Here is a 144179-nt window from a genome sequence, read left to right on the forward strand (position 1 = left end):
ATCGGTTTGGACTGGTTTGCCTGGGGGACTGGTAGTAAAAATGCTACTGGTTCGGATGAACTGGTATTTCCGACAATCAGCTGTGATGAGCGATTTATATTAGCTAGAAAGCAGGATCTGCACAGCGGATTCCCCCCATTCGCTGTTCACTTAGTTTTGCAGGCACGCTCGGTAGCAGGCTCCACTCACCCACCATCATTTTTGATGCTCTGCGCATGCACGGAGGTGGCGTACACACGTTCACATTGCTACTAAACTAGTAGCAAAGGTAAGTTGATTTCACCCCTGGATCACATGATCATGGGGCATTGCAATGGTCATAAATGAGTCAGTTACTGTCTGAATTTTGACCACATGACCACGGGGATGCTGCAGTGGTCTTAAGCCTGAAAAATGGTCATAAGTCACTTAAGTGGCATTGGAACTTTGAACGGTTACTAAATGAACTACTGTAGGTTGTAATTCAGCCCCTTTCCCTCTTACTACATTTCCTTGGTTTTTCTTTCATTTTGGCTGGTCCAAGGCAGCTGACTCGATAAAATCATGGAATCCAGGCAGAAACCCTCAACAAAACGCCAAACAAAGCTTTCTGTCGCTCGAACAGCGTGTGCCCTACTGAATCTGAAACCGGGAAGCCCTTCTTCCTCCACCAGCTTTTAAAACTTCTACAGTCATTTCTAATATCCCATCCTTCCAAAAGTGGCGCTCTAAGCTCTTTTTAAATAAAAGGCGGAATGGGGGTCGGTGGATGGGTGCGGAAAGCGTAAACTTTCCTCGCGTTCGATTTCGACTGAGGGTATGGCGAAGTAAGGTGAGAACTTCCCCTCAAAGTGGGAGTAGGAGGGGTTGGGGGGCGGGGATGGGAGAGTTGTAAAATTTAGGAAAACCGCAGCAGTTTCCCCAGCAACGGCTGTAAGTGGGATTCTGAATCCAGCCGTGAGGGAAGAGACGCTTAACAATTTACAAGGGTCTCCCCCCCCCTCCTTATACAACCGGCTCTTGAGATGCGCTGATCCTTATTACGGGGAAGACTCTTAGTTCCAAAAGAAAAGAAGAGAGAAGAGAGAAACGAGGAAAGAGAAGAGGAGAAAAGAAGAGCAAAACGACGTAGAAAGAGGGATAGATTAGTTATACGTTTTGATTATGGCGGGGAGGGGTGGAGCGAGAGAGAGAAAAAAGACTTTTTCTTTCTTTCGCTCTCCTCGCCTTGTTTACGCTTTCGCGAGGCGCGAAATACGCGCCGGGTCCTCGCCCGCTTAGAGCAGCGAGGCGGCTCCCGGAGAGCTTTCTTGTTTGCACACCGACCGCCGAAGCCCGCCGCCTCCGGAGTCTTTGGAAAGGCAGAGAGAAGCAGGAGCTGGCCTCGCTGTCCAGGATCGGTGCGCAGTTTTGAGCTGCAGCCAGGACAGACCGGTGAGTGTCTGCTATGGAAGTGATGCCTCCCTGCGGAGGAAGAGGAGTCTTACTTCCACGCTACGGCTTCCCCTCTACGGCGCAGCAGAAGACTTCTTTCCTTGCTGGTTCTCCCAAGTATTCTTGGGAGCGATTCGCCGACTTGCACGTTCCTTTTGGGTTATTTATTTTGAATTCCGGGAGGTGCTGCTTGAGTTCCGAAACCCGAGTGGGCGGATAACTCATTCCCTCCTTCTCCCTTCCGCCTCCCCACTCCCCCCTCTTTTCATTATTGCTAAATGACTTTAAATTATGCTATTATGCAGAGACTGAAGACGTGCGGTTAGCGGGGGGGGGGGGGGGAGAAAAGAAGAGAAAGATCTGGCAGGCTCACTTGTTTCAAACCCTCGTCTCGGGGACTGGGTGAGTTTGGCTTTGAGTCATCCAGGGGAAGAATGAAACGCTTTTTGTTATCAACGAATGAACGAGGCATCTCCGGGCTGGGGAAGGCTTGGATAAGTGAACGCGTTTATTCCGTTAACCGAATGTTTACTTTATCTTTTTTTTAAGGAACAATTATTTTGCGTTCTGGATAATAGAGGGTCAGATTTTGCCCTCTCTTCTCCGATTTCTTTCATTTCTGCCTTCTTTCGTGAAATTTCCCCTCCTGCCAAACAGCTCTACCAGGGCCCGAAGGACTAAACTGATGCTTGAGCCGGTCTGGTCTCTCGTATATTTTTGTTTGTTGGTAACAACTGTGGAGTGTATTTATAGGCAGTGCTGTAATTTTGTGGTGCAGAAAGTTTCAATTTTGTTCAGCCAGCCATTTACCACAGACCCAGGCACCCTGTAGTGTTCCGATGAGAATAGATACAGGTTACTGAGGGGGAAAAGTCAAGTGCTGGGAGGCCCCTGCAGAGTTGGGTCCACAACATTTTGGCACCCATTTTTTGTTTAAAAAAAACATTGTACGGCTGGATTCATGCTGTGGGGCCACAGAGGCAGCTGTGCAACCAGCAAACGTGTGCTTTTTAACCTGTCACGTAACTGCATGGGGAAGTTGGACAAATTGGAGGGATGAATTCTGGCAAGTCGCTGCAAGTGGTATGTGAGTTGGCTGCTAGTAGTGGCTTGGACTCTCCAATAACTTCTGCAGGGGGAATGCCAGCAGTTGTCAGATATGCTGGCATGATCCTTCTGTAGTGCCCTGGATGGATTTGTAGAAACTGGCAGATAAAGCTTTTCCAGCATGTAGGCAAGCATTAGTGCACCCTGGAGTAGTGCTCAGCTCTACTGATCTCTTTGGGGGAGATCTAGACTCAATGCACTCTTGATCATGGAGCTCTGGGCCAGCCCCTTTTCCTGTGATTTCTTTGAGGATAAAAATGATGTTCTCATGAAACTACTCAGAAGAAAGGGGAACCATAAAGCTGAAATGTGTGGTTAAAAACTAACCAGTTGTCTGCTAAAAGATTAGCAAAGCCTATTGGTTCATCTATTGCCTTCATATTGCTTCTATAATTCTGGATAGTTAGAACAGTAACTATTAAGTGGAAGGCTGCTAGGTTTCCCCATTGCTATATGCAGGAGTAGACACATGTTTGCATATCTAAGTGTATTAGAAAACAACATCTGATCCCTTGTAACAGCCCTTCGGTGACTATTCCCATCTGTTATATTCTCCTTATTAACCAGTGTCATAGATTAGGCAGGGCAAGCTTAAATATGCTCCTTTAGAACATGGGTGTCAAACTCACCTTATCATGTTGCTTTCACATGATGTTTCATAATGTTTTTCCCATTTGTGGAGCTGGGGTGGGTATGGCCTGTGTGTGACACATCTGGCCCATGGCCCACCAGTTTGATTGCCTCTGCTTTAGAAGTTGCACTAAACCCCCCTCCCTGTTCTCTTTTAGGAAAGGTATCAGGGCCATTCTCTTTAAAAAGACTTCTTTGGGTTGAAGGAGGATTGATCTGTATCACAAGCCTGCTCTAGTTGTGAGTATGAGCTGCTGCTCATTTTTATTTACTTGTTCTGTGTCACCAAATCAACAGATGCCAATTCATGAAAATTTACAAAACAGGCATAACAATTAAAATATCCACATTAAGGGCCAATAAATGAAACCACCAGTAGCTAGAGTTAAAATAATGGAAGTATAAAAGTGAATGTTGGTAATGATAAATAAAACAAAACATGCAAAAGATGATAAAATGCCCATTACTTGAATTAATGCAAGTAATTAAAGTCTTGAGGGCAGGGTTGTCTACGTAGACCAAACTCATTGGAAAGGCAACTTTAGATTCTCTTTTTTGGGAGAAGGGATGTATCAAAAATAGTATTTTTTTGATGTACCTGTTGTGCTTTATTTTATTAAAGATAGTGTGTTGTGGACAAAAAAAATCTTCAGCTAGATACTCTGCTCTATATCAGGAATACCCTTCTCCTTCAGTCACTAGTTGCTGCCTTGCACATTTTTTGAATAAAACTTGATGAAACAGTGAAACATTATAGAATTAACTGTCTCAACCACCTGTGTTGTAAGTTTAAGAGTTTGAGTTTATTCTCCATGCTTTTCAGCACTTAGAATCATGTAACTGAGGAGTGTAAAATATCATGATTTTACTACTTTATGGGCTGCCAACTAATTTAATAAATTATTATATAGACCTCAACTCCTTTTCTTTAATTAAATCAAGTGAGAGTGTGGATGCTCTGAATCAATTCTTGGTTAAGATTGGATGAAGGGTAATAAAATTAGATTTAATCAAAACTAAATAGAGATACTCATCAGAAGACTAATTAGGCAATGGTCAGCTATTCTGGAAGAGATTGCAGTAATGCAAGAATATTGGATTGGTAGTTTAAGGATCCGTTGATAGTCTTTGGATCTAACATGCTTTGCCATACACAGGCAGAGGTAGCCTTAATGGAGTGTCTTATATCACATCAGATTGATACAGGAACTGCTTCTGTAGAAATAGCTTATGGCAGTTAACTTCCAGGATGAATTATTAGAATTTCCTGCACAGAACATGCCTCTAAAATTGCATTAAACTATTATTAGTCTAAAATATTACCACTTTGGCAAATTATATCCAGGTCCAGTTCAAAGTTTTAATCGTTAATCTTTCAAGTACAAAGTGACTGGCACCCTGATCCCCATATTTAACACCCGTGATCTTGTTGTAATTGTCTATATATTGTATTTCAGTGTATCACTATACATGAAAGAAGTAAGCACTTTTTTCAGTGCTTATAGAAAAGACGGGAAGAAACAAAGGAGAAGAAAAACTAAATGGATATGAGGTAAAAGGAAGAAGTAGCTAGATAGGGAAGAATAGAAAAACAAGCAATGCTCCATTAAAGCATTAACAAGAGTTTACTACAGTGGTAAATGGGTCTTCCTATGCTCTTCTAAAGGCTAGTCTTTAGGCTAACCTTAGAAGATAGTCATAGCTTTCATTAGGGATGGTTGCATCATTTTGCAGCTCCATCAATTTAGACCACCTGCCCTATACCTAACAAATGCAAGACATCCCTTCCTCCAGTTTATAGTAGTGACATAATGGGGAAATCTTTTTTGTTAGAAAAAAGGGTTTGGGTTAGGAAAGATCTGTGGTTTGTCCCAGGGGTGAAATTCAACAGATTCTGACAGGTGGAGAACCGATAGTGGAAATTTTGAATAGTTTGGAGAATTGGCAAATACCACCTCTGGCTGGACCCAGAGTGGAGTGGGAATGGGGATTTTGCAGTATCCTTCCCTTGGAGTGGAGTGGGATGGAGAGTTTGCAGTATCCTTCCCTTGGAGTGGGATGGGAATGGAGATTTTGCAATATCCTTCCCTTGGAGTTGGGTGGAGATGGAGATTTTGCAGTATCCTTCCCTTGGAGTGGGGTGGGAATGGAGATTTTGCAATATCCTTCCCCTGGAGTGGGTTGGGAATGGAGATTTTGCAGTATCCTTCCCCTGGAGTGGGCTGGGAATGGAGATTTTGCAATATCCTTCCCTTGGAGTTGGGTGGGGATGGAGATTTTGCAGTATCCTTCCCTTGGAGTGGGGTGGGAATGGAGATTTTGCAATATCCTTCCCCCAGGAGTGGGGAAGGAATGGGGATTTTGCAATATCCTTCCCCTGCCATGCCCACCAAATCACGCCCACAGAACCGGCAGTAAAAAAATTGTCCACATGGTATGGTCAAGTACAGATGCTGTTGATGTTGGGACTGGTAATGATATTCTCCAGTATAGATGAAAGTAAGGAAAGATTCAGGAAAGGAGGAAGGAAGGTAAAGAATTGGGGAAAGGCAGATGCAGAAAAGAAAAGAATCCTTTTTGCTCCTTTCTCTCTCAGCTGCAACAACCTTGCTTGGATGTTTGGCATTAGGGGAGCCTACCAATAGGAATAGTGATGTTGTTTAAGTTGTTCCATAAGGTCACAATTCTCCTAAGACAAGAAAAACAGATTGCCTATTGGGGAGGTTCTGATCTCTTTGGCTGGCAAAATAAAAATGACGACACAAATATAGGCTCCCTCTCTACAACATAAAGTGTTCCCATAGAGGATGGGTTGTTCTGTTTTCTTAGTTGTTAACATTAATTTTCTACTGGATCACCTCAACCTGCAATTGGCTTCAGCAGGAGGTTGGCTTTGAAATGATCCCTTGATGTGAGAAAATGTTTTCAACCAACAGTAAGCAATGCCAAACCTGCTGAGGCCTATGTGGATGAGCATCTTGTCTGTGATTGGAAGCTAAGCAAGTTGAGACTAGGTTAATATTTGAATGTGAGACCAGCAAGGGAATTGTAGATTTAAAGTTTAAAGGCTAGAAGAGAGAGGAGCCAACATCACGACGATACGGACGTGTGGTCTCGATGCTCCGAGACCGCTGCTGATACTTTTGCTGCTGGATGGTCCAATCGGACCTAAACCGTCCCGTAGAGATGGTGAACAGGAAGAATATGTCTTGCTGATCTCAGGGACACCGCAAAGTCCCTGATCGATCCAAGAGAAGTTCTTCTAGCCGGCGACAAAAAGTCCAGGCCCAGGCTGATGAAGTTGGGACGGCTCCAGAACGGAAGGGAAGCGGAAAGAGAAAGTATGTCCATCTGGTGAGGAAACTTTACTGTTTTGGAAAAGACTGCCCAATTTTTTTTTAAAAAAAGTTAAATTAAATCTGAAAGCAGAAGAAAACAAGCGGCGAAATTAACCTATATTGGATTGCTTTGGATAGTGTGTTTCTTTTTCTTTGTAATTCTACTTTGTGGATTGAAGTGCTCGCAACTTTTTTTTTTAAGAGAACAGATCAGTTTTTCTTCTTCTATTTTTTTATTTTTATTTTTTAATCTATGGATTAAAGTCTTCTTTATTTCAACAAGGACTTTTATTTCTTGCTATTAATTCCATTTAAGAACTCTGTCTCTTTTAAGTTTGAAATAACATTAGAGAGTGGGAAGCAATACTGCCACTTGGAGCCTGGAGGCTTCAGTTTTTGAAACAATGCACTTTCCCTTTTCCTTTTCTCGAGGCTCAGCTACTTGTTTATAGAAAGTGATAAGAAGCAAGGGCATGAATTGTTTTTACAGGTGCACTTTGAGAGTCTTACTGGCAGTGGGAGAGAAAAAGAAACAGAACCTTCTTTTTTTGAAGATCATAAATGAATTTGTGTTTAAGCTAATTTAATATAAGAAGCCTTGAAAGCCAGAGTGGCAGTATCTACCAGTTTGGCAAAATGGGACAATATTCAAAAGAAACAATAACTTTGCAAAACATCTTGGCCGGAACTCAGAATTTATTAGAAATAACAGAGAGACTTGAGAAGAAGATGGAAAAAAATAAGAGTTTATAACAGCAAAAAATGATGGAGTCAGACTCCCAAAAATTGAAGGGGAAAATGATTATAAAGGCAAGACAACTGATTCCTTTACCAGTGGAGTGAACGTGGTTGAAAGTGGGAAAAGGGGAGTATGGAAATGGGAATTAGATCGACAGGAACTCTACCCCGGATTTCAAGGCATGGAAGAGGAAAAAAGAGGAAAAACAATGGATTTAAGGAGAGAAAACTTCTCAGAAGCACGATTGACAACCAAAGATAAGCTGATTAAAATAGCAGATGGAGGGCATCGAGATTACTTAAGTGTTGCTACAAGCAACAAGCTGCGGAAAGAAGTCCACAACAATTTTATTAAGGAAATAAATAGAAGATCAATTCCACAAATGACAAAAGAAATAAGACTGTATTATTACTGGAAGGATTCAGGCTGATATATGAAAATGGATAATAAAAAATTAGTTAATTTTACTAATTAGTGATTAGTAATTTAGTAATCTCTAGAGTGAAATGTTAAATAAATTGATAAGGATAATAAGGTACATACATGTGTTGGTTTGATGAGAGGAAATTTGATATAACTAGCAAATGAATTTCTGTTAATAAATAATAACAATAACAATGAAATGACAAGGGATATAGTGAACAATATATTAGAATATATGTGTGTGTGTGTGTGTGCGTGTGTGTGTGTGTACTGGCTTAATAAAAGGAATTTTTACTTAGAACATGCTATAAAGGGGTAATGTTATTAGATGATATTAGAAATAATTAATGAAATGCTACTATGTGGTTGTATTTTTAATTTTGGACTATTTCATGCAAAAGGATGTTAAAACAACCACAGTCAAATGAGAAGCATGGTATTTTGATAGTAAGATATATAAAGATTTTTGATTTAAAATACATAATGTGATTTGAATTATAAGTAATGACTGTGGAAGAGATGCATGAAAGTTATTTGTAACCAATCGACACCAATGTACTGGCTCAATAAAAGGAATTGGGATACAAATAGTAAACAGTGACTTGGAAAAGAGGATTATAAATTTTGTTATAAATCATAATTAATTCTTAATTAGAACATGTTATAAATGTGTAATGTTATTGGATGATATTAGAACTAATTAATGAAATATCATTATGTGGTTGTGTTTTTAATTTTGGATTATTTCATGCAAAAGGACGTTAAAACAATTATAGTCAAATGAGAATTGTGGGATGTTGATAGTAAGATATATAAAATTTTTTATTTAAAATATACAATGTGATATGAACTATAAGTAATGACTGTGGAAGAGATGCATTTCATCATATATACACATTTCTACAATATGTAATGAAAGATGATTTTTTTTCTGTGTTGTGTTTGTCTGTTTAACCAAAAAAAAAAAATCTTTTCAAAAAAAAGTTTAAAGGCTAGACTAGGAAGTTGAAAACCATCCCATGTGGATAAATCTAGATATATCTGAGCTAAAATTTCTGAAACACAAGCTACCTCCCCTCCAATGTTGAAAGCCTTCATCATGTGTAGTCAAAGGTGTTCAAATTCTTGGATCAAGAATTGGATCAAATTCTTTCAGTCTTTCAATATAATATGAATGCCAGTATCTTTCACAACTTCCGATTCCTTCATAAGAACCTGGAGAGGATTAGTTTTGCTTCTTGCATATATTTGCAAGCAGTTCTTCCTTTTTGGTGGGGAGAATGTATCAATGTATCAACTATAGTACCTTCAATCAGTGGTGGGTTGCAGGCGGTATGGTGCTCTGGAGGACCCACCTGCTCGCCCGAGCTCCTTACTGGTCTTTTAAGTCTCCAGCATTTCTGTGCATGCGCATGGCACGTACAGTCCCTGTGCGACTCTCCACTGAGCAGCTGGAGCATCGCAGAGGCTCACAGAGGTGCTAAGACACATGCGCGTGCTGCATGCATCCATGTGGATGCTGCCGGGCCCATTCCAACCGTACTGGTTGAAACGGGATCTGGAACCCACCACTGCTTCAATTAATAACTTCTCCCTGTATTGGTGCTGTACTTCTAAATCAAACTGTATTATGGATAGATAATGCTTCCAACAAATAGAACAAAAAGAGAACTTAAGGAATCAACAACAAACAGGATGCTAGACCGAAACTCTTCTGAATTAACCCAAACTCTATTGATTTTTTCCCACTACATAGAGAATATTACTCTCTCAAAAGCATCCTCTTTCAGCCACTGTTACTTCTGAACATTCTGCATGCTTGATATGTGGAATGAGTTTTTCACACTCAAAAACTCTTATTTGCCCTAGAGCAGGGGTGTCAAATTTGATTTCATTGAAGGCTGCATCGGGGTTGTGTTTGCCTTGGGAAGCTCTGGGGGCTGTGGCCAAGATGGCGCAGTGGTTAAAGCCAAGGTGGCGCAGTGGTTAAATGCAGCACTGCAGGCTACTGCTAGATCAGCAGGTCAGCGGTTCAAATCTCACCGGCTCAGGGTTGACTCAGCCTTCCATCCTTCCGAGGTGGGTAAAATGAGGACCCAGATTGTTGGGGGCAATATGCTGACTCTCTGTAAACCGCTTAGAGAGGCCTGAAAGGCCTATGAAGCGGTATATAAGTCTACTGCTATTGCTATATTGCTAAAGATGGGCATGGCCAGCTCGATGTCACTCCTGTGGGGGACACCTGTGGTGGCCTGAGGGATCTGGCAATGAAAACAGGATCTTGAGCTCTGTTTTCAGCTGCCACGTCCTCCTGCAACCCTCTCCCAGTGAAAATGGGGCTCAGGAGACTACTTTTCACTGGCAGAGGGTTGTAAGAGATTGTGGCAACCGAAAATGGAGCTCAGGAGCCTGTTTTCATTGGCAGAAGCACCATGAGCTAATCCTTTGCTGTTTCCAGGGCAGCCCCTCTAAGTACCCCGCACATTGGATCCGGTCTCCGGGCCTGGAGTTTGACAACCCTGCCCTAGAGCCCCAGAGGGTTTGAGACTGAATTTAAATATCAAAAAACTCTTTAATGCAGCAGGTGTGCTAAGTATTTTCCATGATAAGTAACCTGGCCTTTTTTCTTTTAAAACAAACTAATCTAGAGATATTACTCTTAAGTGCTTACTAGTTTTGGGTTATTTGTTGAAAGCGGGATAAAGACAAAAATACATTGAGAGTACTGATAAAAGCATGATCTGTTCCTGGTTTTTCTAAGACTGATTTGTTGAAGCTGTTGAAAATGTTTCCCTGTGACTGCTATGCCTACTTGCATTGAAATTAATCAAGAGATATATGGCAATTATACCAAAGTTCTGCAGTAATTGTTTTTATCTTAATAACTTCCAGGGATTTGATATAACCCTTCTTCTAATGTATCACTCCTGAATTAATTTTATGAACTTCTTTGCCTAAGTTAATATCATTTTGAAATCTAACTTACTAATTAAACAATATTAGAAACATGCCATAATAGTAGGAAAATATAATAGTAAATTATGACAGGACTTTTGGTGAATTGCAGTCATCTCCCTGTATTCTACTGCATTTTTTCCCTTTAGGTTTTTTTCACATGAGATGATGTGATGAAAATTGAGCTGTATAAATACCAACTGTGCAACTTCTAATTTTCTGGACTTTTCAACAATGGATTGAATAATATACTGCATATAATATTTTTGCAGTATCATTTCCATAATGTCACATGTGTGGTGCCATAATTATGCAAAGGAAAAATTGATACTAATAACAGTTGGCATAATTTGCATTATTCTCATGTTTTTCCCCTGCAACTACTTTTTAAAAAAAACCACGGTTTGGTCTACTTACCCACTTTTTCTGCCAACTAAATCCTGTTAAACAAATAGTAAGAGTAAGAGATTTCAATGTTCATTGTGTCAGCTTCATAACTTATTCATGTTCTATACCTCTAACAGAGATTTTATGTAGAGAAGTTAGCTATAGTGATGTATATGTACATTTGATTTATATTTGGTCAAATGGTTCTTGGAAGGCTTACAAAAAAATAATGGTTATGGTTTCAGTAGACTGATTGTCTTTAGTGAAATGCTGTTAATAGCAAAAGGGCAAGTTAGATTATGCTCTTTCCCCTTCCCTCCTTCCCCTTAATATCTGGCACAGTAGATATTAATCTTGAATATCCATCGTTTTTAAAAAAATATGAAGACTGATTCCTTATGTGCAAATTTTACTTGACTTTAACTCTACAATACCACAAAACACAGTGGTTGCCTATTGTAATTACAAATTTTGGAAATTGTAGCCCCTGAAAAAGTCCCAGGGAACAATCTATGTTAGGCTTCACAGCTTCAAAACAAATGAAGATACTAAAGTAACTTGCAACTGTATTAAAATAGCCTTTCTTGATTAAATTAGAAACTTCAGCTAACTGAAGATCTCCTGGTTTGTTGTGCCAGATGCAAAAGGATAATGTTTATGGGACTTGTAATCATCCAAATGAAGTCTTATGGAATCATAACAATACTGCTATAATTCATATTACATTTTGTGCATATAGTATATTTTATATATGTGTGCTAGTTTCTTGTATTTCACACAGAAAAAAGAGAAGGCAGATATGAATTTGAGTTAGTAGATTTTCATTTAAATAAAAAATGTAACTTTAAATCATATTAGAAGTTAGCTGGATATATATTTCACATGCATATTGATGAAATATGAGCAGTCAGGAAAATGACTTTGGGATTGTAATGAAAACATCAATCTGGAATCTGATCTGTGAAAAAAGCAAAATTCCTACTGGAGGTTTTTTTAAAAAAATTAACCAGTTTATTTTATAATAACTATAAAAAGCTGTATGGTAATCATCCTGGACTTGAAAAAAATACTGAAAAACTGCAAATGACCAGAATAATGAATGCAATTAATCCATGGATTGGTGGTGTTGGTATTGGCACTAAAAGTTATCTTGCCCTTTTCATGGAATGCATGGTGAAATAAGAAACTTTGCTTGGAGTGGAATACTCAGAGAGTAACTTTGTATTTATCAATCAGTTTGGAGACAGTTAATTGATGTAAGTTGTTTCCTACATGTTTTCTGCTATTCACTTCTCAGGTCAGTTTCAGAATGGTTTTTAAGGGACTGATGGAAAGAAAGATGGCAATAGGGAAAGCTACTCTCTCTCTGTCTCCCGTCCATATTTCTGATTCTGAACAGAAGCATCTTTTCAAGAACCATAATAAAACAAATCTAGACAGTTATAGCACGTTAATTTACAAGTAGGAATTATACTTTTCATAATGGTTTAATTAATTTGTTTGTTATCCCTCACAAACTTTTATCTTAAGAAATCTGACTGGGAAAGGTGCAGATTTCCAGTCTTAAAACAGATCCCACCTCCAGCTTTTTGATAAAGCTTTTTGCTCCTTTCTTAAAAATTTGCTATTACTACAATGAATAATTCTGGAATCATTATCATGTATTATATTATCATATTATTATGAATGTGGTTTGTAATAAAGAGCCCAGATTTTTTTCCAGTAGGACAGTAGGGGTAAGCAGACAAGAGGGTCAGGTCAGTTGGGCTGCTGAGGAAAGCTATATAAAGCTATATGTCTTATTTATGTAAGTACAAAAAGGTATCACAAACAGAGCAGTTAGGTATTGACTTCATCAGTGGAAGAAATAGAATTTCTAGCATTACATTTCTTGTGGGAATTGACAGTGTGAAAATTTAAAATAAAGTATATGAACCTTAAAATGGGTTACGTGGTAAGCAGTTAAGTGAAAATAGATGGCATAAGTGCATGATTTAAATAGATTAAAACCAAATTATCTTAGAAAGGCTGAAAAGCTGTTTGGGAAACAAACCTGTTGAGATAAACAGATACGTTCCTCTAGTTTCATTTTGTATAGACCTTTTTTCTTTCTTTCTTTGACTCATTCTAAGCAACTGAAAGTAAACCTTTAATACCAATGAAATAGGGTGAAAATTTTGTCCTTCTGTCATATTATGAGCAAAAGAGGATTTACGTGGGGGATATCCAGACTTGGGTTCAGTCCTGCTTGTGGAGAAAATTGAACCTGATTTTTAAAGTAAAAAATAAATTATAAGAATGGGCTAATTGGAACAAAAAAAAATCTATAAACCACAAGGAAAACAAATTATGGTTCCAACTATGTAAGTGGAGCTAAACTGGGAACTGAACTTTATCTTAATATTTGTTTTTACAGGGGTGTCAAACTGGTGGCCCGCAGTCTGGATGCATCACATGCAGGCCATGCCCCCCCCCCCAGCTCTGTGAAGGAAAAAAAAGTCACAATCATCACGTGAAGGCAATGTGACCTGGTGAGTTTTACACCTATGTTTTAGAATAATGATTTGAATGATAGCAATTTGACCCCTGCCTCAAAAAATATGATAAAAGCCAGTCAAAATACTAGAGATTATACTTACAAGGATTTTACCTGCCAGCATCCCATAAGTCTTCCACAAACTTTCAGAAAGTTTTAAACTAAACTTCCATAGTTCCTGATATAAATATCAGACCATATTTCCTGTTGCTGATAGGATCTTCATAAATGATTTAGATGAGGGAATAGAAGGAGAACTCATTAAATTTGAGGACACCAAGGTGGTAGGAATAGCCAACAACCCAGAAGGATCTCAACAGACTTAACACTGGGCCCTATCTAACAAAATGAAATTCAATGGACAGAAAAGTAAGGTTTTACACTTAGGCAATAAAACCAAATTTAAAGATAGATAATAATTGAAATTTAGCTGAGGTAAAACCTGCTAGAGTACAGGTTTTACCTCTGGTTGCCGTCGCATGATGTATCACAATGTTTTTCCCCTTCAGAGACCTGACATGGGCATGGCCTGCACACAATGCTTCTGTCCTGCAGGCCTCCAATTTGACACCCTTGTGTAGAGGAATCATGAAGTCCTAGTGGACGGTCACTTAAATATTCTGGAAAGAGTGCAGAGGAGACAAACAAAGATGATTAGGGGGCTAGAAAGTAAACCATGAATAATGGTTGCAGGAATTGGGTACATCTATGTTTAATGAAAAGAAGGACTAGAGGTGACATGATAGTAATATTTCAATATATGAGGGCCTGCCAAAAAGAAGAGAGGGTCAATCACTTTTCCAAAGCAAAAAAGGCAATACAAGAAGCAATCAATGGAAACTAATCAAGAAGAGAAGCAACTCAGATCTAAGGAGAAACTTCCTGACAGAACAATTAAACCAGTGGAACGGCTTGCCTTCAGAAGGTGTGAGTGGTTCATCACTGGAGGTTTTAAAGAAGAGATTGGACCGCCATTTATTTGAAATGGTATAGGGTCTCCTGCTTGAGAAGGGGGTTGGATTAGATGACCTCAAAAGCCTTCCACTCTATGAACTTGCTAATAGAATGCCCTGATTAGCAGCAATAAAGACCAGGTTTCTTTAGTTATCTTTGAGTACACCTTTTATACACTTGAACAGCTGAAACTCCTTGCTGTACAAAGATGTGATGGAAAAAACGTTACCTGTTGCCTGGTTGCCTCACTTATGGGAGGAAAGAAACCCATTTGCATTCAAACTATGATTGTTGAGTTTGGCTTTTGCCCTTTCCAATACAACATCCTTTTCTGTTGATATAATTTATTTCTTGAATATCATAAACCTATCCAGGGTTACAGAATGCTAAGTTTATGGGTGCCTTGTACCATTCTCCTGTTTGGATGTCCAGCCAATTGAAATGTTATTCTCTTTGTGGCTGCTAGCAGGCATCCTGCTTCTGGTGGGTTACTGAAGTGGGAGGAGCTTCCTCCTTCTGCCTCTTCCCTCTTGCAGCTGAGTGTCTTGCCACAATTGGCTCAGATTCCTTAAAGGGCAGAGGTTTGCTTTTCAGTATACCATGAAATAAGGGAGCAGCATTCCTATTACTGTAAAGGTGAGTGTTGAGAATATCTTGATTTGGGGCATTTTTGTGTGACTGACTCTTTAAAAAAATTAATCTTTTTTTTTAAAAAAAGTTTCTAACTTAATATGCAGCTGAAAGAAGTTTTTAACATTCAACTTGTCTTAAAAAATTAGGTCATTTTAGCAGCAGTAAATATTTTCAAAATAAAGTTACAGGTTTGAATTTTCCCTTTGAAGTGGAGGTTGCAATCTTGTATCTACTTTTCCAGAATGAGACACATTGAACTCAGTGGGATGTCTACATAAAGCAGTACATAGAATTTGTTTTGCAGGATAGGAGATACCATAATTACAATGTGGATTAATAACTAAGCTATTAAGAGGTAATATATCTTGCTTTATAGTTTTGAATATGATAATTATTTAGGCAATTATTGTAAGTATAGGCTCCAGGGCAGCCTTTCCCACATGGATGCCTTCTAGATGCATTGAAATTAGGGTTTATTACTGAAGTTAATAAATCAAAAATCATATTTAGATTATATTGGACTCCCCAAATAATATATTTGAAAGAGTAGACATCAGATTTTTTAAATATTGACAGTATAAAAAAACTGAAGACTCATTCATCACATTATATAGTCATGTGATCATTTAATAACTTTTTGGGATTGTGTATTAATGTAGATTTGTAGATTTATGGCAAAATCTTTTAAATGTTACAAATGTGAATGTAATGTTGAATTTTATATCAAAACTTTGGAATTTGGCTTTTTTATAAGGAATTGTAATTGTAGCAGTTATTGTATTAAATTGTATTAAATTGGAAAAGTGATATTACTCCAGAATGTTTGTTGGAAATGTGTGATTTATCTGTTTTGGAAAAGGCAATATTTTCTAATCAAAGGATGCAGCAATATGTGTCATTATGGTGGAGATTTTGTGGCCTCTCACAATAAGCTTATTTTGCTTATGGTATTTAATTCATTGGTAAACCACTGACTTTTATACTGATAAATATAAAACGTAAGATTTTTTTGTATCTTCAGTTTGTATTTTTAATTTTATTTTCTTGTAAAATTAAAGATTGCAGGTTAAGAAAAGTAAAGATACTAAACATTAAAAATATATATGCAGCTTTTGGCTACTCCAGATAAAGTAATTGATGTGGGAATACTGAGTGACAACTTTAGCAGCTGCTTTTTTAAATTAGTTGCAGTTATCCAAGTTACATTTAAAGGCATGGGCAATGAGAGATGATGGTAGCTCAGCACACATAGAAACAGCAAATTGGAGGAAACAATTTTGGGAAGCATTTTCTGTTGGGTATAACAATGCTTAATGTTGTGTTTTGAGTGGTTGTATTAGAACCCTACAATTTACCACTGCATCCTGTTTACTTAAGAATATAATATTTAAAATGCTAAAGGTTTTAAGAAAATGTTAAAAAAAGAGAAACATGCTAAGAAGAAAGACAATTCAAGACATGGTTTGAAGAAAAGTCTGCTTGGAAAATTAGGAAAAAAATAGAGTGATAGAGCTGTATTAGTGATTGTTCCTCTAATGTATGTCATATTACAAATTGTTATTTAGCAAGGTTCATTTGTACTATGCAATAAGACAGGGTTTAGCTGTAGTTATTAATCTAAAATTGCATGGGTGCTCTCAATGCTAAATAGTGAGTGAACCCTGATGTATAAGCAGTGGTTAAGCCAAATCAATTTTGTGTGCTCTGTAAACCTCGCCCTGTTTACATATCTTGGGATAAAATAGTTAGATTGGTAGAAATTACACTTACTGGTACATTTGGTGGCTGGCTAGAGAAATATTATTACTAAGCAAATAGACAGTTGCTTAAAGAATGCAATAGTGGATTGTAGAGCACTTGAAAAATATCATGGGATAGATTATAACAAACATCTATATTTCTGCACTTCCGAAATCAGCCTGTACTTAAAAAGCTTAATCATCCTTTATAAATATGGAATGTATAAATCAACTGAAATTTAAGTTAATCTTTATTTTTTTAATATACTTACTATAGCTGAAGAATATGACTAAATATATCTTTACATGGCCTATTAAAACCTGCACTTCTGCTGCACAGGACAACTTTGGATATTATTATTTAGGCAGTCTGTGTAATCTATTTCATTAAGTCTCCTTAAATTCCAGAACATCTTGTGACTGGTAGTGGGATCGAGATGAACAACAACAAAAAATATTATTTGATGACTTTTGGTACTACAAATGGTAATAGGGATTAAAGATTAAAATATTACTCCAGAATAGATACTTTTCATTACTAATTTGTCTATGAGACAGTGGTGGGTTTCAAAAATTTTTGGAACCTCTTTTGTAGGTGTGGCCTGCTTTCCGGGTCCACTGGTGGAAACTCTTCTAACCGGTTCGGTAGATTTGACAAACTGGTTCTACCGAATAGGTGCGAACTGGTAGGAACCCACCTCTGCTATGAGATATTTAGTTTTTTTCTAGTCCAAAGAGGCTGGTAATGGTGGCTTGGATGAGTGCAAACAAACTTTATGTAGTGATTGATGAGTGATTGAATTTTTAAGCCACTCTTGGTTATCGAGTCAAGTGGCCTCAAAATTGGATTAAATAAAGTCTGCTGGCCTGGTGAAGATACCTGCTGATTCCAGAAATAATAATTCTTCTTCTTCTTCTTCTTCTTCTTCTTCTTCTTCTTCTTCTTCTTCTTCTTCTTCTTCTTCTTCTTCTTCTTCTTCTTCTTCCTCTCTCCTCTCTCCTTCTCCTTCTCCTTCTCCTTCTCCTTCTCCTTCTTCTTCCCTTGCCATTTATGCACTGCCCATATCCAGTGAAGACAGAATGCAATGCTGAACCAGGATCCAATTTTAAAGGAAGTTTGGCATTTGGTAGTTCAGGTGATCTGTACATCATTAATTATATAATATACTATTGCATTTTTGTTGTGGAAGTTGGAGAGAATCTTGTTTGTAGAATATTCTGTGTCACAAGGCAAAGGTTAATGCAAATGGTTTAGATGCATCAAAATCTCTACTCTATAATTTCATAAAATCAGTTCCAAAATGGTTTAACATATCTGTCTTTATATAAATGTACTCCTCAGGTGGTGTCATATATTATGAATCCTTTAATAAAAAACAAGGCAACCTTTTATGGACTTCACAGTTGAGTAGGGTCAGGTCTGGTTGATATTTGGTAAAAGTAAAAGCTGCAAATTAGATTGATGGAAAATTAAAAGATGAAGACAAGACAAGACATTTCTATAGCATTGTAAAGAAAGTATTAAATGATTTGACATGGACCAGTTTTCTCATTTCAAAAGCACATCATTCTATGTATTTCTCAAGTAGGGGTCATCTACAAAATAAGCTAGTTCATTTTTTAATTCTATGTAAACTTTACTACAGTCATTATGAGTCTTTTCCAGAATTCTGTGTGTACGTGTAATGCTCAAACAGATCTCTTTGCTCTTTTGCTTTCCTTTTTTGTAACTAGAGAATTTGACCAGAAATATCCTTGCGCAGGACAAGAAAATAAAAACAAAGCTTGGCAATATGCACATTATTCTTGGAACAGATGGAAATGACTTCATGTACATAGTGATGTATAGAAGTTTAATGGTATGTGGGAATGACCATGAGGGATAAGGAGAAAATATGTTGCCTGGGAAACAATCAGACCAGAGGAAAGAGACTCCTGTTCTTAATGGAGACAGAAATTTAGGAAGGGCTTGCATTAAAGAGCCGAGATGGCGCAGTGGTTAGGTGCAGTACTGCAGGCCACTTCAGCTGATTGTTATCTGCAGTTCAGCGGTTCTAATCTCACCGGCTCAAGGTTGACTCAGCCTTCCATCCTTCCGAGGTGGGTGAAATGAGGACCCAGACTGTGGGGGCGATATGCTGACTCTGTAAACTGCTTAGAGAGGGCTGAAAGCCCTATGAAGTGGTATATAAGTCTAACTGCTATTGCTATTGCTAATTGATCAGTCTGTTAAAAGGGATGGCAGGATTCTTTCAGATTGCAACTTTCTGTTAATGTAGCCTTATAATCAAGTAGACTTAGCTCACTTGGTCATATTTCTTATCAGGCTTACCTAGAAGGGCTGATGAGCAATGACTGACAATAAATATTTAAATCTTCTCATATTTGCTCCATGAACTCACATGAAAAAGTACATATTTGTTTTAACTTATGTGTTTGGCAACATATAACAGGAGATTAGAAATTATCATCTGTACCTATAAACAATTTTTGTAATCATATAAACAATAAAAGATGGACTAGATTTCAAAAGGAAGCAAGCAGCAGAGGTTGTAGCTTCTTGACTGCTAAATGGATAGGAATCTTAAAATTTTACAACCTACAGTGTTGATTACACACACACACACACACACACATTTAAATGACATCTAATATCTTTCAAACCTTTTTGAATATTATTCAGCAGAAGGACAATCCACAGGTAGAAGAAAAGTGAAATAATGTCCTAGTTGGTTAAAAATCAAGAGCAGGTGTCCAGAAGATTAAAAGAAAAGTGCTTAAAAATGAGAAGAGGATTTACTCAGCCTCTCATAAGTAAATTAAATTGGCATAATAGGGATTAATTCCTTAGCTTTTTAGCCCTGAATGAATGAAATCTTGATAAAAATAATAAGGTCCTGGCATAACATTAAAATATTCAGGATGACATTTTTCTAGAATTATTTGTAGGCCAATACTTCTCAAGCCTTTATTTGCAAAGTTGTTCTATCACGTGGGTGTCAAACTTGCCACGTCACATTGCTATTACGTGACGTTTCATGTCATTTTCCCCATTTGCGGAGCTGGGGTAGGCATGGCCTGCGTGTGACGCATCTGGCCCAAGGGCTGCCAGTTTGACACCCCTAGCATTTTTAGTCAGTACCAAAGGAATTTCCAGGCATACTGACAAAAGCAATGTTGCAATGTATGCCCACTACTTTCCTAAATACGTTGTTACTTGCATGCATGCATGCATGCCTGAAAAGGGTGTAGCGTGCAGTGTGATGTTGCAACTCTTGTATCTTTCTGAGGAAACCTTGAGGTCCTATGGACACCAGTGGTCATCCATATTACAAAACCATCCTTCTACTAAAGGATTTCATCTATGGTATTTTTAAAGGATAAAAACACTTCATGGATGGAAGTGCTTCATTGCCTTTTTTAGGATTTTTTAAAAACTTCCCACCCTTATTTACAGCCCTGAGTTTTCCTAGATGTGTCTCATCCAGTGGTGGGATTCTTTTTTTTTTTTACTACCAGTTATGTGGGCCTGGCTTGGTGAGCGTGGTATGGCTTGGTGGGCGAGGCTTGGTGGGTGTGGAAGGGGAAGGTTACTTCAAAATCCCCATTCCCTTCCGATCAGCTGGAACTCAAGAGGAGGAGAATAGATGGGGCGGGGCCAGTCAGAGGTGGTATTTACTGGTTTTCCAAACTACTCAAAAATTCCGCTACTGGTTTTCTAGAACTGGTCAGAATCTGCTTAATACCACCTCTGGTCTCATCCAAGGACTGACCAGCCCTGACTGCATTGTTTGCGGGGGGGGGGGGGGGAATTCCAGAAAAGATCAATTTAGTGTTGTAAACTTCTGAAATGGCAAATACTTAGCTTTATTAAAGATGCTAAAAGTTTATATATTAGAGCAACATTTGAAACATGACTCTGCTTTTCACTAAGAATGGCCAAAACCTTTAAATTAGAAATGAGACGTATGACTTTACTCCCCCTATTCATCATACCAAAATATACTGCAATATTGCAAACATGTTCCACTGGTATATTTTGAGATGATACTGGAAAACAAATTTGCTAATATTTCTTTGGTTGCTATGAACCCTTTATCTCTATATCTCTGTTGATAGGTTGTAACTTCTCTCTCTCAGCTGGGATCCCAGCTAGTGATCAGCTCTCACAGGGCAGTTTCTCTGTGTCTTTATCCAGATTACATCTGAGATTAACTAGCACAGTGACACTGTTCTAAATTTGAAATGTAGGTAATAAAGTCTTGGTAATTTGATAAGAGAAGGAGAATTTCTTATCAGGATTAGATAGGAAACTATGTGTCAGGAAAAAAAGAGATTACTTTCCTTTCTCAGCATCTGGTCTAGCCTTGGGAAATTCCTTTTCTCTGCAGCAAATGTTGTAAAGCTCTGTGAAATTTGATTTAGTTCTGCCTCTAATCTTCAATTTAGTTTTCATTTTATAATTCTACCCCTTTGGGTTTCCTTACCTTGGAGATAACTGCACCGTTAGGCAGCATATTCTACATACATATGATTAGCTGTAATAAAATATATGTTTTATTTTATCTTTGTAAATTACTTTTACGGTCAGTCTGATTTAACATTGTTTACTGAATAAACTAGTTATTGTTTTATTGTTGTAATGACATGTAAACAAGATGTTCTTTAAGGAGAAGAAAGTGTAATTTCTAGACTTGGACAAATTATTCCAAAGCTTGCAATGAAACCAGCTGTTTGGCTTAAGTAAAAATGTCATTTTCAGTTACTTGTTTATACCTGTTCCAAATGTAAGGTTATGGGCTATCTGAAAAATAGCAGTGAAAAGTATGTTATTTGACAATTTGTTTTCTGATTTACTGATGATCAGATGTAAACTATATGTTTTGCTTCTGAAGCTTTTTTATATAATATAGTGCTAAGATTGACTTATTCATTAGGCACAATAGGCCTAAGGCTCATGAAAATGTTTACTCACTTTTTAAATAGGGAAGAAAGAAATGAAATAGAAGTTATTTTTATGCCTTTTAATAAATAATTTATTCCCATGCCTTTTAATTAAAAAACCACCAACGAAACACAAACGCTTAGAACATGAAACCAATTATCTTCTTTGTAACCTATAGGTACAAGGTGGATACTAAAATTTAGTAACTTCAATGATTTTGGGCAAACAGAATAATCACTTGTGGGTTAATTATTATTATAAAATGCATATATTATTTACTGTTCCCCATTTCTCTGTAAAATATAAAAGAAGTAGAGTACTATGCAAAATATTTTTAATACTATTGTTTTCACTTAAGGAAGATCTACAACAGCAAAAGTGCCTAAGACTTACAAAGATCATAATTGATAATAATAATACAAAAGTCTTGATTAGTGCTATGTGTATATTACTGAAAAAAATAAGCCTTCCTGTAACAGGAACTATATTAATGAAAAACATCAAAAACACTATCAGTCTGTCCACCCCAAATCAAAGCCTTCCATCCAGGAAACCATGTGATCTATAATTCTAACATTCTAGATGAGAAATAAGAATTTCATCATCTATCCAGTTCTTCTGAACTTAGTTCAACCTTCTAGTTGTATTTCCCTTGCATTCAGGATAACAAAGGTTTGTGAGTGATTTGGAATTTTCTTGTTTTGAACATCAATACTTTTGCACAATGATTTGTACTAGAGATGGGGAAACCTATGACCTGAAGGCTGAACTTGGTTTTCCAGACTTCCTATGAAAACCTTACTTGGGCAGTTGCTGTTTCAAGAAGCTGAAATAAATAGTGCTTCTCTGGGTCTTCATTCACATTTCTCTAGGAAAACAAACAGGCAATCAAAGCCTGAGAGGGAGTGAATACGAATGTGACGTAAGTTTAGGTAAGAAGCCTATAAGATGGGTGATGATTTTGCCCATCTCTAAACCCATCTTCATCTTTTTCTCTTCTTCTTTGTCTTTGTTTTATACCATTCTACTCTATTATATAGGTATTCCTCGACTTACAACAGTTCATTTAGTGACCATTCAAAGTTATAGTGGCACTGAAAAAGTGATATAGGACCACTGTTCACACTTACCACTGTTGTAGCATCCCCATGGTCACGTAATAAAATTTAATTGCTTGGTAACTTATTCTTATTTATGATGGTTGCAGTATCATGATGCGATCATATCATCACTTTTTGCCACCTTCCAGCAAGCAGTCAATGGGAAAGCCAGGTTCAGTTAACAACCATGTTACTAATTTAACTACTGTAGTGATTTATTTAACAAGTGTGGCAAGAAAGTATGTAAAACGAGACAAAATTCACTTAACAACTATCTGGCTTATCAACAGAAATTTTGGGCATAACTTGAAGTTGAAGATTATCTGTAAGCAAAAATTGTGGGAATTGTTACAACTGATACATATAAGTTTGGAAAGAATGTACTAAAGGATCTTTATATTTTGTTTTTACATATAGTAAAAGATAATTTTATGACATATAAATAAGCTTAACTTTTTTCTTTCTGCGGTGCTTAGTTATAGGGAAAAGAAAACCCTAGCATCAGGGGAGATTTTTCCCCGAGCTGGTGTGCTGAGGGAGAATTTGATTGCAATTGACCAGTCAACTTCTATATTGCTGTTTAATTAAAGGAGGCTGGGGTGGCATTTAATATTTTTTTATACAATGGTGAGATTCATAGTTGAGCAAACTTGTGTTACTCGTATAGATGTAACCAAAATTGTGTGTTTTTGTATTTTTTTCTATTTGATAGAGAGTGAATATAGGGATTTATTTTTAAAATAAAAATCTGTAAGTTAAGTTATCATTGCTAATGGATCATGAATTAATTTCCATAAATTGTGGGAAACCATGTGTGAAAGGGATCTGGTGAGATCATAAAATAGATTTGAGAGTTGAATGCCTATCCCTGAATTAACCCAAGACTTTGATGCCTCGCCTTTAGAATAGATATTGTTGAGTTCATTTCAAATTTCAGTTGTAATTTAACAAGTCTATAGGAACACTTGCACCTTTTTCTTTGTTAATTATTTACTTTTATAGTACTAAACATGCTATACAGTTATGTGTTTACGTGCTCAGGATGAAGTTGGCTATCTAAGGGAAGGACATTTTCTACCCAATGAAAGTAGAATTTATTGAAGAGAATTTAAGCAGATTAGAGCCAACACTTTATTGGATTAGCCTCTTTGTTTTAAGAATATTTGCTGTTTTTCTAGAGAAGAAAAATCTATGACATATTTTTAAAAAGGAATTTATCTATGGTAGTATAAACCTTAAGTTATTTGAGGGACCATCTCTGGCTGGTCACAACCACTCGACCCCACTAGAGTACTGAGGCATGGAATGTTGCAGGTCCCGTCCCTTAAGAAAATACATATGGCGGGACCCAGAAGAAGGGCCTTCTCCATAGTGGCTCCCTCCTCCTGGAACATCATCCCTCTAGAAATTATACTGGTCCCCACTCCAGCACTCTTTCAGAAGGCTCTGAAGATGTGGTTTTGCCAGCAGGTGTGGGGAAGCCAGACTGGGATGGAACTCATTAAATGGTTGATTTCAATATGTGTTGTTAAGGGGTGGGGTGGGTTTTTATTTTATTATTATTTTGTTATTTTTCCTTTTTTTATTTTTATTTTTCTACATTTTTAAAATTATCTGTAAGCCACCTAGAGTCACTGTGAGTGAATAGGCAACCATATAAAATATCCCAATAAAATAAAATAGAAATTTAACCTATTTTAATATCACTAATATTTTAGTGAGGGCTGAGGATTATGCTCAATTCTTGGCGGACAAAGTAGCTCGGTTGCGATCGGACTTGGACTCCACCGCAGTAGATCCAGCTGAGACACAGGAGGATCATTTGCCACATCAGTTCTGGGTTGAGTTCCAGGAAGTTGCCTCTGGGGATGTGGACAAGGCCATCCGAGCTGTAAGTGCCTCCACTTGTATTCTGGACCCGTGTCCCTCCTGGCTGGTGGCTAACAGCAGGGAGGTGACACATGGCTGGATCCAGGCGGTTGTCACCGCCTCTCTTCGGGAGGGGCACTTCCCCGCCGTACTCAAAACGGCGGTGGTGAGACCCCTCCTAAAGAAACCATCGTTAGATCCAGCCATCTTAAACAACTTTCGTCCTGTCTCCAACCTTCCCTTTATCGGGAAGGTTGTTGAGAAAGTGGTGGCCTTTCAGCTTCGACGGGCCTTGGAGGAAGCTAGCTATCTTGACCCCTTCCAGTCCGGCTTCAGACCTGGTTACAGCACAGAAACCGCTTTGGTCGCATTGACCGATGATCTCTGGAGGGCCAGAGATGGAGGCTATGCGTCCATCCTGGTTCTCCTTGACCTCTCAGCGGCTTTCGATACCATCGACCATGGTATCCTTCTGCGACGACTGCGGGAGGTGGGAGTGGGAGGCACTGTTTTGCGGTGGTTCTCCTCTTACCTCTCGGACAGGTCGCAGTCGGTGTTAGTGGGGGGGCAGAGATCGTCCCTGAGGCCCCTAACATGTGGAGTACCTCAGGGTTCGGTCCTATCCCCCCTACTATTTAACATATACATGAAACCGCTGGGCGAGATCATTCGGAGGCACGGGATAAAATACCATCAATATGCGGACGATACACAATTGTATCTGTCCGCCCCGTGCCAACTCAATGAAGCGGTGGACGTGATGAACCGGGGTCTGGAGGCCGTTAAGGACTGGATGAGTGCTAACAAACTGGTGCTCAACCCGGATAAGACCGAGTGGCTGTTGTGTTTCCCCCCCAATAATTTGGCTAATACACCAACGCTTAGGCTGGGGGGTCAAATTTTATACCCCTCAGATAGGGTCCGCAACTTAGGAGTCCTCCTGGATCCACAGCTGACTTTTGACCACCAGCTGTCAGCTGTGACCAGGGGGGCATTTGCCCAGGTTCGCCTGGTCCGCCAGTTGCGGCCCTACCTAGATCGGGGGGCCCTCACAACAGTCACTCGAGCCCTTGTGATCTCTAGACTGGAATACTGCAATGGGCTCTACATGGGGTTGCCCCTGAAGTGCATCCGGCGACTACAGCTAGTCCAAAATGCAGCCGCGCGAGTGATAGTGGGCGCACCTCGGTTCGCCCACGTTACACCTGTCCTCCGCGAGCTGCACTGGGTGCCTGTGGGTCTCCGGGTGCGCTTCAGGATAATGATGACCATCTTTAAAGCACTCCATGGTAGTGGATCTAGGTACTTGAGAGACCGCCTTCTGCCGATTACCTCCCTAAATCGACCAATCAGATCGCACAGACTGGGCCTCCTCCGAATTCCATCTGCCAGTCAATGTCGACTGGCGACCACACGGAGGAGAGCCTTTTCTGTTGCTGCCCCGACCCTATGGAACGAGCTCCCCATGGAGATCCGCACCCTCACCACGACCCAGACCTTCCGCGCAGCCCTCAAGATCTGGCTCTCCCAGCAGGCCTGGGGATAGGCTTCCAATTACCCGCCCGAGTGTTTGATTGCTGAATGAAAGCTGTGTTTTATTATTTTTCTTTTGTTCACAAAGTGTTTGTTTTGACCTTGCACTTCCCCTCCCCTGTGGTTGTAAGCCGCCCTGAGTCCCCTCAGGGAAAAGGGCGGCATATAAATCCCAATAAACCTAAACCTAAACCTAATTTACAGTCTTTTGTAAAGACTGAAGAAAGCTGGGAAGTTCAGAAATCATTGAACAAACTGTGCATTGGTACAACAAACCCAAAAACACTCTGAACAAACGGGACTTTCTGTTAGCTTTTTCCGTTTATGATTGTGGTGACATGCAGACAACAACATATATTTACACCTGCTCTTTATGTCCTGATCAGTGTACACTTGAGGACCTCAGAGCAACACAACAGAGTGCAATTAATGTTGCTAGTTTCTGGGCAAGATCTGTTTAATTTGCACATACTTTAATCTTGCATTTTATATATTAAGTTTTATATCATGTACTATGTCTCATATTAATCTTGATGCTTCTGAAATGAATAAACAAACATTGACAGTCTTGGGTTAGACTCAAGCTTAGTCATATTTAGAAGAAGGAATGGATTTTGGGTTGATCATGATCCACTAAAGTCTCTCTCATTTGCACTTACTCTCATCCTGATTCTGGAATATAAATTGCATGTTTGTCAAGATGAAAATTCTATAGAAATGTAAAACCTTCCAGTTGTACTCATTATTATTATGCTTGATTATCATGACTTTGAAGTAATATACAGTATTATCCATATATTGCAAGGTGAGGTTAGTTGAAACTGTGGTCGAAACAAGCTTCTTATAAGCTTAAGATGTGAATCAGAAATTTCAGCTCATGATTGTTAATATACTATGCTGTTTTATAAGAAAAGCACAGGCAATTTTCTAAGTCCCTGCCTACCACTGATGATTAAAGAAAATGTATAGATCTAAAATTCCCATTGTCTAGCTTTGACCTGAGAACTACATTTAAAGTCAAAACAAAACCAGTTTGGGCAACCCAAATCCCCTTTGGCATCGTGACAGTCCTAGCAAGTGGGAGTGGCATTGTCTAAACTGTAAAGGAAATTTCCACTGGTAATGATCCAAAAGCTTGGTATAGTATTACCAACCTCAGCCTTACTCATTGCTATGTAATGATTTCACAAGAAATTGATTGCAACATTGCTTTACAGTAAAGCTCCGAGTCTTTGACTATTTTCAGCAATTCTCCATTAGATCTAGAGGAGTTTTAACAAAAGGCCTCGGCCTACTTTTTTCAGTGGTCCTTTAAATAGCAATAGCAATAGTAGTTAGACTTATATACCGCTTCTTAGGGCTTTCAGCCCTCTCTAAGCGGTTTACAGAGTCAGCATATTGCCCCCAACAACAATCCGGGTCCTCATTTTACCCATGTCAGAAGGATGGAAGGCTGAGTCAACCCTGAGCCAGTGAGATTTGAACTGCAGAACTGCAGTCAGCTGAAGTAGCCTGCAGTGCTGCATTTAACCACTGCGCCACCTCGGCTCTGGGTAATGGGGGATCCTTCCTAACAGGCCTGGTGTTGTTGTTAGTGCATAAGTGGGACAGTGTTCCTGCTGTACTTGGGTTAGGCATATTGCAATGTTAAAAATCCTTAAGAGGTACCTACATTCAGTGTGGGTAAAACCTTCTGAACAAAATAATGGCATGACTTGTTCCTTAGATAGATAGATTATATAGATGATAGATGATAGATAGATAGATAGATAGATAGATAGATAGATAGATAGATAGATAGATAGATAGATAGATAGATGGTAGATAGAAAAAGATGATAGGAAGCTGGGTAGATATAGAGAAAGATAGAGATAGAGAAAGGGGGGAGTGGATAGATAGATAGCACATTCCTCTTCCTTACTGTTTTCTTTTTTATGTGTCCTGATTTCTATACATTTATTACAAACATGAGTTTTTAAGCCAATCTTCTTTTTGTTTTTTCCCCCAAAAGATTCTAAATACTGGCATGTTAACATTAGAAAACCAGAATGTCTCTTAAGGATGAACTTAAAATGAAAGAGGGTTTTTTTTATTACAATGAGTTAACCACCTCAGAATAGAGGTGCTACGACCAGTCTGTCATATACAGTAGTATAGTTTATAAAGCATGTTTAAGCCTCAATTTTTCTTTGTTGTTTCCACTTTTTGACAGGTTGAATTCTGATTCCTGAGGAAACAGAAGTATCTTCCCTGCCAGTTAACCTCAATATCCTCATGCAAATCCATTTCCTCATCCCCTTCCGTCTAAACGGATGACATCGACTCCATCATAGCTCGAGTTTTTGATTTCCAATTTCAGAAGATGGGCTCGTTCCGAAAGCCCCGGCCACGTTTCATGAGCTCCCCAGTGCTGAGTGATTTGCCACGATTCTTGGCAGCTCGGCAATCTCTACAGTTCAGATCAAACTCTGCCTGGAACAGGTGAGAAGCATCCTGTGAATATATATTTGATGCCTTGAGACTTGGATTTAGAGGGTAAAAAGTTGCTTCAGAGTGTGCAAGGTCTCTCGCATGGTAATTCCATAAAGCAGTGAGGTGTCTCTCAGGGATGATGTGGTTGTACATTATAGCCACAGCATATCTTGAGAAAAGATGCATTTAGTATAAGGAATTGTCCACAGGGAGGATGCGTGCACTCAATAAAACATTTTTCCTCTTGTACCCAAAATATTTCGGAGCTCTTTTATACCTTATAATGTTCTTCTTCGGGCATTACTGGATTTCTCTATGTGTTTGAATTCAAAAACTATCTGTGCAATTCTTTGGATTTCTCACTAATTGTATGTATATTCTGGGAGGAGATCATTTTTCCTCTTTGGTGTGCAAAGGAAAAGATTTTGGATCAAATCTGGTTTAAACTTCTCCAGAATGCCTCAAGAGGATGAGTGAATAAACTTGAGTTATCTGTCTGGTTTTGTGAGATAACATGTTGTGAGAACTTGACAATACCCTGGCAGGGATTTTTTCACACCAGAGAGATTTCTGTGTAGGTGTGTCTGGGTGATTTTAAAGTGTGGTTACAAAAAATGTCTTGGCGTATGTATTGAAAATGATTTTATGGCTACAGTTAATTCTACTTTTATTGCTTGGTTAACTTGTCAAGTTATTATTTAAAGTTATTTTAAGTTATTATTTAAAATTATGCTAAGAAGAAAAAGTTCCAAACATAATTTGTTGATTCAGATGAATGGTTACCAGTGTAGTGGTTTAGAGAGAAAAAAAGTGAGCTCCCTCAAGGGCATTTCTCATAGTATCAAACTGTGACTCTATGCTGTACTAGTAGCCCACTTATGGCCACAATTGGTCCCAGAATCTTAATCATTAAATAAAATGGTAATTAAGCAAGATGTCATTTCATTCAATGACTGCAGTCCCAGCTCTTCCAGTTGTGAGTGTTAAGCACCTTTGCAGGCTGTTAAGTAGAATGCTGGGGAAAAGGTCTGGGCCTCCCATTACACAGGGAAACCCAGACCCTCTCGCTACCCCACCATGCCCAGGTCTATTTACTTTTGCATTCTGCAGTTGCTGGTCCCCATTCTTGAGGTGGTTCAGAAGGCTCCTTCTCCAAAACCCCTAGTTTGGAGAAGGGGCCTTCCAAATGATTGTGAAAACAAAGGCATTTGCTGACTTTTTTTTTTTTTTTTTTTGCCAGATACGAGATTTGTTCCTTCAATGCATGCATGGATTTTCCATTGCTGAATAGAGGGAAGGGGAAATTCCTTGGTGCACTGGGGGAATGAACCTAAAATGCTCCACCACCACCACCCCTGCATGCCCTTCCCTGCTGGCTTTCCCATTGACTTTCTGGGGAAGCCAACAGAGAAAATTGCAAATGGCAATCACATGACGACAAGGCAATTGACATATGTTTGCAAATGCAAATGTTTTACCAAAAGCCTGAAATGCAATCATGTGACTGCAGGCAAAGGGGACAGCACGACCATTTTCTAAGCCATCATAAATGCAGTTATTAAACTACCGTAAATTGAGGACTACCTCTGTGAATTATCACGAGATCAGTAACTAGAAGCACAGCCCTATTTAAATGCCTGCAGTTAATGGTGCAGAGAGCATTTACAAATTGTTGCAGACAGCAATGATTGATTCTACTTTCGTCTCCCTCTCAAGTCCACATGGTGCTAGCTGAGAACTGTGATTGGCTTGAAAGTGGATAGTTTGTACAAATATATTTATATATAGCTGTATTATGAAGGAACTAGTAAAAATGTCCTTATTTTCTTGAATTCTGTTATCTTGGCAAACATTTTTTCATGTTTTATGGGGGGAGGGGGAGGCTGGGTTAATTCAGAGACTGTTCCACACTAATTTGGCCATGCAGTCCTACAGAGATAAGTTTTTGCATCTTGTGAAACATGCACAACACTTTGGTTCTTCTTCCTTTCTTTTATAAGAAAGTATTCTTTTGTGGTTTGCAATGAAGCAAACTCTGTTTAATCACTGGCCTTTGTGTATGCCTGAAAAAGTCAGAATACTCAATGGCCAAAATTTCCAGAGTTGCTTTTTGTTTCCAAAAAAGATGATGCAATAGTCATGCCAGTGCTCTAAATAAGAGCTGCATAAGGGCAGAAGGAAACAGCGGTGCACTTAATTTTGGCTAGCACCTGCCTGTATTAGTCTCTAGATATCTGTATAATTATATTTCTCTCCACAGCCGTGGGCAAAGGAGCCTAATGATTCCATGGGGAGTGGAATGCAGAAGTCATTTAGGGGCAATTAATCTCCTTCTCTACTCTCCGATATATTTACACGGTTTTTGACTGCAGTTTCATTGCTTTGTGTAAATCAGGCAATGACATTCATTATTTATGACTCCCCTAACCTTCTCCTTCTGTTTGGCAGCGTTCAAACAGCAGTGATCAATGTCTTCAAAGGGGGAGGCTTGCAAAACAATGAACTCTACATCCTCAACGAAAATGTCAGGTATGTGGATTTAACTGAACTTGATTCAACAGCCATCCCAGGTCAGGGCAAAAGTAATGCCAAGAGCTTTGTGCTGTGGCAGTAACTGGGATTCCCAATATGCTTCTTTTAATGGCACAGGAAAGGAGACTGAACTATGGACTTTTTATGATGCTACAGCAGTGCAGAAATTCACAACAGAAAAAAAGGTCATATATCAATGATTTTACATGGGAAGCAGGAGAATGGAATTAGGTCCTTCTTCCTCTTATTACCAGGGGATTTCTTGCAGTAGCAGTGGCAGTAATGGATGGTTGAGATCAGAATTTGGCCCGGTTCCTCTTCCAGAAAATTATTTACATCTCAGGGCTCTCGGCATCATCGCCTCACAGGGTGAGGAGGGAATGCTAGGGGAGAGCTGTGCAGTGGCTGGCACTGCTCCTGCTTCTTGGGGACCCCTGTGTAACCCCAGGGCCAATCTGGCTGCATTGGATGCTGATCCTGGGTGTGCTTTCCACAAGGAGAGCGGTCCTTGCCTGGGTTGGGGGGGGGGGGCTGTCAAGCTTGCTATCCTCCATCCCTGGCCTCTACTTTACCATTTTCCCGAAAATAAGAGCTCCTCAGATAATAAGCTCAATTGGGCTTTTGATTGCATGCACCTTCCCCCCAAAATAAACCCTCCCCCAAAATATTGCAACATAGCAGCAGCCATGAGGTGACCACGCTCACCGCCTCCTGCGCCTCAAAATAATAAGATCTCCCTGAAAATAAGGCCAAGCACTTATTTTGGAGGTCAAAAGAAAATAAGACCCTGACTTATTTTGGAGGAAACTGTACATGCCACAATTATAATTAAGAAATGGCTATCACAAAGGGTGTCTTTTCAGCTATCACCTGTAAGAATGGCTTATTGGTGGCTGGTTGAGTTGTTGTTAATGTGGTAGTTACACATGCTTCATATTTTTAGCGGACAGAGCAATGATGCTATGTGATGGAGCCATTTGCATGTAAGCAGGGCTGAGATTGTTTTCTTTTGAATTTTTGCAAAGAGTTTGAGGAGTTTTCCCTATCACTATTATTCTGCAATAATATATGTGGGGTCAGATATGAGTAAAATTTGCACTTTGTGGTGCAAAGATTTAATTGAGGGTGAGAAAAGTTCTGTTTGATTTTCTCTGAGTTGGTTGAGTTGACTGAGGTGCTGCATGAATGCTGCTGCTTTATAAGGTGATGCTTTAAAGGAGTGGCATCATAGAAAAGAACTATGGGTTTCCTCCTCAGACAGGTTTTTGTCTCTATGCCCCTGCTTTTTCTTTAAAAAAAACCTATGAGGTATTACTGATGCAACGTGCTCTACATGGGGCAGCCCTTGAAGAGCATTCGGCGACTTCAGCTTGTCCAGAATGCAGCCGCGCGAGCGATTGTGGGTGCACCTCGGTTCACCCACGTAACACCTATCCTCCGCGAGCTGCACTGGCTGCCTATTGGTCTCCGGATACGCTTCAAGGTGCTAGTCATCACTTATAAAGCCCTTCATGGTATTGGACCTGGGTACTTGAGAGACCGCCTGCTGCCAATTACCTCCACCAGACCGATTAGATCCCACAGATTAGGCCTCCTCCGAATTCCATCCGCCGGCCAGTGTCAACTGGCGACTACCCGGAGGAGAGCCTTCTCTGTGGCTGCTCCGACCCTCTGGAACGAACTCCCCGTGGAGATTCGCACCCTCACCACCCTCCAGGCCTTCCGCAAAGCCCTTAAAACCTGGCTGTTCCGACAGGCCTGGGGCTAAAGAATCGTGCCCCTATCTCGAATGGTATGATTGTTGCGCTTTTAAATTATGTATTGTTTTATGTTGTCAAATTGTTTGTATCCCCCCTTCCCTTGTTTTGAGCTGTGAGCCGCCCTGAGTCCCCCTCGGGGGAAAAGGGCGGCATACAAATGAAATAAACAGTTAAACAGTTAAACATCTGCTTTGATGTTTGGTGTTTTTGGAAGTGGGATGCAGTAGGTCTGCTCTTCGAAATCTGAATGGAATCATATTTAGGTACTGAATTTGTGTATATGAAAGAGAGGAGGTGAAAAAGAATACGTGTCAGAGAGATCACTAGGTGTAGAATATTGCAGATTTCAATGTTCAGTTGGGAATATCTTTGCAAGTCACAAAAGTTTGTATAATGATGAAAACAGGCACTGATCATGCAATGAATTTATTGGAATGGTTTGGTCAGATATATGAGCACAAAAAACATTCATGTCTTGATGGAGCCTATTTGGTGTAGTGGTTAAGGCACCAGATTAGAAAGCAGGAGACCATGAGTTCTTCATGCCTTAACACAAAGCCAGTTGGATGATCTTGAGCCTTAGCACAAAGCCAGCTGGGTGACCTTGAGCCACTCATTTTCTCTCAGCCCTAATGGCAAACCCCTTTTGAAAACCTTGCCAAGAATACCACAGGGACTTGTCCAAGTAGTCATCAAGAGTCAACAATGACTTTAAGGCACCAAAAAACAAAAAACAAAGGCATGGCAATAGGTAAGAATTTTCTCTAGGAAATGGAAACAAACATTAATTTGATTATAGCTTCAGATTTGATAAACACATAGAATGGTCTCCCCCGCAACCCCCACACACTTCATGGCCTTTCTTCCTTCCACTTCGTGAACTTGTTTAAACATTGACAATGCCAAGAAAGCTAAAATGTTTCGACAAAAGTTTATCAGTATCCTCCATGCTTCTGATTGATACTGTATGTACCCAGTGAGTTAATTAAAAACAGCTCTAACATTTTTTCCAGTAGCAGAGATTTATGTGACTGATTTAAAAACATCTGTTTAAAGCATGCAGTTTTGGCCATAAGATCTTGCATTGAAAACAAAAATGAAGCCTTCATAAAGGTTTTTGTTTGCTTTTTGTATCATCTCGGTAAGATACAATTCTTCATGCTCTGACAAATGGTTTTATAAGTTTCTGAAATCATACCCCCCCCCCCTTCATGCTTAAGAATAAAAATCTTACTGCTTTAATGCATACTTTAAATAAGAGACTTGGAAAGGAAAGTTGTTGCTAACAGCAGTACATTCATTTTGTTCTTTGTGAAGGCAGCATTTGTTTCTCCAGCTATGCAACTGCCTTCCATGTATATAAGCAAATGCATATAACTAGCTTGCTTGTGTATAACAAGAAGGGACAGAAATTTCAATTGGATCAATCAGCTGTCAACAAAACCACCAATTACACCTCTTCTATCATAATTTCTAGAAGGATAAATGGATTGGCACATCACAGCAAATTTGTGTATTTCATTTGAAAGACAAATGAATTTTGTTATGTGGATTAAAGTTCACTTGATGCATGAACTAAATTGGGCTCCAGATCACAAAATCCTTCGACTAATAAAGCTTACTTTGCAAGGATGCCTGATTAGGTTTGTTCAGCGGATTGGTTAATTGCTGGAGTGAGAAAATGAATAGCAAACGTATTGGGTGAATGCCTGGAAGGTTTTGATCATACAGGATTAGGGAAGGAATTGGTGGTTTTAGTTTACATAAGCTCAGAAAGCAAATTTGTTAGTCCAGTGAATGGGATAATTTAAAAAGGAGGAAAGAAATAACATTGGTGAAGAATGGCTGCCCATAATTTGAGAAGCACTATGGGGTTGAAATTGAGGACAGGAATTCAGAATTCTTACAAATCTCATGTATTGAATTAATGTTGGTACTATAAATTACTGGGTGCAGCAAGGAGAAAAGTGATGCCTCAGAGTCTCAGCTTCATGACAAACTGTAACAGGGAGGTTTTGCCATAATAGCAACATCCTACTGCAAAATGATTTTTAAATTATTATTTAGAAGTCACAGACAGGGTTTAGTTGAAAGTTCCATGGGGTTCATCCTGTCCTTTATTTTCAGGTATTCAAAACCAGCTATACCTCAATTCTGCTTGAAAAGATTCAGATTTAAAAAGCAATATTATAGTGATTTACTTGAGGATAAAGTGTTGAAATTGGAATTGTATAATGTTTGTCATTGATCAGAAAATGACAGGGGTTTTCTGTACTGGAAAGTTGCTGAAAATGTTTCTCTTCTAGCATGGTGACTGGACCTAGTCTTAACAGATTTTTGTAAGGTTTGAAATTCTTTCTTCATGATTATTAGGCATTAAATGCATGTGGGATAGGACATCAAAGCATTACGAGTTAACCTGAATGGAAAGAGTAGAAATCTTGGTTTTGCTTTCCAGCCCACTCAAAAATAATATCTAGGAATGTAGGAGATAGCCAAATCAGATCTTGCCTTCTTTAGAAATTGAACTTGTTCTTCCTTAACAGGAATTAAGTATGAAGACTCAGGTCTTTTGATCAAGTTCTTACTATCAAGTTTGTCTCATACAAATAAGTATTTCTAATCCAGATAGTTAACATGCTACAACAAATGCATTGTCAGAATGTGATTCTAAATGATTCATGCAAGTGTGGGATAAATGACATTAAAAACGTACGAAGCCGGCTTTGAATGTAATTTCATACCAGCTAACAGTTTGGTGTTCCACAATTTAGGATTCTTTGAATGAAAGAAATAAAATTAAACAATACATAAAAGTCAAAGTATCTTCTTAGTCACCTCTGCATTGTAGAGTTCAGTAAATGTCTTTTTTTATTACTATTTTCTGGAAGTGTTTTCATGATAAGTGATCCATTTCTTTCCAGGCAGTTGTTGAAGAGTGAGCTTGGATCCTTCATCACAGACTATTTTCAGGTAACATTTAGTCCTTAAGTGGATAGATGAAACAATGAAATTGGACTATCTTTTGGTTAAGTCTTTATGCTGGATTTCCTTTTTCTTCTCCTTTTTAAGTAGCTGCAAGTTCTTGGATTTTGAATACAAAAGCTAGAAAGTGTTTTGGACAACATAGCATGATAGCAAAGGCTAAATCAAAACTGGACAACCTTATTCGCAGAACTATAAATTGATAAAAGTTAGTACTTATTTTCTTAAAACGGTAGGAGTGTACTACATAAAAATGCCCCATTTAAGGTTAATACTATGAGGATGATTCTTTTTCTTTAAAAACTCTTGAACAATTGGAAAGTAGGTTTCAGAAAAAGGTTCACAACTAGGGATTTTTCTCTGCTTCTGTCCTCAAAACCCCCTCTTTGCCCCCAGTAGACAGGATTATGTGTTGCTTAAATTACAATGCTTACAACTCATGTTTCTCTTCTCCACATTCCTTTCATCATTCTCATTGCAAAACTTATAAGTGGAAATGTACTTATGAACATTTGGGATAAATAATATACCAAGATCTTTTTAGACAATGGCTATTAATCCAAGATTACCAGGTTCCCCTAGACCCCCAACCTTTTGGGCACCAGGGACCGGTTCCATGGAGAGAGGCTTCCCTGCAGACCAGAGGGGACATGGTTTCGTGTAGTGCCTTCATCCCGCATACGAGTCTTCACTTTATTGCATGGTTCAGTTGCTGGTATACTGTGCACTGGTGCCGGTGTATGGATCCAAGTTAAGGATCTCTGTCCTAGAGGACTCTGGAGCACCCTTAAACATTATAAAATCAAAAAGAATAAAGAGATTTGATAATAAGGCATCTTGTAGAAGTTTCCACAATCACAGTCTTTGAAGATATTCCACTTTTCAATAAATGTTCAACTCACGGTTTCATATTTCCTAATCAGAAATTCTTTATGTGGTCTCTTGTACCACAGGGTTAATGGATTTCTCCATATTGATTTAAGATGACATCAGTGGTCACTGAGAAGAGACTATCCTTAAGAATAGCTTCCTTTGTTGAGTTTTCCTCCCTAGGAATTCATGCTATGATACTTAGCCCTTCCCCACCTTTTTGGAAAAAGCTACCTAAGCAATGACATAAGATGTACAGTGCAAATACCCATTCTTAGCACTTAAATGTGGAATGCATATTAGATAAGCTGTCAACCCACATAGTTCCAGCATGCAGTAAAATATGTTGTGGTTGTGGTTTTGAAACACATGAACAGAAATCTCATTTAATAAGCCTTTCAGGGAATGTAGCATTGCTTTTTGAAATCTGAATAGTATGCAGAGCAACAATAATTCAAACACTGGAGGTGAGGAAATGCATGAGTCAGAGTGAAATTGTTATTTACCTTTTAACTGATAAACAGCCCTCAAAGCTCTTAAATTTAACCAGTTTGGTCCTGTTATCTACAAGAATGCAAAAAAAAAGTATGTACCCAAATTCATGGCTATTGTTACTGTAGAAAGCAGCCTCATTAGTGAAAATGAAACCTATGAAACCAAATTATGAATAGGATGTTTTTTCATCCACCTCTATATTGGGGACCTTTTAGATTTCCCAGAAGTAGCCACAAGGATTTCTAAAAAGGCAGACCAACTTATAATGTATTCTTTATCCTCAATTCAGTGTATACTATTATAATGCATTTCTTGTAACAGCAATAACCTATGCAATATTGGCTCAAAGATTAAATTTAAATTTATATAGTTTCTGCAATGTGTATGTATATATGTATGTACACACACACACACACACACACACACAAATTGGCACAAAGTTTTCACGCACAGATATACTGAATTTTCATAAATTTTATCCTTTCTTGTTCCAGGAACAGAAAAAAAAAACCTATAAAATTCATAAACTTACCAAGCTTCCTGCATGCTAAGCATGAAATAAAAATAACTGGAAATTGTAATTCCAGGTAATATCTTATAGTGTGCTATTTTGTAACACAAATTTAAACCAGTCCTATTCAGGCCAGGTGAATGTCATGATAGCAAATTAATAACTGAATGTTTTAATAGATTGATTAGTGAGAGCCAACTTTAACTGGCAAGATTGTAGGTTACAAACACTTGTTAGTAATTGATTCTAGTGCATGTAATGGCATTTAAGGGATAAGAAAAAAACAAATTATTTCTCCCAATTATTTGTTGTTGTAATTTAGGTTCTGCTTATTTCTAGATTTTTTTTAAAAGTCATTTAAAACAATAATAGAATAAAGACTGAACAATAAATTAGCATTATTGAAAATCATGGCTTATGATGAATGCATGCTGGTGAATTTCATCTTATTCACTATTCCTGCTAGCTTTAATTGTTAAATAAATCTGGAATGATTTATTGGCATATAAATTGTACTAGAGATGTTTGGCTGTTGCTCTCCATGCAAGCCATAATTTCTAAATGAGAAAGGAACCATGGTTTACAATTCTGGCTTGTAAGCATTGAGATAAAGCCAACATTTCTGATGATGGCAACGTGCCAAAGGGATGGGATTTGTTTGACCTCTTGTATAATTGTGAGGAATGAAACATAACTAATGAGCCAGGTATATCAACAGCTCAATTACAGTGAGGATTCTCCAGAATTCTGGTTCATTCTATGTGAAAATGGCCAATGTTTAGAAATATTATTAGTTCTTTTTTCAGCATAAAAATAATGGAATTTGGCCAATAGAGATAGGCTGAAGATTCAGTCCATTCAACCCTAATATTTCCCCCTACACTCTCTGGGAACAAAGAGTACACAATCTAGATCATACACAAATATAATAGGTCTAATGAAAAGATGGAACTTGACCTCAGATAGCAGTAAAATTGACTGAAATTGTGGAATGTTAGGCAATGTGAAATGGTGTAAGAATAAACCATGGAATATGGTTATAAGAATGAATGGGCATAAGTTGAAGCTTTTGCAGATAACAGAAGTAGAATGTAAGTTTGGAGTTGCAGCCATCACAGTTTACTTAAAATTCTTGGTTCATGGTTTGATTTTGGCTCATAATGACTAAATATAGTTTGCTATAATGTTTGAACTGAACTGTTTATTTGGGGATTTGATAACTTTGTACAAAAAATACAAAAGCAATTTCTCTCACAAATATTCTCTTCTACCACGTTTCCCCAAAAATAAGATGGGGTCTTATTTTCTTTTGACCCTCCAAATAAGGGGTTAGGCTTATTTTCGGGAAGGTCTTATTATTTTTCAGGTGCAGGAAGCAGCAAGCCCACCAGCCCCACCTTCTCCATCCCACCACCTGCTTGCCTGCGGCCACAATGACCCAAGTTCTCCTTGCATCCTGGCCTGTGACTGCCCTGCTTGCTGGCTGCGGAACAGCTGACTGTGCTGCTCTGGCCTCGCTTGGGGGGGGGGCTCTTCTTGGCAGAACAAACAAAAACACACACTCTCTCTCTCTTTCTCCCCCTCCAAGGCAGCCACATCCCTTTCCAGCTCCATTCTCTGCTCCACATGCAGGACAAGAAAAGTAGACTGTGTGCCTATGGTAAAAAAAAAAGCAGAAAATACCTTCCAAGTTCTCGCAAAAAAAAAAAAGATCTCTCAAAGTTGAAAGTAGTCCCACAAACTACTTTTCTTCCCCTGCACGTGGCAGTGGGGAATGGAGCAGGAAAGCAGGTTAGTGGAGTGATGTGCTGCCTTGGGGAGGGGTAGGGATCTCTCTCACATACCCGCACACCATCCTTTCCTTGGGAACTCTGCACAGACGCAGAAAAGGCTTCGGATAGAGTATTTGGGGAATGTGCGTCTGCGCTGAGTTCCCAAGGAAAGAACGATTGCCAGGAAAAGGGGGGGGGGTATTTTGCCTCTTATCCTGTTCTGAATCTGTGCTGAGCTTCAGAACAGGGTAAGAGAAAGTAAAATCTCCCCTCCACATTTTCAAGCCGTTTGCAAAAATGCCCCATTTTGAGCCTTCAATGTGAATATGCAAGTGAGAAGCAACCTCTTATAGGCATGAAAATCCTAGGGACATCAGAAGACGCCCTGCCAAAGTGCAGGAAAGCTCCCATCCACCTGCAGATCCTCCTTTCTATGAGGAGTTTCACCAGGGTGAAGAGGTGAATGAAGGCGGCATTTGTGTCGCCTTCATCCTGGTGAAAGTCCTCTTTAAAAGGACGATTTGCAGGTGGGGGAGGGATTTCCTGCACATCAGTAGCGTTGTCTCCTCGCAGGGCTTCTCCTAGGTCCCAGGTGTATTGATTTCTATGCCTTCTTTTCCTGTTCCGTGGATGAAATTGCGAGCTGTGACTGTCACTGTTATGTAAGGAGGGCTGCAAAAGCAACCAGCGTTTGCTGGAGGCAGAGGCCTGAGCGGCACCCGCTGATCCGATTAAGGGGCCAAGGAGCCCTGAGGTGACCGGGAAGGGAAGGGCTGACCCCTGTTCTGGCTTAACCCACCCCTTCACTAGGGCTTATTTTGGGGGGAGGGTTTATATTTTTGTCCTCTGCGAAAATTTGGCATGGCCTTAGTTTCAGGACATGTTGTATTTTCGGGGAAATACGGTAGTTAGATGGACTGAAACCTCATTTTTATTAAACACTCTTAAAGATCCACTTTCTATTTACACCTGCCCTAATATTTTTCTACTACTTTAGATGGAGTTTTTTTAAATAATAAAAATATTTTAAATTGAGTTACAAACAGGCCAAATTGTGAGATACCAGATCACTTGATCTGTAATACTTTTAACTCCCTTTTAAACTGAAAGTTAACTATCAGCATACTATAAACATGTGTGCATTTTAAAGAAATGATCCTAATTCTATGCAAGAGGACTGTGGAAGAGTTACACAGTGTGAAATGTAGAGCAACTGTTTATCATTTCTGTAATTCTTGAACAGTAGTTACTGTACTTTTTACTAAAGTACTCATAACTAAATCACTGTCACATTTCATGAAAACAGAATTAACCAATCTACAATTATTTTTTCTCAATAGTGAACATTTTCAATTCTATAATCACATTGACTAGGGTGCTCTGTATCATTTTGACTTTAATTGGGAATTTTGTGTTTCAAAGAGAACTTCTAGTAATACTCCTTCCAGAAGATATGTGAGATATATATAAAGATGTACATATGGGATATTCTTTTTTATAAACATAAAAGTCAAAACTTCATGTTTCATACAGCAGTCTGACTGAAAAAAATACAAGTAGAATTGTCTCGTGTTCCACTTCTGGCAATGTAATCTTGAATAAACTATTCCAACAGATACTTCTCCATGTGAAGGAAGCACACTTCTTTCCTAGTTTAATTGAATAGAATGTTCCAGTTTTAAAAAAAATACTCAAGTCTTGATTATTGAAATTTGAATGATTAACACTGCTCAATCTAGCTTTTTAATGCAATCATAGCAATAGCAATAGCAGTAGACTTATATACCGCTTCATAGGCCTTTCAGGCCTCTCTAAGCGGTTTACAGAGAGTCAGCATATTGCCCCCAACAATCTGGGTCCTCATTTTACCCACCTCGGAAGGATGGAAGGCTGAGTCAACCCTGAGCCGGTGAGATTTGAACCGCTGACCTGCTGATCTAGCAGTAGCCTGCAGTGCTGCATTTAACCACTTCGCCACCTTGGCTCTTGGCTCATCCAGTTTTATTGGCATTTTACATCTGTATATGCAGATTTAAAAGTTCCTTTAGTTCTTCCAACCCATTTACCAAGTGGCTCCTCAGGTGACAAAAGTTGAGTTTGCCCATTAATTGTCCTAGCTATTTTTTGGCTAAATGATGGTAGTAGGAAAACCTGTTTTTTTTTTCTTTACATTTTATTGTCTGAAGTTGTACATATCTCTGATAGGAAGTGAACTTTTCAGCTAAGCTACTGACATCTAGAACATGATATTTAGAAGAAATGTAAAGTGTTATAAATTATCAGTTACTGTTCCTCATATGCTGGAATTATGTGTAAAGAGATTCTTGATAGCTTGTTATTTAACAATCTGGAAATAATCTGGTTGCTTAGTCCTTACATGTGACAAAGTTTTAAAGGCCAAGCTTCATGTATTCTATTAAATCAAGAGATAATTGAGTGGCTTACATTTTATACTGACTGCGTAACAAATATATGGTAATACAACTTCAGAACTTAAGGTTTGTTCAATAAGTCAGTTAACCATACCATATCTAAGCTCAAAACACAGTTGCTGGGTTCACAAATCAGATTTAGCCGAAACAAGGAAACAAAATTATGACTTACCATGATGTGTACATCTAACCACTTACTATTGTTTTCTGTGTTAATTCTGGTAGATGAGACCTTATATTTCCTTGTAGTTCCTCAAACTTTTTTTTGTGATATGATTCTTTTTCGGTCTGGATTTTTAATTTGAGATACTTTGTTTCCTAGTATCTTTACATAAATTCATAAGTTATTACAGTGGGGAGAGGAGGGAGAATATAATACATGACATGGTTTATGAGAATAACACAAGTAATTGTTTATTCTAGCATTTTGAGAAATTTGAGAAGATTATTGCTTACTTTTGCCCATAGATAAATTTATTGAATCTGATGTAATTGCTAAACTTCTAGGTAACACAGAGCCTTCTATTAAAAAGGGACTTAGACTTCTATGCAGGATATAAAAACAAACCATGGATTATTTTAATCATAGTCTTTATTGAGTAATTTTAATTGGGTTGACATAATCTTTCAAAATAAAGCTGCTTGGGAAGGAAGCACTACAAGGGCATTGGTGCGTTTCTCAAAATGAGAATAGCTTCTTCGCCCCGATTGCTATATATTTAGACCATTTGTGCATACAGTATATATATATATATATTGCCTGCATTCTTTTCTTTTGCCTTGTTCTGAATTTGCAGGAAAATAGTTGCTTGGGTAATTGAACATAATACTGCTGACCAGTTTTCTGTTTTGTTCACTATTCCTCTGTGTGCTTGCTTGCACAAAGATCCCCCGTCAGCCAATTATTTTCCATCAGACAAGGAATTCAAAACTATTCTGGATAGTTGCGAATTATTTCATGTACATACAGTATAGGTAAACTGTAGGCAGTGGAGTACATCTATGTCTTGAAACCACAAACACTTCCCATAAATGTTAGAGGAATAGTTACTTATAAAAATTATTCATATGATTCATCAGCCTCTTATTCACAGTGGCAGGATTGCTCATAACCATGGGCGTGTTTTATTACATAAAATTCTGTCTGCATGCATAACCTCCAGGCTTTTTTCAAACTGGTGTATCCAGATGTGTGTAGTATTTTAATTCCTTGAATTCTTATGACCACTTTGTCTGGGAATTCTGAGAGTCTAGAGGGCACCTTGGACATGATTATATAAAAGACTACTATTATATATTATTCCAGAGGGTAGGAAGACAGATATCAGTTGAATGTGAGGGGGGGGGGGGAAACAGTAACAGTAACATTCTTTTAACAGTAAGAATAATCAATTACCTATAGAGGCATCTTTCTTATTAAACATTTCTGATTTAAGGGTAAGCAGAAGCTGAGTAAGTCTCTGTCAGGGATGGTTTAATGGGGATTTTTTTTTTTGCACTGAGCAGAGGGTTGGACTTAATGACCCGAGCAGTCCCCAATTCCATGATGATAAGTATTGTAGAACGCTGGCAAGTTACACTGGCTACCGGTCTGCTTTTGAGTGCAGTTCAAGGTGCTGGTTCTGACCTTTAAAGCCTTTAATGGCATAGATTCAGGCTACCTGATGAACCGTAATCCTGATAACACCAGCCCATCCTTCTCAAGATGACAGTGAGAGCCTACTGCAGATCTTGTCAGTAAAAGAACTCTGACTGTCAGGATCCAGAAGAAGAGCCTTCTCTGCCGTAGCACCTGCCCTTTAGAACATCTTGCCCTCGAGGGTAAGGTCTGTCTCAAACCTCCTATCTTCTTGTAGGAACCTAAAGACTTGCCTCTGCAAATTGGCCTGAGGATCCAATAGGGAATTCTGGAGGTGGCTGCTAGATTGACAGCAGACTCCACCTCTTTCTCCTTGCTTGTTTTATTATTTTTATTATTGTTACATATTATTGTTATATTTTTATTATTTATTTAAGAAAATTTGCATGGCCACAAATTTTTATTATTTTATTCTATTTTACTTTCCCTTTGTTTAATATTTCTTTATATTTACTAATATTTTATGATTGTGAGCCACTTAGCGATAGACAGAAAATCAATTTGATATAATAATAATAATAATAATAATAATAATAGAAAATCGAAAAATCCTCTGATGATGCCAAATGCAGACTTTGCAAAGAAGCTGATGAAACTGTTGATCACATACTCAGCTGCTGTAACAAAATTGCGCAGACTGATTATAAATTGCGGCACAATTCAATAGCACAAATGATCCATTGGAATTTGTAATATTATAATATTAAAACAGCAACAAACTGGTGGGAACATCAGCCTGAAAAAGTCACCGAAAATCAAATGGTCAAGATCTTGTGGGATTTTCGTATACAAACGGACAAAATACTGGCGCATAATACACCAGCCATCACACTGGTTGAGAAAAATAAGGTTACAATCATAGACATCGCAATACCAGGTGATAGCAGGGTCACTGAGAAGGAACATGAAAAAATTGCAAAATACCAGGACTTAAAAATCGAAATTCAACGACTATGGCACAAACCAGCAGTGGTAATTCTAGTGGTAATTGGCACCCTGGGTGCTATTCCAAAAGCACTGGAATTACATTTGAAACAGTTAAAAATTGACAAAATCACCATCAGTCAAATGCAAAAAGCCGCAGTGCTTGGATCTGCACGCATATTATGAAAATATGTTATGACGTCCTAGGCCCCTGGGTGGGGCCCGACTAGTAACCAATGCCAAATCCGGCGAAACAACTGGCCACTGTGATACAATTGTATAATAATAGATGATGACTGCATTTGCTTAGCTTCATCTTTCATTCCTTCTCCCTGCCAGTAAACTTTAGATTGCCAGTTCCTTGGGAAATCTATATGAATATTCTTAAACCATATTCTGCAGAATAACAATATTATTGAAGATGTTCTATGAGTTGGTCTGTGGTTCTAAAAACTTTTTAATGGGTTTTATATCTATTTAGTTTCTAGTGGGAAATGAACAGGAAATGCTGGTAGATCTCGCCATAAGCATATATTAAAATAACTGAAAAAAAAATCACAAATTTCAGTGAAAGTTCACAGGGACAGTTTTTGAAGTGAGAAAAAACAGACGATACGGCTTCTTTTTCCTTCATTACAACTTTGTGAAAGTGGATTTTCAGCATATTCTTCAATGATGACTAAATATTGAAATATTATTATAGTTGCTGCATTAAATATCAAGAAAACAAGATTGTTATTCAAACAGCTTTTTCATTTCTTTCCCTTAAAAAAAAAGAAGCTCCGAGGCGTTCCTGTTTTTTTTTAAAAAGAAAGTAAACTTTTGCAAAGTGTGGCTTGCACTGAAGATGTAAAATAGAGAGTCAACATTGACTCATTCCTTCTATTTTTTGAAGTTCAGAAATGAGTGTCAGTTTTTATATAACACAATCAATACAAGAAGGAGTTGTGTTTAGGGACAGCCCCAAAGTTTTTAATTGTACAAAACATTTTTAGGAAACTCCCTGCTTTAAGGGGAGATTCCAAAGTACAGGCAGATTCAGTGGACAGATATATAATTGGATTGGAGCCATCACCTGAAAAATAGTAGAATAATAAAATGGAATAAAATAAAAAAATAAAAAATAATAATAATAAAATAAAATAAAATGGCTAATAGCAAATAGGGACATTCCTTCATGCAGTGTATTGTTACGAGTCTTGGTTGTGTTCTAATTTTTAGCACACTGGAAAACCGGTATAAGTATTTGTAATATTGTGTTGTCCTTTAAAATTCTATACAGACAGAACAGTCTCTGCACTAATTCCATAAGAATTTAGTTCAGTTGTTTTCTTCCACCAGTGAATGTTTTACAGCATTGAACCATCAAGGTATTTGCAACTGAGATATGCCACGTGATTTAACATCTGCAGAACGGAGACTGGTTTTAGCTGATCATATGCAGGAATGCCTTTCTTTACATGTATTTTCCACATTTATTTGGCAACCCAGAAATATATGCTCTTTGAGATTTTCCAGAGCTGAAAGTAGAATATAAATATAATATTAAAACACAATACAATCATTACAATAATAGCAATAAAATCCAACCTGAAAGTCTTTGGCCAGAAAAGAAATGAGTTTGATTAGAAATTGAGATATTACAGCTAAAGCATGTAAAACTTTCATTGGCCATATGTGTTTTGACATATTTCCTTGATCTAAAACTAAGATATGTTGCTGATTCAGTAGATTGGGCAAATCTATTTGAAATAACATTTGTAAAAATTGAAAATATTTGTGTCTTTGAATGTTGAAAATCCAACCTTTTTTTTCTTTTTGGCAGAACCAACTTCTTGCAAAAGGTTTGCTATACATAGAAGAAAAAGTTAAGTTTTGTGAAGGCAAGTATAGAAATTGACAACTTGGGGAAGGGCTCTGGGTTTCCAGAAAACTTTGTGAATCATCTTCTGAAGTTGCTATGATTAATTCGTGGAAAAACTAACATATCAGAATCATGTGGCTAAATATCCCCAGGTCCTAATGTGTACAAGCAACACAATAAATTCATAACAATAGCATTGAATAGAGATGATTTAGAAAAGAGAGGAAAATTTCTTTCTAATTGAAAAGCATGCTTTAAATATCTATTTTTCAATGCCATTTGTGAAAAAAGAGAAGAAATATTCTGCTGTGTCCCTGTTTCCCTGAAAATAAGATCTTCCCAGATAATAAGCCCAATTGGGTTTTTGAGTGCACATGCTAAAATAAGCCCTCCCCTGAAAATAAGCCCTCCTGAAAATATTGTAATACAGCAGCATCCATGAGGTGACCACGCTTGCCACCTCCTGCACCTCAAAAATAATAAGACCTCTCCAAAAATAAGGACAAGCACTTATTTCGAAGATCAAAAGAAAATAAGACCCTGTCTTATTTTCAGGAAAACATGGTATGTGCTTCATCTAAATTATCACATGGCAGCCTTTATCTGTATATATGTACTATCGATGACCAATTGGTGGTGAAAGATGCCTAGCAAATGGCTATAACCAACTTTACTATCCAATCAACATTGTTACAAAAGACTATTAAACATTGTTCATATTTCTGCAGGGAAAGCATGGCTTATGATTGAACATTATAGACTGGGATCAGTTATGTTATGCCTATAATTGTCAATCTGTATCAGAAATCTTTGATTATGTTCCACATGATTTTTCCATTTGGTCTTGATGGGTACAACTAAAACATTGTGGATACATTGTGGTGGCCAGTCACTCTCAACTTTTGGATTATAGTGAAAAGTTTGGAAACTATTGTAGCATCAAGGAGTTGGTCTAGAGCAGTAGTCCCCAACCTTTGCAGTTTGGTGACCCTGTAAGATTAGGGGAGAGGGAACTGGGCTGCAGCAGTGCACAGTTCAACTTGTGCAAGGAGCAGGTCAGCATGCATGCAGCTCAACTTGCATACGTTGAGCTGTGTGTGTATGTGCCCACATGTCAGCCTGCCACTTGTGCAAGACGAGCTACATGTGTGCCAGCCTGACTAGAAGACATCCAAGTTAATTCCAAAAATATTAGGGCACATTCTTGGTTTTCATGAAATATACTGCAGCCTTATCTGAGATTGACATACAGTACATGGGAGAATGTTACCTAGGGCATAATAGTTTTCAGTTGCCAGTCTGCCAGGAAGTTATATAGTCTTAATAGTTCAAAAAGAAGCAGGAACCTATGGAGAAATAAATATATCCTAGTTTTTTAATCACAAAACCATTCAGACTTCTGACCAGATAAACTTCAATTGTTGCACCTGTTTCTTCACTAGGATAAGCTTTCTGCTTTGTTGTTTTTCTGTTACTTGGATTCAAAAGAAAAGAAAAGAAAGAAGAGTTTTGCAGATGGTTGTAAAAGTTGCATGTAATATTTTTATAATTTTTCTTAAATACCAGAGATACTCTTACTTAGACATTAAAGAGCAGATGTGATGTGAAGCTCTAGAACCTGTCAATTATATTGTTGAATTCCAACCCTCAACCTAATTTTTAATTGAAGTCAGATAATTAGAGTTGCCTTGAGGGAGACTTTTACAAGTTTATTTTTTTTAATAAAATTTTGTTATGATTTAGTGGGACATAGGCTGCTTGCTAAGACTGCAATTCCACAAGTCCTTTTTTGGAAACAAGTCTAATAGCAATGAATAACATCTGCCTATAATGTTGCAATGTGACCTGACACAGCAATTTGGAGTGTGTGCTCATCTGGATCTTAGGCCATGACAATATAGCAGCCAGAAATGTGTGCTTCTAGATTGGAAATAAAATCCGAGTTTGGCCATTCTTCAATGGTAAATTTTGGAATCACTCAACTTTATGTGGAAAATTCAGTTGGTGGCATTTATGGCTGCTGAAAGTTAGTTTCGGAGAAAATGAGTGATTCTTCAGTTCCACAATTACTGAAAAAAATGTAATGGTTAGTTTTGTTGGTACGGGGCCTGAAAAATATTTGCAAAATATTTAGACCAAAGGGGTTATATCTGTAGTAATGGTGCATCATGCTTAAAGATAGTTATTTCTTTTTTTTATCACAATGCAACTATAAATCCTGCTAAAAAACCCTTCAGCATGCAGTGTATATTAAAGGCCTTGGGTTACAATGACAATTGGGTGAAATTTCCATTGTAAGTGATGGCAGTTGCAAAGATATCACCTGAATGAATCATGCAGCAATGGCAATCCCTCAGTTCCAATTGCCATTGACCACATGAGGCCAGGACCACATGAGTCTATAAGTAGGAAGAGTCCCAGGCTGGCGGATGAGGTGGTGGGGTTCTGTGAGCAGTGGCTCTGGATCATAAGCAGGTATGTAGATGCTGCAGGGGAGCGGAGGATACCTTAGACAGATGCTTGGGCAGGCCCTGTGGAGCACAGATGCGTGCTGTTGGGGGGAGATGCTGTCGGAAAGTGGTATAGAGAGTGAGTGGGGAAAAAAACAGCAGGAGCGACTTCTGATTTCCTGCTTCCCCCATTGACTTTGTATAAAGCTATCAAGGAAAGTTGGAAATTGCAATCCTTTTACCACAGCTCACTGTAGCAACCAGAACTATGAGGATTGGTTGTAACTTTACATAGCTAATGAATTGTTCAGTTATTTAAACAATAGCTGTTTAAGTAGTACTGTATTATGATTTCAGAAATGAATATAAAGACACAATTAACACGCTAGGATCTGACTTCATTGGAAGAGGATCTGACCAGACTCCAAAAGTTTTAAATGGATGTTTTACTTTTATAATCAGGTCTGAGAGGTAGAGTGAGCAGACAGATCATATTTTTAACCGTATGCATTGGGATATGATGGTAACTAGGCTTAAAGAACTTAAATAACTGTGTTTATTTGATGGAATTATAATGTTCCATATTATGCATGCCAAATTCTGACCACAAATTTACTCCACACTTCAGTTAAGAGTTGCTGAAAAAGGTTAGAAGAAATCCTGTTTAATGGGTTTTGAAATATAAATGCATACTCACTAACATTTTTTCCTGGTAAAGAAAAGGTTTTGAGAAGCAATAACTTTATGTGTATAGATGCAGTATAGTGGTTTTTGATGCTATGTAGAATTATATTAGTAAAAATGTAAGGGAGGCATTATATTTGACTTGTTTCAATAATAATAATAATAATAATAATAACAACAATAATAATATATTTTAACAAGATACTTAGTGGATACTGAGGATACTGGCAGCAACCCACATCAACCATTAGCACCAGTCAATGGTATTTGTGACACATTTTTAAATGTTCAATTGACTGAGTTTCATGTTTAATGAATAATAACAATAGTTTGGTTCATTGACATTGCAATGCCTGATAATGCACGAATTGAAGATAAGTAGCAAGAAAAACTCACAAAGTACTGGGATTTGCAAATTGAAGTTAAGGGATTGTGGAAAGAAATTGTGTGGTGTCCCAATTGTAATTGGAGCAATACCTAAAGGACTACCTCGCTATTTGGAAATTCTAAATTTACCGGACTTGTCCATTCTGATTCTACAAAAAAACCATCCTACTTGGAACAGCTTATATCCTCTGACGTTACCTTAACAGTTCCTAGGTCCTTTGTTAGGTCTCGAGTTGCTGAGCTACCAACCAGCCCCAAAGGCTGTGAATCTCACCAAAGATTAACCACATAATAATAACAGCCTTTATTGTCATTGCACATCATGTAAACAATGAAATTGGTTGCATTCTTAATTTAGCATTAAACTACTGCTTTGTTAAAACCTGAGCATATATTCAGCAGCTCATGTTAGGACTACTGTACAGTCAGCATCTCTGCCCTTAATCTTTCTGCATTGGGAATTGAATAAAGGTTATATTCATATTCAGTCATACATAAATAAAAGCCACTGTATGCAGAGAACCATGATAACATAAAATTCCTAAGCATTTTGAGATTTATGGTTGCATTCAACAAACAGCTAGTAGAAAGCACCTTGAAATCTTGATCTCATGTTCAGGATGTAGGTGAGCACTATGGGAATAGTCTTGTCTTCATAAACTCCACTTCATATTTAGCCTGCAGGTAACCTTATTGTAATAGGATTATATAAAAATATAGGTTGATTTCATAGGTTGTGATGTTGGACAAAGTATTTCCAAGCTCCTCCTATGAAATTGGACATTTGGTTTCTTCTGACCATTGTTCTTGTTATACCCTTCACTCAAGTATGTGCCTCATTAATTGATATATTTGTACAACTGGGAATAGAATATTAAAATTCCTTGTACTGAATTCTTGTGACATTTTGTGGATACTGCAATGTTCTTTAAATAGGAAGGATTGGGGATATCTTACAGATTTTTTTTCCACAAAATGAACAATTAAAAAAAATGCTCTGAAAGTTGAAGCCTGCTAAATTATTATTGTTATTTCTGCCTCTCTTTCTCTCTCTCTCTCTGGGAGAATGACCACATTTTTAGTTAAAGGTTAATGAACTCTAAACAACAGGGGCTTTTTGCTAAGCATATTTTTTCCCTTTTTAAATAAATCATTTTTTATAGTTTTCATATGACTTTAGCCTGAGGCAGTGTGGAACACTGATTATCCCTCAGAAAAAGTCAGCACATCATTTTATTTTGGAAGGAAGACAAATAGAAAGTTGGCATAACTGCCATGTATTATAATTTATGTATCTGCAGCATTTTTATAGTGTTAATAGTGCATTTTAGTTTTAACCACCCAGAAGTTTCATGCAATTTTTGTCAAGGTACACAAATGCATAAAAACCCTAGAACAATGGTTCTCAACCTTTTCTTCACCATGGAGCTCCTTTAAATACCTTTTGTGGCTATGGACCATCAATACTTAACTCAAGATTTAAATCATAATATTTCTTTCATTTCATTTTCTTCGTAGACCCCTCCCCTCCACAGATCAGAGGTTGCGAACCAATACCTTAGAAAAATAACTATAAAACCTACTCTACTCTTAAAGATACCTGGAAATAAACCATTTCCTAAACAATTCCCAACATTTCTAAATAATTAAATGTTATGTGGGTTAGAGTCCTCTAGAAGCCTGTCCGGGCTGGTCCGGTTCAGATCTCCATAGGTCGCTTCTATAGTATAGGGATGTAACCATGATGCCCTGCCTCTTCTGATCTTCCATGTGGAAGAGGTACTTTCAGCATTCTCATTTGCAGCAAACAAATCAGATGAGTCAATTCTACTTTAACTAGTTTTGCAGACATCCAGACTCTATATCATAAAGGACCTATAGGTTAAACCAGCATTTTGAATTCTACTTGGAAATCTATTGGAAACCAGTAAAAGACCAGCAAAGCAAGTATTGGGTGACTCTGGTGATTCTTACTAAAGAATCTAAATGGCAGCTAAATTCTGCACCAACTGCAGTATCCAGGAAGTCCTTAAGGGATCTCCATATTGAGGTCATCATTGCTATTGCAGCTGAGTCTCCCTTTGTGAAAATTAGTATTTGGATCCTTCCCGGGTTCAGCTTCTAGTCAAAAGTCATCGCAGCATCACGTTGCCATCAAGTGATGTTTCGCGATGTTTTTCCCATTCACAGAGCTGTGGTCTGCGTGTGACACATCTGGCCTGTGGGCTGCCAGTTTGACACCCCTGTTCTAGTGACTATGCGAGCACACCCATGTGGTTTCTTGGCCATCAGATGGAAGTGGTTTGTCCTTGCTTGCTTCCTGGATTCCCAAAACTAGTATTCCTGAAAGTCTCCCATTCTTGTATTAACCAGATCCAAACCTTTTCAAGATCACTCACAGTTGGCCAGATGCTATCACTCATCTGGGCCTTTGCTGCTTATCTAGAAGACACTTAGCAACCTGCAGTAATTTCACAAAGCCAAGCAATATGTGGATTGTATTTGTACTTGGAAATGAGAGTTGTGTACCTAATAACTACATGTTTCTTGAAAGTTCCCTAATGTTTGTTGTATTTTTTTTAGGAGAAGATCGTATCCATGTATTATCTGAAACTTGGGATCACTTCTTCACAGAAATTCTTCCTACACTACAGGCTATATTTTACCCTGTTCAGGTAAATCTAGTTAAATATAAGCTCAACAGGGCAGAGAAAAATATTTCAAACTTATCCTATAATTGAAGGAAGACACAAAACTTAATTTGCAAAGGAAAACTATTTTAAACTTTTAAGAATCACACATTTCACCAGAATTGCTGTTAAACTTGTTTCTCCTGCTGTCGATATGGTTATAAAACTCTTGACTAATTTAAACCACAAACCCTGTTACCCAATAATTATAAATCTAGACTGTGTTAAAGGATAAGTTATTCTGGATCAATATTTTGTGTTATTGTTAATTTAAAAATCAATATCCATTGTTAACAGTGCATTTTAGTTTTAATCACCCAGAAGACATTGCAATTGTCAGAGCCAAGGTGGCGCAGTGGTTAAATGCAGCACTGCAGGCTACTGCTAGATCAGCAGGTCAGCGGTTCAAATCTCACCGGCTCAGGGTTGACTCAGCCTTCCATCCTTCCGAGGTGGGTAAAATGAGGACCCAGATTGTTGGGGGCAATATGTTGACTCTCTGTAAACCGCTTAGAGAGGCCTGAAAGGCCTATGAAGCGGTATATAAGTCTCCTGCTATTGCTATTGCAATTGGACAATGCACTAATGATAAAGGTCTTTGTCTCCAACTGGCCACTTTCCAGATATATTAAAATAACAAAATTCCCAGCCAATCTGGCTTGAGATTTAATCAAAGAACAAGATTTTGTGCTTTCTTCTCCTGCTTTCCTCTGAATTCTTCAATCATCTTCATTATAGCTTCTTTTTTCTTACCATTGTACTTGAGTAGAAGAACTGGAAATAAATCTAATTTCCATGGTTGACTCTTGAATTTTAAATTATGATTTTTAAAGAGGAAGCCAAATATTTGATAAGGTTCTATGGGATATACTGTATATAAAGGCAGCATATTGCAAGGCAAAATCCCCCCTCACATTTTCTGATTTTAGAACTGTTTGTTCCCCTAGAAGCAGAGAAATCATGAAATGTATTTATATTGGCCTCTGACTAAATTGGCTCAGCTTACTGTCAAATAGGCCCAAGAATTTGTGTGCCATAGTTAACAATCCTCTCTGTTACACCACCTTTTACATAAACCATTTTCACATTTGAGACAAGTGGAATACTAATAACATATCTGTGTTCATTATCCCAGTAATTATACTTGGCACTCTGAGATAAAAAAGGTAATATTTTTCTTTTCCACGTAACGGAATTAATTAGAAGACCAAGAAAATAATGTTATCTAAGCAAGAGATGTTACTGATGGGACAGATTTCTTGTAGAATGAGTGTCTTAGGAAAGTGACATACTATTCCTGTGCTTCTCCAGAGATCCCTTTAACAATCTAACCCTTACTGGTGCTATTTTTCCCCTCTAGACCCAAAATATCAACAGGTAAACCTTATGCAAGGCTTATTTCAAGGTGGTGTTTTTTACAGTACTAGAGAGAATGTAAATACAGTATTTGCTTCTTTGCTGTAAGAATCTTGATTTCCCATGCTCTCTTCTCTTTTTTTTTCTTTTTTCTTTATTCCCTTTCCCTATTCCTCCTTTTTATACTTGCAGCAGATGATAAAAGGTATGTGTGGCTTTATGGGCTGGTGAACTGTGCACATTTGAAAAATCTTCAATGTTCCAACAATATGTCCATGGAGATGGGTGTCACCATATCTTGCAATTCCTTTTTGACCTACCAGGGTCCCTGCCCCATCTGATTTTACTTTTTGTTTTCAATTTTTATTTTTTTAAATGGGAAGCTGCAATATAAAGCTTGATCTCCAAGTATGAGTGGCAGAGACTATATTAGGAACTCAGAAGAGGTTATTACAAATTAAATGAAAATCTTTTGGCTTCTGGTCGTTGGTCTTAATATTCCAAATACATCTATAGGCACAGGAAGATTGGGGCCTTAAATCAATCATTTTTTTCCATCTATCACATTTGTAGGCAGGTTGAATCATAAAGTCTTCTTTACCATCTGTCCTAGGGCAAGATGTTTGAATTACGGAGGGCCACCAAGTCCATTCATAAGCATTTTTATCTCTTTGGATTTGAAGTGCTATTCAGCTCTACCACATACTAAATAGATTACAACATAGTTATTCTTTGAATTACCTTCAATTTTGCCACCTGTCAACACAATAGATTTTACTATGTATATAGGAAATGATTCACTCAAAGTTTCTTGTTACCTTGATGGATGTGGTCTGAAAATTACATCCTTCCCCCCCACCAACCCATAATATTGCTGTTGCTTTATTGATTGAAATGTTGTCCTGGATTCTTTTTTATCTGCACTACTGTTCAGACAAGTGCTTTCCATTTTAAATAAATAAAAATAAGCGTATTGAAGCAGACCAATTCCAAAGACAGAGCTCACTAGCATGCCATTTGAAACCTTCCTCCAGGTTGACAGAGAAATAATTGAAGGTCTTTCTGGCTTTTCATCCAACTGTGACTCCATTTGATTGTGTTTAGCAGATTGTCGAGCCAAAATATTACGGAAAAATGGAAAGTTGTTTCTTGAAGCACAGATAAATGGATGAAAGCTTCATATTATAAGAGATGTTTTCATGCAGTGTGCTTTCTCTTTCACACTTCTCCTTCATAAACGTACAGTATCATAAATAGCACAAAAGAAATTTGCTAATCTAAAATTCTGTTGTAGTGTGAGTACAGCAATCAAAAATATGCTGCAGTGAATGTTATAATATGAAATTCAATTATTATGAATAACACATGTGTGCCACACTATAATATTTCCCAGAATAGTTATCTGAGGACCATTGACAGAAAAGGTGTTTGAAAAAATATAATTGTACTATAATATAAAGGTCAGTGACAGAAAAAAATGATGCTTTGCTCTTTATCTACAGTAGATTGCTGCTGCACAACAATAGGGTGGCAGTGGAATTGAATTTCAATTATAAAAATGAACTAGTATGTGTAGATTAAAGGAACAATTCTATATAAATTACTTGGGCCAAATGCGGAAAGCAAAGCCAATTAATTATAACAGAATATTTTTCTCCAAATAAATACATCAGGAAAGGTTTCATATCATTAAAAGTGAAGAGGCAGGCAAAACAAAATTTGTTATCATTTTGCCATGAATTGATAGGTATGGATAGTTCATAGCCTCCCATCTTGCCAATGTTCCCCTGTAGATGAAGACATATTCTGTATTCTTAATGTTGCTGGATTGTGGATACTTATTTGCTGTGATGTTCCTTCTTGGTTATTTTTTAAAATTTGCACAGTAGCTTGATTGTATTGCAACAAAGATTAGATCAAGCTGAGAAGCTCACATATCTGTTTCTGCACAAATTTCATTCCCTTCTCTTTTTTTCCCAAGTCCTGCTCCATTTATTTGTCCATAACCACACCCTTGGAATCTTAAGGAGAACAGCCCCTTTTAAAAACAGGAAGTTTCTGCCTTCAGAGCCTTTGGCTTGTATTCTTGTTTTGCATTTTGATGAACTTGTTAGTTGTATCATTAACCCTATTATGAATTGATGATTAACGTACATTTATTCCCTCCAGCTAGAGTTCTGGTTCATTAGTTGGGGATATCTAAACAATTCCCATGGAGAGTATACAGCATAGTTGATTTTAGCTATTAAAATAGGAGTTGCAAACACAGTGCTTAAACAAAGGTTGAAGGGTATGGTAGCTTTATAGGCTTGGCATTCGCTTTTTAAAGATGGTAGCCAATAACAAAAACACATCTTTTTGACAATTACACAAGTTAAACAAAAACTTTATTTAAATGCTGTATATTTTATATCCCTAGTGCCGCGTAACAGAGTGAGTTCTCGTTACTTGTCCCAGCTTCTGCCAACCTAGCAGATCGAAAACATGTAAAAATACAAGTAGAAAAATAGGGAACACCTTTGGTGGGACAGTAACAGCATTCCGTGCGCCTTTGGCGTTTAGTCATGCCGGTCACATGACCACAGCGCTGGCTCTTTGGCTTTGAAACAGACATGAGCACTGTCCCCTAGAGTCGGAAACAACTAGCACATATGTGCAAGGGGAACCTTTACCTTTATATATTTTATTTCTTGGAGTGCTATTAAATATCTGAAATTGGTCCAGCAAAGGCAAATTAATAAATTAAGCCTTGTGCTTTAAAAAGTCCAAGATACATAGTGAAGTTTTGTGAAACCCCTTAAAACCCCTTGCTGCTTCCAATATGTTTTCCCTGTCTAGCTACAAAGGAATACCACTTCCCCATTGTTAACTGTTTTTACAATTGCTTTTCTATCCACAAACTGATTATCCACAGGGCAGCATAATCATTGTATTTCTTTTAATTTACAATAATTCCTTTGTCAGTTTATGTTCATATTACCAGCATGTTCTCCAATTCTTTTACGATATTGTGTGGCATTACTGTCCTAGGGTTCAGTTTGCAAATAGGATTGAACCGTATTCCAATGCCAATGGATGCCATTTTTCTCTCTGTGTATATATAGGGTCAAGAATTGACAATTCGTCAGATTTCTTTGCTTGGCTTCCGAGACTTGGTCTTATTAAGAGTAAAGTTGGATGAGATTCTTCCTCTGGTCCAAAGTAACCTTCCATCCTCCATTATCCAGATGCTGCTGATTTTACAGGTGGGTAATGGTCTTATTTCCACCTCTCTGAAATGTTTTGTCTCAAAACATCCTATTCCAACTTTTCACTAGAAGCGTAGTGATGTTGGAACAGCCTATTTTAACATTAAAGTTTTTAATCTGTTTTAACATTGAAATGTATTGTACTGACATCCAAATGTATTGCACACCCCTGTTAATGAACATTAAACATACTGTAAGAGTGAAATTACTACTTTCCAAACAATTTATGAAAGAGGGAATTGTCTTTGGCCTGGACCCGCAAATATTGGTTCCCTATATCACGGGTCTGTCTCACAGAAAGATATTGATGATATGCCTTCCTGCCCAAATGTCTCTAGTCTCATGCTGTAAGCATGACTCTTATGGAGAAAGTCAACATGATGCAGCCTTAATCATGTGTGTTGGGCAAGGTATTTTCAATTAAGAGGGCTGGATTTCTGACATCAGTCTTTCATTGATAAAGTTTGAGCTATCTAAAATCTGGTTTTCTGAATAATGAAATTAAGTTTAATGTTGAAATATAGGGGTTTCAGTGACTGTTTCAAGGATAATAGTTTTTGTTTTGTTTGGCTTGTTTTAAATTACCATGTCTGAGCTCCGAGCATGAATGTTTGCCTTCTTCTCATTTCCCCCCCAATTACAACTCTGATAGTTCTAACCAGCCTCCCACCTTGCCAATGTTCCCTAGTTACAATTCTGATGTTGGGAGAAAGAAAAAGAGAAAACATTAGGAATGCTGTCTTAAGTTGCTGGAATAATTTGCAAGAGAATTAAAACATCCATCACTTCCCAATTGGGTCACAAGTCCCGGGGAAAGATAATTTGCTTATATTCTTTGACTTGTTGGAATAGCCTGCTTGAGCTGGCTGTTGAGAGCATTTAGTAGGGTATTTAGTAGGGTAGGGTATTGTAGAACAGTGTTTCTCAACCTTCTCACTTGAAGATAGGTAGACTTCAGTTCCCAGAATTCTCCAGCCAACATATTGGTTGATATTGAGAAATAGTGCTATAGAAAATGATATAACTTATAACATCTACATCATAATCTAATACATATTTAAGTTTCTTTTCTTCAGTCAAATTAGAAAAATAAAAATGGGCAAATAAAATGTGTTGATTTGCATACTCCAGGTATTTGACAAAATATATATTTTGTTTATGTTTCAGGGAGTCCATGAACCTACAGGTCCCACTAAGGCATTTATACAACTAGAAGAACTTGTAAAACTGGTAGTTTCCCCATACCTTGGTTTGTGTGAAGAACATTGCTTCCCTGGCAGTACCTGTGCCCTGGGTAAGGTGTAAAGTATTGAAAGGCCTGATATTTGGGTCCAGGGTAACTAGAGAATCCATGGAATCAGAAGAGAATTTCTTTTGTCTGCAACAAAGAGTCCACAAAAACATAGTATACACATTTTTTGCTCACATTTGAGTATTGCTTCATTTGATTATGTTATAAAACCCTGCAAAACATGTTTAGCAAGAGGCAATACCATAGGTTAAGAAAAAGAGTGTGTGTGTGTGTGTGTGTGTGTGTGTGTGTGTGTGTGTGAGAGAGAGAGAGAGAGAGAGAGAGAGAGACCTGCCATTTACAAATTGACTATAAACCAGCCATAGTCAAGGATGTGTAATCAATACTCAATGCTCGATGATACACAGAAACTGAGAGCGAAAGCTTAAATTATTCCTGTGCAGATACTAATCAATACAAACTTGCATTTAATTTGTGTACATGCAAAAAAAACCTTTCATTTTCTTTTTCTATGTCTAACTGAATGATAATAAGACAGTCATTTGCAAATATTTAAAAGCTAGTTAAAATCTGATTTACAAAAATAAATACCATTTTTAGCTGTGTTGTTTTCCTTTGGCTTTTAAATGAGCTTACCTAATCACTAAGTGTCTTTTCTGTTTTGTATGCCTACCCTTTGTTCCCTCTCCTCCTCCCCAGAATAGCTTATCTGATTGTTAGAAAAAAAATTATCTTTTGGGTTACATTAAATCAGAATGGCTGTGGACCGCTCCTTCCAGTGCATAGTGCTACATTGTGGGCAAGGAAATGACTGTAAATTGAATAAAGTCAGATTAATGTACTGGTTCAGTATGATTTTGGGCACAGATTGTTCCTGTCTTGCTGTCTGAGATTATTTCAATGAAAATAGCTAAAATTGGGATCTAGTCACAAAGCATGTGGTTTTCTTCAATGGATTTTCACAATTAGGGGAGCATAGTTTGTAGATTTATTTTAATATGATTCGATATGTAGTTTGTTCAGTGGAGAGAATGTAAGTTGCTTCCAATCTATCCAAGGTTAACCATTTCTCCCTGATTGTTCTGTTTCTTTGTCAATCTCTTAAGTCCAATTTGAAACCAAAGTTTCCTATCTTATGCAGGAGTTAGGTCTCTACTTGTGGATTCTTAGCGCCCAGTATTGGGTTGTTGCTCTTGTATGCCTATTTCCTTGGTGTCTTTAGTCAAGCAGAGCTCTGGGCTTCCTACTAGGTCTTGGCATTAACACCACACCAGAATAGTTTGTAAAACTGAGCAGCTGTAAATTCATGACTTCAATAAACGAGATGTTCCTGTCACAGTAAAAATATAATCAGTGCACTGTTTACAGCTAATAAAATTGTGACCCTTCTCCTTGAGAAGAAAAATAATACAAAGTGTACAGGGACTTGAGTAATAGTGAAATTGTTTACTTGAGGTGGCCATGTGCCTCTTGTGAAAGCATTCTGCTATCTTTCTATCTACCAATAAAACCAGGGTTTATTGTCATAAAACACATTTTATATACTCCATGACCTTCAAAGAATTATACATTCAGAATACTTAAACCAGGGTTTATTATTATAAAACACATTTTCTATACTCCATGACCTTCAAAGAATTATACATTCAGAATACTTACATTTGGTCCTCCATTTAGAGAACATGTGGGCCCCTATTATGCTTTGCATGTATACATTCAGAACATCCTTGGTGCTTTGCCAGCTGTAGCCCTGCACTTGGAGTTGACAGCTGTATAGAAATACTGAAATTATGCCTTTAGGGATAGAGCAGAAGTAGGCAATTTTTTGAGTCTCATTTGAAATTTACACAGTGGCTGATATGGAAGGCTGCTTGTTCTCAAAGCAGCTGCTGTGGTGAAAATGGCAAGTCACAAATCACCCCTTTATCACTAGTGCCTGACCACACTCTCATCCCAGTACAACCATCATGAAACTCAAGGGTATTCCTGTAAATGAGTTAGAGATGTATGTTTTTTATTACTAACTTTCAATTTTATCTTGACTTCCAATGAGAGTGACGAATATAAGAATTACATAAACCATCATTCCTAACTTGTTTTGATAATTACCTTCTCATACACTATCTAGCCTGATATTTTACAGTTTCATAAAGGTCTTCCATCTTGTTATGTTTCAAGATGAAAGGAAAACAGAACATACCTGTACCTAAAAATGCTTCCCTGAACTCAATTAGCAGTTGATTCCTTTATTTAAATGGATGAATAAAGGATGGGGAAAATGACTAAAATGATTTTGGTGTTTTAAAGGGAAGGTATAATTTTGAAGATTTGTATGTTGGGATCAACATTTATTGACCTTGAAAAAAATTAAGCATCCTATAGCATCTTGTGAGCAATGGCTACTAGGTTTTTTTTTATAAAAAAATTGATGGATGTATATTTTTAGCAAGTGACCAAAGGTTAGCTTAGCAGAATCTCTTGCATTTTTCTTGCTCTCTAAATAGCAATTAAATATGTGACTGGGAAACAGAAGACATGAAGTTTGATCCCTTGAATAATGTTGAGATGTATGAAATAGCAGTGAAATGTTAAGACTTGCTTCAGACTTAAAAGTGAAATTGGAGCTAGAAAACGTTATCATTTCAGTGGATTTTAGGACCTAATTAGACACTTGAATGGAGCACATTACGCTTCACGGCTTCCAAACAGTATTTCCTAAAATAAATGTTATACGAAGTTCATCATCCTCTCTCCATATAAAGTTTAAATCACTGAACCGGAATGGGTGGGCAGAAATGCTGAATATTATATCAAGAAACATGTTTTTCTAATCCTAAATGCTACTGGAATAGATTAATGGTTGAGACATCTTTAGGCCCTTAAAGTTAATGCACACAGTCTCTGTTCAGCATAATTGTTGACAGTTGAACAACATCTCCACCTATTGGATATTGAAGAAAAATATCCAGTACTTTTCATTTTGAAATAGTTCAGTGCATTTTGGATGAAAGTGTCAAAAGACTTATAATGATGGATGATGCCATATACACTCTTCTCACAAGGCGAGACCATAAACATTCCATGGGTCATGTTTACTTGAGTCCCAACATAAGGAAAGATGTGCATGAATCTAAGGTGTGTTCATTATTTCCAATAATTGATGACTAGAGAGCAACAGTTAAAATAGAAAAGGGGCAACTAAATGGTTCAAAATAGGGAAAGGAGTGCATCATATAAATAATGTGACAGTGAATGTTTAATTTATATGCAGAACATGTCATGAAAAATGCTGGAGTAGAAGAAAATAAAATCAAAATTGCTGGGAGAAGCAATAGCAGATTTTGGTATGCTGATCATATCAGACTGCTCAGTGGAATCCTTAACAATGGAACTAAAGTTTAAATATTACCTAATGCAAAAGCAAGAGTCAGTGGAGGAGATTGTTAGCTTCAAAAGAAGTTGACAGAAGATAGGGTGACTAGATGATAACATAAGTATGTGCTTAGAGGAACTCAGTTACTGAGTAATAGTTCTGAAGAAACAGGATGTTCATTATGTCACAAAACAGTGGATGCAAATGAATGATTATTCAGTAACAACTAAAAGGTCACATGGCAGGAATCTGTGGCATAGCATTCAGTTTGGCTTGTATACCAACTGTTGTGAGATCACTTAGGTGAGATGGGCAGCCATACACATTGAATAAATAAATTATAAATATTTGAACTGTGAAAAACATACCCATTTCCCTTGGGCATCTTAGGAGAAATTTCCTACATTTTTTTGCAGGAAACCCTTTTTCCTTTGTTGTAACATCTCATCTATGTTTCATTGATTTCCCAATTTTCCGGTTCTATTAATTTCCATTCTAGCCACTCAGCAATTTTTTATTTTTATATTTTCTCTGGTCTGTGAGTTGAGTTCAGATTTATTCGCGACTCCTGCTTTTCAGATGTGTTTTTAAGTTCTTGCTGTTGTAGTTTTATACTGCATTTATTTATTTGACTTCTGAAGTGGTAAACAATAGTATAATTGTATACATAGACATTATATATCTGTTGTGTAGTAGCAAATGTAGTACAAAAAATTAAACCAGCCAACTAATTGGAGCAATATAATTATTGGCATGCTCTCTTGTAATTACTGTAAAATAAAACAGTGTTAAACAATATAGATATAGGTAATTTTTCATCGTTTCGAGTCTTGGAAAGGCAATATGTGCAATGGGTACGGTTTCTGCATACGTTCCTTAATGACCACTAGAATAGTTTCCTAAGATGCTTTTTTTTCAATTAAAAAAGATTTATTTCCAAACTAGAATTATGCAAAATGAAATACAAACTCGTGGTATCATTCTTTTTTGCAAAGTGCAGTAGAGTCTACTTAGATGATTTTTAAAAAAAACATCAAGGAAGGAGTAATTTACTTACTATTAAGGAGGCATTTTGGGACAGACCAAATCAGAAAATACTGTCTACCTGAACTCTGGGTGTTTTCTTTTCTCAAACACTGTAACATTTTCATAGATGCCAATCTCTAAATGACCAGTTAAGTATATTGTAGTTTCTGGAGGAGAGTTTAAAAATGGGATGGTTCTCCACTGCAGCAGTACAAGAGAGTAGTGAGGTGAGCTTAATTATACTGGCAGTAGCTGAGCATGAGATCAAAGGAACGTCTGGTCCTTCTTCAGTTTGTATAACAGTAATTGTGAAACACATTTATATTTATTGGTTCATTTAGAGTGGAATCTGGCCATAGTATTTCTGCTGGGAAGATTAAAAAACAATAATAGGCATTTGTTGCTAATGGCTTATCAGCTGATATGAACTCAGTTCATTTTTTTCTTTCAATTTGCTATAGGGGTTTGTAGTGTTTGTTGCAGAAAATATTCATGGTGGCTAGCTGTAGTAAACAGGACTATGGAACAAAGCCTGCAGTGTTTGTTTCCTCCTGACTATTCCTGTCTGGCCACCATGATACTTTTGAATGCATTTTTCCCCCAACTGCTTTTTTATAGTTATTGCTCCAGATTGGAATGACTTTTTGGAAACAATGAGTTGACAAGAGGGAAATGATTGCTAAATATAACTGTTAATAGTGAATTCACAAATTAGATAGAGAATCTATTTATTAGATCTTATGATTCATTTAATTTGAGATAAATATTTGCAGCTATTTAAAGCAGATAACTTGCAAAGCATGAGAGTTTACATTTCTAAATGAGATTGTAAATTTTCCCTTTTCTCTCTTAGTGTTTCTACCATTTTGTGTTTCTTTCATACTTTCTGCATTCTTTTGTAATAAACCTCAGATCTGCCCACCCAGGGTCCACAAGATATCAGTAAACCAGCCTTTTCAACTGGGCAGCCAAACAGCTGTATTCTTGGAAATTCTGGGCCATCTGATCTCCAACTTATCAGTCAACTGGAGAATGCAATTCTACGTATGTATCTAAAGCCTGGGTGTCAAATTTGATTGTGTCACATGATGTATCACAACATTTTTGCCTTTGCTGAGCTGGAGTGGGCATAGCCTGCATGTGACACATCTGGCCCACAGGCCACCAGTTTGACAGGCCTTACCTAAAGCATCATTAGTGGTTTTCTGAGGGAAAGGAGTCCTGATCTGGATTCAAACCAGTGTTGTCTTGTATTCTTTCTCCTTTTGCTACTGAAGGTGCTGTTTCTAATTGAATAGCTTAGCATAGTCAGGGCCTAATCTTAAATGGGACATTTATTCCCAATTTAGAACAGGAATTTACATTGTATTAAGGATCCATGCTGCTCTTTATAGAATAAAAGAGGGCAATTTAAAGGACAGAGAAGAAAGTTGAGATTGAAGTAAGATTATGCGTGAGCACCATGTGTAGCACTGGGTCTCAGGTTATGCACTCCTCTTTTGTACCAGTGAAATGGAATCAGTGATAATTTGGAGATTAACCATCAAGATGGTGGGTGCTGTCCTGTGATAGAAGCCCTATTGTTTTGGTTTGCTTCATCCCCTGCCCTCTAATTAATATCCATTGATGCAAGTAGGTATTCTTCAGACAGAATGACCTCAGGAAGCACTACTGAATCTGATTGACTCATCAATAATTTTGTACTTCTTCTGTGGTAGGCTCTGAGGAGGGCATTGCTCAGACTTTTCTAATCCAGTTAAAACTGCTCATTGCAATTCCTCTTCCACCTTTTGCCCATTATTTCAGTAATAACTTAGAGTGGAAAGACCACGATAGTTTCAGTGAAAGAATATAAAAATGTAGCATTACTGATGCAATGATTTCTAGCATAACTGTGTAGATAGCATGGGTTTTCAGCTAAAATCTCTGGAAGAGGAATGATATGCATGACAGTGGCAATTATACGAATCTCATGCACATACACACACACACACACACACACACACACACACACACACACACACACATGAAGAGAGGGTGGGTGGGAGGGAGAATGGGAGAGAGAGGGGGGGAGCCATATCCCCTGGCAGAAAAGTAATTATCAGCCTTATTGGAGACAGCTTTTAAAATATCCCAAGGAGATGGATGGTGCTTGTTACAACTGTTTTGTATTAAGACACAATAGAGAGACTTTAGGATTTGTTTACAGCTTTGAAAATAAGTTTTAGTTACAAGTTTCACTTCACAATTCAGACTGAGATTGTCAGTTATAAAAAGTAGCAGAGAAAAATATTATTTCCTCCAAACATTATGATGACTAGTCAACAGGCCAAGAGGTTTCAGGTCCTCTTAATCTTAGCCATCTGCCTCTGGTCTATAACGACAAGATTCCCTCTCACCTTGGCTATTTTTCTTTTAAGAGTAAGTTTTAGTTATCCTGGGAAAGCTGCTGCTGTTTGGAGTCCTTAGACACTAGTTAAAGGGGAAAAGAGACCTCTCCTTCTCTCTGTGTTACTGAAGAAATAAATAACTATAAATGTTACCCAAGCAGAAATTCATTGGCCTATAAAAGAACTTGCTGTGGGACTACTCCTATCATTTAAGACCGGTGTTCTCAGGTTGATCAACCGGGTTGATCCTTGCAGTTTGAAACAATGTACAGGGTTGAGTTTCCAGCACAAATGAAAGTACGCATGGAATTTACAAAGTACTGCTTCACAGCAGCCCGATTTGTGGCCAAATTGGAATGGACTTTCTGACTATATAATTTTTGTTTGTCAGATAAAAGATGGCTATAGCTCAGCATCTATTTTTTTCTCTTTAAAGGACTTGTTTCAGTGTTTTATATTATGAGTTGGAATAAAAAGAAGAGAGCTTTAAATGGTGGAAGTTTAACTGCTAATATTTGCTCCCAATTATAGGTTTGGATAATATGGAGACAAAATAGGTTAATGCAGTGTTCCTTAATAACCATTACCAATGGAAGAATAAGCTATTAGCTGAGTTCAGTTCAGATATGAATTGTTTGGAAGTAAATCCATTACAATTTACATCTATGAAAACTAAGGAAGAATTATTTAGATAGGTTAAATTAGATTACTTTTTACATTCCACCTTTTTTATTTTTAGTATTAACTCAAGGTGGCAAACATACCTAATATCCCTTCCTCTTCCTATGTTTTTCACAACAATAATCCTGTAAGGTGAATTGGGCTAAGAGAGATTGACTGGCCCAAAAAGCCACCCAGACATCTAGGTGGGACTAGAATTCATGAGGCTAGCCTGGTGCCTTAACCTCTAGCTAGCTAACTCAAGAGAAGCTTTAAAATGAAATATAACTCTATCTCTGACATTTGGGGTGTTATGCTTATTTAGTACCTCTGTCTTGGTGACACAGCAAGCTAGCTATGATTTCTCTCCCCCATTAATGATTTTTTAATGCTTAGTTTTGTGAAAATGTACTGTGCTGTAAAATGTGGTGAGCCATTTCTGAACTCTTCCCATATGCAATAATAAATGTTGCAGCAGCTATTTTGGATGCAGTGTTTCTATTGAGCAGAACTATCAGGGGAGATATCTGCTGGAGAAAAAAGCAAGTTGAATTTTATCGATGTCATGCTTTTCTCTGTGGTATCTCCACTTCCTAAAAAGACAACAACGTATAGGCGTATTGGAAATGTTTTCAGAGTGGTATGAAGTAGTGTGAGGATACCAGCATACACAGCATCTCTCTATCTCCTTTTCTCTACAACCCTGTGAGGCAGGTTAGGTTGATAGTGAGTGACTGATCCAAATTCATCTAGTGAAATTCAAATGCTGAGTGTGGACTGGACGTTGAATCTCCCCAATGCCAGTCCAGCATTTGCACTGCTACACTATAGGTACTCTTTGACCTATGACCATAATTGAGCCAAAAATTCATATCGCTAAGTGAGACAGTTGTTATGAGTGTTTTGCCCAATTTTACAGTCTTTCTTGCCACAGTTGTTAAAACGTGAATCATGCAGTTGTTAAGTGTTAAGTAACATGATTGTAAAGTGAATCTGGATTCCACGTTGACTTTGATTATCACAAAAGTTGATCACATGACACAACTATCATAAACACAAATTCTTTGCATCTGAATTTTGATCACACGACAAGAGGCGGCTGTGGAGGGTATGTAAAAAATAGTTATTGTCACTTTTTTTGCTGTTGTAACTTTCAACGATCACTAAATGAACTGTTGTAAGTCGAGGACTACCTGTACCCTGTCTCTATGAATCTAGAAGAGGTGCTTTAGTAAATGTTCTGATCTAGGTTTTCTGATACAGTAAAATGCACACGATTAAATCCAAAAACCCTCTTTTTATTTCAAAGGCTGTGAATTATATTCATTCACAGCCCATAATGAGTTCAAAATAATAGTAAAGAGTTCCACAGCAAGCTGCTAAAGTCCTTTGGGATAAGGCTGATAAGCAGCCACCATCTTCTTTGAAAATGCTGTTTAATTGGCAATTAGCTTGGCAAGGCCACACAGAGCCAAAATGGAGCTTCAGAAGGTCAACCGACCAGCATGAACCAACGTGCTTTGTGCAAAGGTTCATGTGCCTTTGCTCCTCCTTTATGTCCTATGGGAGGAGCCAATCACCTCCAAGCCTTACTCCCGAGTCATCCCTTTTGTTTTAACTGTTCTTGTCTTCTGCCAGCTCTGTGCATGCGCGCACTGGGAACAGGGGGAGCCTGTTCCTCTGCCTTGCTGCTATCCGACTCTGGAGGCTCCAGAGGCAGCACATAACTCCCAGATGCCCTGGCCCCCTCTCTGCCTCCGACGCAGAACCTTCGTCCGAGCCTTCCCCAGACTCCAGGACTGGCCCATGTTCCTCCCCAACCTCCTCACTGCAGGCTGCCAGAGGACCACAACACTATATGTGGGGCCATGAATGTAGTACATGTCCGTGACTTATTAAAGCAGCTGTGTTTTGGGAAGATTCCTGTTTCTTTTTCTATATTAAGAATTTTAAATACAATAATAAAAACGAAATTCAGAGAAAGAGAATACAAATAATAAAACATGCAAAGAGAAAGGAAATTATTTCCAAACTTTATTACAAAATAAACACATTTAATAATTGTTTATCTCCTATAATGTTTTCATCCCTCATCCCAGCCTCATGTATAAATAAATCCATAAAACATAAACCTTTCAGTCTTGGTGTCCATAAAAAATAAATGGTTTGCCAGAACATTGAAAACCCACGAAAAAAGAGCTTACTTTAACCTTGATCAAATAAACCAACTTACTTTCTTTTATTCCTAACAGTCTTAATCTTTAATTCAATCAAATATAGTTTTAGGATTTAATTTCTCTTCAATTCTTCTTTATCCCATTGTACAAGTTTATTCAAGGCTTTATAAAGCAAGTCTCTTTTGTAAATCCAATAAGAAAACATTTTCCAGGTCATTCTCTTGGTTTATCATTTTGTCTTTTTAATTTTTAAAACTCCAGCCAGTCTTCTCTCCCCTTTGATCTTCTCCCCTCTCCATCTCCCCTCCCCTCCCATCAGATTTCACCAAATCTCATCAAAAGCAACTCTGGGCAGCACCCAACAGTCAAACACTTTTTATACCCAATATGTGTTCTTTTCCAAATCACCCTGTTAATCTGTTATTTGTAGTTCCACTTTAAGTACCGTCTCCGTCTTGTCTGATAAAATTTGTTCCATACAGTATCTGTCAGAACTTCATTAATAACTTTTGGATCCTAATATACATTCTTCAAATAATTCATTTAATATTTCCAATGTTATAACGTTTGATTGTTTTGAAAGTCCCAGTATTGACATCAAAAACAAATTTGTATTTTTGTATTTTTTTTTCTGCTTAGAATCTTAAGTCTCTTTCTTTGTCCACTTTCTAAAATCATCACTTATCTTTGTTCCTTGCAATAACTAGGATAGCCAAAACAAGAAACTGTTTGTTTAAAAAAAATCAAAATCTTATAGTGAAAATCAATATTCCATATTCACCTGAATCTTTGATCCATTTATAACCACCATAGGTCCAAAATTTATTTAGCATTTTGCTATTTATTTCAAGTTCTGTTAAGTTCTTAAGCCTATAATTTATTTTTCTTTTGTTCATGCTGAAGATAAACTCACCTGACAAAAACTTGGCAAACTTGTCTTGAAGTTCTCTAATAGTTTACAATGGTTTGGCAATTTTGGCAATTTCCAAAAAATACTAGAAAATGATTAGAACGATTGTTGGTACTTACCTGAACGTCGATTCTAATGATGAGAGAGGAAGATGCTACCAGTGGGCTATCATCAATCCTGATTGGTCCATAGACTGAGAGAAATTGTTGCAGCCATGCCTCTACTCCATCTTCCCAGTTTCCTCAAGGTCATAGGGGGTAAACCTGTGAATCAAATATCACAATAAGGGAAAAAACAACTCTTCCCCCCAAGCTGTTACCCTCTCATCATTAGAATCGATGTTCAGGTAAGTACCAACGATTGTTCTCAATGATGAGGAAAGGGAGGTGCTACCAGTGGGACGTATCCAAGCTAGCGTCCATAGGGGGGAAGAATTATAAACCGGTAGCGGCTGATGGAGCCATTACTTGCTGCAACACTCTAGGGCCCAAAGATGCTTTTTGCATCTGTAGTGTCGAATAAATGAAGTAGGGGATGTCCAAGAAACTGCCCTACAGATGTCTTTGAATGGCGCTCTAGTCACCCATGCTGCTGTGGTGGCCGCACTGAGAGTAGAATGCACAGTAATTTCCCAAGGAGGACTTTTACCTTTAGCCTCATAGGCCAAGGAAATTGCTTTCCTTAACCACCTACCTTTCATGTTAGATGTCACTCTTGCACTTTGCGTGGATGGTTGAAAAGACACCAGAAGAGCTTCTGACCTACAAAATGAAGCCGTTTGCTTGAGATAAATTCTCAGTGTTCTACGGACATCAAGCCTATGCCAGAGTCGCTCCCTGGAATGAGATGGATCGGGCAAAAATTGGGCAGCACTATCTCTTGTGCCCTATAAAATGGGGTGTTAATTTTAGGTAGAAAGGCAGGATCTAACTGTAAGATCCTGGGGGGGGGGTTGTCCAGGGGGCTTATTTGCGGGGGAGGACTTATATTTTTGCCCACCAGAAAAACCATACCTTCCCTAGAAGCAGAATTAGCTGTTTCTAATGTGCCATACAGTTTGATATAAGGAAGTGGAAGAAAAAGGAAGTGGTACAGTTTTGTAGTTCAGGAGCAGTTAGAAACTAGAGGAGAAAATTATCAGTAGAGTTCTGAATGATAATACAAGGATTTTCAGTTCCCAATAATAACAACAGTAACTATAAAATGACTCCTTATTTAAAAGTATAACTTACTGTAAATGAAAAAAGCTTGAGGCGAGCAGACATGGAAAAATGCACGTTCAAGGATTCAAAACAAATTCCTGAGTTCATAATTCTTCAAGAGTTTGGAATGTGCACATGTTTTTCCTTGGGGCACTTAGACAGCTCCCTCCCCTAAAATAAAATTGAGTCTGCCTGTTCTTGTACTGTAGCTTTAGAATATGTGACTTGTAATTCCATCCTCATCATTCTTACAATTGAATGTACTAAAAGTTGCTAGTTAGATCCATGTGAATTCCTCCTGTGTAGGGAATATTGTTGGCCAATGGAACTGCAAGAGAGCAATATCTGCTACTTTCATCCATGATTTCCATTATCCTAGATCAGGAAGAAACGATCTGTTCTTGTTTAGCTGCAGTTGAATTAAAGTTAACATTATCTCTTAGCACTGCCCGTGCTAGCTGGAGATGCTGGAAATTGGAATTCAGCCATATCTAAAACGTTACTGATTTTTCTCCACCTACCTTTCAACAATTCTTTTGTTATAAATGGCAATGAATTCAAACTGGGAAGCTCACTAGATCAATGATTATAAAAGCTTTCTCTAAAGTAGTATCCACCAGAAGGGCATAATGTTGAAAAAAAAAGGCTGCATAGTAGTGATGTGCAAAATGACTTTCTTGGAGAAAATGTATGTGCCCCAGATTTTGAGAATATAGCAATAGCAATAGCAGTAGACTTATATACCGCTTCATAGGCCTTTCAGGTCTCTCTAAGCGGTTTACAGAGAGTCAGCATATTGCCCCCAACAATCTGGGTCCTCATTTTACCCACCTCGGAAGGATGGAAGGCTGAGTCAACCCTGAGCCAGTGAGATTTGAACCGCTGACCTGCTGATCTAGCAGTAGCCTGCAGTGCTGCTTTTAACCACTGCGCCACCTTGGCTCATAAAAGAATAAAAGAATTGAAATGTTCTTTCATAGAAGAAAACCTGAAAATATACCGTTCTTGTCTCAAAACAATCCACTCTAGGATCGTTCCATTCTAAGAACTTGAAAATGAAGATATGTATGTTCTAACACTTTTACTTTGTTCTGACACATGTTATTGTTTTAATAAAATGTTTCAATGGAGTTGTTTTGTTAGGTCTGCGTGTAGAATAGGCAGTAAATTTCTCACAGAAAAATTTGTTTTGCTCTGCCACTAATTGTTACGCTGTTAACTTTGCCCATAATATAATCATTCTGAACTGAATCTGGTGAAAAGTTACATCAGGAAAGAAAAAGATACTTCTGTGTTAGATTCTGGGCAATATCCAGAAGTTACATACAAAGCATGTCGCAAACAATGCATGTACAGCATAGGCTATAAATTTATACAACATTTATTAGACACCTCTTCTAAATACAGTGGACTTGGGGTGGAATTTCAGCTTACTACTACACACTTACCCTTTTAAGTGTAAGACAACTTAAGAGGAGATATTATATTACAATAATGTCAAAGTTCTCCAGGGTCATAAGTTCCTCTCTGTCATAACATGGACTTCTAACATAGGATCATACTGGCATAGGAGATGAAGTATAATCAATGGTATAACTTGTATTTTATTTATTTCCAAATATCCTTATCATTCACATGTTGCAACTTGTGAAGAAATATTTAATGTGCCTTTCACAGAAACAAAATCTGGAGAAACCAATTCTTGCAGTGTTAAACAATTAACAAATATGTCTCTCTACCTTTGTTTTCCAGAGAGGCGGTATTACAGATCTCGTTACAAACCCAATGGACTAAGCATCTCTTCTCACACAGTGGCAACCCGACAAGTCAGTGAGACCGCCTTGACACCCTTGACTGAACAGGAAGGCGAGGCTTACCTTGAGAAGTGTGGGAGCATCCGCCGGCATACTGTCGCCAATGCTCATTCTGATATCCAGCTGTTAGCCATGGCTTCCATTATGCACTCAGGCATGCTAGCAGAAGAACCAGACAATGGCGACCAATGTCTCCTTTTACAACCCAGTTTGAACCACAGACAGTTTTCTAGTGAGCCCAGCATAGCAGATGGACCAGAAGAACTGGCCACCCAAGATATGGAGGGGACTGCAGAACTGAATTGCACATCTGTCTGTTGAAACAGAGGAAAAGAACACTCCTGCACAGCAGAGGAAGCCGATGTTACTTTTCATGCTGCTTAGATCAAGAATTAGATTCTACAGGGCACATCCTGGAGCTGATTGTGTTCTTAGGCTCTAATATTATGAGGGTCCTTTCTGTGGACTACAAAGGTACAAAGTTGTTTCAGCTGAAACATTCCAATGTTGTCCCAGAGCAATGGTTTCTCAGAGTTTGTTTTTCCAGCTAGGTTTTTGTACCCTCAGCTGCATTCAGTTTTTGTCTTATCCGGAGGGTGAACACAGTAATCCTAGTTTTATTCTGCCTTGCAGATTGGGAAGAGGAACTCCACTGTTAGGGACAGGCAGTTATTTCTTCTCAATTGCGATGTCTTATGAAAAATACAAGGAAGCCAGTTGTAAAATCTTCAAGGTTGTTGCAGTGGTACATCCCTTTGTAGGGCAATGAATCATGTTCATTATAATATGGTATACACCTAAACTATAAAAATAGGGGCAGTAAAACCTCTTCCACTCTCTATCATCAGAGCTAGTCAGAGCAACATATTCTATTCTGGGTGAATAAAATAAAATGAAAGCAGTAGCCTAAAACAAAAAGGGCGTTGGTCTTTACCTGAGAGCCTCCTTTTGCCTGCCTCCTGGGGAGAGCATCAGTGAGAGTTGGCTCTGAGCTGGAGGTGTCTGATCAGATGGCAGAGTAGAAGAAGAAGCCTTTTTACTGGCTGCCTTCTTATGAATTCTCTCTAAGGTTTTGTCCTTCTGTTTCTCATATCGTGAACTGGGCTTGGAAGACTTTTTTTTAATTTTTTTTTCCTTAACTGAGGTTTGTGCTGTCTTTTTGCTAGCCCTGGCTGCTTCCCTGCCATCAGAAGTAGAAGGCTGGGAGGGGGAATAAAGCACTGAGGCTGCTTCAGGTGTGATACTTGAGCCTCCCCAGGCAACTCAGGAGCCGGTATGGAGTTTTATGCACTAAACACAGCCTCCATGTTGCCAACTGACAGCAACTGACATTCAAAATGGCGATTCGCGCCTTTTTCAACTGTCATGAAGTGCGTGCTAGACAACAAGGATAAATTCGCCCTGTGGCTCAGTCACACTAGCGGCGCTCCAATGCAACTCTTACAATTTCAGTTTTCCTCAAGAACTCCCTCTGGGTCGCTCCGTGGCAGCGTTTTGTATTTATATGGTCACAGCTGCCATGGTTCGCCGCTCAACTGTTTGAGCAGGGAGCCAAATTGTTTCTTCTCGCTTCCGAAGATAGGCGTTTAGAGAGGGAAGCTGAAGCTGACAGCCAGCCCGCTGTTTCAAACCGCGGGAAGCCGTTTATCGCCGTTTTGAGTCACTCTAGTTGCAGCGACAGTCTATACACCCTGACTGGGTTTAGAGGCTCAGACCCCTCCAAAATCACTGTCCCGTGAGGGGCTTTGATACTGGGGTCACTTTCTGGCACTCCCTATCATTTACTCACAACACCTTAATTTTCAGTCCACCTTAATTTTCAATCCATATCCGATGGTCTTTTAAGACTGGAGAAAGCAATGACGCAGCTGCCCTCATCGAGGGACTGAGTTTAAAGCTGGGTCTACCTAGCAGGGGCGTGGTTTATCAACGTTATCAGACCCAGTCCTTGCGATGAGTGGTTGAAGGTTAATCCAGTCTGGATGCTGCCTCCACCACCAGGCAGAACTACCGTAGCTAGCATATTGTTTTGATGTTTTGATTGCAATACATCTCAGGAATTACTCAAATTATTTTCAGTAAACTACCAAAAGCATTTTTAGGAAGGTATATGACTGCCAAAAACATAATACCAGTGCTGAGCTGGTAAGCTTGCAATAGTGATTTTGAGCTACTAGCTCTGTGATGGCATGCGTGCCGGAAGAAGGATGCAGAGCCATCTCTCTGGGCCCATGAGCCATCGCCCACTGCTCTTCCGGGTTCCAGCGTGCTGGCCAGTTGGTCTTCTCACATGCGGGAGTGCCGGAAGAGCAGCCGCCCGGGGCACATGCATGCATCGGGAAGATGATCATCTGGCTTCTGGCATGTGCATGCACACTGGCCACCTGGTTTTTTTGCACGCATGCATGCCAGAAATTAGAAAACCAGTTGGTCGGTGTGCATGCATGCGCGGGAAACCGTAAGATCAACTTTACCAGGTGGCTGCTCTTTTGGTTTCCAGCGTGCACATGTGCATGCATGCCCGTTTTGGCACTCGGTGCTAAAAAGGTTCACCAATGCTGTACTAGCTTCCATAAAATAGGGGTTGCTGGGTTTAAGACTGAATATTTTGGAAATAGCTTTTATTGATATCAACAATGAAAGAAAGGGTGCATTTACATTAGTGGGTAATAGCAGACAACCCCTTTGGCTGGTGGGAATAGTCTTTATTGGAAAAATTCCACAGCTATTCCCTGGAACAGGGAATATCCACAACTTCTGTAATGATTGACTGCTGCAAATATCAGGATCAAGTGAGATGAGTTTTTTTGAAACTGGTATAGTGATTTCTGGAAATATTTCCATACATCTTTGGTAGCCAACCCATTCTTTAACAAACACAATAGAAAAAGAATGTTTTAAGTTTTGTGGCTAATTGCCTTCCTCCCGCAGGTCTCTTGATATTGATGGGGCAGTGGCCTTTAGTATCTAGAATTGATAGGTTTTTTTGTTTTGTTTTAAATGCAGTTTCCTAATATAATTTTCATATGTATAATGCTTATTTGGCAGTGGCTCCCTTTTGATGGAAGTCATACATAATGCAAAGAGAAGGCAAATTTCTTCATATAGCTGCAGATAAAGAAGTGCCATTGGGTGTCTTAGCACAATCCAACCATAACTTATTTAGTTGTTTAAATGGTAAAAAATAATTGCATTATGCAAAAAACCCAAACAGTAGAATAAAATCTGTGCGGAGAATGTGGGAGGTGTGCCTTTCCTGCCAGTTCAAAATAAACATTTAACAAATACTACCCAGGTTCTATTGTGTATGCAACTTTCTTGTCACAAAAAGTACAGTTAATTAGGAAAACAAGAACATTTTTCTATGTACACTGACCAACATATTTGATTCAACATGTTTGGAAGATGCAATGTTAGGAAAAACTCTTCTGCTTGAAAACAATAATTAGTTATTCTAAATACCTGAATTTGGGGGGGACGACGACAATGAAATAGAAACCCTGAATTTAGAGAAGGCATCACAAGGCGGCCATAAAGATTATGGTTTTTCACAAAAAATCATTTTTAAGAAAATAAAACACTAGGAAGGAATTTCCAACAATTGCAATTCAGTGCAGAACTAGATCCAAGTTCGAAAACAGTTTTCAGCCCACTGTTCTGATTCAACATCCAAATTATAGGTAGTTTGGCTGAAGAACGGAATGTAAGGGAGATGCACGGGCACAGCCCTAATGTGAAATCATCTATTTGTCAAAAACATAACAGAATTTAAACTTTACAGATGATCAAAAAATATAGATACCATGACAAAGTATTCTTTTCCATGAAATAAACCGCAGGCAAGTCATACATATAAAAAATAAAAATAAAAAATCACCTTCTTAATTAAAAAAGCAAGCAGGAGAGATACATAAAGTCCTTTCAGACATATTCACTGTTAAGAAACAAAGGTTTGTTACCTTTATTTGACATTTTCATGTGAAACAGCTTTGAGGCTTATTCACACATTTTCTCTTTTTTGCATATAACAAAGATGGAAATATAACTGACAAGCAGTTCTCACTTTCTCAGCCTTTCTTATTGCCTTAATTCTCTTTAAAATACATCTTGTGGTTCCTTTGAGCTATAACCTCAAACCCAAGCAGACAGCTACCATTTCCACTCCTAAAGCTGCATGTTTAAAGACCTTGGCTCCCTTCTGGGAAATTATGATATAGAAAAAAAATCAACAGTGGTCGGCAAGACAGCAAGGGAGCAGGGTCCACCAGTAAAATAGCTGTTTAGCATGCTCCCCAGTTTGCACCATCCTTAGTAGTGAAGTTCATCACTACGAAGGACTCTCAAATAGAGTTAGGGAATTGAGACCAGGGTGGCTAGGAACTGCAGTCTGGCATTTTCTCCATGATAACAACATTCCCATCTGATTCCAGAAAGGGGCTGCCTGGCAAAATTGGCAATACCAAGCCACATGGCCAAACACTACACTAATTATACCAGATATCCCCCCTCCCCCCAAAAAACCCCCAAAAGATTTGAGCTAGTGTGCAACATAGCTTTTAGTGTCTGGCAGGCATATCAAACTTTCTTCGAGGGCTAAATCAGCATAGTTCTCCATGGTCCGGTGGGGGATGGATGCCTCCTATAGCACCCTACCGGCCAAAATGGGGCATGGGGGGGGGGGTGTCTGCATGTGCCTCACCATGCCTTGTTTTCACCCTTCATAGCTTCCAGCAGCTGGGCATTTTTGGCCCCATTTTGGGCCAGCAGAGTTCTGTAGAGGCCATGGAGGGTGAAAACGAGGAACGGGGTGGGGATGTATGCAGCCTGTTATAGCTGCCAGAGGTGCCACGGGCCAATCCTTTGATATTTCCAGGCTGGCCCTGCAGGCCCGATTTAAACACCCACAGGTTAGATCCGGCCCACAGGACTTGAGTTAGACACCCCTGGTCTGTGAAGATGGCTTTTACCTTTACCAAAAGTGAATAAATATGGAAATAATGATTGTATCTGAAGACATAACCTTGGGGTAAGTATTCCGCATTCAGCATTCAGAAAGGTTCATTTTCCCCTCTTCTAAAGACTCTTCAATCACACACTCCACCATTGCTGAAAGTCTGCTGACCATTGTCATTTTTGATTTAGTCTAATCCCCAGTTAAGATTTCTTTAATAATATAATTTTATTAAGCTTTATAAAATACCAATGAAAATAAAAATTGTGGAGAAAGGGGAGAAAAGTATAGGATAAAGAGGAATTCCAATTTTTAAAAAGTCCTTTGACCATTAGAGTTACGTTCAATTCCCAGAACCTAAATGCCTGACGTATAATGCAGAAGCTTTGCCTGCTTTCAGTGAAACTGTTTGTGCTTTTGTTTTCTAAATTAAGTGCTGTGGCTTTTTAAAATGCAGATATTTTCTAAAAAAAAAGCTGTTGGCTCTATTGGTTTTTATTATAGGTGGGGTTTTTTGTATGTCTTTGAGTCAATCTTGGAAATTACAGGAACAAGTCCCAGCAATTTTTTTTGGTATGATTTTAGAGGTCTTTGCGTCCTTCCTAGAAATGAGACAGGATCACTAGCTCAAGGTCAACACCAGGTTGAAGGCAGGATTAGAATTCAGCCTTCAGCTAAAAGAGCCAAGGGTTTTTTGCTTTCTAGCCTGGTGCTTTAACCAGTACACAACCAGACTGACTCTTAACGGTCGTTAATCAATTGCTATATAAAAATATCTTGGCTTTACAAAGAGCACTAGAGACTATTCAGGGAAAAATAGCAGGTAATATAGTTTAATTGCTATTCAACTTACTGAAATAAGTTGAGGAGCCTACATTGGCAGAAGGGCCCACCATAGGCATTTGTGTTCTAAACTGGCAGAATCGTTAATAGCAAAGAAGAAGTATATTCTCAGCTAGGAAACAGACTAGGGACATTTAATGGACATATCTGGAGATTTTTCTTTCTTTTTAAATTGTGTTGGGTAGTGTCACAAAATTATTGTGCCAGGCAAAAAGTGTAGCCATTGATCAAATGGCTGTTGTGCCTAGTCACGAAATATTAATTTTTCATGTGGCAAATAGGTAAGAAAAAATAGGTTCCCCAAAAGCATTAATCGGAGACCGTGTTCAAGTTCCAAAGTAGAAAGTACAACCATGAATTAACAATTTTCTTGCTCTACTTCACCGAGGGCAAAGAGGTGGCATTAGGGTTAGGGTAATGTAATTATATAATAAGTTATGTAATTTGGCCTAGAAATGAACGACCATATTTTTCGGAGTATAAGATGCACCTTTTTTCCTCAAAAAAGAGGCTGAAAATCTGGGTGCGTCTTATACACTGAATGCAGCATTTTTGCCTCCTGAAGCCCCACCCCTTCACCAAAATGATCATGCATACCCTTATGGAGGCTTTCTAAGAGCTCTTGGGGGCTGGGGAGGGCAGAAATGAGCAACAAACGGGCAGATTTTTTGCCCCCCCATCCCCGTGCAGCACTCTATAAGCCTGCATAAGGCTATGCATGCAATTTTTTTGACAAAAAACGGGCTGTTATTTGCTTGTTTTTGGCCTCTCCCATGCCCCCAGGAGCACTCTGCAAGGCTATTTATGCCTTTTTTGGGGGGAAAATGGGGCTGTTTTCGCAAAAAAATGGGGCGTTTTTGGGTGGTTTGCAGAATGCAAAAACTTTTTTCCTTTTGGAAAGCTCTTTAACTGATTGATTAACTTACATTGATCTAGTGCTATGCCAGCAGAAACAAAGTCTTAGGTGCTGTAGATTGTCAGTGATTTCCTTCTCCAGCACATGGATAAATAACTTGGAAACATCTACCTACCTATCTACTCTCTCTCTCCCTATCTACTGTATTTCTCTCTATTTCTCTCTCTATCCCTCTACTTACCAACCTACCTACCTAATCTTCCTCTTTCTCTACTCCTCTACCTACCTACACTCTCTCTCTTCCTATCTACTGTATTTCTCTCTCTTTCTATTTCTCTCCCTCTATCCCTCTACCTACCTACCTACACACTCTCTCTCCTTACCTACCTACTGTATTTATCTCTCTTTCTCTCCCTCTCTATCCCTTTATCTACCTACCTACCTTTTTAAAAAAATTGCCTCTTCAAAACCTGCTGCACCTTATACTCTGGTGCATCTTATACTCCGAAAAATACGGTACATGGCTGAGATAGGTCACTAAGGCACAATACAAGTCCCTCTAAAGACAGTCTAACAAGGCTCAGCATGCAAATGCAAATGAAATACTTGAATATACTACTTAGCATTTAGAAAAATAAAATACATTTCTTAGTGTTCCAAATTTTAGCCTATTTTTTATCACTAATTCTTTCTACATTCTTTATCTCAGAATGCTTCACAACAAAAATACCGGGCCGTGTAATAACATTATCTTTGCATGAAAAATTTGGTATCTATATTCCTGAAAATGAAATTGTACTACAAAGAACTCATTAAATCATTAAGATACAGAACCTAATTAGTATCAAAGGAAGTATCTGTAGGCACATTGCTACTGATGAGAACTCCATTCAACATATACCATTAGGATATCATCATACAGATATAATATATCTCTAAATAAACTAAGATATCCCCATATCAATTTTAAAAAGTTTTTATTTGCAGACCAGTGCAAACTCTTTAGGGAGGATCCCTTTAATATATTAATAACCTCATAGATCATGCTGGAAGTGGCATGAAGAACCATCGCTCCAGGCACACCAGCCATTGCTCTTCTGGTTCCCGCACGCACATGTGCATTTTCCAGCTGGTCTTCACACAGACAGGCGTGCTGGAAACCGGAAGAGCAGCTCCGTGGCATGCATGCATGCGCACACTGGGAAGCTGAGCTTTGGGTTTCTGGTGTGCACATGCGTGCCAGCCAGCTGTTCTTCACGCATGCATGCACACTGGGGAACTGTTCTTCCTGTTTCTTGGTTTCACATGTGCACGCTAGGGAGCTGCTCTTCCAGTTTCCGGTGCTCCCATGTGCGAATGTGTGCGCTTCTGTTTTGTCACTCAGTGCCAAAAAGGATTGCCAATACTCATAGATCCTGGATTTCCAAAACTATCCCCCACCAACCAGCATGCTGGGGATAGATGACTAGCATAATGCCCAGATGGAATAGCCTAGCAGACCACTTTGTAAATCTTTTCAGTTTCTTTTTGTTCCTTCTAATCTAGAGAAGTGTTAGTTTTTGCTAGATAAAATAATAGCCTATACCAAGGATCTCCAACCTGTGGGCCGTGACCTATATGCAACTGGGCCATGTGAGTGGCCGGCTGACACAGCCCCACTTGTGCGAGTGTTGTGGGGGCTCATTGCCCCATTCATGCGAGCATCACAGGGCCTCACAGCCCCACTCGCTTGTGCATCGCAGGTGTTTGAGGTCCATTTGTGTTGAGTGTCACAAGCACTTGGGGCCCCATGCCAGTGTTGCAGCTCACAATTGCACTTGCACAAGGATCACGGGTGCTCAGGGACCCTTGTGGGAGGATCATGGTCACTTGGGGCCCCACTCGTGCGAACATCGCAGGTGCCTGGGCCCTCATTTATGCAAGCATTGTAGGTGCTCACGGCCCCATTTGTGCAAGTGATAGGTGCTTTTGCCTGTCCTCTCTTTCCCCTCTCTTCAGGCCACCAACCCAGAAAGATAGAGGAACTCTGACCTATACACTACCTATATCTAAAACCCATTTTGTATGGGTTTTTTTTTAAGTTAGCTGGATGGCAGTACCTTGGCGACTTTGGTCAATCTCAGCAAGCTAAGCAGGATCAGACATGATTATTTGGATGGGAGACTGCCAGAAAACCAGTGCTGTGGGCCAGTTTAGGAAGCTGGAAAATCCCTTTCAAACATTCTTTCAAACCATTCTAATTGAGGTAACTGAAATGTTCATGGGCTTGACTTGGCATAGAAACAGATGAGATGAGTTTGGGATCAGAGGAAGATGCTTCTTCCCAGGGTTTGGCTCAAAGGCATTAGAAATAGAATCTAACCTGGCAACATCTGCATTCTTGATCTTGTTGAATATACTTTTAGTGACTTTCTTTTTCTTTAAAATACCATCTGCCCTAGGTTTACGTCTCTCTTAACAAGGTGATGAGGAGTTGTTACTGACGGTTCCCCTGCAGTGCTCACAATTTATTTAAGAGATTGTTTCCTTGTGGCTGTGATGTTTACTTATAGCCTCAATAGCTGGATTTCCATTTAGTATTTATCATTCGTTTAGATTGTGCAATCTCAACGTAAAAAGAAAGCACTAAAATCTAACTACTTGGTAAGTGCTGCAAGGGAATATTTCATGGTATAGAGCGTGTGTTTAGTTAAACTGGTCTGCAGTTGGGCCAGTGAGCAGAATTTTAAAATCCTGATCTTACCAAGGACTAAAAGCATCTTTCAAAGTTTTATTTTGAATCAGCAGTGTTGAACTCAATACAGTAGAGTAACACTGCCCCTTTGTGGCCACTTTAATCAAAGACATGCATGAAAAAAAGTTGGCTCAAGCTTTCAGAATTTAGAATACTCATTAACTGTATATTCAGAAGCGTAAGTTAAATGGGGCACTAGTAATAACTTACTATATGAAATGTGTTCATTACACTTAAGTACATCAACAAAATCAGTGCGAAAAATGCTCCTAGCAGAAATATCTGGAATGTACAGCATTAATGTGCTACACTTAACTTAAACATATGTAAGCCATGAAGTCATGCTCTGATTTGTTGAATGCGATCTTATTTTATGTATTGAAATAAGAATGACTTTTCATTATGATTTTTATTTTGAAAAACCCAACATTTTTGAACAGTTACAAATTATTTCATTTTCTCAAATGGGGATACTGATGTGCAAGGCAAGCAACATTTTCAGCAGCCACTAGGCCTTGAAATTTTTTTTGTAACCATACAAGTTGCAGTTAAGCATTTAGAAACATTACAACAGATGGCTCTCCTGCTGAATTCACAATTCCCATTAATGGCAGCCATTACGGACTACAATTGGGGAAGGAGTTGCAATCCACATCACTGAAAATGTATGCTCATCCCTATAATTCAGCATCGAAACGCTGTGCATTCCACTCACCAGCATGAAAGAGTTTTTGCTATTTTGTTTTTACTCAAAATAGACTGAAATGCACTTTATCATAAGCAAGCAAGAGATGCCCCAGTTTCTCCAGGACATCCTCTTCAAAACAGGAAGAGGAAAATCATGAACACGTGTGCATTAAAGAAATCAAGTTGAGCAGCTATGCAAATGAGAAACTAATTGCTAAAGTTAACGTCTTTTACCCATTCAACCACATTTTTGAGAACTTTGTTCCATCTGTTATTGACAGCTAAACTGTAAGAAACAAATTGACAATTCTTGTATATATAACTCACTGACTGACAAAATATTCATAAAAGAAATGAAAAAAAGCAAAACATTATACATTTTTAAAAACAGCTTGCTGACTGGAAACATTACATAAAACTATGATTCAGAAGACTTCTAGCCTATGTTTGTCTGTGTTTTGTTACTTCTGAGATTTTTGCCCATGAATGCTACAAGAAGAGTTTTCGATGAGTTGTATTTGGGTTTTTGTAATTAGTGCATTAATTAAAAAAATTTCAGAGGCATTAGCAACGTTGACAGTATGTAATATTTTAGTGTGGTGTTCTTACTAACACTTTTAATTTACTGGATTATGTCACAGCATTAGTTCATTTAAAGACCAGCATTTTAATTTAAGTGGTACTTTTCCGCTGTAGTTCACTTGTATTTTGGATTGGGTACCTGGTTCAACATATATTACAATAATTTGACATTTCAATGAAACAGAAAACCTTATTTAAAAAATATAAAAGGTCATATACGTTATCTTGATATGGTATCCCAACACTACTTAGCCTATTTTGCCAGCCTCATTTATGTTTCATGTTTATGTTTAATAGCAATAGTTTTATATAAACTATAGTTTTACTCTAAACAATAGTTTAGATTTATATACCCTTACAGTGATTTACAGCCCTTTCTAAGCAGTTTACAGACTCAGCAAATTGCCCTCAGCAATGTGGATCCTCATTTTACCAACCTCAGGAGGAAGGAAGGCTGAGTCAACCTTGAGCTGGTCAGACTTGAACTGCCTGACTGCTGAAGCCGGCTGTCAGCAGAAGTAACCTGCAGTATTAGATAAAAGAGCTTTGTGGGTAAAATGGCACTTAAAAAAAGAAACTTAAAACAGATCTGCTTAGCCTCCCGGTGTGAAAATATCTCCATGTTCTCCCAAAGCATATAAAAGGGGCAAAAATAATATATCTAACTTTCTGGATACATTAGTGTACTAGCTATAGTTCTCCAAGTTGCTCCACTAAAAAAAATTAAAAAACACGGTTACCAAATTTAAAAAAAATCCACTTCATCCTATATTGCAAGGTAATTGGATTCCAATTTGAAACAATTGTAACAGAGCGTATGATCCTGAAAGAAAATATACAAGGAAAATTTTGACCTCTATGCTATTATTTTAATCAGCTTTATGTGATCTAAAGAAAAGATATTATTCAAATTCTATGTATGCCAAGGAAATAGAAGGTTTTTGCGTACACATACATAAATATAAACACACATGGTGATCAACTTCAACTGCACAATTCTTCAAAGTACAGGATGTTTACATGTAAGAATAAAAAAATAACTTAAAATGCTCAAGAGAATGGAGAGAGATAACTTGGGACTTTTCAAATCTTGGTATGGGTTAGAGTTCTAAACATACCTGATTACTAATTTTATTGACCAAGTCTGTTGGAAACTGGAATTTAACACAGCTAGAAGTCTATGAGTTACCTCTCCTCCATTCCATGCATATGAACTAGTGACCTATAGTTTATGAAAGCTTATGCCTTTTAATGAAATTTGTTATATTAAAAAAGTGCTTCCAGCTCCTAATTTTTCTTCCTGTCCTATTCCCACTATATGGCAGAATATAAAACACTGAATAAATACAGTAGCAGACTAAGCACAATATATACAATGAAAAGGGATGGGTAGCTGGTAGTAAGGAAGCTAAAAACCAAGTAATTAAAAATCTAAGATATTGATTAGATCTTATTGGTGTCTATCTGCAATTAATTCTAAAATTAGGACTCAAAGATTTTGAATTAAAAAACAGGATAAAACAGAAGCTGAAATATTACAAGTGATAGAAAATAAAATTAGTTCAATCAATAGACAAAAAGTTCAGATATTTTAAATAGAAATCTTGACACGTATTAAACAATGTTTAAATAAAAGATGAGACTGCAATCCTATATTTCATTATCTGAAAGTGTATTCAGGTTGACTTAACAGTTGTCCATAAGACTACCTGAAGCTGATATAAGTCCACATATAGTAATTAGCACCTACCTTATTTTATCAGAGAAGGATTTGATTAATAACAATATGAAACAGCAACTGACAAAGATAGGATATGCTATCGAATAGTTTATTAACGAAATAGAACATGATTCCTTAAAGGTTAATGCTTATTACAATAAATTACTATTCATAACCACGTACTCTGGAAAGTTTGGTATTTTTTTGTCAAAATAGAATTTTAAATATGCAGTAAATTGATACATTGTAATATATAATACTTCTGTATATAAAAATATCTAAAGATGCCAGCATTCTTCTTCTTAGCTTACCGGAAGATAGAAATAAGTTCCAATGAGTGACATTTACTTTTGGGTAAGTAAATGAAATATATCACACTAAGAGTTACTACTTCATCAAAAATGAGATTCCCTACAATTAGATCAGGTTTAAATAAAGAATAATCTATCCTGTTCTTTTTCATAAAAATGCATGAGAATAGAAAATTATATGGTACAAATCAGCATTTATAAATGTTTGTATTCTGAATAGACAAGCAATTATTTGAAATAATGCACATTTTCAGGGTCTGTGTGGGGTGGGAGTTTAGAAAAGGTAATGTAACTTTTTGCTCCCAAGCAAGATTCTCTTCTATAAAAATGCAGAATAGGTAACCTTAAGTGCTATTCTCTCATACGGCACCAAGTAATACTTTAATTCATTCCCAAATGCTGGGAAATGTTTGGTTCAAATAACCTTTGTCCCCATTCATGTCTTTTCACAGGCAGTGTCCTCAAAATCTGAGAGATCAACTCAAAAGCTGAGTGTTTTTCCATGATTGCTTCATTGCTGTGTAGCTTTTATTTGTTTGGAAGGCAGGGAGCTTACTCTGATTATTCTTATAAAGCTATAAAGAAAGATTATGCTCCCATGGAGCTTTAGGTTTACTGTCATATGTTCTCATGGAATACTAGTGCAGACTTTGGGCAATTAATTGTTGCCACCAGTATGTGTTATATCAGTATTTATTTTTTCAAAGTAAAGGTAAGTCTGCCTTGATTATTTTTTTCCCACACATCAGAGCCACATATTCATCTGTTAGTTAACTTTGGTAGTGATTCCACATTTTATCAAGAGCACTTTCACCAAAATGATCTTGTCGACACCAATGAATTTTGATCAGAGACTTCTGTACACAAGGTAATAACTTTTACAATTAGCACTTATAGCATGTTTATGCACCAAAGTAGCACATTGCTACACAGACTGTTGTGCGCAAAAATGTTAAAGCTTTGCTCAGATCAGCCAATCTGAAGCTGGGTTAAAAAAAAAACATTCTTGAGAACTGTAATACCTATGCGGAATACGTCAGCAAAGTAAACTGAAAGCACTGCAGAATGCAAGCATATATGCCTATCCCAAATCATCTTTAAAAGAAGGGGAATTCCCTTTAAGGCTAACAGATTGCAACAGAGTTTCCAGGTAAAAATGAAACATGTCTAACTTTTGTAGCAGAATCACAAACATATCATTAAACGTATCATAACAAGTGCAAAAAAAATGCAACAGGGCAAATGATAGGATTAAGCAGTGCAAACAACATTGAAACATCAGTCAAGGATACCTCAAGATTTCATCGGGGCAAAGATTTCCTGAGGCAATCAGGTTGATTTAAGTTTCTCCAGAAGAGATCTGCAGTGAGCTTTTAGATCCATCAAACCTAATTTATCATTATGTTAAGAGTAGTTGAGAATGGATTAACACTAAATTCTCTGGGAAGGGAAAACAAGAATGAAGTTGTAATTAATACCAAAGCCACCAAGATATGACTATTGACTTTCTTGCTTTAATGATAAAAAGCACCGAGCAATTATGCATGTTATACAGATAGTCCTTGATTTATGACAACTGGGACCAGAACTTCAGATACTAAGCGATGCAGTTGTTAAGTAAGTTATCACATGACCAGATTATGCAGCCATTTTTACTGCTGTTAAGTGAATCATGTGGACATTAAAATGAATCCAGCTTTCTCAATTGTCAGGAGCCAGCTGGAAAGGTCACAAATTGCAGTTGTCAAGCACCTGAATTGCAATCATGTGACTGCAGGAAAGGTGCAATTGTGGTAACTGAGGATGAGTCTTAAGTCACAAACTACCTGTATGTATAGTGTATAGATAGATATAAATAAAATGTTATATATGTATGTATGTGTGTGTGTGTGTGCGTGTGTGTATATATATATATACACACACGCACACACACACACACATACTATACATACATACATACATACATACATACATACATACATATAACCTCACAATTTAGGGCTAATTCCTTAGCTTATATACTCAAGTCATGAAATCATAGGAATTCTATGGAATTCATTGGAAGATAACTTAGAGATTTTATAATCCACGTCTTCCCTCCCAGGGTAGGAATCCTCAAATAATCCAAGGCAAGTGGTTGTCCAACTTTTGCTTAAAAATATCCACTGAAGGAGTACCAATGGTTCTGAGAAATACATCATTTGTTTTTGTTCCTAATTTAGGTATTAGTAAAGTTTCCCCTCGAAAATATGTGCTAGTTGTTCCTGACTCTAGGGGGAGGTGCTCATCTCTGTTTCAAAGCTGAAGAGCCAGCACTGTCCGAAGATGTCTCTGTAGTTGTGGCTGGCACAACTAAACACCAAAGGCGCACAGAGCACTGTTACCTTACCACCAAGATGGTCCCTATTTTTCTACTTGCATTTTACATGTTTTTGAACTACTAGATTGGCAGAAGCTGGGACAAGTAATGAGAGTTCACTCCGTTATGCGGCACTAGGGATTCAAACCAACAAACTTTCTGATTGACAAGCTTAGTGTCTTAGCCACTGAGCCCTCTCCTCAATTTAGGCATTAGGCAGAACAAATCCATACCGTCTTCATTGCAACAGCCCTTCAAGCACTGGAAGACTGGTACCACTGATATTATACCTCCTATTACCCTTCTCTTATTTAGGCTAAACAAACCCAGTTTTTAAACTGTTCTTCATAAGAATTATCTTCCAAGTCTTTTATCATCTTTACTGTTCTCTTCTGCATTCTTCTGTGGCTCATGCTTAATCTGTAGTCTACTAGATCTTTTTCATGAGATCTTTTTCATAAATACTATAGTTGAACCAGGTACCGTCTATATTCTATCTGTGCATCTGATCTTTTTCCACTCAGGTACAGAACCTGACATTTTCTCCCCCACTGAATTATATTTACTTGCATAAAGTCCAATTGTTCAAGCATAATGAAACATTTCATTATCAACATAATGAAACTTTGAGCATGTCTTCTGGGGTGTCTCCTCCTAGCTTTCTGCTATTTGCAAATTTGGGAAGTTTCCCTTCCATCCTTTTCTCCAAGTAATTTATAAAAATGTTGAAGAATTCTGAGCCCAAAACAGAACTCTGAGGTATCCCACTATCTATTTGCCTCTTATGTAGACATACACTATACTGCCAAAAGTATTCACTCATCTGCCTTTACTCGCATATGAACTTATTGTGACATCCCATTCCTAATCCATAGGGTTCAATATGATGTCGGTCCACCCTTTGCAGCTATAACAGCTTCAACTCTTCTGGGAAGTCTGTCTACAAGGTTTAGGTGTGTTTATGGGAATTATTGACCATTCTTCTAGAAGCACATTTGTGAGGTCACACACTGATGTTGGATGAGTTTAGTGGCCTACCACTTAGTGACTGAGTTGCTGTTGTTCCTAAATACTTCCACATTCTTATAATACAGCTGACAGTTGACTGTGGAATATTTAGGAGCGAAGAAATTTCACAACTGGATTTGTTGCACAGGTGGCATCCTATTACAGTTCCACGCTGGAATTCACTGAGCTCCTGAGAGCGACACATTCTTTCACAAATGTTTGTGAAAATAGTTTGCATGCCTAGGTACTTGATTTTATACACTTGTGGCCATAGAAGTGATTGGAACACCTGATTCTGATTATTTGGATGGGTGAGCGAATACTTTTGGCAATATAGTGTATTTCACAATTTTAACTTATGAGATACAAATACAACGTTTATAGCTTTAGCTGTCAATCTTCTAATGACTTACTGTACTCTGGCTGTACAGCAAGTGGCTCAGTTTTAATTACAATTTTCAGCACACATCAGCTACTGATAATAGTCAGTCATTTATCTAGCTTACCGGAACAAGAGTGTACTAGATATGTATTTTGTCTTATGACAGAAGAATGATTTCCCCTTTCCTGAAAAGCATACTATTTTCCCAGACAGGCAGTCTAACTTCTGCTTCAAAGATCTATGATATTTATGAATCTCACTCTTCATTTACAGTTCTGGAGATTCTTCATATAAGATAGAAAAGCAGCTGCTATAGGTGAAATATTTTTCATGTAGCAAAAAAGGCATAAAATACATATTTATTTATTATTGCTGCTTTTTGATTCCTAAGGAGTAGGAAGTGGTACTACCAGAATTTTGCTACCTTGGGTTAACATCATGACTTTTTTCTTTTTGAAACAGGAGCTTCATTTGCTGCTCCCCTTAGGGAGCCAAATAATTTAAACCAAGCTTGGTTTTCATAATTACATAACAATCAAGACTGGACAATAGGCTATGATGTTCCATCTGTACTACGAGGCTGAAAACCTTCCCTTCGGAGACTGGTTAAGTCCAAACGTGTTAAAACTTCACACCGTACCAAGAGACTATCATCTTTTATGTATGTTCTTTGTTTTAGGGCTTGCAACTGCATAAAAGTTACATATCCAAAGCCCTTTGGGTTGCGATGGACCATAGGACGTTGGAAGGCTAGCAACTCAGGCTTGGTATCCATTACTTCTTCATGGTTGTGTCTTGGAGATCCTTCAGACTGATCCAAAATTGATAGACGTATGGTGCCTTGGAAAGGCCAAGGGAGATGACTGTCATAGTCCCCTTGCATGGTGTGAACAAAAAGAGAAATGTAATTAGCACAACGTTGAGCGCTTGGTAACTGGATATGCAGACGCAAGCAAAGTTTATATCCTGGTTTCCCTGTGTAGAAACCTGGACTATGGATCACAACTGGTCTTTCTTCCTCCTGGGCTTTTAGGTACACACTGAAATTTTCAATTTTCCACAGGAAAATACCATTACATTGTTGGGCTTCAACGTCAGCAAGTTTTTCCTCTAGAGTTCGGATGGTGCGTTTGAGATCTCCAATCTGGGAATGTTGTGTCTCCATTTTTGCAATGAGTTCTCTAATTTGGTGATCTTGTCTTACCAAGCGACCTTCCAGTTGCTGAATAGTCTCCTTGAAGTTCTGGACCTCTGGACTACACTCACACGAGGGTGGCATGCCTTGAGAGAAGAGTGATGGGTCAAAGGGTAAAGTTCCAGAAAAATTCGTGGAAGTTGGAGTAGTAACACTAACGCTCCGAAGAGTCTGAGCCATCATTCTCATATGAACCTGAGTAAATTCTTGCATGTGGCGTGCCAAATCATTTCTCTGCATCTGCAATCAGACAAAAGTGAACAACTGTATTTCTTTTTAGTAAAATCAAGGACTGTCTTAATGGAGAAGGGAAAATACTGCATTAAAAAAGGAGCTTTATTGCTTTATATTAGCTGAAACAAAGGAGGATAAACTGAACAGAACTGAACTATTAATATTGTAGGAATTTCAAATGGTCAGAAGCAGATCAGGTGTATGAAAATCCTCAGGTGTAAAATAAAATATTTTCAGCTCCGTAAAATAGCATCAGTATTAGTAATCATTAATGTAATATTCGAACTATGTCATTTTGTATGTAAGCGGTGTTTTTAGAACTTTGTTTTTAAAATTCATATTTGACAATAATGTAATCATTCACATACTAACAATAACTTTTTAACATTAATGGTTGGGAAAATAGATTAGAAAATATGAAAACTGAAATGAATATTTTCTGATTTAAGTACAGGAAGAACATAATCAGCATATACTCTTTTCCTTGTATAAAACCAGGATGACAAGCTTGTTCTTCTGAAATAAATATGAGATTTAAATTCTGTATGTGCTATCCAATATTCAGCAGCTCAAGGTATTTCACAGCATGATTGGAAAGCTCTTTTTCCTCCCCTCCACATGGAATCTACTCCACCCTGCAAATTTTATCTACAATGAATTATTGCAAGAGAAGAAATTAATAATTCAGAACAAAAAACTACCATATTGGTTGGAAAGAAACTAAAAAGCCTTAGCAGACAGTAAACAGAAATCCCACCAAATGAAAGCAAATTACTTTCACATTAGCATTTACAGAATTAACTCATTCCATGGAAGGATTAAAAAAAAATCTGAAGGGATTTTCTGGAAAGACAGACTTTTTCTACCCTAGAACCTGGATTGAAAAATGAGCTACATTTTGACAATCATATACACCTGAATAAACAAAGGGTTTTTTTCTCCTTCCAGGTCCCACCACCAAACTTCTTCCTTCTCTGTTGATGAGGTATGCCTAGTCTTATGCAAGGCAGTTGATTGCCGTACCATGACTTCTTCCCAAGATTACTATATGTGTTCTTCTCCAAATTGTGCAATGCTTCTCATGATGCTCCCGAGGCCTCCCAAAAGCTTGTAAGAAGCTCATATGCAAGTCTTCAAATCATGCACTACCTTTATCACAATGCTTCTGAGGCCTTGTAAAGCATTGCAAAAAGGCAGTGTGTGATTTGGAATAGCATGTATGTGGCCTGATGTGGCCTCAATTATCTTTGTCTCAGGGCTAACCAAATAATGACAGTGAGATCAATCTTTATACATTTTACATTAATTGCAACAATGTTGGATAAATATTTTTTTAAGATCAACAAGCATATGCATATGTAAAACCAATTTAAATTACCTTTTCTAGACATCCAAATGCACTAAAGGTACATGGTACTGGAGCAGTAGGGCAGTCATTATCGTAATGATTAGGCAGCTATAAAAAGAAAAAAGAATGATCTGTAGTTTCCAGAAAAGTAAATATGTATCATTTATACCAAAACAACATTTATTAAATTAATATTGCTTGCTAGTGAAAAAAGTTGGAAATTCATAGGAAATTTGACATATTTTGTCTAAATTTTTTGCGCTCAAGTTCAGATCATTTTCCAGGCATCAAATAAAATACCAGATTAAAAACATTGCCATTATTACTGTAAAGATGATTCATCAGTAGCATTAAATTCCACTGAAATTACATTATATCAAATGTAATACTTTTAGATGGTATTAGCAAAGGTTTAAATGAATAGTTATGTGTTTTTCTTTTGGATAACAAGTTTTAATAAAACTTCTTCATTTTTCATTATAGATTGTCTATTGCTGGCATAAAGTTCAGTTTAGACAAATATAATACAAATGTTTTAAAAATTCTGTAATGCCAAATTTAACCTTTGGTTTTCCTTCTCAGATTGATTTATAATTACCATATTTTTCGCACTACAAGACGCACCTGACCATAAGACGCACCTAGGTTTAGAGGAGAAAACAAGAAAAAAACAAAAAACAGACGGAGCCTGAGAGGACCACAAATAGGTGTCCTCTCATGTGCCAGCCCTGCCTATTGACTCCTGCACTGTAGAAAAGAGATAGAAGAAGCTGTCAATAACAAAAGACGTGATGCCACGAGGTGGCGTTCAGCACTGTAAAAGGACTGCCGTTCAGCACTGCTGCTGCGGCCCGGCTGCTATTCACCAAAGGACTGGCACCAGTCCACCACTGGGGTCCCCTGAGGTTAATATACTTCATAGTCTGTGATGCAATATTTGCTTCATAAGACACACAGACATTTCCACCTATTTTTAGGGGAAAAAGTGTCTCTTATGGAATGAAAATTACGGTATGTTTATAACAAACAAATATGTGGTTTATTGGTACAGTGGGGCAAAAAAGTATTTAGTCAGCCACCAAATGTTCAAGTTCTCCCACTTAAAAAGATGAGAGAGGCCTGTAACTGACATCATAGGTAGACCTCAACTATGAGAGACAAAATGAGTAAACAAATCTAGACAATCACATTGTCTGATTTGGAAAGATTTTTTTTGCAAATTATAGTGGAAAATAAGTATTTGGTCACCTACAAACAAGCAGGATTTCTGGCTCTCACAGACCTGTAACTTCTTAAGAGGCTCCCCTGTCCTCCACTCATTACCTGTATTAATGGCACCTGTTCGAACTTGTTAGCAGTATAAAAGACACCTATCCACAACCTCAAACAGTCACACTCCAAACTCCACTATGGCTTCTACTATACTGCCATAAAACAGCTTCTACTGTACAGTGCACTAGAATTGCCATGTTAACGGCTTCACAGTACTCCAGAAAGGGGCTCCCTCTGGTAAGGTGTAAAATTCAACATTAGAAATTATGTTTGGTCTGGACATTCCCCCCCTATAAATAAATATCTGGCAATGCCGGGTTATCGGCTAGTAATACTATAATATTGGTGGCATAAAATAAATGGTATACATATCATTTGTTATAAAAATTTAAGAGAGGCTAGAGTGAAAGCTTTCCTGGGAAAAATATCTGCTTAGTGTAAGGTGAAGCTTTCATATACTCAGGTCCCAAGATATTTCTGTTTATACATACAAACATGTGCACACGCAAGCGCACACACACAGAGAACTCTTTTAAATCTAATTATAATATAGATTCTAAAATCAAAACACAACATAATGTTCCTCCCTGGCATTTAACTCTTTGTAACAGTTCATACTATCCCTTTATGCCTCATAATAATGATAGAATTCTTTATAGAATAGAATTTTTTATTTGCCAAGTGCAATTGGACACACAAGGAATTTGTCTCCAGTGCATAAGCTATCAGTGTGCATCCGAAGAACAAGTGATAAAACATGATTATAATCTTAAAATACAATTATCATGAATCATAAGAGACAACACTCACGGATAGTCATAGGATACTAAATAAAAGCAATCAACATATATCGTAAGATACAAACAACAATATGATAGTCATAAGATGCTAAAGGAATAGGCAGTAGAAAATATGAGAAGGATAATAGTAATAATGACTTAGCAATTTGTGCTATTAACACTTTGAGCAAAGTAATAAATAAAAGCAAACAAAATATGTCCCTTACCTGTTCTCTGATTAGCAATGTATTACAATATTCACAGAAGACATTTGCCAAAAGGCATATTTCATCATGAACCTTTATTTTAGTGAAAGCAAAAAAAATAAATAAAAGAAAATTAGTTGTCATGGAAAGGGAATGCTACATAATTGGGATTATTGGATGTTTTACAATCTAGGATACAGCTTTTCTTTCTGTCCTAATTGCAGAAGATTGGGAAATAAGATTGCCTGCCGTTCTCCCAGAATTAAGAATTTTGAATTAATAGAGGATATCCACTCAGACCAAGTCAGAGGGATTGGGAGCATTTTATAAAGGCATGTTTCAAGGGCAGAAGTATCATCCTTTTTCTCAACTATCACCATGTATGTAGGCATGTACATTCACATTTTGTTTTCCATGGGAGTTACATTCTTGAAAAATCCCATGGAAATAGAAACTGTGGTTATTGAAGCACTGATGTGAAAACAGGTGAACTAGTATCAGAATGGTGTGGAGACTCGTTAGCACAATAAACACCATGAGAACAAGAAGGTGGTTTCCTTTGGTGTAACACATGTCAATGCTGCTAGGTAAGGCTAACAAACTTTTTTCTCTTCTGCCACAGTTGTATACAGCTGCATTGAGACATTAGACAAAAAAGTAACACTTCTATAGAATCTACAACAGAATATTCAGATGAGGAATGAGTATAGTTTATGTACGATTACAGTATGTATATAGGTAGTCCTTGACTTATAGCCATTATGAAGCCTGCCCATTACAATGGTAAGTAGCGACAACCATAAAAATGGGTCACCCACATGACTTTTTTGCCATTAAGCAAAGCTGGCAATCGCTAAGTGAGCACATCAGTTGTCTTTACAGTTATTTTAAAAGTAAGTGTAACACAAAAATTTTGTTCAAATCATTCAGGACATGATTGAACAGAAGGGGAAAAAAGCCAATATTATCTGGACAGATTGTTCTCCTCTAGATCAAGATAACGAGCAGGCAGAACTGAAGAAGGAAGAATCATTTCCACAGAAAGATGCTATTACCTCAGTGGACTGCGGTATAGGATACTCCACATTATGGAATATACTATTTTATATGAGACAACAGAAAGAAACTTTTGAAATAATTAACACATTATTAAAATAAGCTTATTAAATTAGTATAAATATAAAGCAGTTCTATTTTGCATTATACCATTTTTTCTTCATAAGGCATACACATGGCACAATTTGGACAAGCAATTTGCCGCCGTGGACATTCTAGCTGAATATGTTCTTGCAACTGGTTCTTCAGGAAAATTCCTTGACATTGAGAACATTTTTCTGATGCGAATCCACAATGTAGCTGATGGTCCTGGGAAAAAGCAATTAGAAGAACAGTCACCAAAAACCAAACCAAACTTTTATTAATTTTTTACATAATTCCTGAATATACAGTGTTTGACCATAATTATATTAGCAGACAAAAATATCACTGGTAACTATAGCTTTAACAACTTTAAAAGCAAAAATAGACCGATGGTTTCATATGGTTTTTTTCGATGGTGTTATAGAAATATTGTCATACTTACTGACCCCACAATCTATTTTTTTCATTTAAAATCAACCTATATTACAAGATCAATAGTAAACTTAAAATGTTACAAATATTATAACCTGCTGCAGCGGGAGCTAACACTTGTGAATGAGCAGCTGAAATCCACTTATGAAGTACTCCTAAGGGCCTGGCCTTCAGAAGACTCTTAATGTTATTACAGGTGGCTCTTGGTTCCCAACTTCTTTGCTGACTTCGGATCAGCAAAGTCAATGGAGGAGGCAATAGGAAGTTGCAAACCATGAGGACCTCACCCATAGTGATTTGCTTAACAGCAGCAACTGGGAGTGCCAGAATTGCTGCCGCTAAGCAATGCAATTTTCTGACATTGCACTTTTGTATTGTTGTTAAACAACAGCAGTTCCAGCCCAATTATCACTGTAACTGAGGACTATCTGTAACTTATTCTAACATATTTAACCCCAGTTTCAATGAAAGGATCATGTTTAACTTACTTCCTTTTATCCATATCTTTCAAGAGTTGTTCCTTTGCATATCCTAAGTATCTTTTTGTATATATCCTAAATATATTGATCAGAATAATATAGAACTGAACCTTAATTCTTAAAACAAAATACATGTTAAAACTTACCTCTAAGTGCCTTAGCTCCATCTTTTGACTGCAGCCTTTGTTGGGACATTTCACTTTCAGTGAGAGGATTTCACGTTTTGCAAAGTTATCAGGGAAGAGTTGATTTTCTAGTAACATTTCATTGTCTATTGGACATTTATGACCTGCATCTCTAAAAAAAAACAATATATATGTATGCATCTATACGTGTGCATGTACTTTATGTATGTAGATGTATGTATTAATACTATATGCTATAATAAGGCTCTTCACATTTCTGCAAACAATCAGCTTTGGTTCAAAAGTGTGTCACATGAACTGGAAGTCATTTTTATTCCTGCTTGATTGCCCTTCCTCACAGCCACAGTCTGCAAATGTCTTCCTCTAATTACAGCATCTTTTATATCTCATAGCAGAGATAGATTTTTCGGAGTATAAGATGCACCAGAGTATAATTCAATGTATAACAACCTTTATTACATTTGATTTGTTTTGTATCCATTTCCTATTATTTATTTGCTACAGTCTATTTTATATTTCTATCTTTTAATCATTTAAGCAAGATATCTTTTAAACAAGATACCTTTTGTACCCAGATTTTATTCCTGGATTTGGGGAAGGAGGGAAAGATACGTATAATTTCATGTTTCCCACCAGAAATATATTACAATGGTTGAACTTAACTTTAAAATATACCGTATTTTTCAGAGTATAAGATGCATTGGAGTATAAGACGCACCAAGATTTTGAAGAGGCAATTTAAAAAAAAAAGTAGGTAGGAAGATAGAGGGATAGAGAAGGAGAGAAAGAGAGAGAAATACAGTAGATAGGTAGGGAGAGAGAGAGAGAGAGTAGTTAGGTAGGTAGGTAGGTCGATAAAGGATAGAGAGAGAGAGAAAGAGATAGAGAAATACAGTAGGTAGATGGGGGGGAGAGTGAGGGTAGGTAGGTAGGTGGATAGAGAGAGAAAGGGAGAAATACAGTAGATAGATAGGGAGAGAGAGAGGGGGGGGAGAGAGAGAGAAATACAGTGGGTAGGTAGGTAGATGTTTCCAGGTATATTTATCCATGTACTGGAGAAGGAAATCACTGACAATCTGCAGCACCTAAGACTTTATTTCTGCTGGCACAGCACTTGTTCAATATAATTCTCATCAATCAGTTAAAGAGCTTTCTGAAAAGAAAAAAAAAGTTTTTGCACTGTGCAAAACTACCCAAAAGGGCCCGTTTTTTTTGCAAAAATGGGCTCATTTCTCTCCCAAAAAAGGCATGAATAGCCTTGTGGGGGTGAATGAGCAAAAAAACGGCCCATTTTTCACAAAAACGAGCCCGTTTTTGTCGAACAAATTGCATGCATAGCCTTATGGAGGCTTATAGAGTGCCGCAGGAGGCTGGGGGGGCAGAAAAATGGCCAGTTTGATGCTCATTTCTGCCCTCCCCAGCCCCCAGGAGCTCTCTGAAAACCTCCATAAGACTATGCATGGACATTTTGGTGAAGGGGCGGGGCTTCGGGAGGCAAGAAATGCTGTATTCAGTGTATAAGACGCACCCAGATTTTGAGCCTCTTTTTTGAGGAAAAAAGGTGCATCTTATAGTCTGAAAAATACAGTAATTGAAATACCTTAGGCATGATGGGAGTAAAGATTGCAGCTGGAAAGGGAGTCAAGGAAAAATAATATTCCAGATTTTTTTTCCTTTTGCTTGCATTTATCCAGGTCCCAAACTATACACTTTCATTCTCTTTGTGTATATATGTATAGCTAACACAAGATATAAACATATTAATTTAATATATTTACTACATGTAACATGGTGTATTTATTTCTTAGAAAATATATCCGTCTCATTCCCATGTTTTTAAATATATGAAACAGAACATACAAAAGAAGAGCACAATCAGAGGAGAAACAGGAACTTGTGGTTTGATGCTGAAAGAGAGTTCCCGGATATGCCCATATATATAAAAACTATTTTAGTCAGAATTTAACATCCTGAGTTTCTAGTGCTACATGGATGGATATATGTATATGTGGGATTCACACTGCTATATTATTATTTTTAAATAGATTGTAAACAATTAAAACATAACTGAACAAAAAAAGGAATTTTAATTTTTTATACTTTTGTCTAATAAATTCAGACATAATGAAAATCAAGAAATGGTTATTTGAGGAAGCAAAAAGGGAAGCTTATATTTAAAACTCAGTCAGCATTACAGGTGTTGAACTTCATGGGAAAGTTGTTAAATGATTCCCCCCCCCCAGTGGAATGAAAGATAAGGCCTATGATTCTAGTATTAAAATAATGGAAAAAAGTATTGAGAACTTGAGTGCCTACAACCTCTGTCACACTAACATAATTTATAATGTAGTAGAGGCAATTGCTTGATCACAATTCTCATAACAGCAATCCAACTTCCAATTAAAAAATGGACATTGTAATTTTAACTTCCATTCATAGTCTACATTTATATTTCAATCTTTATTTAACATAAAACCACAAAATACTGGGAAATTGCCTTGGTTTTTAAGCAAAATAACTTTCATAATAATGGAGACAAAGCAGTGTAAGTGGAGGAATGAGATTCATAGTTTGTAAAAAATAAAGATTTACTGAAATCATTACACTGCATTTTCTTATCCAAGTTGCTATCAAGTGCTATGCTTCATTTTTATCCATAAGGCCAAATAATAGTCATGTATCATGTGCAAGTCATTTATTCAAAGAAATAAAATGCCACACCATTTATTTAAGGTTTCAATGGCTTAGTTTTAGAACTTATCTCCTTATGTAGGACAATCACCGACTGTCGTAACTCAAAGACTACTATTAAGACCTGAATATAGGTACATATTTTGCACTTAAACAAGAGTAACAGAGTCTGAGGAATTGGCCACTTGTTTAGTACTATATTGATTCTTAGGGGGAAATGAAATAATGCAATACTGTTGCGATTCTCTTTTATTATGAGGCTTGGTTTTTTTTTACTGTTTTAAATTGTTTTTGGATAAATCTTAAATCTACTAGGGCATTTAACTCTATCAATCCAGTAAATTATTCTGGAATACTGTATTTTACTTATTGACATTTATCACAGCTCTCTAACAGTAACAAGGGACTACTTTATGTCAGCATATCACAGTTTAAAATCAACCAACAAACCAATCATACATACAGAACACAAACTATGTGTCATGAAAGACCACAACTGAATGATTAAAGACAATTCTGACCTTGCAATGATTTGTTGAATTATAAATAATTTTGGAATTTTGGAGACGGATTAAGACATAAAGGCCTTAAAAGCAAAGCAGACTGTGTGAATTTCTCAGGTGATTCATAGTAATCTTTCCCTTGATACTATTCATTTCACTCACAAGAAATTTTAGTTTTAATTTTTTGAAGATTACACAAGAAATTTGATGGAGCAATTAATGGAAAGGGCACTGTTAGGAGACTGAACCTGGGGCACAACTGATTTCCTTTCAACAAGCTCACTGTGTTACCTTAAGGATTTGACAATGCAAGCTTTGCAAAAACGATGTCCACATGGCGTCTGTACTGCTTCCCGTAGAGCCATTAAACAGATAGGACATTCATATTTACTTTCCAGTGGTGGGTCAAACTCCACATCATAGCCTTGGGTTTCCTCCATGAAAGAGTTTGAAAGTGTCCCACCAGTACCATTGCTGATGGGGGCAGTGAAGCTTTCCTCCTTGGTCCCAGCACTGCAAGCACTGGCCATGGCTGCACAGCAGTCACTCTCTTGATCATTGATTTCAAAACTTGTGCTACTATGTAGTAGACTCATAGTAATTTAAGAGGTGGCAGGATACCTACAGGCATGAAAAAGAAAGAATACTTTGTCATACATACTTAGATATTTATCACCCTTTGGGAATATTACAAAAAGTGTAATTTTACACAAAGTGCTACAAGAGCGAGAGATTGTGGAAATAAAAGGGAAGAGAGGATGAAAAGTAAAAATGTTTACAGTGATAATATTCTATATTTCTCCATATCTTTCTAATGCTTCTTATGTGTTTAAGTATCATTTTATACACTGCCTTTCATGCCTTTATAGTAATGACTTATTGCCTGTTTAATTTTGGGAAACCTCATCAATTCCATCCAACCACAACTATATTTCTACTCAATCTATTCTTCCTTTTTATTCTTATTTTTTTTCTACTATTTAATCCTTATTTACCTCTATATGATCAAACCTCTTCAACTTATTTAGTTCCACTCACCTATTTTGATTAAAATGGTTACTGTAATACTTAATATAGAATGTCCCAAATCCATGTACCACTCAACAAATATACATCCTAATAGTTCAATAGTATCTGTTCTTCCATTTGCTTTCCAAATCACATACAGGCACCGTGACTCAAGTTTTATTATATTTCTATCTATCAAACATCCATCCACATCAATTGATCTGTCTGTCCATAATCTAAATTGCTATTACCATGATATCAAAAATAGTCAAAGAAATCCCTTATATTTATGTGATTGGATTATGAGAACAAGGATATATAATTCTACTATGATAAAATAAAAAAAACTCAAGCTAGATTCATAGCTATTCAAGAACTTTATATAATTACAGTAGAAACTATTTCATGTTTGTTACAAGTTACAAGAATGCACTATCCTATGTAGTGGAAGATTAGAGCAGTTTCTATTCAGGTATAATATGTTTAATTTGAAGTTTAAGAATGCAATTCTGCCCAATCTGAAGGAGTTTTCAATTTGGCAGAATTTCCCTTTGTTCAGAATTTTTAACGAATGAAGTACCAACGCCCTTCACAAAACTGTTTCCCAGACAGTGGGCATTTTGCCAGTTAAACATTTAAAGCAGGATGTGGACAGCCCAGGCAAAGAACTTGCTTAAGTTGTACTTACATTGCCTTAATTCAAAAATGCCAGGCCAAGTCTTGGTAGAAAGGATTTATCTCTTACAGAATTCAGGACAACTTTTAAAAAGTCCTCTGTACACCAATAATTATTCCATTGATGCAATGACAGAGGATAGGTGGCCCTTGACTTGCAATCACGATTGAGCCCAAAATTTATGTTGTTAAGTTGTTGAGTTTTGCCTCATTTTACAACCTTTCTTGCTACAGTTGTTAAATGCTGTTTAGTTAATAACATGGTTGTTGAGTGAAATGGTGTGTGCTTAGATTTCTTAAGATGCAAAACATAATTTTATAAATTACATGACAACTTGATTTACTTATTTATTCCCTTATTGGGGCAATAAGGTGCAGTGGTGGCACAGTAGTTAGAATGCAGTATTGCAGGCATTCTATTCAGGAATTCAATCCTACCAACTGCCCACAGTTTGATCCTGACTAGCTTAAGATTGACTCAGCCTTCTATCCTTCCGAGGTCAGTAAAATGAGGACCCAGATTGTTGGGGGCAATTGCTGACTGTGTAAACCTCTTAGAGAGGGCTGTAAAATCACTGTGAAGCGGTATATAAGTCTTATTACTATTATTGGGAATAATGAAAAAAGTTTACGTATTGTGACATAGAAAACATGTATGCCTTTGTATTTTATCATACATAAAATTAAATTTCACAAACACTTCCTACAAAAATGCACACAGGATATTGCATCTTCTTTTTATAACTTATAGATATCAATGACTTTAAATAACTTCATTTTTCTTTGCTACACATTTTCTTTTGCCAAAGATTTTATGCTTCTTGAAAACCCTAAAATGTGTTCTCAATGAATCAAAGTGGTTATTCCAAAGATGCTAAGAGAAAGTAGCTGTATTTGTTTTTTTAAAGATTTAATAGTTATTTTTAATAACTCTGATTTTACCTCTTTATGGTGCAAAATGTTGAAAAAGATGATATATAGCTTTATGCTCTTTAAAATCATGAAAGTTTGAACTGGTTCCTTAAAGGGAACAAAGGCTATAAAAAAACTATTTGCCCATTACTATCTAAATGTGTATTTCGTTCTTCTGACTTATCCACAGAATGAATTATTTCCCACTATATACTCCACAGAATGAATTATTTTCCATATTGGGTTTCTCAATATCCAGATTTCTGCATAGCACTTTCTCTACTTTTGTATACCAGAGCTAAAAACAGGATAAACATATTTTGAATGAAGTGATTGAAATGTTATGTATATCTTTCTCTTATCATGCCCACTCACTTTTGTCATCTCAGACAGCTACTTTTGTCATTCAAAGACTTTCACTTGAAGATAGATTTAAGAGATTGCTTACTATTTTTAGTTTATCTGAGTCTGAATTTTATTGGCTTCGTTACTACTATACTATGTATACACTACAGATTCTCAAACCTATTAAAAAGCTATAATACAAACACTTACTTTCAATTCAAAAATAGTGAAGAAATAGTTTATGGAATTAGGTTACATGATCCTCAGTGTATACAATACTGGAAAGTAATTTAATCCAGTTTCAGTTTCCGTTCAGAATCATTGCCAATTAAGGAAAGCCCATTTGTGTTAAAAGGGAAAACAGAACGGGTTGCATAAGTTTCAATTTCTATTTCTGATAACAAACAACAGTTTTAAGAATTCACATCTTGATCCAATAGCTTTAAACTAATGTGATTATGATATCAATATGATTTTGGCATGTGCTTTGTTTTAATTTCAACACTGAAAAATTTATACCAACATATTCTTCTGCTAATCCAAACTGTGGAAAAAAAGTATGCTCACTGTCACATTTAAACATGAACAATGCATGGAACGTATTTGTCATCATTGCAGTATCTGATACTAGAAGTTCAAAAAAGCTGCTTTTGCAAACTAGTTTAAGTACTTGAGGAATTATTCAAAAAGAGTATAAATGTTGTAAACAGAGTGAGGGGAAAACACTTTTTCTTCCAAGCCACTAAATAATAAGAGAATATTCAGTTTTAAGGCCAGCTCAGAAGCTAGGTTTCATTATGCTAAACAATGTCATTTATCAAGAAAATAGGTTTAAAATGCTAATCACAGTAGTGGGAAAGCCCCTGTTTAAATCTTATCTAAAGAACAGGTGACCTTTGATAGCTATTCTTTATTTCAATATATTGATTAGAAAACAACAAACCACACACTTTTATCCTAATATGTGGCCTGTCAAATAGAACTAAACCCCTTGTTTCATTCCATCTGATCTGTGATGCAGACCATCTTCTATTCATTGTAATTTATTGGATAGTTGTGAACTGTCCACAGCTTCTTGGAATTGGGCAGCATAACATTTAATAAATTATTATTAAAACATGGGGGTCAATAAATGTGAAAGCTATGATATTCAGTGTCGACAGGATACAGTAAGGTATATGGGTTACTTTAATGTATTCAAAACATGCAGGTTTCTATCATATATATTATTCAGTTTTTGCAACTACAGACAAAGCATACTTTGATTGCAATTGCATGACACAAAAGGCAGGCTCCTAACCCAGTGTCTTCAAAATATGTGCTGTTCAGAGCTAAATTACATTTATCAGCAACTCTTTCAAAAAGCTCTATCTTTTGCTTAATGGGGACACCCTTCTGACCTCAATTTCAAGGGGGATTTTACTGTTGGTTTTGTCACAGTGTGCCAGGACCTCATTTACAGGATGACTTTTTGGGGAAGACAATCTTGTGTTCTAATCAAGTATCTTGTAAGTTCGTGTTAGCTTTTACATCACTGGTTTACAAGACATTTTTCTGATGGATTAAGAGATAATCTCCTATTTAATGTCCTTTAATTATGACTCTATGTTTTATGATAATTATTATGAGATTTTAATTACTAGGAACTATCTATTTCACTGATATACAAGTACTATTAAGAAATAAAATGGTAATTCTAGGCTGGTCCCACCATGCCTGAAACATCCAGCAAGGGCATTAAATATGTAGTGACTTTTAACTAGCAAGATCAGGCAGCAGTGATAATATCATCATGATAATTACAAACAGAACCAGTTTGTAATTTTTTAAAGTCGTTTAATTAAAATTTATCTAGTAGAAAAATCAACACTTTGCCAGCACATTATACATTCCCACCTAATTCATATGATTAAACCTAAAAAAGCAATCTTTCTGAAGCAAAGTGAAAATTAAATGTGCCATTTCAGAATTAAAATGTTAAGGAATTCTGGTATGAATTCTTAAGAAAATGACATAATCAAAAGTGCACACCCACAGTAGCACAGGAAACTGATTATATATCCTTTTAAAACTTCGAGGACTAAACATTAGTAATAAGGCCTTTCATAAACAACCATTTTCTATTTATTGATAGAAAATAAAGTATTAAGAGTGGTAGAGTGTGCACTCTACCCATGCTCCCCAAATCTTTCACAGTTTTATGTGACTTGCGGAAAAATTGGATTTTTCACCTCTCCTCTATATTGTAGAATGTTCCTTACAAAACTAAGAATTTCAATGTGTAAAGCACACACAGTTCAAAGTAGGGCCCCTGGATAGCAGATTCCAAGTTGGAGGGAATAAACACACCAACTTCTAACTCTCACCATTCTATACAGGTAGTCCTCAACTTACAACAGTTCATTTAGCGACCATTCAAAGTTATAAATGTAACAGCACTGAAAAAAGTGATTTATGACCTTTTCGTCACACTTATGACTGTCGTAGTATCCCCATGGTTACGCAATCAAATTTCAGACGTTTGGCAACTGGTTCATATTTATGACAGCTGCAATGTCTCAGGGTCAGGTTCGAGATCAGCCTTGGTGACCTTTTGAAGAGCAAAAGTTGATGGGGAAGCCAGATTCAAAGAACTGCACAACCAACCAACCAACTAAGCAACTAACTGCCGGGATTCACTGTGGACAAGAAAGGTGGTAAAATGGGGCAACATTCACTTAACGGTCTCACTTAACGACAGGAACTTTGGGCTCAATTGTGGTCGTAATTGTAAATTCCCCAACATAGAAGCGACGAACCTGCGAGGAAAGCTCTTAGGTGGAGTCAGCTTGGCAGCAGGCTGTTACGGGCGGACATTTAAGCACACGCCCGCGGATATAGCCCGAAAACAAGAGCCTGGGTGGGCAGCGGTAGAGACGACCAAGCTCCCCCACTGAAGCCACTCGGGGTCCCACGAACCATTCCGGATAGCAGGAAGGGCGCGGGCTAGGAAAGGGGACCAGCAACGAGACCGGGCGCCAGAAGAGAGGAAAAACGTCGGCGGAGAGACAAGCAGCCCCACCAGTTTTGCACTTTTTAAAAGTTATATTTTAAAATTTATGCTCACGCCAGGACTGGCACCAAGCGGGCGAGCCTCCCCCGTCAGGGTGCCCCAGCCCTGGAGGAAAGGGAGTGAGTGAGAGGAAAACAGGGCGCCGCGCTTACCTTATCTCTCTCGCTCTCCGAGACTTCTTCCCAGCCGGTCAGCGAAGGCCGCGACCGAAGCGGAGTGACGACGGGAAGGGGAGGCGGCGAAAGAAGCAGCCCGAACGGAAAGACGCTTCCGCCTCCGCCAGGCCTGAGAGGGAGAAACCGCGCCACAGCGCCCCTCGGCAGACAGTCAGGCACGGCCGGCCGGGCGAGCCCTTTGGCAATGCGTGGGCGGTCGAAAAAAACAAAACAAAAACCCCGCCCGCTTGCTTGAGCTTGCCCACGCGGGCGAGGAAAGTTGCCCTTTTAGCTAGCTCGGTTGCGGTCTACGTTTGGAAGCCCTGCCTGGCTTCCCTTCCTGGCCGAGCCGCCTCCACTTTGCCTTTGCGGAGCGCCATCGGTCCGGGGACCGCTCTCTCTTCTGTGAAGTGAGGTTGCTGCGTCCACCCACAAGAACCGCGTCCGGTGCTCCTTGGGTCGATGACGGGATCGAGTGTCCTGTTTCTAGAGGCGTAGCTCGATACGTTTAAAAATCTTAAACCTGGTCTTAAATAGTCTTCCATGGAGTAAAAGGGTGGATGGCTTACACAGTTGTGAATGCCCCCTCCTTCTTGCACCCTGTCATACATTTCAGTACAATAGGAGACCGTAGAATAATTAAAATAAAAATTAAAAAGTTTAATAAAGTTTTAATAAACGTTTTAATAAAGTTAAAAGTTGTAATATTTTGGACATGTGATGAGACACCCAGAAAAATAGGTATCCTTCACTTAATTGGCAGTTGATTTATGTAATCTTTTTTTTGGGGGGGGGGTTAAATATATATTTAGCATCTTTTGCCAATATTAGCTCCTTTTTAGTTGCAGATACCTATAACCTATGGCTACTGAACTTTCTTATTTGTTAAACAGTCATTTTCTAGTCAGCAGATTAGCTAGGAATGGTGAATATTACAATCCAACATTCAGGAAATCTGGAGATAAAATAGTTAATTTGAGAATAAGGAAATGCTTTATTAAATTCTTAAATAAATGCACAATAACGTTTTAAAATAATCACATTTTTCAAAATAAGCCAAAAGCATTTCAGCGCAAAAGTGCTCATCAATGGCCTAATGTACCATCATATGGCTAAATACAATACATCAATAGACTTTGAATGTTTTATATATATGACATCAAAAGAAAGCAAAAACACCCAGCAGTTAAGTGAGTTTTGCCCCATTATATGACCTTTTTTGCCACAGTTGTTAAGAGAATCACTGCAGTTAAGTGAATCATGATTGTTAAGCAAATCTGGCTCCCCCCCCCCCCTTTGACTTTGCTTAAAGAAGCTGGCTGGGAAGGTTACAAATGATGATCACATGACCCCAGAAAACTGGAACTGTCAAAAATATATGCCAAGTGCCCATATTTTGATCATGTGACTTTGGGGATGCCGCAACGGTCATAAGTTGAAAAATGGACATGTCACTTTTTTCTATTTCATCTTCCAATGGTCAATAAACAAATTGTTGTTCAGTGAACTACCTGTAATTTAAAAACTGTAGCCACCCTTGGACTATGTTGAAATAAAGGGGAAAACAATACTTTAACCGGTTCCACCACAAATCCGCGAAGCCCTTCTGCGCAGAGACATAAGCGCGAAGACTAATTCGCGCCGTTCTAAGCGCTAAAGAAAAAACGCGACCCTACCGCAATGACATAATCGCGGAGGGCAAAATCGCGCATTCCCAAGCACTCAGTACCCTAAACCTAACCCTAAACCTAACCCTAACCCTAACCCTAACCCTAAACCTAAACCTAACCCTAACGCTAAACCTAACCCTAAAACAAACCCCTAAACCTAATCCTAACGCTTACCTTAAATGAAGTCGGCTTTCTGCCGCGGCGCCGTTGTAAAGCGCCCTTCTGTTGCCGCGCTGTTGTCACGGCGGTGATGACGCGCGGTGATGACGTCGCGGCTTTATCGCCGCGATTTTATCGCCGCGATTTTGACCAGCGCGGTTTTGTCGTGCCACGACTTTAACCTGGGTACAGCTAAAAACAACACATGCCTTTTAAACTCATGGGATAGGAAGGCAATGAAGACCAAGTTATGGAGACCCAACAGGAAAAAAAAAAAAAGATGTTGACAAAGCATGTTTATATCATGATTAATACAAATGGGGAAAGACTACAGGTAGTCCTTGACTTACAACAATTCATTTAGGGACCATTCATAGTTAGAACAGCCCTGAAAAAGGTGACTTGTAACCATTTTTCACACTTACAACCATTGCAGCATCCCCATGATCATGTGATCAAAATTCAGACACTTGGCAACTGGTTCATATGTAGGGTAGTTGCAGAGTCCCAGGGTCATATGATCCCCTTTTGTGACCTTCTACAAAGCAAACACAATGGGAAAGCCACATTCATTTAACAACCATGTTACTAACTTAACAACAGCAGTGGTTCATTTAATAATGGGGGCAAAATTCACTTAACAAATGTTTCACATAACAACAGAAATTTTGGGCTGTGGTCGTAAGTCAAGGACTAACTCTAGTAAGCAGCCAAATCACATCTGCTTTTAAAGATCAAACTACACTTAAAACAATTTATCTGACAGTTAGCCTCTTTAATTTTTGTCACCCAATCCAAATAACTTTTGTCAAGTTTTTTGTGCTGATGGATTGTATGAAGTCCCTTCTATGATCTCCTGATCTTTCCAAATTTTCATTCACTGGTCCTAATTGCTAGTTGTCTTTCACCATATTCCCCCTCCTTTTTTTCTCTTCAACAATTTCCATGATAGATTTGCTTTTGTTGTTGTTGCTACCACCATCTACTAAAATGTTCAACATTAAGACAATCTGGACACATACACAGCCTGCAGAAAGCCACAGCTAGTACTGATTTATGAATACTGTCCTTTTTCAATATATAATTGTTTTAAAAATACACTGCACAATCCATGCCTGTTGGATCATCACTTCAGAGATATTTCACTATTTAAACATAAAAAGAGTGACTATGAGTGGGCCAAAAAGAAGTGGGAGAGGCACTGTTTCCCAACTTCCTTCTGGTTCCTCCACTGAGTTTCTCTGTGGGTAGATCCCTCCCTGGAATAGGAGAAGAAGGGAAGGAGAAATGCAGCCAGGTTACAGAATTCTCAACGAGCATTGCAGCCATCTACTTCCTGATTTGAACTGAAGAGCTGAAATATATAAATAACGGGATGGATTGGGTTGGGTGGAGCAGTGAAGAAGAAACTAAGTGGTAGAATTTCTGTTGTAATGCCAGGATATAAACCACGTGACATACAGACTTGCATCCACTGTTGCTACATGAGCATGAAAGACTGACGTTTGCATGGTGCCACCATAATAAATACACATTTGATTTTTTGGGGGGCATGTCTCTGCCCAGAGATGTTGTAATAACTAATAAACACTTTGAATGCTCATAAGAGATAAAGGAGTTATTAAACATTCCTCTTCTTCTGTCATCTTTTTTCCATCTCTAACTTCCACTTCACATATCAGTTGATGTCCCATTAGGTTTTAACTTCCTATTTTTCTAGATATGGAAGGATGTAGACAACTCCTGCTAAGCAGGGTTTATTCCAATTCTTGGATGGATGACTACAGGGAAATTCCTGGATTGTCAGAATGGAAAGTAAAAGAAAAATTCCAAAGAAAGCAAAGAAAAATTATTTCCATAATGCTGCCAAGAAAACTAAAGGGATATTGGACAGACAACTTTGAATCTAGGCTCTTTACTTTTTCCTTGTCAAGATGGGTGGTAACGCCTAGCTTATCTAAGATTATATCAAGCAACTAAGAAATTTGCATCTGATTCATACTTGTATGTGAGATCACCAGGAAATACCAGATCAATAAGCTTGACTTGTAAATAGAAACATATTCTGGAAGGAGTCAATGGAAAATCCTAAATTTTTACCCCCAAAAACTAGGTGAGTATAATGTCACCCATTAAATTGAGATTGCTTTCATACTTTCATAATTCCATTGATCCTAAAATGCAGAGGTCTCTGAAATATTTTTTACCTATAAAAGAAGTGCCATATGATGGCACTATTATTATAGTGAATTTCACATTTCCTATAGAAAATTATATCCATTTTCAACAGGTTTGTTTCAATCACTTTATCCTTGCAATCTCTTGATCTCTCCCTTACCCAGCAGCAGCCAATGGACATCTTGGCTGATGGAAAGGGAAAGAAAGAAAGGGAAGAGAAGAACACCCATGAATCCTTCCCTGTCCATGCCAGCTCCCATGCATTCCCCCAATCTGTGTGGCCTTCCCTTATGTGGTTTTCCTGATTCATGCTGGCCCTCTAATATGCCTTTCCTGACCCATGCAGGACCTCTTGCACATTCCCATGCATCCTTTCTGAATCCCACCAACCTCCTGGGTGTCTTCTCTGACCTGCACAGCAAGTCTTCCGTGCCCCTGTGTGCCTTCCCTGACCCATGCAACACTTCTTGTGCACCCTCCTCAACCTGCACATCTTGCTCAATCGATGTGGCATTCCTGGACACTTCCACACACTTTTCCTGATCTGTGTGACCACTGTGTGCTGTCCTTGACCTGCATAGAATCTCTTGCACACTTCCAGGCACACCCAGGCAAACTACTCAACCCAAGTCACCAGTGGTGGGTTGTAATTAATTTTACAATACTTCTGTGCATATGCAGAAGTGTCCGGGTGGGTGGGTGGAGCCTCCTGTCATTGCCACCTCCGTTTCACCCAATCCAGGGTGAACCAGCAGCAACCCACCTCTGCAAGTCATCCCTTTCATGCCCTGCACAGCACTTCTTGCACACTTCCAGCATCCTTCTTGATCAATGCCAAACACCTGCATGCTTTCCCCAAACCATGCTACATCTCTGGTGCATAGCTGCACACTCTTCCCAACATACATGACACCTTTCATACATGGGAATGTACCCTTTCTGAACCACACCCATGCACACTGCCTCTCCCACTTGATGGTAAGCATTTTTCATCCTCCTCACCTTGTGCTTACAACTGCCTGCTGGCTTCCCCACTGACATTTTTCATGCAACTTTCCAGAAGCAAAGTAAATGGCGAAGTCAGCAGAATGAAAAGGGAGGGAGGGAGGAAGGAAGAGAAAGAGGAGGAGGAAGGGAAGGGGAGATATAGAGAATGACATGGAAATAGGAGGACAGGAGGGAAGAAAGCAGACGTGGTATTCAGCAGATTCTGACCAGTTCTGGAGAACCGGTAGCGGAAATTTTGAGTAGTTTGGAGAACTGGTAAATACCACCTCTGACTTTCCCTGCCCCATCTATTCTCTCCCTCCGGAGTCCCAGCTGATCGGGAGGGAATGGGGATTTTGCAGTAACCTTCCCTTGGAGTGGGAAGGGAATGGAGATTTTACAGTATCCTTCCACTGCCATGCCCACCAAGCCATGCCCACCAAGTGACACTGTGCCTACCAAGCCACATCCACAGAACTGATAGTAAACAAATTTGAATCCCACCACTGGAAAAAATGAAGGGGGGGGGAGGAGAGAAGAGAAAGAAGGAAGGGAAGGGAAGGGGAGGGAGGGTTTCCAGTAATGAAAAATTGTTTGGAACATATATGAAAAAGTAGTTGAAAATGAGCAGGTTCAAATATTATGAAGTTTCCAAATAATAGACTCATAAAATCTTGGCTTATAATAAAACAGAAATAATTATGGTTGAAAAGAAGAAAGTGTGGATAATTGATGTGACAATGCCAGGAGATATTAAAATAAAAGGTAAAGAACTGGAGACGATCACAAAATTGCAAGATCTGAAAATAAAAAGATTAGGCATAAGTCTACTGTGATGGCTAGTTTTCGACACATTGGCTACTATACCAACACATCTTTGAAAAATCTGCTCATTGACAAATTTTCCATCTGTCAGCTACAAAAGGCCACATTGTTTAGTTCCGCACATATGCTATACTGATACATTACAGCATCCTATGTTCTTGTGTGCATATAATATGTGGTTTGGGTTTAGCATTACATTTGGTTCAGGCTGAGGATGGCATTACAATACTTTCTCCTCCCCCGAAAAAATCATGTTTGACCCTGAGCCAGGACTATCAGCAAATTCACTCTTCCACTCTGTCTTTCCAGTGAAAATCATTTTCAGTCCACAGAGTTGGCAACAAGCCATCTGGAAAGAGCTCAGAAAAATCCAACTGTTAAAAGATAAAGACGTTTTCCATCTTTCTTTCATATGATCATCTGTCTCCAAGAAACCATATGCTTCTATCCATGCTACTGAGATGCAGCCAGCGGGTCAGCTATGCCCATTTTCTTGCTGAAAGGTTGGTTTGATGTCAGTTCAATTTGGCAGCTGTTTTTCCTAGAATCATAGCAATTCAAGGATATTTAAAGAATGAACCTGGCAATTTACACTGCTTAGTTCCAACTGGCCTTTTATTTCCCAACACAGGCAAGAACTATGTTATGAATTGTGTGGACTTAGGGGAATTGTTCCCCAAATTCTTCCTTTTAACAGCAGCTCTAAAGTATGTAAATGAAGCAACTTGTCCAGTAGACACACATCATTCAGGAAGAAATACCCTTCACAGAGAGAGCCTTTAACTGATAAATAAGAAAACAAACAAGAACTTAAATATGTTTTTTTTACATTGCATCACTTCAAGAGGCAAACAGCCTTCTACATTGGCTACCTGAGACTTCAGACCTGTTCAGCATCAGAACCTCTTGGCTTTTCATGTTGAATATAGAAAGGTTATTGCCGACAGGAGAGCTGTGAAAAAAAAATCATTAAAAAAAATCAATCATTTTTGTTTTATAGTAAGAAAAATTACCTTGATGGAATTACGTAAAAAACCATTATCTAGGCAAAAGGGTCTGAAACATTTTTTAAGTCCAGAGCAATAAAATAATATTTGAAAGTGATTCAGGTACACAACTTCCTAATTGATTAAACATAGCACAATCAGACTTGCAAGATTAGGTTAATGAACCAATTAAAAACAGTTTATTGGAAGTATTATTTACTTCTTTTGGACTTACGGTAATTTCCTGCTCTGTTTAACCTAGTGGGCTGACATTTTGCCAATTTTTTTTGGAAGATGATTATTGGGGACAAATATGCTTATCATCATCACTATTATTACTGTAATAATAATAAACATCTGTAAACTGACTCATTTCTTTTTACACTTTTCTTTAAGCTGTTGCACAGAGAAACAACAACAACATTATCAAGTGCTATGCATATGTACTGTATCTATCATACCATTCGCTTTTGAAACATGCATAAAAGGGGTCAAAATCAGAAAGTCAAAGAAATAGACATACCTTAAAACTAGTGTGCACTCCAATGTTCACTATGCCATATTTTTCAAGTTGTTCTTGCTTCCATCACGTCCGTACAAGGATTCTTACCTTACCATTTGTTCTTAAAATCTATCAGCTCTCTCTTTCTTGGGATTTTTGCTCTTTCCAATCACAATTTTCTTCATCTTCTTCTTGACCCATTCAATTATCTCTCTTAATTTTTTTTTACCCTTCCTTCATATATTAACTTTTCAATTTAATCTTCGTTTATACTTTCCACATGACTAAAACACCCCAATCTACTTCTTTTGTACTGGTCATTTACTTTTCTATTCAATCCACATGAATTTAATATTCAATTGTTCTTAATCATCTCTTTTGGTTTTACCAGTGGTGGGTTTCAAAAATTTTTGGAACCTCTTCTGTAGGTGTGGCCTGCTTTCCAGGTCCACTGGTGGAACCTCTTCTAACCGGTTTGGTAGATTTGACGAACCGGTTCTACCGAATAGGTGCGAACTGGTAGGAATCCACCTCTGGGTTTTACGACGTGTCAGCTCTTGGGCTGGCTTTCAGGGGGGAGCCCGTCAATCGTCACGCCCGCTTGGCCATGCTTACACGCCACCAACCCTGCCACGTTGATGTTGACTCTCTGATGTTGGCTGCATGTGGCTCTGTAAGGCTTCCCTCACCGCTCTGCAGAATAACTCTTCTACTTGGGTACAACTGCCTCCTCAGAAGTAACTCTTCTACTCGTGTGCAACTGCGTACTCTAACGTAACTCTTCTGCTTGGATGTGGATAACCAGGAAGGAGACTATGATGACACTGAGTGGGGGTGTGGCTGAGGGTGTGGGTCATGGTGATTGGTGATGGTGGTTGGGTGTTATCTGGGTGGAGTTGTGGGTGGAACTGGGTGGGGTAATGGTATATATATGAGTGATGGTGTTAACTTTGTTAGAACTCACTTGGATTTGCTTAACTTTGTATCATTGTCATTTAGTGCTGGTTATCACGTAATATTAGATAGAGATAAAGTAATCTTCCAACACCGCGGTGGTGGTGATCGTGGTTGGGTGTCATCTGGGTGGAGTTGTGGGTGGAGTTGGGTGGGGTAATGGTATATATATATATATGAGTGAGGTTGATGATGAACGCCATTATGAAATTGAACAGATAGTAGATTTTTGTCGTTGTCATGGCACTTTACAGTATTTACTAGTTTGGAAGGGATACCCATTTACAGACGCATCGTGGGTGAAGTCATCTGAGGTGTGCGCACCACACCTGATTGCCCGGTTCCACCGTTGATACCCTGATAAACCTAGAGAGGATACTGCTTTTTGTCTTTGAGAGTCCTCTCCAGTGGTGGGGGGGTGGCATGTCAGCCCTTGGGCTGCCATTTAGGGGGGAGCCCATCCATTGCCACACCCTCTTGGCCATGCTTACACTCCACCAATGCTGCCGCATTGATGTTGACTCTCTGATGTTGGCGGAGCCTGTAGCTGCATGTGGCTCTGTAAGGCTTCCCTCACCGCTCTGCAGAGTAACTCTTCTACTTGGGTGCAACTGCCTACTCTGACGTAACTCTTCTGCTTGGGTGCGGCTAACCAGGAAGGAGGCTATGATGACACTGAGTGGGGGGGTGGCTGAGGGTGCGGGTTAGTGATGTACGGTGAGGTTTATGGCTGGTGAGGCATTCACACAGTGGTGGGTTTCAAATTTTTTTAGACTTGTGGACTTCAACTCCCAGAATTCCGCAGCCAGGCATGCTCAATTCCGATTTAAAGTGTCAGCATTTGTTTTTCTCCTTTGCGAAATAAGTTTCCTTCTTTCTTTTTCTTTTTCTTCTCCCTTCCCCTCCTTCCTCCCCTCTTCCTCCCTCTCCCCTCTCTCAAACACACAAACACACACACACACACACACACACACACACACACACACAGAAGTTGGATTGGACTATCTCTCCTACCCCCTTCCCTCTCTCTCTCACTCTTTCTCAAACAAATGCACACACACACACACACACACAAAGGGAGAGCACCAGCGAGGAGGCCACAGGAAGAGGCAGGAAGCCAGGCCTGGAAGGATCCAGCCCAGCTTCACTGATTACAGGTTTGAAAAGGCATCATGGCTTTGCCTGCAATCAAACTACACTTGGGGAGTGATCTACACTTGAGGATGAAGTTTGAATTCCTCTCCCTCCCTCCGACCCACATGTACCTTTTCCAGCTGTTTCAGAGAGGATTTCAACTCTACTCTTGCCTCGGGTCCTCTGAAGAAGCCCCGCCCAAATGAGCGTGCTTCACCTATGTCAGCAATTTTTAGGCTTTTAACCCTTGCTTAACTCTGCTCAAGTAATTATAAAATGCCTAAAGTCAGACTAGATGAGGCACATCATTATCCTGCCTCATGGTAGAGGCTTTTTTAAACAGTTAAGCAGAGTCATCCATGGTGAGGCAGCAAACTGACCTCAGCTCTCACCTTTTTCCTTTTACATTTTTTTTCTTTTCATGATGAGAGTGGTGAGCCTGTGCCTCACCTGCCTCACCTGACTGTACATCACTGGTGTGAGTCATGGTGAATGGTGATTGTGGTTGGGTGTCATCTGGGTGGAGTTGTGGGTGGAGCTGGGTGGGGTAATGGTATATATATGAGTGATGGTGTTAACTTTGTTAGGACTGACTTGGATTGGCTTACCTTTGTATCATTGTCATTTAGTGCTGGTTATCACGTAATATCAGATAGAGATAAAGTTTTTCACCAAACAAACTGACTCTCTGTTTGCATTCAACGTGAACGTCGGAACATGACACCATGTTCATTTCTTAAGTAATCATTCCCATTGCATTCAACATATTTATTTTTTTACTATATTGATGTCTCTATAATAAGACAGGAGAAGCAAACTCTTATATGGAGCCATTTTAAGTTATCTCAATCCACATCATTTCGTTTTTGTCAGCATTTGTACTTATTAATTTTTTTTCCATTCATTTTCTCATCTTCAGCAAACATTCTATCAAATAAACAATCTGTATACTTACTCTGGTTTTTCATCATGTATATAAAAAATCCAACTTGCAACTTTGTAAAATATAGTTACTTTGGGTTTTGTTATACATTTGCTTTATTTATTTGTGTTTGTTTACTTACTTACCTACCTACTTACTTACTTACTTATATCCCACCTTTTTATAAATAACTCAAAGTGGGGAATATATCCAGCATATCTTCCTCCTATTTTCTCTAAACAACAACAATCCTGTGAGGTGAGTTGGACTGAAAGAGAGGGATGGGCCCATGATCACCCAGCTGGTTTTGATTTCCTGTTGCATCATACAATGCAGGTTCTGTGTCAACAACATGGCATCTTCCGCATGCAAAAGATACTCATTTTCATGTTTGCACAACACAAATCTAATGTCTCTACAGGCTTTCCTTATCTTTTATTTATAAATACATTAAACAACCAAGTGGGCACAATGCATCTGTATCTAGTCATAGCTCAATGATTCAACTGTGCAGATGATTCAACAACATCCTTAATTCAAAAACTGGTTCCTTGTGGTTCTGCTTTTCAAAACCATGGAGCAGCTGAAGTTGCCCCAAGCTCTGTGTGAGATTGTAACACTCACCCAACCCTGCAAGCCATCCCTGCAAGCCTTCTTCTGCGCACATTAGATACAAGGAAGAACTCATGTAGATTGTGTAGCAACTTCCCAAATGGGTATGGTCGTTTCATGGATGTGGGAAATACAAGTATTCATTGCTGAACAACCATTTATTCAGTAATGGTTTGAATTTACAACAGTATTGAATGAGAGGTATTAATGACAAGTTCTCATAGTTGTGGCTGTTGTGGCATCCCTGTGGAAAAGTGACTATGTTTCAGGTACTTAGCGATCAGCTTGTAATCGCAGTGTTGCAGTGTCCTGTGGTCATGTGATCACAACTTTCTCAGCTAGTTTCTGACAGCCAATAGTCAATTGTGAAGCCAGCAGCAGTTCACAAAAGGCAATCATCTGACCTCAGAACACTGTGACTGTGTAGGATTCACTTAATGGTGGCAATTGGGGCTTCTGTTGTAAGTCAACATGGTCACATGATATCACATCTTATGACTATGTCACTTAGTGACAGAGTTTCTAGTCCCAATTACTGCCAATAAGCAAGAACTACCTGTAAATCTAGAAGGGGTCTAGTTGGATGATATGTACAAAGTTAGTGGCAGTGGCTGTAAATAGAGAAATTGTTGCCACTCTCCTAAAAGCAGCACATTTAAAACCGTTTTCCCTTAGGAAGGTTTTATGTATGAATTGACATTGTAACCAACACCATCATGTTTAAATATGTGTGAATGTAGCTGACAACAGTATGCTATACCCTAAGATACTTACTCCCTACTTAATCTTCTATCTTGTATAAAAACAAAATATTTATTTATAACAAATTATTTATAAAGGGGATAAATAGTATAGCCTTTATTGTCATTGTATAAAATAATACAATGAAACTGGTTTTTAAAAAAATGGAAATAAAAATTGGAAATTGGGATAAAGCTCATAGTGCTTATTTCAACTTCATTAAGCCCATTCAGTTGTTCTTTGAATGGTGCGGTGGCCTAGAGGTAGCCTCTTGCCTCACAATCAGGAGGCTATGAATTCGATGCTAGATAGAGGGGGATATTTCTCTCTCTGGGCACGGTGAGAATATATCTGCTGAATATACCGTATTTTTCGGAGTATAAAATGGACCTTTTTCCTTCAAAAAAGAGGATGGAAATCTAGGTGCGTCTTATACACTGAATACAGAATTTTTGCCCCCCAAAACTTCGCCCCCTTCACCAAAATGGCTGTGCATAGCCTTTAGGAGGCTTTTAGAGTGCTCCTGGGGGCTGGAGAGGGCAGAAATGAGTGAAAAACAGGCCATTTTTTGCTCAATTTACCCCCCCCCCCAGACCCCAGGAGCACTCTATAAGCCTCCTAAAGGCTATGCATGCCCTTTTTAAAAAACTAAAACAGGCCAGTTTTTGGGAGGTCTGCAGAGTGAAACACCTTTTATTTTTAAAATTTGCCCCTTCAAAATCTTGGTGCGTCTTATACTCCGGTGTGTCTTATACTCTGGAAAATAGGGTAACTCCGCATTGGCGACAGGAAGTTCATCCAGCCAGTAAATACTCAGCTTCATTCAGTTGCCCAGATTCCACCCCACAGGGGATTATAGGATCATTAAAAGGAGATTCAGGTGTTCTTTCCATTAACTATTTAACAAAGCATGCTATATAGGGAGTCTTACTGTATTGAGACTTTTGCTGCTCTTATCCCATATTCTTGGTTTTTGGTGAAGTGATATGTATAAGGTGACCAGATTTTCAGATTGGTAAAGAGGGACACCATTGACGGGGGGGGGGGGGGCTTGATTAAAATTTTTATATTTTGTCAAAAGGTCACATAAGGCGATTACATGACCCCAGGACACTGAAAGCATCATAAATATGAATGTTGCCAAACATCAAAATTTTGATCACATGATCATGAGGATGCTTCAATGGTCGCTAAGTGTGAAAAATGGTAGCTAAGTGTGAAAAATGGTCATCAGTCACTTTTTTCAATGCCATTGTAACTTTGGTCACTAAATGAACTGTTTGAAAGCTAAAGCTAGCTTGCATTATGCTAGCTTACATTTTCAAGAGAGAGAAGCTAAACTCCTTATTAGAATTGAAATAGAAATGAGTAGAGCAGAGTAGAATAGTTTATTAGCCAAGTGTGATTGGACACAAGGAATTTGTCTTCGGTGTACCTAAAAAAAATAAAATAGAATACATTCATCAAGAATCATAAGCTACAACACTTAGTGATAGTCTCTCTCTCTCTCTCTCTCTCTCTCTCTCTCTCTCTCTCTCTCTCTCTCTCTCTCACACACACACACACACACACACACACACACACAGAAACACAAACACACACACACACACTCCTCCTCTGGATTCAATGGGACTTTTAGAAAATCCCCACTCCTATGCACACACTCCCTCTTAGAGATAGAGATAGGAAAGGAGACAAGAAATGAAGGAAAGAAGGAAGGTGATAGGAATAAGAAGGAAAGAGGGAAGTAAAGGAAGGAACAAGATGAGAAGGAGACAGAGAAAGGAAGGAAGGAAGGAAGGCAGGAAGGAAGGAAGGAAGGCTCCTCAGAGGCAGATCTTCAGAGATCTACTGCACATGGGAGAAGTTCTGACAGATGGGACGGAGCGAGCCAGAGGGGTGTGTGGGGCTTACAGGGCTGTCTGGACAGGCGAACTTTCTGAAGGCTGGTCTCCCGCACCCCACGCCCTCCCCTCCAGCCAGGCGATGCTGCCGAGCTCTTTCCCACCAGCGAAAGAGGCGGGCGTGGAGTTTGGCCACTTTCATTGCCTGATCCCCGCTGGCCCCGCAGCCCCCGCCAGTTCCCTTTTACCCACACCACCTCACGCCCCTGTCCCACGCCCCTGCCTGGGACAATCACCGCCGCTCGTGGCTCTGCCAACCTCTTGCCCTCCCCTCGTCCTGGGCTCTCCTCATGGTCTCTCATCTTGTGTCTGAAGGGGAGGGGTCCCTGGCCACCCGCAGCCTGTCGCCCCTTTGCCCCCCCACTCGTCCCCTCCTGAGAAAGGAAGGAATGAAGGAGGGAGGAGAAGGAGATCGAGAGAGGGATGGAGATAGGAAAGGAGGCAAGAAATGAAGGAAAGAAGGAAGGTGATAGGAATAAAAAGGAAAGAGGGAAGGAAAGGAAGGAACGAGATGAGAAGGAGGAGGAGACAGAGAAAGGAAGGAAGGAAGGAAGGCTGCACATGGGAGAAGTTCTGGCACATGGGACGGAGCGAGCTGGAGGGGTGGTCTTACAGGGCCATCCGGAGAGGCAAGCTTCCTGGAGGCTGGTGTCCCTCACCCCACGCCCTCCCCTCCAGCTGGGTGATGCCGCCGAGCTCTTTGCCACCAGCGATTCTCGGAGCTGCTGGAAGAAAGAGGTGGCCATGGAGTTTGTCTGCCCCCTGACTCCACCTTGCCCGGGCACACCCCCTTGCCCTGTGGAAGGCTTGCCTGGTGATGAAGACGCCTGGAGCATCGGTGCCAGCAGGCAGGCAGGCAGGGCGCAGAGGGAGGGAAGCGCCGCTGCAGGTAGCTCGAGGAGGCACGCCTTGTCACAAGTGGCTCTCCAGCCACCTGGAAGAAAACAGCGAGTCGAAGGGTGGGCTGTTGCACCCCACGAGCAAAGGGGCCACTGGGCCTCCCGCAAGACTGCTTCATTTCTGGTGGGTAGTTCTAAGCGAGGCGGCAAGAAAACCATGTGCAATTCAGTAAGCCTTACTCCTTAATATATTAGTTCAGGACTTACAGCTTAATGATGTCGGTTTTGAACTGAGAGATTAAATATTTGTCTCAACGGATTGGGATGAGTGACATTCTCGTTCCTACAGAGATGGCTATTCTTTAGGCAAAGCTACAGCGCTTTTTGTCCTCCTTCGGAAGCCGTCCCTCATGACGTTTGCGAGCCAATCAAGAGTGTGGCTTTGAAAACCTGCGGCGTGATCGTGCTGCGCGGGAGTGAGTGTCTCTCCCCGAATATGGAGGACATAGTAGGCAACTTGTATGTATCCTAGAAAATCAGTAAGACCCGCTGGCGGCCCCTATCTGCCACGGCCTTGCAGCCTCTTTACATTGGTAAAAAAAAAATCAAAAAAAAAATCGGGACTTTTAAAGAACATGGTGGGATGCGTGACAAATTGTAGAAAAGCGTGCCTGTCACGCTGAAAGCATGACGTCTGGTCACCTTAGATATGTATGCCATATAGGTAGTCATCAACTTAGTTCCACAATTGAGACCAGAATTCCTATTGCTAAGCAAGGTGGTTGTTTAGTGAGACATGCCAATTTTATGACTTTTTAAAGCCATGGTTATCAAATGAATTACTTCAGTTATTAAGTGAATCATAGGATTGTTAAGCAAATCTGGCTTCTCATGTTGACTTTACTTGTTGGAAGCCAGCTGGAAAAGTTGTAAATAGCGACTACACAAATGTAGTCTTAGAACAAATGGTTCTAAGTTGAAGGTTGCCTATACTTCTCTCTTCAGACAAGTCATGGTTAGCATGTAGTGTGAGTGTTTTTATTATGTGAAGACTTTTTTCCCCTCAGACTGTAACATTCTTCTCCTTAGTTTTTTTTTAATAAAAAGAAACTCCGTGATAGTACAGAAGATTTTTACATATAAGAGATTGTATGCAAACTGTGTGTATGGTGTAAAGTTCGTCAATTTAAGCTCCGCTTATGGTGATTGTATGGACATATTCACGGCTCATAATAGCAATAGCACTTAGACTTATATACCACTTCATAATGCTTTACAGCCCTCTCTAAGCAGTTTACAGAGCCAGCATATTACTCCCAACAATCTGGGTCCTCATGTTACCGACCTCAGAAGGATGGAAGGATGAATCAACCTTGAGCCAATCAGGATCAAACTCCTGACAGTGAGCAGTGAGTTAGCCTGCAAAAACTGCATTTTAGCCACTGCCCCACCACGGCTATTTTATAAGCAGTTTTCTATTACATTTTTCTTGGATGTTATTTAACTTCCCAGGCTAGGCTGATATTCTATAGAGAAATCTTGTTTCAGAATTAAACATTTTAATGCTTTTTGATGTTTATTTTTGGATGATAATGCTTACTTTCTGAACTCAGGCAAGGTCACCTATGCACTGTTCCTGCTAAGGTAAACCATTCAATTCAGGGAAGTCTGTATTCCTAAAATGTTATTATAACTTTGTTTGTTTCTTAAATGCAGACAACAAAGCAATTGAAAAGCAAAGAACATCTATCCAAAATCAACTTTACTGTAATGTAACATGAAACTAGGAAGAAAGATCTTGAGCTTTAATTCCTTAAAATAGTGACACATTACAATGCAGACTTAATGCAGAAATAATTTCCACCACATGGTGGTGCTGACTGAGCACGAAATGAATCTTTTTTTTTATTGACTCATGATTTTGTGGTTTATCCCAATCTGATGGCTGAGACATAACATACTAAATAATGTAAATGAGACACCCAAACTGGCATTAAGTGTATGACAATCTTATTTCTGCAGGGTGATACTTTCTAAGGGGGAAAGTTTATATCTGTGGAAATATTTGGCAGACATAATCTGTTGGAACATCGATGTAATTATGCAATCATAATTATTTTTCTTTTCTTCTTATAGGTAGAATAGATAGCACTATCTACTGTGTTAGTGCTATCCAAAACATTCAAAAACCTTTTCGGAGGGTGAAGTGAAATAGTTATTTTGTACATCAACCTTTGGAGACAACTGAAGCAGTTGTATAAACCTAGCAAATTATGTGGTTTCTTTAACAGTTAGAAAGGGATTTTAATGGGTTTACACACCAGTACTATTATCAAATGTGTGAGAATTCTGGGTAATAACCAAAATGAATCCAGGCTGGATTTAGTCCCAAGTACTAAGATGTAATCAAACTGATATTGTATGGCGATGTTCAAAGTGCACTCAGTACTGTAGGAAATGTTAATTTGACCTCTAATTCATGGAATTATTTACCTTACTATTTCCTGCACTGATTACTTTATTTTATTTGTTAATTTATTTATTCCTTTTTATTTTTTAAAGGTTCCTTTTAATTTATTAATGCTGTTGCCTATTGGATGGTTTGTGATTGTTATTCTGAGGACATGAATCATTGTGCTATTTTCCCTTTGGTTGGGTTTTTCTTCTTGTTTTTCTTGGTTGTTTTTTTAAAAAATATATTTTCATTTAGTCTTGCTCTTAAATGTCCTTCTGCATAGATTCTTCCCTAGATTTTTCTCTATTGCTACTGGCATTCTTCAGATGTGTTGGGACCACAACGTCCCGATTCCTATCTAGCTGTTCATAATCTCTGAGTAGATCTAACCTTACCATATTGTTCTTTGCCTATATCCCTTTTCTAATTCCTACCATTAGACTGCCTTCTGACAGCTGGCATGGGCTGTCCACTCCTATTACAATGGTCAGGTGAACACCCACAGGCTTGACAGTAGATTATACTCAGATATATTTTAGATACAGCCAAAGTCCATTTTTTTGTTTATTTTCTAAAATTCTATTTTCTATTTGAAATTGCTAACTCCAACAGCTTTTTTCTTACATAGTTTCAAAAACCTAAGCCATATGCTTCATTTTAAAACAAAATGAAAACCAGTTGGCAGTTATGCAAAGTGACAGGAAAAGGGTTGTGGAGTTCATAGAATAATAGGACTCGATGGAATCTTGGAGGTCTTCTAGTCCAAACCCCTACCCAAAGCAGGAATCCTTATAGCATAATCACTGGTTGATTTAAGTCAACAAAGTTCAACAAGATATCTTTTTTTTTTAAACTTTTTATTTTGCTTATGCAAACTTCATATCTTTGCAACACATTACACTTCTTTTACGTATCTGTTGTGATTCTTTTATCTGTACATAGAGTATAAGTCTTACATAATTATAGGTTTTATATATATCTATATCTATATACATCTATCATCTATCTATCTATCTATCTATCTATCTATCTATCTATCTATCTATCTATCTATCTATCTATCTATCTATCTATTTATATATATATATATCCTCTGCATTTATATTATTTCATACATATTTTTCCTTCATTCTATATATAACGTTCTACATATTCTATGTATAACAACCTGTTTTGTATCCATTTCCTATTATTTATTTGCTACAGTCTATTTCATATTTCTATCTTTTAAACAGGATATCTTTTTAAAAAAGTTATTTTTTAAACAAGATATCTTTTGTACCCTGATTTTATTCCTGGATTTGGAGAAGGGGGGGGGGAAGATACGTTTAATTTCATGTTTCGCACCAGAAATATTGCCAATGGTAGAACCTAACTTTAAAATATAGTTTTGGAAAAAAAATAGGCAATTGACAATTGGCTGAAGCCAAAGTTGAAGCATCTTGGTCTGTCTTTTTAGTGGATCGGTGGAAGGACGAGGCTGGAGCCACAAGCCGTGCTTTAGTCAATCAGGGTGCGGCTTGGCTAGTTGCTAGCCGCTAGGTCGTAAGTCGAGGACTTTCTGAGTCCTCAACAGTCTTGAGATAGAATAGGTAAAGGTAAAGGTTCCTCTGCACATGCATGCTAGTCATTTCCGCTCTAGGGGTGGTGCTCATCTCCGTTTCTAAGCCAAAGAGCCAGTGTTGTCTGAAGACGTCTCTGTGGTCATGTGGCCAGCATAACTAAATGCCGAAGGTACACGGAGCACTGTTACTTCCCACCAAAGGTGGTCCCTATTTTTCTACTTGCATTTTTATGTGCTTTTGAGCTGCTAGGTTGGCAGAAGCTGGGACAAGAAGATCACTCCATTATGTGATGCCAGGGATATGAACCACTGAACTGCCAACCTTCTAATCGACAAGCTCAGTGTCACTGAGCCACCGCATCCCTTGATATAATACACTTTTCCAAATCAGGAGAGTTTGTATTCTGATTTCTCCCACTTCCATATTTGTTTGAACATCAATTGCTATGATACAATGAAACAATTCAGTCAAATTAACTGTAGTATTTAAATTAAATTAAAATGGTTACATATTAAATTTACTAATATCATAAGGGAATATATAATGATGTCTTTCTACAGTCCTTTGCATAAGATTACTGAGTTAAGACAGAGCTGTATTGATCTCCATTTCTTTCCCCATAAATGAAGGGAAAAAGTGACAAACCCCTAGTATTTAATAACTGAGCTGAGAGGCCTGTGTAGCTGAATTATCAGTTGCTATTTTCCAGAAGATTTTCACCTGTGTAATATCATTACACAAAGGAAGAGCTAATAAAAATGATTGTTGATTACAATAATTCCATCAAGAGTCATGAGGAAGGTGAGTTGAATCCTAGATCACTTCAGTTTTGTTGGCTACAGTGCTAGTCTCAGGACATCAGAAGAACAATGGTTTGTTCCCCCAAAAGTCTGCTTTCTACTTATCTCTGGGACTGTATCTCTGAGTCATTTTTTTTTAACTCATGGCAACTTCATGGATTAGATCCTGCAGTTTTCTTAGCAAGGTGTAGAATGTTTTGCCATTGTCTCATTCCTAGGGCTAGGAGAGAGTGACTGGCCCAATTCACTCAGGTGATTTTACGCCACAGTAGGGACTAGAACTCATGATGTTCTACATGATATCAAAATGGTTCTTTCTATCTGTCTAGAATCTGTCTACAAAATTGGGAGAAAATGGTTCGAAGACAACAAAGATAAGGCACCCAAACAGAAAATCCAAATAATCGGTCTCCAAACTATCATTTCTGTAGTTAATTTGTGCTAAAAGCCAACAGCTTATTCAAGAAAGTATTATGTAAATAGTTTAGTTGTGCTGTCTGAATTGATTTTTTGTTAGAATTCTCTGCGTGATTGTTGCCTTCCACGGTTTTCTTTTCTTTTTTTAAAGTCCTTTGTCCATGTGTGAGACTGCATGGTGACTTGTTTGTTAACTCCTCTACATCTGGATAAGAAGTTCCCAAACATTTCCTTCCTCCTCTACTCCCCCACTTAATTCTGGGCTCAAAAGCAAATTTCTTATAGAAACATTAGCATCTTGTTCCTAAGATGAGTCAAATGATGCAAGCTTTCACTTTATGTACCTGTGATGTGATGTTGTATAGTATTGCATTAGGTGCTGGTAAGCATCATACATATTTTGATGTATGCTTCATCATTGCATCCAATGGATAACTGAGGATAGAAGGGCTAAGAACACATTTCAGACTAGAACATGTCAGGATTGCATGCCAGAAACTTCAGCCTTACTGGTGAAAAATTATTATAATTATCATATTATTTTACTGAAAAATCCTTGGATCAAAACACAGTAAATGATCTTAATTACTAACCAAAGTTTGACTAAAAACTACCAAATGATTCACAGTGCAGATTGTTCAAAGAAGCAGAAGAAACAATAGATTGCAAGAAAATTGCACAAACCTATCAGAAACAGTGACATTACACATTTACAAAAATGATTCACTGGTAGACCTGCAAAAAATATGAGACATTAATGAAAAATCGGTGAAAAATACAGTTTAAAAAGTAGTTGAAAAGAGGCAAGTTAACATGTAGGGTTTCTGAATACAGATAAAATCTTGGCTCATAACACACCAGATATGACTGTGGTTGAAAAGACGAAAGTATGGATAATTGATGTGGCAATACCAGAAGATAGTAGAATTGAGCACAAAGAATGGCAGAAGATCAAAAAGTGTCAAGATCTGAAAATTAAAATTAAAATTTTATGACATAAACTGGCCATGGTGTTCCCAGTGCTTATTGGCCAAATCTTGGTGGAACCCACAAAATATGCACATTGACAAATTTTCCATCTATCTATCTCTCACCTCCCCCTACAGTTAGCACTAAGCAGACTCAGAGTCACTGTGACTTTGGAAGTACACATTGCTAGGATATACACCACCAATAGTTTATGACATCCTAGATTTTTGGGGGAAGAACTCAAATTGAATCTGCTTAGTGCTAAAGGTAGGGGGAGGTGAGAGAACTATGGGCCTCCTTTGCATAAGGAATTTTTCTCCTTTTAACCCTTGCTCAGAGTTAAGCAAGGGTTAAAAGGTGAAAAATTCATTATGCAAAGGAGGCACGTGATTCTCTTGCCTCCTCCTACAGAGGGCATTTTGTTTAGAGGCTTTTTTTAAACAGTTAAGCAGAGTCATCCACGTGGTGACTCTAGCAGCAACTATCCTAGCCTGCCTGGCCCTGGCTAGACCAAATCTTGCATTTTTGACGCAGCTGGAAGGTATGTGGGTCAGAGGGAGGGGGCAGGGGGGAGGAATTCAAAATTATTTGTAATGTAAGTAATTGTAATTTGTTTGTGTGTGTGTGTGTGTGTTTACCCGCCTCTGCTGGCACGTGGGCTGGCACGTTTATTTTTATTTTTTATTTTTTAATTTTTTAAAGCCATGCCACCTTGGTCCGCCATAGAGCGAAACATGTCCTGGTTTGTGGCAGACAGGCGCACTGGCACTTTAAAGTGCATGCTGCCGCCCCGGTCATACAGTGGGCGGCAGCATGCACTTTAAAGTGCCAGTGCGCCTGTCTGCCATAGAGCGGGCTTGTTCTCTGCTTTAGAGATCCTGCCCGCTTGCCTCACCAGCAGTGAACCTTACTGCACATCACTGAACTCAATGCATATGAAGGGAACACATGCTAATGAACTGTCAGCCATGATTTCACATTATTGTATGTATAATAATAATAAGCATAGGTGGGCATGGAATGTTGCAAGTACACTAGACAGCTGAAGAAAAAAAAAGAGGATTGGAAGAACATCTGAAGGATAATGAAGAAGATGTACTCAAGGTAGTGTACCATGAAGACTTACTGAATGCCAAACAGACCAAACTAGCCTTTACTTTATTTATATCCTGTGATTAAATCTTTCTTTCTTTTTTGTTTATTGGATTTATATGTCGCCCTTCTCCCAAAGCACTCAGGGTGGTGTACAACATAAAAAAAAACACATATTACAAAAGTTAAAAAGAAAATTAGATAGAGTATCCAAAAAGAAACCCAATTAACAATAACATTTAAAAAATAGATTAAAATTAACAATTAAATCAATCATTTATTTTATTTTGCTCAGGCCAGGCTGGCTTGCTGGAAAAGCCAACTTTTTAGGGCGCGTCAGAAGGACCGGAGGTCGGGGATTATACGAAGCTCCGGGGGCAGCTCATTCCAGAGGGAAGGCGCTTCCACAGAGAAGACTCTCCCCCTGGGGGTCACTAGCCGACACTGTCTGGCCGACGGCACTCTGAGGAGGCCAACTGTGGGATCGCACTGGATGGTGGGAGGCTACCGGTGGCAGTAGGTGGTCTCGCAGGTATCCTGGGCCTAAGCCATGGAGCACTTTAAAGGTCATAATTAGTACCTTGAATTGTACCCGGAAGACAACTGGCAACCAGTGCAGGCCACCTAAAAGGGGCGTAACATGGAAGCACCTAGGTACCCCCATGATAACCCGCGCAGCCGCATTCTGGACCAGTTGAAGCCTCCGGGTGCTCTTCAAGGGCAGTCCCATGTAGAGAGCATTACAGTAGTCCAGGCGAGAAAGGATGAGGGCATGAGTGACTGTGCACAGAGAATCCCGATCCAGGAAGGGGCACAACTGACATACCAGGCGAACCTGGTAAAAGGCCCCCCTGGTCACAGCTGTCAGGTGTTCTTCTAAACTAAGCTGTGTATCCAGGAAGACTCGCAGATTGCAGGCCTTGGGGTCAATCCCTGCCCTCTAGTCAACACAAACTGCGACCGATCTGACAGGTAGGAAGAGAATCACAGTAAAATGGTGCCTCGCACTCCCAACCCCCCGAGTCGTCGCAGTAGGATACCATGGTCGATGGTATCGAAAGCCACTGAGACGTCTAATAGGACCAGGACAGAGGAGCAACCCCTGTCCCGGGCCCACCAGAGATCATCGACCAATGTGACCAATGCCGTCTCCGTACTGTATCCGGGCCTGAAACCCGACTGAAACAGACTAAACTGAAACAGGCCAAACAGACCAAACTAGCCTTTACTTTATTTATATCCTGTGATTAAATCTTTAACACGATCAAAAAATAATATCTCCCTAGGAAGAACTTGATAGGTGGATAAAAATGCCAAATCCAGTCTCAATATATGGCTAACTATGCAAGCAGTCATAATAATTACATGCTCCTAAGATGGAAGAGAGCTATGCCAGAGGTTTAACCATACTGGACAGATCTCTTCAGAAGATCCAGGGGAAGAATGCATCAATGAGATATAATTTACAGAAATCCATCCTGCATTGGTCATCACAAAATTAACAAGGATCATACTAGGTGTTGGAGGTCTTGGACATCTGGTGAGAAATGGGCTATAGGAGTCAGTAAGCAACAAGGGCCTGCAGCTGTAGAGCTACTGGAAGAAGAGTTGTGTACCCAACACAAAGGTATTATATCATGCAGTGACACCTTTAATACTGTCAAACAATATCCTCAAATCCTTGGGAAGGACTCAGTAGTGGATAAAATGCAAAATCTAGTCTAAACATTTGACAGTCTGACAGTGTGGCCAACCAGTAATCTGGGTGATTGTGTGACAAACCATAATAAACCTTTAATATTATTAAAGCACAACATGTGGTTATCCCATGTCCTTGGAAAGGAGTCACTAGGTGGACAAAAACACCAAGTCCAGTCTAAACATTTGGCTGACTGTTTGGCCAACCATAATAATAGGAATCCAAGTTCCTGCACCATGCAAAGGTTCAAATATTGGGTATAAAATCTACAGCAAGAAGAGCAAGCATGTCTGTAATTAACATTGTTTTGATGAGCTGTGTGGCATGTTAAAAAAGAACAGGTGTCAGCTGGAGCTGAGACTCCTCAACTGTGGATGAGAGTAAGCAAGTTGTGGTTAGTAACCAAAATGTTCAGGGAGTTGGGAGGGAGAAGGTTAGAGTAAGATAAACAGCAACCCAAGGAACTTATAAAGCACAGGAAAAAGGAGAAGCTTGATCTAGATGCCAACTAAGCAGCCATACAGACTTGGGAGTGGAAGAAGGTAGGCTGATCATATTTATTACAGTTTTCCAGTTTATTATGTGATTTCTAAGCCTGGAGTAAACAAATGTTTCTTTTGCCACTTATTTTTGTATGCATATTATCAGATCCATTCAGCAGACCTTGAATCCATTTCAAGGAGAATACAGTCATAAATTAATTAAATATTCATCTGAGAATCTGGGTCTAAAGGAGAAGAAGTCACAGAAATAAGGAAAGGAAAACAATGGATATACAAACCTGTTAATCCTATGCTTTTGAAATGGGACCTATTTGCTTATAAGTGCACGTCTGCTTGTACTTTTAGATCCAAATTTCATTCAGTCAAAAGAAGAGATCCTGGAAGCTTTGGATGAAAGCATTTAGATTTTTTTTTTGTTTTAATTTTTTTTTTAAAAGAAGTTAGTCATGAGGGTAATTGAAACAATCTGTGGCTACAAATCAAAGTAAATACTAGGACTACAGTCCAGGTTCTATTCTATTCCTTTGCATAGAGTTTACAGGTGAGATGTTTCAACTGGGTAGAATTATGTTACATAGTCTTACTAGAGCTAAATGTGCAGAGAAATGTTGGAGTAATGTGGAAGAAAAAATTCCAAATGAAACCTTTTAAATAATTTCCTGAGTAAGTACACAGGAGTTATTATTCAACACAAGACAAAGTATTTGCTTGAAGAGGCATTAAGAATCTTCTCCTGACTTTTTAGCTCTGAACTTTTCTTAGCCAGAAGATGAAATTAATTACATACAATCTCTGAGCAACATAACTATAGCAAGCATTAAGTCAAGGTGTGCTGGTTGGCTCAGTGGAAGACAGTTATGACTAACCTTGATTTAATCATATCCATTGCAGTGTGCTTCACTGCAAAGAGTGAAAGCAACCTTGTCTATTCCTGTATCCTCCAGGTGTGTTAGATCCAACTCCAATAATTCTTAGCCAACATTGATTATACAAGTTGGAAATCACAAGAGCAGTCTATTATATCAGGCTGGAAAAAACTTGACCTTGAATGAGCTGGTTTCTTTAAAACATCTAGGAAATATCTTAATATAGAAGGCCATCAGCAGCTCAATCTTACCCACATTTATTAATCCATTTAAAATGATAGGCTAATCTTTAAAGTAAATATAATCAGAATTGTTTTGTTAATCACCTGAGCCCTTACTTTAGTCAAATACACCCACTACATGTTTGCAGCCCTTTTATATTTGATTTATCAGAAACAAAATCCTAGTGCTGTATAAGCTGGTAGACATTTCAAGGTATGATGTAAGAGCTACAGAGTACTTCAACTTGTAGTATAAATTATGTTTGTCCATATAGATTTAGAAAGCAAACGATACACTTTTTAGTTCATTCTTTTCAAGTGACATGTTTACAAGTAGAGAATAAAGCTGTTCAATTGTGATTGCATAGCTCTCACTGTGAAACTAGCATATATTTTTTAAAAGGAATATTTTCATTTAAGTATTGGTCCTATGGAAAACAATGGAATAAAATGGCTAAATACAAAATAGATGAATGGAGCCATTTAGAGAAAAAGCTCCAAAATTTAGAGTTTTATCGGGACTCAATGGTCCAGACAATTTAAAGTAAATTGAAGTTTAAAGTAAATAACACTGATATCTATGAAATAAGCCCCATTGAAGTTATTGGGATTCATTTCATAGTAGCTTATGAGGATTGTGTTTAATATTCAGTATGAGACTATTCAAAGAACATTTATAAATGTCTGTTGTGACCTACATATTACTTACATTTATAACATTTTCAAGTGATGCAGTCAAGTAGTTACTCTGATGTACTTTAAGCCCATCTGTCTCCTATAATAAGATTTTTAGTTCTTGTGGGATTAAATCCCTTGTCTGTTGCCTATGCTGGCAAAGTAACTCATAATAGCATTTCTATAGTGGTTTCAACCATTCGATACATAGAAAAGATCTGGTGAATATTTTCCCCAAATCTGATAATAAAACACTGGAATGGCAAAACACTAAAGCATGTAAAGAAAGGTTTGGAACATGAACAGAGAATTTATGGTCATTGGATGCTGTTGGCTTTGTATTGTTAGCCAACATAGCCAACAGGTAAGAAATCTGGATATTGTTGGCAAATAACATTGGGAAGATTAGATTAGAACATTGCTTATTGGTTCAGTTACTACATGCAGTGAATTTATTGAGGCATTATATTCTAGGCTTAAGGCCTAGAAAAAAATCTGTGTGGGTTAGCCTTGGCCACTCTGTTATTATGTGTTTTTGATGTTATTGGCTTGATATCATTTGCCTTTTTTTCTGGAATAAAGGATAATTGAAGAAAAAGCATAGGAAGCACAATCTAGCTACATCTAAGACATCTCTGTGAGCTTGTTGGATAGGACATAATTTAGTGGATATGAATTCCTCTATTAGAATTTAGGAGCACTAAAAAAAGGAGAGAAGGCTCATTTTCTGCAAATCATTATACAGCAATGTACAGAGCCGTGGCAGCACAGTGGTTAGAATGCAGTACTGCAGGCTAATTCTGCTGACTGCCAACAACTTTATTCTCACTTGGTCAAGGTTGATTCATCCTTCCATCCTTCTGAAATGAATAAAATGAGGATCCAGATTGTTGAGGGCAATATGCTGATTCTGTAAGCCACTTACAGAGGGCTGTAAAGCACTGTGAGTGACACAGTATATAAATGTAAGTGCTATTGCTACATTTAGCCGACTGATTTTTTTTCCTATTTCTGTTAGGCAAACTGTATCAGCCCGATGTTTCCATCTCCTTTGCAGTTTTTAAAATCTCAGCCTTTGTCCAGTGCCCTGATTAAGATTTAGCAAAGGCTTCTAAAGAAGTGGCTTGTAGGGTGTGCAATGAGACTGAAGAACCTTTTCATTGAACAATTTAAAAAAGCTACTACATCTTTTGCAAACCCATGCAACTATTTCAAAAGTTGGCTCCAAGGGCAGGTGTGTGCATTACCACTTCACTTTGCTTACTACTGTCCCAGTGAGAGTATTGTCTGCGCATGGCCATACATGCAGAGACAACCAGGGCCTGCTTTCAAAAGAGCTATGTGAGTCTTGCGTAAATTGTGGCTGCTTTCACAATTTGAACCATCTGTTTCAAATGCTTTGGATACATAAGCTTGATTTGTATTTGAATAATTTAGCTGTGTTCTGGGGAAAACAATGCCACTGAAAACCAACCATTTTGCCATAGAATTTTATCATCTGGAGATTCAGGAGGTCTATATATGTGAAAATGGATCTAAATGTTTTTTTTTTAAACTTCCCAGACCAACCTACAATCCTCATGATATTCCGTGGAGATCTTGCATTGAAGTAATAAAGTGGTCCAATTCTGCCTAGTCCAAATGAAGTCTCCCACTGAGAATATGGGCCCTTCCCCACTTGCACCTAACTGTGATTCAAATATGCCTCGGCAATATATGTTTTCTACTGTGTCCCTATGATATTGTCTTCATCTGCCCAGCCTATGAAAGCTTTAAGATGTCTTTAGCTATACTGGTATCAAAGTGTGTTTCCCCTTCAAATAGAAACTTCCATGGGCAGTGGCAAGCTGTGTAAAATCTGCTCTGTCTTGTCTGCTGCTGACTCTCTAAAAAAAGAGCATTAATTGAATAATAGTACTAGGGTAGCCAGATATGCTGCAAATATTTTAGCTCTGTGACCCTTATCACAAAACTGGAACAGATAGATTATTGGACACCTCTCTACTCCAATAGTTAGGTCCTGAGTAGAAGTCACTGGAATCTGGAAGTCAGCATTTTTTACCCATAGAAAGAAATGGAAATGAAGAAGAGAAAAATCCTAAATAAAAGTGTTGGTTGTGATTCAGATCCCTTTATATCTCTGCCCATTTCTAAACAGAATTTAATTATATTCAGTTTGGGTTACAGCCTCATGGGACATAAAAGGTGGGACACAGAGGAGCTTAGAGTTTATCAACAGAGTCCTACAGTCAAATCTGTCCATTTCTCTTGCATTGCCAAGACTGGCAGATGTTTGTCCCAAAGGCTAGTGATGTGCAGAAAGAGAAGAGAGTACATTTGGAGGAATCAACCAATTAATTTGCTTATCAGCTACTACACATGCAAAATCAAGAGCACCCTTCAGCAACTAGTTGAAAGAACCTCAAAAAAAGCATGAGAGAATCAGCAGTGGGGACTGCAAATTTGATGCCAGTAGCATTTTCTGCTGATTCAAGTTTAGATAGATAGTACTTTAAGGCTGTAATGAGAAAAAGTCGTGTTCAAAAAGTTGTGGGTTCGAACTTATTGAATCAAACATAGATTTGGAACATAAACATATAGTTGAATGCAGATTTATTTCTACCATTACCAAATATAACCAGTTTTTCCCCATATGATTGTAAAATAAATTTTATCTCATTCATCTGATCATTAGACATCAATGGGCATGTAAGATACTTTTCAGGACCCATTTTTCTTTTTGAAGTGTGTTTCTCTCCCATGTTCTCACTACTGATTTTTTGATGTTTAGAAAAATCATATACTTTAAAAAATGCTTTATTCATTGTTTATTTAAGAAGTCAAAATTCAACTGCTGTATTGTTAATAAAAGTTGATTTTTTTCTTAAATGGGAAGCATGTTCCCAGGGAGAAGAATGTCACTTGGGATAACCAATCAGCATTCTGCAGAGCTGTAGACCACCAAAACTGGAGTCTTTATATTCTACTTTGCAAAGATGGGATAAATGTATCAACCATAAGAGACCTGCTTCTAAAGAAAATGAAGTAGTTCATTCAGATTTGTTCTTATGTTTAAATAGGAACTTATGTTCTTATGTGTTTAGAGATGCTTTATCAAGATAGCATCTGTGGTTATAGATTAGTAATATTCATCTTTCATCTCATTATGCAGGAATATATTCATCCTTCTCCTAACCAACATGTTTATACACACTGTCAGTGCTTGATAAGCATTTTGGTAGTGATGAAGTAAAAATATTGTGGACTATTTATTAATGAAGCATTCTTAATATTTAGCATTGGTTTTTATTCTATCAGGTTTGATTCATTTTTATCAGGTTCTTAATCATGGAAGTTCCTTACCAGTTTCTTTTCTCTCTCTTTCTATCAATAGGTAATTCAACATCTGCCAGGATGGAGAAGCTACCTCCGCCAAGCATAAACTTGTGTTTTGGACCAGAACATCTCCAACAGCCATATATGAAATTTTCTGAATGGAAATTCAAGCTGTTCAAAGTGAGATCGCTTGAAAAGCCTCTTCCTGAAGACAGCCACCAGGCTAACTCTGCTAAAGAAAATGTGACAGGGTCTCTGAACGTCACTGACGAACAACCTGAGGCAGCAGCTGTAATGTCACAAGTGCCCTTTGAAACAGACACTGAGTTGAATAAAAATAGCTTGGCAAGAGAGAAAGATGTCTTTCACATCAGCCAAAGGGAGATGGAAGCTCACCAAGCAAACTTGCAGCACCTCTGTCGCATTTGTGGAGGCTCACTGAAAACTGACCCTTACAAAAAGTGTCATCCAGTTCACGGGCCAGTGGATGAGGAGACCCAGGCTCTTTTGAGAAAGAAAGAGAAAAGAGCCACTTCCTGGCCCGATCTTCTTGTCAAAGTTTTTAAGATCGATGTAAGGGGAGATATTGACACAATCCACCCTACTCGTTTTTGTTACAATTGTTGGAAAGTCATTCAAAGAAAAGTCAGCAATGCCCCCCATGAAGCACATCTTCTTGAGAAAGACCCAGTGGAATGGCATCCCCATTCAACAAGCTGTGACATTTGTGTCACTTCCTTTCGTGGAGTCAAGAGGAAGAAAACAATGCTGAATTCACAGCTGAGCAAAAAACTCAGGATTATTGCTGGGCATACGAGAAAAATAAGATGCATAAGAAAGGTAAAGCCACTGAATAACAAAAGTTTGATGAAAAAGATTTCAAACTGTAAGCAAATCCATCTCAGTACAAAAATCCTTGCAATAGACTACCCTGTGGACTTTGTAAAGTCAATATCTTGCCAGATCTGCGAACACATCCTGGCTGATCCAGTAGAAACGACGTGTAAACACTTATTCTGCAGAGTCTGTATTCTTAAATGTCTTAAAGTAATGGGAAGCTATTGCCCATCCTGCCGATATCCTTGTTTTCCTACTGATTTAGTGAGCCCTGTAAAATCCTTCCTAAGCATCCTCAACAATTTGGTTTTGAGATGCCCAGTAAAAGGCTGTCATGAGGAGGTCTTTTTGGAAAAATACTGCCAACATCGTTCTAATCATAAAGGGGCAGAAAGTACAGACAGCTATGTCTATATCAACAAAGGTGGCCGACCGAGACAACATTTGCTGTCACTGACCCGGAGAGCTCAAAAGCACCGCTTGAGAGAACTCAAGCTTCAAGTAAAAGATTTTGCAGAAAAAGAAGAAGGAGGAGATGTGAAGTCTGTGTGTCTAACTTTGTTCCTTCTGGCTTTGAGATCTAGAAATGAGCACAGACAAGCAGATGAATTGGAAGCTATAATGCAAGGGAAGGGATCGGACCTTCATCCAGCTGTTTGTTTGGCAATCCGAGTTAACACCTTTCTTAGCTGCAGCCAATATCATAAAATGTACAGGACAGTAAAGGCAATTACAGGAAGGCAAATTTTCCAGCCTTTGCATGCTCTCCGAACAGCTGAGAAGTCCCTTCTGCCTGGTTATCACCCCTTTGAATGGGAGCCTCCTTTGAAAAATGTATCTAGTAACACAGATGTAGGCATTATTGATGGGCTCTCAGGAATACAACAGTCTGTGGATGACTACCCAGTGGATACAATTGCAAAACGATTTCGATATGATGTAGCTTTGGTGGCTGCCCTTATGGACCTAGAAGAAGAAATTTTAGAAGGACTGAAAACTCATGACTTGGATGACTATTTGAAAGGACCCTACACTGTAGTGATTAAAGAATCCTGCGATGGAATGGGAGATGTCAGTGAAAAGCATGGCTGTGGCCCAGCGGTTCCCGAAAAGGCTGTTCGATTCTCCTTCACCCTCATGAGTGTCACTGTAACTCATGAACATGGCAGTGCAAGGATTTTTGAAGAAAACAAACCCAATTCAGAGTTGTGTTGTAAGCCTTTGTGCCTAATGCTGGCCGATGAGTCAGATCACGAGACTCTCACTGCCATCCTGAGTCCTCTTATAACAGAACGAGAAGCCATGAAACATAGTGCATTGATACTTTATATGGCTGGTATTCCTAGAATTTTCAAATTCATATTTAGGGGCACTGGATATGATGAAAAACTTGTCCGTGAAGTTGAGGGTCTTGAAGCATCAGGCTCTACTTACATTTGTACACTTTGTGATGCCACACGGCAAGAGGCCTCTCAGAACCTCATCCTGCATTCTGTAACCAGGAATCATGCTGAAAACCTAGAACGATATGAAGTGTGGAGGTCCAATCCTTACCATGAAGCTGTTGATGAACTACGTCACAGAGTGAAAGGCGTTTCTTCAAAGCCTTTTATTGAGACTGTGCCTTCAATAGACGCACTTCACTGTGATATTGGCAATGCCGCTGAATTTTACAAAATATTCCAGTTTGAGATTGGTGAGGTGTACAAAAATACCAGTGCAACCAAAGAAGAGAGAAAGAGGTGGCAGTCAACTCTTGACAAGCACCTTAGAAAAAAGATGAATTTGAAACCTGTAACAAGGATGAATGGAAATTTTGCAAGAAAACTCATGAGTAGAGAGACTGTGGATGCAGTCTGTGAATTAATAAAATCTGAGGAGAGGCATGAAGCCCTCAGAGAATTAATGGACCTTTACCTTAAGATGAAACCAGTATGGAGGTCTTCATGTCCAACCAAAGAATGTCCAGAACTTGTATGTCAATATAGTTTCAACTCTCAGAGATTCGCTGAGTTGCTGTCAACTAAATTCAGTTATAGATATGATGGGAAGATTACCAATTATTTTCATAAAACACTTGCTCATGTTCCAGAAATTATAGAACGGGATGGTTCCATTGGTGCATGGGCAAGTGAAGGAAATGAGTCAGGCAACAAACTGTTCAGACGCTTTCGAAAGATGAATGCCAGGCAGTCAAAATGTTATGAGATGGAAGATGTTTTGAAGCATCATTGGTTATATACTTCAAAGTATTTACAAAAATTCATGAATGCTCATAATACATTGAAAAGCCAGATGGTCCAAATTAGGCCAGACCAGACTGAGAGTGATATCATGATGATGGAGGATTCTTTGGAGACTCCTGATTTCATGGACTTCTAAGTGGAATTAAATTTTGCATTGGTCTTGCAGCTGAAAAGTCAATATTCATTTGCATCCAGAAATAGTGGAGAGGTGTGTTTTTTTACAGTGAGCTGTAAAAACCTTGAGGAAAGCTGTTTGATGGTGGGCTGTGCTGTTCTGACAACAGGTCCATAACACAAAAGTGTGTGTGAGCAGATGTGGCCTGGCTTAACAGTCAATTTTAACAAGGAAAACAGAACCAGTAATTATTTTTCTGTGACCACATTTAAATACTATGTAGAAGGCAAAATAGAACAATTTCAGTAAAATTTGTAAAAGGTTAATGATAACATATTGCTTTTATAAATATTTATTAGCCTTTTATTAGCCAAGAGCAAATGTTTTCCCAATATTTTAAAAAGGGGAGACAGAAGACCTGGGAAACGAAAACCATTTACTTTGAAGTCTATTACTGGTCAAAATATTAATAAAAATAGTGAAGTAGCAAGTTTATGATCATTTAGATAATTTAATTAGCTATCTCATTAAACATTTTCTTTTTAATGGCTTCTGGCCTCCAATTCCTGATCGATCAATCAATCTGCAATATGAAGGCATTTATATACAGGCCTATTATAGCATGCAATCCAGATAGTAATTCAATATTTTTAAAAGTAATTTCTAATCAATTTCATTATCCTAAAGTTTTAGATTTTAAATAAACACAAATGAAGATTTGAAATAATACATTTACAATTTATTTTAAATTAGACTATATATAGAGTTACCAGAAATTAAGTTCATTCTTTACCTTTTAGGTGTCATGAAGCCAAAATGTGAAACGATGTCATTTCTGTTTATTATATTCTTTGAGTTTTGAAAGAATTGACAAATGCTATAAATGGATCATGGTGTCAGTTCTTTAGCTTCAGCACCTTTGGTGCTTCCGCACATGCACACGGAGCGTATGGCGCCTGTGCGACGCTCCGCTGAGCAGCTGGAATGTCGCGGAGCATCACAGGAGGTAAGGACGTATGCACGTGCTGCACACATTCATGCGGGGGATGCCAGGCCCCATTGCACCGTAGCGGTTGCACTGGGATCTGGAATCCACCACTGCCGATCATACATATATGTTTACATGCTTATAGCTCTTTATTATCATGAGAGGGGAGAATGTGAAACTACATTGTTTCATTTATGGTAGATATCTGTAACAATTCTATCAATAATTTCTTACAATTTAAAAGAATTTTCCACGAGTGTATTTTACCTAACTTTGCTTTGCTTTTAACTGCCTAGTAGGATTGTAATTAATATAAACGTAGCCTTTTTTTTTGCTGTTGCTTACTTGATAGCATTTATCTATAGACTATCTTGTAAAAGCATTTATGCATTAGAATGGCACCAAGTGCAGGGTATGTTTTGTATTTGGTTGGCAAAGTTGAGCAAATACTTCTATTGATGTAATATCACCTGGTTTTTCTTTAAATAAACATTCTATTTTAAAACAAGCACTTGCATTTTATTTTTTACATAAAGTGATTCATCTGGGCAGCAGAATTCACAAATGGAAACAGACACAAACACACACACACAATACTTAGAATAAATTAATTCATATTCCGTACTTTTAAACAGATAGTTTTTAATATATTGAACATTTTCATTTTGTCTTAAGCGTAGTAGTTTCTGTTTATAAACTAAGTCTGATACCAAAGGCAGATTACAATGGGGGCTGGGGTGGGGGTGGAAGTGTTTCTCTACAAGGCAGTGTTGCCTTTTCTCAATCTCAAGGAGCCAGAAAGTTTAATTAAAGAGCCAGTGGAAAAATGTTAATCTGAGCGATGCTTTTTCTTCAGAAGAAAACTAGGATGCTATGTGTACCCTAGATAATAGCAATAGCAATAACATTTAGACTTATACATCACTTCACAGTGCTTTACAGCCCTCTCTAAGCAGTTTACAGAGTCAGCATATTTTCCTCAACAATCTGGATCCTCATTTTACCAACCTTGGAAGGATGGAAGGCTGAGTCAACCTTGAGCCTGGTGCCAGGGTACCAAATAGCATCCAAAAGTAAATCAGAGTCCAAGACAAAGTATTGCTCAAAGTTCCAATTTATTAAGAGAGCCATGTTGGCACATCTAGTAAAACCCAAATCTGAAGGCTTCCTGGTTTTCCCACCCAGTTAAAAGTTCAAGATCTTGCCTTCGCACCCACAAGTCCATCACATAGTCCAATCTTCCACTGCCATGCTGGCAGTTTCTACCCACCTAGTTCTGGTCAGGTGCAGAGGTGCAAAGACAAAAGATGACCTTAGCTTTCTAGAATTTTTTTTTTGTTATGGCTACATTTCATCTAACTCCATACAATCCCCCTCCCATTTTCCCACAATAGAAAATGCATAGTAGAATAGAAAGTGTGGCAGGCCTGAGATCCACAAGAAAATATGGCTGCAGGTCTGACACCTGGTGAGATTCGATCTGCCAAACTGCTAGTAGTTGGTGATCAGCAGAAATAGCCTGCAGTACTGCACTCTAACCACTGTGCCACCGCAGCCTCTTATTAATTTAAATCTAAATATAAGCATTCTGAACCAATTATTCTCACCTGAGATATTAGTTTGGAAGTTACACTTTGACTTACACAAGACTTTTGGTGGGTTTCTTTGGCCTGTGCTGGTACCAAGCAAAGGAAAGACTTTTTAAAAATATAATTATTGTATATAAACTTTAATCCCTATTTGTGTTTCTTGTTTTTGTCCCTGTTGTTTAAATAAAGGGGGTCCCTTTGGCTGAGAGATTGGGAACTCATTGAGACTAAAATAATACTCTTCCAAATGATTCTGCCTGGAAGAGAAAAACAATAGGATAAAAACACAGGCGTTCATCTGAATGAGGATTTTTTCTTTTAGTGCCAAGAGATGCTCAGTGTATTGACTCAGGGCTAAGCAAAAGGGTTTATTGTGAAGCTTGGGGAGTTCTGAAGAGACTATAAATAAGTGAAAGCACTTAACACTTTTTCTTCTCTGCAAAATTACATTTCCTTTCTCCACTAAATGGGCATAAATACATTCGTCTCATATGCACACATCTTTAGTTGTGGGTTTCTTTTTGCTCTTGTTATTAAATTGCTCAAACTGGGATTTCAGAGTAATCATTTTCAGTAGTTTTTCTATCTAAAGATTTGTGTGTCTTTGTACCAGTATCCACAGCCAAGAAATCTTGACTGAAACTAATTGAATTAATTCACCGTATCAATTTAACTATTGACAGAATTTCAGTTTCATTTTGATTTATCTACTTTGAGGCTCAGGAGTGAAGCAGTGTACTCTGGAACAATAGATACCCTTATCCACACAAACTGCTTTCTATTGGCTCATCATATTCTTTAAAGCACAGGGATGCGGTGGCTCAGTGGCTAAGATGCTGAGTTTGTTGATCAGAAGTCAGCAGTTTGGTAGTTCGAATCTCTATCATCACGTAACTGAGTGAGCTCCCATTACTTGCCCCAGCTTTCTCTAACCTAGCGGTTTGAAAGCATGTAAAAAATGCAAGTAGAAAAATAGGGTCCACTTTAGTGGGAAGATAACAGTGCTCTGTGCACATTCGGCATTTAGTCATGCTGGCCACATGACCATGGAGACATCTTCGGGCAGCGCTGGCTCTTCAGGCTTAGAAATGGAGATGAGCACTGCCCCCTAGAGCCAGAAATGACTAGCATGCATTTGTAGGGGGACCTTTACCTTATTCTTTATAGCAATGTTTCTCAACTTCAACAATTTTAACATGGGTGGATTACAACTTCATGCATGCTGGCTGGGAATTCTGGAAAGTTGAGGTCTACCCATCCTAAAGTTGCTGAAGTTGTAAAACACTATTTTATAGTACTGAAGTTAAATAAATTGCCCAGAAAGGCATCAATCTATGGCCAATATTGGTTGACTTTAGAAAGCAGTCACGGGTTCAACTTGATTGGTACTTGAGTGACAGATAATAAGGAAATGCTAAGAAAGTAGCCTAGATTGGGAAGTTCAAAAACAAACAAACCTGGAAACCTTCAACACAGATTACTTTTATAGTGTTGCCATGATGGATGATCTATGAATTCATCATGTGAAAAGAATCGGTCCAACCTTGTCATCTTCAAGGATCTTTGCAAGATGAAAATGCTGGGCTAATCTTACTACTTCTTTGAATAGCAATAGACAATGAACTTGAGATGTCCAGATACAAAAACAATGTCCTAATGCTCAGATGATACTTACACATAATATTTGTCCAGGAAATGTTTTTCTATTTTCATATTCTATTATTGTCAAAACAGCTTTTGAAATACATATTTTGTTATTTCCTTTAACATGGTTGAATACCTCTCATGGAGAAAAGCTACTAAATGCATTCAGAACATCCATGGTCTTCTTCCATCTCAGTTCAATGCTGGGGAACATGTCAGCTTCCAAAAATCAATGACCTGTACCTTTCCCTAATCCAAGTTCTCATCTAACTTCTCATCCTACTCTAATCACAGCCCTTTTCCCATAATCTTTTCTTTTAGCCTTAATTTCTTTTACTGATGCTAAGGTAAATGAGTTGGAGCAACTACAGTCTGTCCAGAAGGGCTATGCAAGCTTTGGTTTTTGGAGACAAAAAGATGCTTTGTAGCCTGTTGGGGCACTTATACCACAACAGTTAAAAGCTCCTTAAACCAGCTGCAGCTGTTTTTCAGGCTCACACAGCTGCCTTCTGCCACAATGGCAGTATGATCTAAGAAAAAAGATGCATTTAAGGAGTTTCAGATTGGTGCTACTTGCATCCCTGGTGCAATCTGAACTACCTTTCTGGTTTCAAATAAAATAAACCATAATTATTTTAAACAGTGACATTTCATGCAGACTAATAGCAGGTTTTCCTAGGAAAAATGACATAAGTAGTGAAGGCATTAACAGCAAAATAAGGTTCGTTAATTAAGTTTTCTCATTTCTCTCTCTTTAAAAAAAACATTTGGTCTTAAATCATTCCTATAGAATACAGTTTAACAGGGTTGGAAGGGACCTTGGAGGTCTTCTAGTCCAACCCTCTGCTCAAGCAGGAGATTCTGTACCAGGGGTCTGCAATCTTAAACACCCAAAGAGCCATTTGGACTGGTTTCTAAAAGAAAAGAAAACATTGGGAGCCACAAAACCTGGGTGGATGTGGCCAACTTGATGTCACTCCCATGCAGTTACGTGAACCCCCCCCTAGTCCCGCCTACCCAGTTGGTCATTAGGGCAGAGAGTCCTTGTTAAAAAACACTGGGAGCCACAAAACCCTTTTGACATCTCTCTCCCTCTCCCCCTCTCTCTGTATCTCTTTCTCTATGTCTTTCTCTCTCCCCCTCCCTCTCTTCCTCTCTCTGTCTATCTTTCTTCTTCTCTCTCTCTCCCCCCTCTCTGTATCTCTCCCTTTCTGTGCATGTCTCTGTCTCCGTCCCTCTCTCTCTTCCCCCCTCTCTCTATGTCTCTCTGTCCCCCCTTTCTATTTCATCCACCTCTGTCTGTCTCTCCATCCCTCTCTCTGTCTCTCTCTCCCCCTCTATCTCTCTCTGTGTCTCTGTCCACCCCCTCTGTATCTCTCTCTCTCTTTACCATTCTCTGTATCTCTCTCTCCCCCTTGCTGTCCCCCTCTGTATTTCTCTCTGTGTCTCTCCCTCTCCCCTCCCCACTCTCTGTGGCTGTCTTTCCCTCCCTCTCTCTGTGTATCTCTCACTCCCTGTCTCTGTGTCTCTTCTCATTCTCTTCGAAAGCCCAGTGAGCTCTTCTTGGGGTTCTTCGTTACTCCTTTCCTTTCTTCTTTTTGGAAATCCAGGCTGGCTGAGGACGAGCGCAAGCCATGGTGGAGGCTCTCCTCATCTTCCTCCTCTCCCTCGTTCTCCTCTCGCAACCCACTGGCTAGCTGTGGAGGGCTGGGAGGGTCCACACGACCCTGCCGGCCCTTTGGGGTCACCTGAAAATTTGATGAGTTTCCCTTCTAGCAATTCATCTTAATTTTTTAATGAAGATTTTGAATAGTATTGGTACTAACACAGAACCTTGTGGTACCCGATGGCATACTTCCCTCCATGTTGAGGTAGTTCCATTGAGCATTATACATTGACCCTAGTTAGTCAGCTTGTTGAAGTTATTTGGTTCTCCTACTAAAAGTTTAAATATGTGGTTTCTAATTAACTGAAATGAACCTCTATTTTCTGCTCATTTTGAAAAAAACAACTCATTTGCATAGATAACATCAATAGAATATAGATTTCTCTTCTGTCACCTTAAGTGAGTTAAAACATTGCTCCCTTACAGAGATGTCTACCAATGCATATCATACATATAAACCTTCCAATATAGCTCCCCTCCCCCACATACACTGATTTCCCCTTCTGTCCTCCTCAGCTGTGGTCCAATACATCTAAAGGGTACAAAATTGTTACCCTTGTTCTAGTTTAGACTGAAGTAGGTGTTCAGTCTTATAGCAAGAGCTCTTTAAACCACAGAGAATGATATTTGAGTTATTGAATGAATAGTTATCAAGACAACATAAATGCTTAGTCACTTATTTCTTAATTCCAGCGAACTATTGACATTTAAAGAGAACACAGAGAATTAAATCAACATGGTACTGTAATTAAGAAAACCAGTTTAACGTAGTGGTTAAGGCACCAGGCTAGAAGCTTGGAAGCCATGATTTCTAACCCTACTTAGCATGAAGCTAACTGGATGAGAACAATATATCTGGAAGAAACATAGTGATTTACTGATTACTGATTTACTGATTTTAT

At 38.3% G+C, this 144179-nt stretch overlaps 3 protein-coding genes across 4 annotated transcripts; 2 read left to right on the top strand and 1 right to left on the bottom strand.

Annotated features, from left to right (window-relative positions):
* Window positions 1–1750: 1750 nt before the first annotated feature.
* Window positions 1751–75470, top strand: PRR5L (proline rich 5 like). 2 transcript variants are annotated; one of them, XM_087719807.1, is made up of 10 exons: window positions 1751–1815; window positions 13409–13523; window positions 28514–28782; window positions 31222–31302; window positions 35990–36038; window positions 46519–46576; window positions 52662–52753; window positions 57229–57369; window positions 58540–58666; window positions 72115–75470. In XM_087719807.1, exons 3-10 carry the CDS (start codon window positions 28664–28666, stop codon window positions 72495–72497), a joined length of 1050 nt encoding a protein of 349 aa, XP_087575933.1. In that variant the 5' UTR covers window positions 1751–1815; window positions 13409–13523; window positions 28514–28663; the 3' UTR covers window positions 72498–75470. The 2 variants fall into 2 exon arrangements, with proteins under 2 accessions (XP_087575933.1, XP_087575941.1); XM_087719815.1 differs by lacking the exons at window positions 1751–1815; window positions 13409–13523 and adding an exon at window positions 17932–17990.
* A 12301-nt stretch (window positions 75471–87771) lies between these two features.
* TRAF6 (TNF receptor associated factor 6) lies at window positions 87772–105387 on the bottom strand. The gene is made up of 7 exons (XM_014076037.2): window positions 105179–105387; window positions 99326–99655; window positions 95841–95991; window positions 94850–95008; window positions 93665–93736; window positions 91417–91494; window positions 87772–90044 (listed from the first exon to the last, which is right to left on the bottom strand). Exons 2-7 carry the CDS (start codon window positions 99628–99630, stop codon window positions 89163–89165), a joined length of 1647 nt encoding a protein of 548 aa, XP_013931512.2. The 5' UTR covers window positions 99631–99655; window positions 105179–105387; the 3' UTR covers window positions 87772–89162.
* A 28883-nt stretch (window positions 105388–134270) lies between these two features.
* RAG1 (recombination activating 1) lies at window positions 134271–137411 on the top strand. Its single transcript, XM_014075835.2, has one exon. The coding sequence runs from the start codon at window positions 134271–134273 to the stop codon at window positions 137409–137411; it is 3141 nt and encodes a 1046-aa protein (XP_013931310.2).
* Window positions 137412–144179: the final 6768 nt, after the last annotated feature.

This window comes from Thamnophis sirtalis, unplaced genomic scaffold, assembly GCF_051295495.1.
Source record: "Thamnophis sirtalis isolate CommonGarterSnake01/CBP01778 unplaced genomic scaffold, rThaSir2_p1.2 scaffold_1, whole genome shotgun sequence".
In the NCBI taxonomy this organism is placed as follows: domain Eukaryota; kingdom Metazoa; phylum Chordata; class Lepidosauria; order Squamata; family Natricidae; genus Thamnophis; species Thamnophis sirtalis.

Excerpts from the sequence above, each read along its gene's own strand:
- PRR5L (XM_087719807.1), top strand. The coding sequence starts at position 28,664 with ATGGGCTCGTTCCGAAAGCCCCGGCCACGTTTCATGAGCTCCCCAGTG. Across the intron at positions 28,783-31,221 it reads TCAAACTCTGCCTGGAACAG|CGTTCAAACAGCAGTGATCA; the intron begins GTGAGAAGCATC and ends TCTGTTTGGCAG. Across the intron at positions 36,039-46,518 it reads TCATCACAGACTATTTTCAG|AACCAACTTCTTGCAAAAGG; the intron begins GTAACATTTAGT and ends TCTTTTTGGCAG.
- TRAF6 (XM_014076037.2), bottom strand. The coding sequence starts at position 99,630 with ATGAGTCTACTACATAGTAGCACAAGTTTTGAAATCAATGATCAAGAG. Across the intron at positions 95,992-99,325 it reads TGCATTGTCAAATCCTTAAG|AGATGCAGGTCATAAATGTC; the intron begins GTAACACAGTGA and ends GTTTTTTTTTAG. Across the intron at positions 95,009-95,840 it reads TGGAGCTAAGGCACTTAGAG|GACCATCAGCTACATTGTGG; the intron begins GTAAGTTTTAAC and ends GCTTTTTCCCAG.
- RAG1 (XM_014075835.2), top strand. The coding sequence starts at position 134,271 with ATGGAGAAGCTACCTCCGCCAAGCATAAACTTGTGTTTTGGACCAGAA.